Here is a 143,104-nt window from a genome sequence, read left to right as displayed (position 1 = left end):
TAGTTTACCAAGTAGAACAAGAAAACAAACAAGGTAGATGTGTCTTCTGTGTTTAGTTGTAGGTAACTTTGGCTTCTAATTTTTTTTAGATGATAAAATTCAATCTCGACGCTCATACTTGCGAGCCCATATGTGTTTTCCATTGACCCGAAACTTTGCAATGCGTTTCCCATTCAAAATTTGATCAATTGTTTCCACATTTTTCAGAACCATTGTGGCAAACATAACTTGTTCAACTATGTCTCCATTCCCCATGTTTATAACCTTGATACAATCCCCATAACTGCTTCTAAATAGATGCCTCACCTCCTCTTCTGTTACTGGGAAGCCCCTAGAAAATGTCAGAAACATAGTTTTGTCATCATCAGTAACATCATAAGATGGTCGTTTATCATCCCATATCCTCATGTCAGACAAATCTAATTCATCAAAAATTAGTGGTGGTACGGTAAAGGTACCAAATAATGGGTGAGGGAAACCAGGGACAAGCAAGGGTCTATAAGGGCTAGGTTGTGATGTGCTAGTGCTAGTGCTATCCAAAATATTTTGTAAAATATCAATAAAAATTCGAGCACAAACTTTATTGAGAATACATTTAATACCGGCTATGACAGTGAACCTTTTATGAATAAGGAGTTGAAGAGAGATTTCCCTTTGCATTAAGATTGTGGTTAGAGGCAGGCAACCTGCATTAGGGATGCAAGTATTTTCTAACTCCAACCACTTCAAGCAAGTCACAGCTTCATTAGCTAAAGCATTGATCAAATTGTCAGAGAGACCAACCAATTTTGAAATAATATTCGTGTATCCAGTATTTTCTAACCAAAGCCATAAGGCCATGACTAGAAGGGATTGTGCCGGGTCACGAGTCAATTTGATGACCAAGCAAGAGAAAACTTCACGGTCCATTCTGTGAAATAGATGGAGCTCATCAACAGTAATAGGGGCCATTATTGGTGAATAGTGAAGAGAGAGAAAAACAGATGCACACAGACTGGTTACAAGAAAAAAAAAAATTAAGAATTGGTTGCTTTAAATTGGTACAAAACCACTGTTTTTTTTTTAGTGTGTTGAATACATAGAATACAAGCTATAAGTGTATTAAATATTTAACATCATCATATCACGTGAGTCCTTATTAATTATTCAGGGACAAATTAACAGTTATCTAGTTGTCATTTTTAATTTTAATATTTTTTTTTCTCTTATCTCTAATCACCATTCCCTAACAACTAAGATTCTCTTACACAACTTGGTCATGTTAAATAACACATGAAATTATCCATTATAATAAATTAACTCCAGGCGAGTTGCACCTTTCACTTGATAATTAATGTCATTTAATGATATTTTTCCAAGCTTATCTTATAAATGATTTTCCCATTATAATTAAGGGAAAAATTATTCTCATATTACATGAGATAAATTTTCCTTCCTGTATATCTTTCAATAACTGAGCAAACATTTTTCTTTTTATTTTTTTATTTTTTAGGTGGTGAGTCCCGCCACTATGTGTCTATGACATAAGATTCTTTCTCTCATGCACACGAGATTAGATAAGTCCTATAATTAATGCCAACCAATTATGCTTTATTTATGAATTTTCAGTTTTACCTTAAATTACTCTCCCACTTTTAATTTTTCTTTTTTTAATTCCTTGCCCCATTCAAGTGATCATATTTATCTTGAAAATCAAAGCTCATAATGTTGTTTCTGGCGATAAATATGATTTTAATTGTATTTGCAAAAACATACAATGGCCCATAAATATATCCATGTAATAGAATTAGTCAACTTCGAGGTCCATACATATCAAAATTCTAAATGAGTTATACAAGAACATTTACACACTAAAAAAAAAAATTACGAAACAGTTATTTGATGACGTTTTAGTTTACAATAAGTAATAAAGAAACATATTTTTGTGGCCATTATCTACATATTATCATATCAGTAAAATTACCTTAAAAACAATTATTAATATCATTAAATGCAGAGTTAATGATAATACATTTATGCTTATATTGTAATGAGAAATAAATAATAATACATTAATCGCAGGGGTGAAAGTAATGATAGGAAAAAGATTTATTAAATAAAAGTGATAATATATAATAAAATAAAATTGATTTTTAACATTTTAATTTTCTTTATTTGACAACTTTTTATTACAAAATACATTTTTTCAGTTAAATCTTTTAACATAATAATTAAGTATAATATTTTTAATATAAATAAGGGGTTAAATAATATGAATTGTTATACAATTCAAAATATGTTCAGGAACATGATTTTTTATTAAATATATATGCCACATCATTAAAGATGGTAACCTTTTATCAATCCATTAAATTTATCAAAGGAAAGTTAATGTTGAATCACAATTCGCACGATTTAATACCCAAGTTTTTGAACCAAAGGACAAAAACGAGGTATGTGCGGGCCAAGCCTACAACTTTGGATGAACAAAAGAAAAAGGTGGGCTCAGATAAAAATAAAAGTAAAATAATCAGTGGTCTTGTAGTTTTTTTTTTTTTTGGTATGCCAGTGGTCTTGTAGTTAATCAGACTAAAACTAACATAAAATAATAATATAAAAACTTATATTTTATGTTTAATATTAAAATAGTATGAAGTAGAATAAAACATAAGATAAATTGCAAAATAAAATTTGTAATAATTAATAATTAACATTTATTTTGCTCTTGATCAAGACACTTTTATTTTTATCATTTCTTTTTTATTATCATTAAAATATATTTTCTTTTTACAAAATTTCTTTTGCCATTAAGATTGTGATTAGAGGCAGGCCTCTAGCGTACCGCGTACGGGATGCGAATAATTTCTAATTTCAACCAATTCACAACAAAACAAATCAAGTTTCTTTAGCAAGAGCATTGATCAAATTCTCATTGAGACTAAAGTGCAGCACAACAAAACCAACTTAATATTCTACTTTCAACCTGAAATAAAACTTCTACTTAAAGATCACACTTTAAACAGTCTGTTCGTGGACTGAATAAATTTGTACCAAAATATATTTTTTATGAAAAAAAGATACTTGAAAAACCGAAATATTTTTCAATGTTTAACTTTCTCATCATAGATAAAATTGTCTTTTTCCTTCCATTTGACTCACTAAGAGGTCACTAACTCCGCCTGGATGTGTATCTCCTTATTCTTTTTCCTCATTTTCCCTTTCAACCTGTATATCTTAATTTTTCTTGTGTTCCTCGTGTAAATCCTTATTTTGCCCTACCTTTCCACTTATTTATCTGAATTATGTTTTCTCTTTTTAATGTGTGCTATATACTGAGCCGTGGTGTGACTAAAAATAAAAAACATGCAAGCAAAAACTATTAGATTTTCTTCATATACTACAATCCTTCTTTTATCAAAATTTGAGCTCTTTTTATGTTTATCATTATCAAACCACAAATATACCCTTGCGAAATAAAGTTACATTAAGCTATAAGAGTGATGCAATTACTACATTCCATTTGGTTGAAAAGGATTAACAATGAACAGGAAAAAAGAAAAAACTAAAATTAAGAAAATTTGTTATTAAAATGACATCAAATATTAGTACAAACAAATAGTAAAAATGTAATTTTTTTAAACAATCCAATCACTCATCAGCTTGCATATCAGAACATAAAACTTAATTAAATGATTATAACAATCGATTATTGAAAAAATAAAAATAAATTCACAGCTAATCCGATCACATCCTAATTCGAAAACCATATATCTCATTCAAACACAATACCAACGTCGCAGTAAAACTAATGCAAAGATTACGTTCATGAAAACAGCGTAGCTGTCACACAATACAGTTAAGGGAACCGCATAAATTCTTAATCATACAGCAATATTTAATACGGATAAACCTTCAATGGTAAAATGGCCTACTCTGTAAAAAAGACTCCGGCATCAGCATGGATGATTAGCAACTGTATTGTTCATAAAACCGAGTCACTAATCCAGGAGATGCAATAAATCTGCAATAGCAACTCATCATACCATCCAAGCAGTTAAAAGCATTGCCCCGAAACAAAATCTACTATGATGGCACTGCAGAAAACATCAAGGAAAAACCAAGTCAACATAAACTTCAAATTAGTGGCGCAAAATTATAAAAATTAAATAAAAAAAATCATAAAACCCAAAAAAAGAGGAAACAAAAACTCATAGCAGTAAAAAGAAGAAGATATCTCATACCTGCAATTAACAAAGAATCTTACACACATCAAATAAAGGGGCCAACATAAAGCATAAATAGCATGAAGTTTTTGAAAGAAAATTTTCAATTAATTGTACTATTTCAATTGACACAAAAAACATTGGTATATCAATGTACCATTAAAAAAATACATTGGTGTTTCCATAACTTCGTGAAACATAAAATACATGCAATTGAAAAATGAATATTTAGAACGGAAAAACAATGCAAAGCAATCCAGTGGAAACAGAGATCAAAAGTTTACATCAGAAAGACATTTGAAAGTAACTTAAAGCACAATTCAAGAATTTTAGAATGAATTGAATAAAAATCTAATGAATTTTTTTGACAAATGTATTAAATAATAACTGCTGGAATTATGAAAAAGGATTTTTAACATGAGAAGTACAAGTCAAAATGACACCAAAAGAAGACTGCAAATGACTTTACTACCAAACACTGCAATCTACAAAAGATAAAGTCCAGAAGACAAAAATTTAGGAGGCAATACCATTGACTCAACCCGGTATGCAAAGTGAAGCAAGAATCTCAAATTAACATTATAGGAACTAAAATTAATGGATAAAAAATGACATACTGTAGGTAGAGGTATCAATCTGCTCAGGAAGCTGCTTTATATCCACCTCGAACCTTGATTGAACCTGGAAATCACACCAAACATGATTACAAATGGTAATATGCATTGTACAAAAAATGTCAACAAAAGAAGTTCCTACATTGTTAAGAACATCGACATCAGTAGAGCATGAAACAAATGTGATTGCAAGGCCTTTGGTGCCAAATCTTCCAGCTCGACCAACCTGTACAGAATCCATCCAAATAAACTAGAATTTAGTGACATTAAAACTAATAAAAAGATGAAACTGAAAACAGATTGTATCCCATCATTACCCTGTGCAAGTATGTGTCTGCAGAATCAGGCATGTCATAGTTTATAACAATATTGACACGTTCAATGTCAATTCCCCTACCAACCAAATCTGTTGCAACAAGAATCCTGGTATGCCCCTCCTTAAAACCTTTATAACGTTTTAACCTACAAATAACATTAACCATAATCATACACAAATTTCAACAACTCACTCAACCACTTGCTTGGCTACAAGGTATAGTATAGTGACCAATTATCAGCAAGCTATGATAGTAGTAAATGAAAGCAGGTACTATTTTACCAGCACCCCTACCCCAACCTTCTTTTTTCATTCATACAATTGGAAATTTTCCAAAGATGGATTCATTCTTTCTCACCAAACGTGGTATTCGCTAATGCTATAGTACATCACAAACCCTAGTTCCACAGTGGTGTGATAATTGAACAAAACCATTCAGTCACTCCCAACTTACATACTCATCAACTTTTGAACAAGGCCTTTCATGGAAAATTGAACTTATATTCAAAATCTCACTCAAATGCACTATTTTCTTTATTATTAAACATGATATTCAAGATAAAATTTTTGGACTATTACAAGCTTAAACACTACGGTGATGCTACATATAAAAAATTTAAAGAAACAAGTAATGACACCTCCTCTATTCACTATTATTGTCAGTTTTGGATCAGTGCAAGGTAATATCCACACTTTTCTGCAAACATCCACAAAAAGTCCCCCAGTTTTGCACACTGGTTTTTTTCCTGAGCTCTCCAGCATAACCCTTAACACTATAAGGCATAGAGAGATAATCACAATGGAATAAATTGAATCATCAACATGAAATTACAGCCATCGCCAAAACTTCACAATATCCTTTCTCCATAGATCAATATAATAACGTACTTATGAGATTGAAAGTTCATTGGCAACCACTGACATCTCAAAAAACAAACCTTTCTTCCTGGGACATGCCTGAGTGAATGCATATAGATGGAAAGTTGCACTCCACAAGTAGTTTGTCCAGTTCGGCTGCTCTACTAACACTTTTCACAAAGATAACAACTTGATTGAAGTCTAGTGCATCAAGAAGATCATTCAACTTCCGGTTCTTCTCCTCCTCTTTCAATTTGATGTAGTGCTGCCATGTAAGTCATCAATGTAATCCATACAGATCACACGTTAATTAAAAACGAGGAAAGAATTAAAAAAGAAAATTGCAAAAGTTTTACCTGCACAAGTCCATGAAGGGTCAACTTGGCTTCATCATCAACATAAATTTCCATCGGCTGAAAGGAACAAATTTCACAGTAAATCATATTAGGGGCCTTCCTCAAGCTAATGGAATCCAGAACGAAATTAATGAAGGATGCAGATCCCTTCAACCACAGTTCTTGTCCATCTGTTTTGTCTCCTTGCAGAAACTTTTTTTAGTCACGCCAAGCAAGTGCCACTGACACTCAACACTCACACTAACAACATTGGCAGCAAGAAACCCAGAATACCCTAACATCCCTCCCCCTCCTTAAAGAAAAAAGAATACCCAACAGTGAAAAGCCCATACCAGACACACACCAGATATTAGAGACAAAAAAAAAAAAACTTCCAACATGAACCAAAAGAGAAAAAAAAGTACACACGGCCACATTCAGGAGCATTACTAAAACATCCCATCCAAATCTTCTAGCCCAGTCTACAGCCAATCACACTCCACCCCAGTAGCTGGATGTTTCCGAAATAATTGGACAACTAATAACCACTATACATACAGAACCCCTATCAAAATTAGAAACAAATGAAACTAAAGCATTCTAAATATCCAAAAACCTCTCAGGGAATGTGGGCAGTATGAAAAAGATACTTCTAATTCAAGTAGTACTGGCCATGAGAAATTACATCTTGCATGAATTTCTTGCAGACTGGGCGAATTTCCTTGCTCAGTGTTGCAGAAAACATCATAACTTGCTTATCATGGGGGGTCATCTTGAAAATGTCTTGAACATCTTTCCTCATGTCTGCAAAAAACATGATGGGAACAATAAAAACCATATTGAAAATACAACAAGTCCTGAAGAAAAATTCAGCTCAGTAGAATGACTATTCAGAAATGAAACAAACCCAGTGATTCCAGCATTTTATCACATTCATCTAAAATGAAATGCCTAACATTCTTCAAAGAAAGATCCTTCTCACGAGCCAATGCTAGTATTCTTCCAGGTGTTCCTACCACAATATGAGGGCACTCATTTTTCAACAGATCCTTGTGAACTTTGACATTGACCCCACCATAAAAGACCGCAACCTTGAGATCAGGCAAGTAGGTGCTAAACCTCTCAAACTCATGGCATATCTGCGAGGAAAAGATTGCATATCCTAAATCAGAAGCAACTAGAATACAAAGTTCTATAACTTTCATATATTCAGCCCCCAAGAAATACCTGGTATGCTAATTCTCTTGTATGACACAAAACAAGTGCAGAAACTTGGCCTGGAACAGGATCAATCTGCTGCAAAGATGAGAGCACAAAGACAGCAGTCTTTCCCATTCCAGATTTAGCTTGGCAAATTACATCCATTCCAAGGATTGCTTGAGGTATGCACTCATGTTGCACTGGTGATGAAGCAAAGAAAACAGGGCCGAAGGAACCGATGGTAAGTAAAACAAACCTTCCGGACGCTTTTAATTTTATTTGACAGCGTTACCAAAGCATGTTAGTTCTCCAAAACAAGATTGTGATAGAAGTATTATTACCTGTAAAATAAGTGTTAAACACAGGTGTAAGTTCAATCAACTTTTCGTTCCCATAAACAACATGAGCACCAGACAAAAATTACATAAGAATGATATATTAGTCAGATATGTATGATGTATCAGCTAATTATGATGTTAAAACCCCTAAATGCAAATTTTCCCAAGAAAAATTGTCATTTTAGAAAGAAAAAAAAAACTCAAGATTATTTCAAAACGATAATACAAATAAGTATTAAAACTTTAGAATCCTCAAAAAATAATCACTATCAGCTGCAGCCTACGAAAACAATAACTATAAACAAGTATGGAGATAATTTAATAGTTTGCCTTCAGAAGGATGCTCAAATCCTGAGTCCACAATAGCCCGAAGAAGCTCTGGCTTCAGAAGAAAGTCTCTGAATCCTGAACTGTGGATGCCGACATAGCCCCTGCAAAAAAAAAAAAAAAAAAAGAGAGAGAGAGAAAGAGAAGGTAAGAGATTAATCACTTAAAAAAATCGTAGATTTATGCCTTAACACTGCACATCATGAAATCATGCGCTAAACTAAATATGTTTCTAAGTAATGACTTAACACACTCCATCGCCTAGCCCTATCATGTAAACTATATAATTTCAGCAGATAAAGCAAGCAATAGGAGAAGCAAGAGATAACTTACTTCTTGGTAGCTTCACCGTTGACTTTAGCTCCAACGGAATCAGGGGCCTTGTCTTCTTCTTCCTCGTAGTCAAGGAGCTCTTCCTCGTATCCTTCGTCCTTCGTTTCTCCCATTATCTGCGAATCACCGTGTCAATCAAATCAGACCTTCAAAATGAATCATATTTAGGGTTAGGGTTAGGTTTATAAGAGGTGGGGAATACCTGCGAAATGAAGGATTGGAAGGAAGGTTAAAGGGTGGCGGGTTGGGGTTTTAGGGTTAGGGTTCCAAAAGAGTCTGCAAAGTAAATTTGTTAGATGATAAACAATTTGGGGAAAATAAACATTGAGAGAGCGAAACCTCCACGGCGAAAGAGTAGCTGTGAGTGAATCAGCTTAGTGACAAATAGGGTTGAGTTATTGGAAGCCCCTTTTAATAGAAAGCCTCCTCGACCACCGTCTTTTACCAAACATGACCCCTAGATTCAAATTATCCAAACTTTTTTTTCAGCAAATATTTTACAAAAATTAAATTAAAATGGGGTAATAATTTGCCGACCTAATAAAATATGGTTCCTTTTATCATATTTTCTTTTCCATAAGAATTGTTATTAACTTTGAAATACAATGAAATATAATTTCGATGGGAAGGTTATATCAAGGTTAATTTCGATGGGAAGGTTATATAAAATATAATCTAACTTTTAGTAGACTGTTTGATTTCGGGATCAAATATTTCCATTAGATGTTCGTCTGTACTTTTAACATATCAATCCCTTCCTAACCATTCTAATAGTCTACCTCATGTGTTAAAAAGAAATGACACGAGCATACGATTGAGAAAAATGAATGAGTTAAGGACTCAAATGGTAAAAGTGATTTTAGTTGTTAAAAGTTGATAAAGTATAAAAAAAAAAAAAATGTGGATAGAACTCACCCTGAAATTGTTTAATATTTTAGCTCGATTTAAATTTTTGTGAACATTCAAATAACAATTTAAAAGTTTTAAAATATAATTTATAATTTAAATATTGGATTAGAAAAAAAAATTATATATAATTCATAAATAAAATTAAGTATTTTCGTTTGTTAAATTTTATCTATTGGGATAAGTGGGCTTCAATTTTAAAAGCTTGCTACCCTACGGCATTCAAAGCGGGCCCAATTGGATTGAAGCTGATGCAATAATCATCATAGAGAAAAATGAACTTCATAAATAAAATAAGATAACAATAATAGCTGGACACAAATGAACTTCATTCTTATCAATTATCATAGAGAAAAATATCTGACTAAAATCTCAATCAATCATTCTTTTCCTTGCTAAAAATATCTGACATAAATGTGAATGTCCAGCAGCACCATAATATCTATCCCCCCCTTCCTTCATTTCTTGTTCAATAAGCAGCCAACTTGAACAAATAAATCTGGTTATCCTCGTAATCTTCCAATGGCCCCTGCTTTGTGTCTAACGCTTCTAAGTTCCCTCAGAACTACACCAGTAACAGGTCACTGCCCCCAGCCTATGTGTTTGTCTGTTGTGTTATCTTATTTTATTGGTAGTTTGATGCTGAGTTAATTCTGTATTCAAACTTTAGAATGCTTAGGTATTGGTATAGAAAGCCATACAAATTCAAAGCATATGAGAGCCAATTCAGTTTTTCAAGGCCATCCCACTGCTAAATATAGCTTTGTCATTGCAAAGGTACACCATATAAGCTCATTCATTTAAAAAAGTATCTTCCTTGACCAAATAATTTGAGGTAGTTATTTATGTTTTTTATACATGCTAATCAGTTTCTATCTATGTAGGCTGCAAAAGGCAACCAAAATACAAAACCCAATAGTGTGATTTGTGCTGATTGTGATGGAAATGGTATGATGGCTTCTGATTTTACTTAGCTACTAGATGCAAATTATTGAATTGGAACATAATGGACTTTGATTCTTGTATTTGTTGCAATCATGTAGTTCTGTTTTTCGAACACCTCTAGAGAAGTGGATGTTGTTCTTAATTTCAAACTCCTTTGACATAGTACAGTTAAAAAAGACAAAAACAAGAGAAAATATCTACAATTTGAACGTTTTATTTTTGTTGTGTGTAATTAACAGGAGCTGTTCTTTGCTCTCAATGCAAGGGTAGCGGGGTGAACTCTGTTGATGTTTTCAATGGACAGTTTAAAGCTGGTGACTCGTGTTGGCTTTGCGGGTACCTAAATAAACCATTCTATTTTATATAATTTTACACTGAAAGAAAGGGGAAGGTTATATTTACAAACTTTTTGTTTACAAACTACACTGTATCTTACTAATCATACTTTAATCAAGAGTGTATTTATAAACTTTTTGTTTACAAACTACACTATGTCTTACTGGTCATAATTTAATCAAGAGTGTATGATCGATCAGTCTACATGTAAGATATCCAGCATCTGATGTTCGTACAGCAGTATCTACAACCCCTTTGCGGGCTCCACAGCAAGAAATTATATATTCTGTTAAAGAAATTCCTTCGCGTAAATTGCTTTAGATGGATAAATCTATCATTTGTCCTTTTAGTGTAATTTATAAAAAAAAGTTTGTAAACATCTTTCCCTAATTTTATATGTTTTCTATCTGATACAGAAAAACCTGCTTGCTATTCTAGTCGCATTCTAAAATAAAGCATCTTAAGTTCCTAAGAATACAATGTAGTTCATCGTTATTGATATTCTTATAATTTTGTTTCCACCTTTCTAGGGGCAGGAAGGAGATGTTATGTGGGAATTGCAATGGAGCTGGCTTTATCGGCGGCTTCTTGAGTACTCACGATCAGTAGGTATCCAATGATTAGCTGAATTAACTTTGTACTTGTACGATACACACATGCATTTATTCTGAGGCTTCAAATACCAACTTATAATGTTTGACAAATAGAGGCTAGATCCGTTGAGCTTCCACTCTAACGAGGATTTTCTTTGCAAAACTCTGCAGTGCCACTCATTTCCATTGACCGACAAATACGAGGCAATCCGTAGTCCAATTTACAAAAAGTATTAATTTTCTACAAAAATAATAATTTTTACAATGCTTCAAAATTTGGAAATAGATCATTTCAAATTTTTATTTAACATAATATGATCGTATAGGAGAATTATAATTATATAAAGATAAATTAATGGTGATAATTTTATAATTATATATTCCAATATATTTTTCTCTCTCTTTTTTAATTATTATTAATTTATCTTTGTATGGTTATAATTCCTCCTATGACATGATCATATATCATGTTAAATAAAATATGAAAAGATTTACTCTCTAAAAATTTAATATTTAAATAATGGATTATTGTAGTGCTCTGAATCCCTTTTAAATAATAAAGAAAAGATTTTATTAATATCATGTTAAAGAAAATAAATTATCTCATGTCATAGAAATAAATTTGTGAATTTCATTACCTAAAAATACGTGGTACATTTATTAAAAAATGTGTAAGAGAAAAAATTTATCTCATAAAGTAAAGTATGAGACTAAATTTTTTTCATAAAAAGCAAAAAAACAGGACCCAACAGTTGCATTCATGCATGGGCTCGTAGAACATGCCTGTGTAATTAAGTGCGCTGTTGTGTTGGAAAACGATACACGTACAAATTAAAAAACAAGAGAAAGGGAAGAGAAAAATTGACATAGTGATTTATATTGATTCATCAAATGTAGGTTAGTTTAACTTATTTATACTATATTCAGTTTATCTCACTCATTACAATTCACTCGATTTACAAAAAAATATAAATAAAATTTAAAAAATCTTAGTTCATTCACGTGGAAGCAGGGTCTCAATTGTCTTTCTAATAATCCTACCAATAAGAACCCTACTGTTAGTAAGGGTGTTAACGAGCCGAGCTTTGGTTTTAACGGGCCGAGTCTATGTTCAAATGTGTCAGACTGGCCTTAGCTTGTTACCTGTTACGAATATAATATCAGCCTGTGGCCTGGCTCATTTACAAAAAACAAAAGTCTGATTTAGCCTGTTTTTAAAAAATAAGACAACAAAAATTTACCCAAACAAAATCTACAATCAACAGCACTAGTAATTTCATAAATATTCATAAATTTAATGTATATCCAAATAGCATAATATAAAATAAAATCATTCAAAAAGTATGTTTAATTAATAAAATGGATGAAATGAATTGAGAAGAGAGAGAGTGCTATCACAAGTACTATAAAAAATAAAAATAAAATATATTAGACAAGTCTGAGAGGCTCTAAGGCCAAGCTTTTGAATTTGAGCCTGAGGCTTTTTTATTAAACGAACTTTTATACAAGTTCAAGTCTGGGTCCAACAATCAATTTTAGACATGTAAGCTCAGGCCTTCACGAGCCGAGCCAAAGGCCCCTGACTCGTTTAGCACCCTTAACTACCAATATCCGAAGTATGAGCTTGTATCCAACATATAGTTGTCTAACAAATCATCTCTCCATAAAATCCGCTTTTTTTTGCTCATGCGCAAGTGGAGTGAATATTATAATTAAAGGTGTGTCCAATTCGATTCGGTTTTTTTTTTTTTTCAACTGAAATAAATTGGGGAAAAAAAATCCTCAAATTAGCTTATTTTTTCGAACCAGGATCAAAACTCATTTTTTTGATCAGTTCTGAACTGATTTTGAATATCCTACCTATGGTCTTTTAGTTCAAGCAAATACTAATTCATGTTAATTATATATTTAAGTTGTCAAATTCCCAACCTTTTTAAGAGCATGTTTGGCGCAACTTTTTTTTTAAGATAAAGTTAAAAAAAAGAGTTTCAAAAATAAAGATAAAAGCTCTTTAGTGATTATACAAAACTATTATGAGGTTTCAAAGGGAGAAGATGAAATGATTTGTCAGAGTAAATCACTAGGGTAAAGAATAAATCTTACGAATTTTTTAGTTTTATTTTGTTTTATTTTATTATTTCGTTATTGTTGCTAATTAGTTACTAGACTAGTATTTGAATAAGTCTTGGTAGTTTCCAAAGCCTAGCAAAGTGGGTAGAGGTAGTTTTAGGTGGTTCCAATTTTCATGCATTATGGCTTTCATGTGTAATTGTCTATTTAATTAGAGTTTTGATTAATAAAACATATCAGTTGAAAATATTAGTTTGGCACTGTGTGCAAGCAAGAGGTCAGGGCTTCCTCAGTAAAACCACAATTTTTTCTTTCTCTTTGTTTTGCCATCCTTGTGTTACAAAAATAGCCAAGATAGGTAAGAAAACCCAAGAAAAACCTTTGTACGTGCCAGCTTATTTGATAAGAACCTTGAGGTGCATCACCCCAAAAGCTAGCTCAAAGGGTGAAAGTGCCCAAGGCCTTATAAACCCCACATTAGTTGCCCATACAACCAATGTGGGACTCCAAGTCCCATACCTTGCAAATGGGTCCTAACATTCCACCATGCTCCGCAGTCCCGGCGCCCACGCGGGCTAGCTTTGCGCTAGTCTTTTACTAACCCCGGGTGAACACTGCAATGCCGGCGTCACCACCCGCGCCGCTCAATTGCAACCGAGAGACATAGTGAAAGGCTCTGATACCATTTGATAAGAACCTTGAGGTGCACCACCCCAAAAGCTAGCTCAAAGGGTGGGAGTGTCCAAGACCTTATAAACCTCACATTAATTGCCCATACAACCAATGTGAGACTCCAAGTCCCACACCTTGCAAATGGGTCTTAACAATAAAATTTATAAATACAAATTTAAAATAAAGATAAAATTATAAAATAATTATGAGGACTCCAAAAAGATGACATACATCTTTAAAAAAAAAAATCTCCTCCCAAAAGTTTGTAGCTTTTAACTTTTTTTTCATTATAAAAGATTCTTTTTTTATAATAAGAGCTTTTATAAAATTATGTTTAATTAAGCTTATGTTTTTAAGGAGAAAAGAATCTAAAACTAAAACATTTTAAATAGGCATTAAGTGTTGTACCAAGTAAATTTTTTTGGATAATACATGAAACTCTCACGTGTATGGTTTGCCATCTTCCAGCGTTGTCCATTCGTAAGAGCCTTAGTATAGTCTTGCTATCTTGGACTCGCGTAATGTTGATTTAATTTCAAAAGAGAATCCTTATCAATTTATTTATAATCAAGATACATTTTAATAATTTTGTTTTAAACTTACATTAATTCACGTGAGATGTACAAGGTTGATTGTGTGGTTGACCACCCTCAATTGTCATATGCTTCGTAAGGATATATATATATATATATATATATATATATATATATATATATATATATATATATATATATATACTATGTTATCTTATACCTTGTGCATTTGTGAGTTACTTTCAAAAATTAAAATCAACCAACAAACAAATATTTTCTACATAACGACGTAACTTTGAGTTTCTCAGTGCAGCAGAGGATACGTCAGAGCATAATTTCTCTGTCAAGCTCAAAATAAACCTTTTAAAAGTTCCTTTTCATTTCTTGTAAATAATTTTATTTTCCATCTTGTTTTGTTTAGGTTAAACAAATACTCTAAAGTTATTAAAAATCTGCACAACTAATTTAAAGTAACCTTTTCAATAAATACCCTTTTGGATCCTCAACAAAAAATAGGAATCTATTTTAATCCCTTAAAAAAAAGTATTGATATTAGTCCTTTTTGAGGAACTAATGTGAGTTTTCTTTAAGTTTTGGAGAGACCACAATTTCAAAGAATTGAAACTTCATATGGACCACAAGTCAACTTTTTTTTCGTAAGGGATTAAAATGGATTCTGTGTTTTTTCTTGGCGACCCAAAACGTATTTACTCTAACCTTTTTTAAAACGGATGTGTTAGAAATACAGTGGGATTAAGTTTCCACTATTTCCTGTACATAATCAGACATTGATTCAAAGATCAATTTTGCAAAAATAAAAAGTTTTTCAATTTTTCCAAATTAAATAAAATATGTGGTGACTCTATATTTTTTTTATTTTGAAATAAATTTTGGATTGTTACAATCCTTTAAAACGACACACATTTTTTCCATATTTCTAAAGGGTTATATTTATATCATTTTACATAAGAGAAACAAATTTTTTACACACACAAAAGAGGGATGAGTCCTACCACTCTTTTTTTCTCTCTTCTTACTTGTGGGTTGCACTTCTAATTTTATTTCAACAACATAAGGTAACTATTTTCCTACAACATAAGAAAAGTATTTCTCATTTATAAACTATTTAATAATATAATAATATATTGTCAAGTTATTAAAAAACGATACACTTAAAGTTGTTGTAAGAATAAATATTTTTTAATAATATAATACATGATTAAGTATTAGTGTAATTTTTTTACAATAATAAATTATTAAAATTAAGGGCTCAATGTTCTTTTTTTTAGAATTTTTTTCTACCATACTCACATAAAAATAAGTAGGTTCTTATAATCTTTTTTTCGAGTTCCCTTTATAATGAGATCAACACATTTTTATGTGAGTGTGCCATAAAATATTTTTCTGCAACAAAAGTCAAAATATTTTTTCCTAAAATTAAATGTTTTATTTATGGGAAAATATTTATCGTTTTAAACGGTATATAATTGTGTCATTTTAATTGAGAGAAAGACACAACCTACTATTTTTATTTAAATTTTAAATTTTTAAATAAATACTCGTTTTCTCTCCGTGTAATTTTCATTGTTTGTGTTATTCTCTCATTTAACATAACATAACTCTATGTTCTTTAAAAGGACAAGTAAATCCTTTATTTATATGAAAGATATTTATATTATCATTAAATTGTTTGTATGTAATGTATTATCATGAGTAAATACCATTTTTAGTCCCTGGCAATATCCACGAAGCACTTTTCAGTCCCTAGCAATAAAAAATAGACAAATTGGTCCCTGAAATAACAAAAAATGGGGCACGTTGATCCTTCTGTTAACTCCCACCTAACGGCCCAACTAACGGTGCCCATTTGGCACGTTAGTTTGCTGACGCGGCTTGGATGTGGTACACCGTGGAAGAAAAGATGACGATGTTTTGTGAATGACATGCATCTAAACAGAAAAATTGCTCAAATGAACCCTAAACACAAAAATCCCCCAAATTGCTCAAATGAACCCTAAACAGAAAAATCTCCCAAATTGATCAAATGAACCCTAAACAGAAAAATCCCCCAAATTCTCCGGACGTTGATGACTGAAAATCGACGACAGTAGAAGACCTCTACCGGATTTGCTAGGGCGTAGAAGAAGATGAGTCTTTCTCCTGGCATAGGGTGATCAAGTGGTAGTACTTCAATAGGGGGAAGAACACTGACAAGGACCGTCAGTCGTAGGTGCAGATGAGGGACACAAAGTATTGTGTATACCTCTAAAACTGAGAGAAACTCAAACAGGGCTTTCCTTGGGTGCCCTAATTTCGAGGTATACATGTGTAATTTGCCCCTTCATTAAGTTGAAACACTTGCTAATCGTGGTTTGTTATTTTGGCAGGAGAAGAAGTCATTTTGTGATTTTTTTAGATGGGTAGATGACGTCTGTAATGATCAGATGGAGCTGGAAGATGGAAGAATTCACAATGTGGAGTTGGATGTTGCTGAAATTAATTTCAAGTTGAAGTATATGGACATGATGATGAGAGAGCAAGATGTGAAGATTAGTGAGCAAGGACTGAAGCTTAATGAGCAGGAAAGAAAGCTGAATGATCTATACCTGAAGATGGTGGAGGAGTTAGATAGGATGGACAAACAAATTAAGAATGTTGGTAGGTCAGCTAGGGTCTTAGCTGCTGCTTGTGTAGGTATGATCATCATGTGTATGTTTGTTGTTAGTGTGGTAACAGTCAAAACAAATGACCCCAATGTATTTTTCCTTCAATGAAGTGTAATGAGTACTCAGTACTCTTGTTATCCAAATTAACGAAGAAGCTTTTATTATATAAGGCCTATTCTGTTTTCCTTCAATGAATCTGTTTGCATCATATATTTCTCGATGATTAATAAAGAAGCTTTCAATGTATTCCTTTATATCTGATAGCATCATATATTTGTCTATCCAATGCCATGTCAATGCTATTTTTGTTGTAATATGGTATACTGCATACTTAGGCATGGAATGAATGTGTCACTTTGCTGCATTGTATCACAAACCACAATGTGATCAGATGTATATGCCTAAATCAAGAAATTGTTGTAACAAAAGTTCCATGTTGGACATTACATTTGTGAATCTTGCCAAAACCACGAGGGCCATAATGGGGCATAACCCTTTTATCTGCAAAAAAATGGGCATGTACTAATTATATGTGCTCGAAAAAGTGACTTTAGGAATTGTTTTGGGTAGGGGTGGCAATTTGGGTTGACCCGCCCTGACCCATCCCGCCCCGCCACCAATCTGCCAAAAACGGGGCGGGACGGGTTGACTCGCCAAAAAATATGGGTTGGAAAAATGAACTCACCCCGTTTTATGGTGGGTTGGCGGGTCAACCCACCAACCCGCCAATTAAAAAAATTAATTAAAATTCAAAAATAAATTATATTTTTTGAAATTTTTTAATATTATTTTATTTTATTTCACACTTCTCTATATTTTTTTAGTCTCAATATTAAATGTATATTAATATTTGTCAAACATTCTTTAGGAATTTATATATAGATAACATTTGTCATAAATAAAATTGTTATTCTTTATTTTTTCTAGGAAGTACTAAGATAAAAACAAAATTTGGATATCACAAAAATTTAAGAACTAATGAAATATTACCTAATTGTAAAAAAATAAAATAAAATAAATTATAACCCGACGGGTCAACCTGCCCCTCGGCGAGTTGAACCCGTTTTGACCAACTTCTAGGCGGGGTGGGTTGAGGTGGGTTGGTGGGTCGAAAACCTCAACCCAACCCGTCCCGTTTTGGCGGGTTGGCGGGCCGGGCTCAACCCATATTGCCACCTCTATTTTTGGATACCTAACAAAATAACCAAACAGTCTTAACTATTTGGTCCCTGACAATTTGTATCAGGGCCCTAATTGGTCCCTGACACTTAAAAAATGGGCATAAGTTGTTTAGTAGAAAAAGGTATTGCCAGTAACACAACATATTGCAGCAATGGAATGCACAAATTGCAGCAAAATGTATCCATATATGTAACTGAAACCAGCAAACACCAACCACAAACATTTCAAAGCTCCACTGTAACTTATGACATCATTGGATCACACCATTTATCCACAAATGTATACAGAGACATATTGCAGCAAAAAAAGCAGGTGACCAAGGTTAATAAATCAGTACTACATAACTGACAAATTGCAGCAAATAAATGGAATAAATTGGAACAGTTAAAGTAGTCAAACAAAGGTTAAGAAATCAATTGACAAAGGATGATAAATCAGATTTAATGTAGCCATTTACAAAAATAGTTAAACCAATCCTTCAAACAAGTAGTTCACCTAAAGGCCTTAAATACAAAAAAATATGGGGGTACAACTGAACTTGCCAACAATTCAAAAAAATGGCCAAAGATACCAGTGTTGCCTATACAAAAAACATTGAACCCCTATACAAAAAACACTGGACCTACAACTGATGAACTTCATTCAAGCTGGCCTTGGTGGCCTAAACCCAGGTGTGGTCATGAAGGTCATTAGCCTTCTCCTTGTGCCACTGCTTGTTGCAATGAGAGTTTCAGTTGACAAAACTTCTTGCGGTGGTGGGGCAGTAGGTGGTGGGTTGTTGCCCCTAATGAATTCCTCAGCTGCCTGGGACTGTCTTGATATTACAGAAGGTCCTCCTTGACTCAGAGGGAGCTCCTCTTCAGGTCTTGATGGTATGTTGACATTAACTGGATTTGAAGGTGGTGCTGCTCTCTTCCCTTTCTTCCTTGCAACTGGTCCCTTACAGGTCTTTGCATAGTGACCAGACTGTCCACATTTAGCACACTTTGCAGCATATGTCCTTTTTAATTTTTTGGTTTTGCTGTCATGCTCCTCACTTGGATCCTTCTTTCTATGTTTTTTGGAACGACCAATTGGCCTTTTGAGTGGTGGAGGAATGGGTTTAGGCTCAGTTGATGCAGGCCAATACTTATCAGAATTGACAGGGTTCAAGGTGTGTGCATAAGTGGCATGCAAAGCATCCACTGTCAGCCATTGATGGACATACAGCTTTGGTGGTTCATTCTTGTGACATATTGCAACGATTGCATGCTCACATGGCAATCCAATTAGCTGCCACAGATTACATGCACATGTCTTATAGGTTAAATTGACTCCAACCCTTTCACCCTTTCCAGTCACTTCGTATAGATCTTGCTCCAAATTTCCTGTCCATGTTGGGGTCCAGGAATTGCTTAGGACCTTCAATTGATCCAGCTTCTTCTGTTGGGCTGGGGCAATTTTACCCCTAACTGTTCCAATAATTATTTGATGTGCAACCACCCTCCTCATGATATAGAACCTAAGTTCTTCACATAGATTGATTATGGGCTTGGACCTGTATCCAACAATTTTTGCATTCCAAACCCCAGCCATGTTGTTGGTTATGTTGTCACACTTGGGCCAGTGACTAAAATAGGCCTTGACCCAGCATGAGGGGTCAATCTTGTGTAGGTATATCCAAGAATCTTCATTCAAATCTTTCAATTTCTGCATAGTTCTTTGGAATTGGGGCACAATAGTGCATCATGCAGCCTCCCATACTATTCCCCTAATGGCCTTGTCCTTCCATTGCTTAATGAAATTCTTCCAGACATGCTGCACACTAAACCTGTGATGGGCACCGGGCATGACCTCTTGTAATACTGGTATCAAACCCTGCATTCATATATGAAGCATCAACAAACTAACGGAAGTGAACTGGTATCAAATCATTACACATGTCTACCAATCTACAGGTTATATATTACCCATATAAAACGAAAAGAAATTTGAAATAAACATACCTTTTGCTTATCAGAAATGAAGTTCCACCCATGTACTACATGGCTGCCAATGTCCCATTGTAATAAGTTCAGAAACCACTTCCAATTTTCTTTAGTCTCACTGTCAACCACTGCAAAAGAAATAACATAAAAGCTCTTGTTTGCATCCTCTCCCACTGCATTCAAGAGCTGTCCCCCATAGTATCCTTTTAAGAAACAACCATCCAGGCAATCAATGGCCTACAACCAACTTTGAATCCTTTCTTGTAGGCATCAAGACATATATACAGTTTAGAAAAAATAGGTGGGCTATTAGGTACTGGCTGTGGTATTACTTGCATCTGGCAAGTGGAGCCAGGATTGCTCCTTAAAATCTCAGCCAGGTAGTCGCTTAACTTGCCATACTGTTCATTCTCATTTCCTTCTATTCTACCCTTGGCTTTACGTAGTGCTTTCGTCACTTTCTTGAGATGCACATGGACCTTGTACTCCTCTTTTTAATGCTCATAAGCTCCGACCCTTGTCATGTTGGGCTGTGTGACCAGCCTTTTCTCCAACTTTGCAGCAACTCAATCCCTGCTGGCCTTTTTATTTTTGAAAATTCTGCAGCAGGAATGGTTATCATTGAATGTCTTAACTTGGAAACTATTGAATTTGTTATTCCAGGCACAATACATCATCCACTCACAGTCTTCATTCGAGCATTTGGCCCTTGCTCTTACCTTGTCATTCTTAACCCACTTAAATTGCCTCCCAAGACTTATATTGTAGTCTTTCACACCATGTTTAAAGTGCTATAAACTGACAAACTCCATTCCAAGCTCAAGCTGTACATGACCAAAAGTATTCTCCTCATTAAACTTCGGAAGCACAGCCCTTTCAACCTCCTCATCCCCACTTGAAGGAGGAGTCTTCAGTTCTTCAGAATTGTAACCATAGCCTTGCTCTTCAAATGACATATTCTGCTCATCCTCTTCCAAGTTTTCTTCCATGTCACTCTTGTTAACTGTCTTTTTTCTTCTTCTTTCCTTTCTCTTTGTTTTCAATGAAATAAGTGGCTCAACCTCTTCATCCAGTTCATCCTCTGTTTCGTCATCAACACCCGGTGGAGGAGGCTTACATGGCTCATCTTCTACACTGTTATATGAATCACTTGACAGTCCATTGCCCTCCCCCTCTTCATATTCATCAGCAGAAGCCATATGGAAGTCACACGAACTGCCAACTAAATCACCTAATACCCCCTCCTCATCAGCACTTTGAGGTACAACCCCGTCACTCCCTTCTGCAGGACCAGCCAAAAAGTCAGGAACTGCAATGCAATCTTTAAAATATATGTCTATTTTATTCCCATTACTTAAGGCAGCCTTGACCATTTGCAAAACATCTGAATCCTTTTCAAGAAGATATAACCTAACCTCTAAATCACTCTCAGTAGCATTAAAACCACCACATCTGCCTACATTTTTGGTAACCATACCCCTTGAACAGAGCTTCAAGGTCACGAAGGTTTACATAGTTTGCATCCATTTCAGGTAAATCATCCACTCTTCCATTTACATAAGTAAGCTTCCCTTCATCATTCCTAACCAAAACACCCCCACGATGATATCTTATGACTATATATTCATCCATCTGTATAGAAAACAAAACTGCAATCATTTTTTACACTACCATAATATTATTTTACAGTATCATATAACCAATCATGTATTATCAATATTACAATACTACCAGTCACAGATTTTTTATCATAGGCTCCATTGCTAAAAACTTGGGTCCACTAATCATTACACATAGCAATTTAAATAACGACAAGGGGACCATATGCAACAAGTTGCAAATATAAAATACCAAAGGAGACCAGAAAATAAAACCCTAACAATCTCTTTCCCTAAACCGCACATGGGGGACCACAATAATATGCAAAAACAATGACGAAAAAGGGTAGGGGGACCACAAATAATAAAGAAATGATTTCTCTCACGTACCTTGCAGAAATGTCACCACACTCACAACAGTTTTAACAATCTTCACCAAAAACCACACTACTTCCAAATAGTTGCAACTGCAGACGAGACGTGCACTAACAAACCACCGTGACTGCCAACCTTCACCGAAAATGAAGTTCACGACCAGAGGAAATGGTGGGTATTGACAAGTAACTTGTTGTCTGAGTGTGTCAACTGAGTTAACACCAACGTTGAAGAAGTCTCCTTTAAAGAAACGACGTCGTCCGCTTCTAGTTACATCTGAGGGCCTTCGCATATAACACAACGACGTCGTTCCTATCTCCTCCATGTGGCTGGTGACGTTAGTGACTCAGCTAACTAACGGTCCAGCTGTGCTCCGTTAGTTGGGCCGTCAGATGCCAACTAACGGAAAGATAAACGTGGCTCTTTTTTTCAAATATTAGGGACTAAACTGAGACTTTTTTATTGTTGGAGACTAAAATGTGCCTCGTGAATATTGTTAGGGACGAAAAAGAATATTTACTCTATTATTAAAAAGCTTAACTTTTGAAGTTTTTTTTTTTTTTTTAAATATATACATTACTTTGCCTAAGTCTTTATCTTTTTGCCTTAGTTATGGATGAACTAACAAAAGATATTCAAGAGGAAGAGCCATGGTGTATGCTTTTTGCAGACGATATTGTGCTTATTGATGAGAGCAAGGATGGTGTTAATAGAAAACTTGAATTGTGGAGAAGCACATTGGAATCTAAAGGATTCACATTAAGTCGAAGCAAGACTGAGTATCTGAAGTGTGAGTTTTCTCTGGTAAGAGATGTAGACCAAGATCCCGTGCATCTAAGTGATCAAGAGGTACCCAAGAAAGACGCTTTTAAATACCTGAGCTCCATTTTGCAAAAAGGTGGAGAGATTGATGAGGATGTAAATCATAGAATCAGAGCAAGGTGGATGAAATGACGCAGTGCATCTGGGTTTTTGTGTGATCGCAAAATCCACCTTAAGTTAAAAGGAAATTTCTATAAAAGAGCAGTAAGACCTGCAATGCTATATGGAGCTGAATGATGGCCAGCACATAGGCAACATTAGCATAAAATGGGAGTAGCAGAGATGAGGATGTTAAGGTGGATGTGTGGTTATAAGAGGTTGGATAAAATAAGAGATGAAGATATTCGACGAAAGGTAGAAGTACTACCGGTGGCTGAGAAGATGAGAGAACATAGATTGAGGTGGTTTAGGCACGTAATGAGAAGGCCTCTGGATGCTCCCGTAAGAACAAAAGTTTGTTACCAAGAGCTCAACACGAAAAGAGGTAGAGGTAGACCGAAACTTACTTGGGGGAAGGTAGTAAAACAAGATTTAATGGAGTGGGATATAGATTTGCTGACAGTATGCCTTAGAACGAAATGGAGAAAAGCTATAAGCATGGTGAAGGGTTAGACCCGTTGTTATTCTTATGTTCCAGATGGTCCCTTTTTAGTCTTTTTTCTCTTCGTTTCCCCTCTTCTTCTTTTCCCTTTTTTTTTTTTACTTTTACTTTTATATATATATATATATATATATATATATATATATATATATTATTCCTATTATATTTATTTATTTTTATTTTTACTTTTATGTTTCTTTTTTCAATCTTTTTGTATCTTTCATTTGGGTTCATCTACCACCGACTCTAATTAATTTAGAATAAAAGTGTTGTTGATGTTGATATATATTAGTTTTGCAATTTGATTCAGGTGTAGTGAATGTCAAATATCGCTGTAATAATACTTTTCCAATTATGAACTTTCAATCTTGAGATTCTCACCTTTAATCACTATCACCGGCACTTATTTTTTTTTTTTTTTGTAAATACCGGCACTTATTTCGTTGCTTTTGAAGTTATAATGCATATATCTGTATTATTTAATACAAAAAGAATGTATTTTTCATTTGATTACAATCTGTTTTTATCAAAATACCATCACGATTTAATGAAAGTCACATTTAGAACGAAATAAAGTTTTTTATTTTGCAATTGTAACTACTTTGAAATGATTATCAACTTCTCAATCTGTAATAACATTTTTATTTTATAAAACTTTGCAAATTCCCTATTATTGTTAAGAGGGATTAATCTTTCTCCTATCATAAATAAAAATTTATTTTATTCAACTCCAAAATAATATCATTTTAAAATTTAAAAGAAGGATTTTATAAGAGTTATGTTGTAGGAAAAGTAATTCTGTAACATTATAGAGATTCGTTTTGCGTGTCGTAATTTTCTTTTTTTCAAAAGTGTGGGCCCCACAAAATGTTGTGTGAGCAGGAAAGTTTGTTGTGTCATGTTAAATAACAAATATAAACCCCTTACAAAAATGATACAAATGAAAAAAAATATTAAAATACCTTAAAAAAATTTCTTTCAAATCCCCAAACGATATAGTCTTGGGATTGATTAAGATAATTTTATCCCATAATAAGATAAACACTTTTTCCTATTACTATCATCTTAACTAAAATAAAACATGTGAATTAAGGGTCGTGTAATAATACCTATAAAAATGCTAGTTATTATAATTAATTTATTAAATAATATATTACTGTTCTATTCAAAATGTTTATTCAATAATAGTATAAAAAATTTAAAACTAAAAAGAAGTAAAATTAATGTCTTTATTTTTTATAACTTTAATATTCTTTTTTCTAAAAGTGCAGCTGACCCGATCATTATTAGTTTTAAGTAATTTTTATAATTTTATTGACATAACTTTTTCTTCACACATGAACTAAAAAAATGATGCATGGTTAAACAAACTTTTAACTATTAATTAACACACAATAAAAACAAAGATTTTTTTTTTTTTTAGTGGTTACTCAACTAGATATTTTGGTGCAACTAGTAACGGCTGTTTGGTACCAGGATTTTTTTTGTTTTCTCGGGATTTCTTGATTGGGTAAATAAGAATGCATCGTTTGGTACATGCTTTTTAAAATTTTTCCGAGAATCTGATTTTTTCGGGATTTTATTTTGTGTATAATTTTTTTTAAAAAAACCATCCAAGAATACCATTCAAAAGGTGGTATTCTAGGATTTCTACGGCAATGGGTGCAGCTCAGTTGGTAACTTGACGCTGAGTTAGTGGGGTTGAATATGTGTTCGATTCCCGCTGAATGCATTCTTGGGGAAGAGGCTGAACCTTTAGCCATCACTGTTCCCCCGCACTCCGGATTAGTCCCATAGCCGGCTTAAAGAGTCGAAGCTCGGGGGATACCGAAGGGAGCCAACTCGTCTCAAAGAGATAATTAGGGTTGGGTAACTCCAAAAAAAAAGAAAATTAACCCGATATTCCCGAAAATATGTTAGTCTACCAAATAACTTTTTGATAACATTCCTAGAAAACTTATTTTTTCATCATATTCCTAGAAATCGTGATTCTCGGATAAAAAAAATTTCTGGTCAACCAAACCCCTAAAAGTCAAGTTTCTATTTATTTATTTTTCATTAATTTTTTCTCAAACCCCAAATTCTGATAATGATGATAATGTAAGAGTAACATGATGGGCGAGTGGAAAAGCAAATACCAAAGCGGTAAAAAGCAAGGGGTTGAGGAAATAGCGACAAAGTCACACTATTTTTGGTGCAACTCACACTGTTTTTGTTGTTTGTTGTGAACTTAGTCGAGAAGGCAACAGAAACTGAATCAGACTAGACTTTGAGTCTTGACCCGTCAACCCCCCAAAAATCTTTATCTTGCACACTATCACAATTCCTTCCCACCTTCCAATTTTCACATATACAACCAGTTAGGTAAGTTTCTATTTTCTCCCTCTAATTTCCATATTAATTTGAATTTATTATACATTTTTCTATCAAAGGGGATAGTGGGACTGTGCAGTTGCTGATACATGGGGTGAGTAATTTCATGATTTGATCAAGATGGTATCTTGCGTTGAGTTTGGTTAGTGGATAAGCATTTGGCATTCATTATTCGTAATGGGTTGCGGTTCTTGATCTTGTTCTTGTTCTGCTTTTTCCGGGAGGTGGGGTTTCTTTTGTGAAATTTGGCACTTGGTTGTGTTTTGAAATGTGGGTATTTTAAAATGCTTGGATATGTATTTTGGTTATTCCCTATTTTAATCATTGGATGTAGGTTCAGAGGCAATTCGGTTGCCAAGAAAACGTGAAGAAGCAAATCAGTTTGCAGAGTTGTTCCTCATTATTTTGTTGAATATGTAAAACCATGTTCAGAATTTAAATTCATTTCTCTGCGTGTTTGTCTGTCTCCTTGTGTCTTTTTCTTTCAATATTCGTTTTTAATTTTGCTATATTTGCTAAATGATTTATTGAGTTTCCTTTACATGTAGTTTTGTACCCAAAGTTAATATATAAGATTTCTAGAATTGATGATACTGTCAGTTATCCTCTTTCTGCTTCTAAATCCTCCATTTTGCAAGTTCATCAGATGATTTTTTTTGTTTTTGAAAGGTTTCCCTTTTGCACACCCAGTTTTTGTTCCTGAGTATTGATTTATGGTGGCAATCACAAAGGCTAATCTAACCTGAAAAATGTGTGCTTTCGAATTTGCAGACTTTTGAGAACATGGACTTGGAAAGAAGTGAAAAGGATACTGTGGTTACTCAAGTTAGCATTGGTGGATTTGACAGTGAGGTCAAAGCAAGTGATCTCGTGAAATACTTGGAAGATAAAATTGGACTTGTAGACAGGTGTCGGTTGAAAACTTCTTGGACCCCTCCAGAGTCTTATCCAGAATTTGATATCATTGATACTACGCAGATTATGAGAACAGATGACTATAAGAAGGTGGAGCCCCATGCCTTTGTGCATTTTGCAATGCCGGAATATGTAACTGAGGCCCTCAATGCTTCGGGTTCTTGTAATCTATTTTGGAAGAATCAAACATTAAAGGTCAGCCGTGGGCCTCAGAATCCATACTTCCTGAACCAAAGGAGGAGAACTACAACTCCTTTTAAGCTGTCCGATGTAATTGTTGAAATTGGGACTTTGGTTAACCCAGAGGATTTTTTTGTTGCTTGGAGAGGACCTGATAAAGGGGTAAACTTTCTAGTTGATCCTTTTGATGGCATCTGCAGGCTTTGTTTCAGTAGAGATACTGCATTCTCATTCAAAGGAGAAAAAAAAAAAGCAGTGATAAAGTGTGATATTCAGGTTGGGTTCTTGGTTAGAGACATAAATGAGATCAAGAGATATGATGATACATCTTATCATGTTGTTTTATTACAACTAGCTTCATCACCTTGGGTTTGGTACAGAACTGCAGATGATGACATTGAAGAATTAGTTCCATTTGATTTGCTGGATGATGATGATCCTTGGATTAGGACCACTGATTTTACACCTAGTGGAGCCGTTGGTCGATGCAATTTTTATAGAATTTCAATCCCACCTCGCTATGGTGCAAAATTGAAGAGGGCTATGCTTTATCTGCATGGTCAAAGAGTGCAGGTGGTTCCACTTAAACGGCTGCTTAGGATACTGGATGAACCTGATTTTGGGGTGCCAAAGTCAGATCCTTTCTTCTTTATTCATTTTCATAAGGGCATTACTTTTGACATAATGTTCTTGGTTAATGCAATCATACACAAAGGTATATTCAATCAGCACAGATTGTCGGATAGGTTTTATGAATTGCTGAAAAATCAACCTAACGTGGTCAATGTGGCCGCCCTGAGGCACATATGTTCTTACAAGCGCCCAGTGTTTGATGCAGTTAAGAGGCTAAAAATGGTCCAAGATTGGTTGCTCAGAAACCCAAAACTTTATCAGAGCTCTAAACAGCTAGATGATATTGTTGAGGTTAGAAGACTGGTTATCACTCCAACAAAAGCCTATTGTATACCACCAGAAGTTGAATTGTCCAACAGGGTTCTCAGGAGATTCAGAGAAGTTTCAGATCGTTTCTTGAGAGTTACCTTTATGGATGAAGGCATGCAAACAATTAATGTGAATGCTCTTAACTATTATGTTGCTCCAATAGTGAAGGAAATCACATCGAACTCCTTTCCACAGAAGACAAAAATATATCAAAGGGTGAAGACTATCCTGGAAAAGGGATTTAACTTTTGTGACCGAAAATATTCATTTTTAGCCTTTTCATCCAATCAACTTAGAGATCGTTCTGCTTGGTTTTTTGCTGAAGGCAACGACATAAGATGTGATAATATAAGAAATTGGATGGGTAAGTTTAGTCAGAAGAATGTTGCGAAATGTGCTGCTAGGATGGGACTATGCTTCTCGTCTACTTATGCAACAGTGGAAGTTGCTGCAAATGAAGTTAACTCCATGCTACCTGATGTTAAGAGGAGTAAGTATGTTTTCTCTGATGGTATTGGTATTATCACTCCTGATCTTGCAGGTGAAGTTGCAGAAAAGTTGAAATTGGATAATGTACCCTCTGCTTACCAGATAAGATATGCTGGTTTTAAAGGGGTCGTAGCCTCTTGGCCCGATAAAGGGGATGGGTTTAGACTTTCTTTGAGGCCTAGTATGGATAAGTTTCAATCTGCTAGTACTACCTTGGAGATTTGTGCTTGGACAAGGTTTCAGCCCGGTTTTCTTAACAGGCAGATTATAACATTGCTTTCAGCACTGGATGTAGCTGATGAAATATTTTGGAAAATGCAGGAGGCAATGATTTCAAGGTTAAATCAAATGCTTGTGGATGCAGATGTGGCTTTTGATGTTCTCACTAAATCTTGTGCTGAGCATGGAAATGCTGCAGCAATAATGTTAAGTTGTGGCTTCAGTCCCCAAAAAGAACCTCATCTTAGAGGAATGTTAACTTCTATACGTGCTGCGCAGCTTTGGGGCCTTAGAGAAAAGTCTAGGATTTTTGTATCATCTGGGCGATGGTTGATGGGTGTGTTTGATGAATTGGGTGTGCTTGAACAAGGGCAGTGCTTCGTTCAAGTTTCTTCTCCTTCTCTTGAAAATTGTTTCTCAAAGCATGGCTCAAGATTTTCGGGGACAAAGAATCTGCATGTAGTTAAAGGTTTTGTGGTTATTGCCAAAAATCCTTGTCTTCACCCAGGAGATGTAAGAGTTTTGGAGGCAGTTGATGCCCCTGATTTACATCATTTATATGATTGTCTTGTTTTCCCTCAAAAGGGTGACAGACCACATACAAATGAAGCTTCTGGAAGTGACCTTGATGGGGATCTATATTTTGTCACGTGGGATGAAAATCTTATTCCTCCTAGTAAGAGGAGCTGGATACCTATGGAGTACGATCCTCAAGAAAGCAAACTTCAGACACGTCAAGTCACTATCAAGGTATGTGCTTTTTGAATGTCATCTATGAAATTCCACAGTTAACTAGTTGTATGCTTTGTACTGTGCAAGGGTAATATTAAAATAGGATTGTTGTTTTTCACATGAATTATTGATAGCATCATGCCTTTGATTAGAAGGAATTCACGTGATATGTTCACTAGAAGGGCTTGCCAAAAGTTATAAAATTTCATATTAGGGAGATATTTCTTCTGATATAAAACATAAATTTTGAGTATAATAGGAACTATTTCTACACCAACAATCATAGAGTTTGAGGTATACGTTGCAACTGCGTTCTCTTGTACATGTTTATGTACACACCCTGCATGCTGTCCTTGAACTTATCTTGATCTACCACATATATGGTGTGATTTTTCTTGATGACCATGTGTTACGAAAATGAGTCAGCAATTTAAAGTTGTTTTGTCTTCCACATTGCAGGACATCATAGAATTTTTTGTCAAAAACATGGTAAATGAGCATTTGGGTGCAATCTGCAATGCACATGTGGTACATGCTGATTGTAGTGACTACGGTGCCTTGGATGAGAAATGCATAAAGCTGGCTGAGTTAGCAGCCCTTGCTGTTGATTTTCCAAAGACCGGGAAGCTGGTCGCTATGCCTCCTCATCTGAAACCAAAACTGTACCCTGACTTTTTAGGGAAAGAGCCGCACCTGTCTTACAAGTCCAAGAAAATCCTGGGTAGACTTTACCGGCGTATCAAAGATGCTTATGATGAAGATATTGATGCAGCTGATTTGAAATACGGGACAGGTGATATACCTTATGATATGGATCTCGAGGTTTCGGGATCTGCTGATTTTATTGCTGATGCATGGGAACAAAAGTGCTCCTATGATGGCCAGTTGAGTGCATTACTAGGCCAATACAAAGTGAAAAGAGAAGAAGAAGTTGTCACTGGACAGATCTGGTCCATGCCAAAATACAACAGTAGGAAGCAAGGGGAGCTTAAGGAAAGGCTCAAGCACTCATATAGTGCCCTGAAAAAAGAATTTAGGCAAACTTTTGAGAAATTGAATTCAGATGTAGGAGAATTAACCGATGAAGAAAAAAATTTGTTGTATGAACAGAAAGCTTCAGCCTGGTATCAGGTGACATATCATCCTAAATGGGTGAAAAAATCCCTTGATCTGCAAATTAAATCCCCAGAGAGCCAAGAGCCAGATAGTTTGGGGAGCATGGTGATGCTGAGTTTTCCTTGGATTGCAGTTGATTACCTAGCCTGCACAAAGGTAAGGCATCGGCTATCTGGAAAATTTGATTCAACTAAGCCAGTTGATTCTCTGGCAAGGTATCTGTCTGAAAGGTTATGAATCTATTGTGCTTAGTGTCGGCTACAAGGCCACTCTGCCATTCTCAGATATGACAATGAACTTGTGTTTAATATCCTTGATAAATTGGTTTTCTTTTGGTGTTCGGTTAAACTGCTTTGCTTGTGACTAGGTTTTTCTCCAATTACTGTTCCCAAGCCAGGAGTTGCCTTTGCTGTTGAAACTTCTTCATATTGTAATCAGTTACATTTTGTATTGGCCACTATTTTCTACTTTTCTTTGTTGTGCATGTGGTTATTTTGACGACAGAAGGTATAATTTTGTGGAACATTCTATATGTAAGGTTACAGTTGCCATGCCAATTACGTTGTAGCTTAGTGGCACACAACTTCTTTACGAAGGCCAAAGCATTTGATACTAAGTTCCATCCCCAATGGCTACCAAGACTGCACACTTGACCCAGTTTTTTCTATCCATTCACCATGTCTTTAAGATGAAAATATTTTCAGTACTACTGAACAACTCAATATATCACTTATTAAAGTTGGAAAAAGTAACTTGCCAGTATTTATTTTAACTATTCTTTTATGTTTAATATCATATGAATATTTTTTTTTCTTTCTATTTTATGTAAAGAAAAACACATTATAGTAGTACTTCCATTTCAATTATAATTAAAAAATGAATTGAAGATTTTAGTTTGTTTAATAAATTATCCAAATTTAAGCCTTCATATATATATATATATATATATATATATATATATATATATATATAGCAATAATAATAATAACATAATTTGATGTGTATTAATTTGTGATTTATTTTAACATGTCTACTTTTTTTTAGTTAAATATATCTAAAAACGCCATTTTCTTGAGTTGCTAATTAAAAATTAATTTATTAAGTTGAAAAAAGTCAATTAATAAAAATTTGATACTGTCTCAGCTCAAACAATTTGTGAGGTGCTAACCTTAAGTAGGTTCATTTTATTTTATTTTTTCACTAAGCCATGCCTAAACGAAGTGTCAGTTATACTTTGGCTCGTTGACAACTCTATTCTCATAGGCTCATTACTTTTTTTCTTTTTTTGGAGATATTCAGTCTCATTACTTTTTTTCTTTTTTTTTGAGCTACCCAACCCTAATTACCTCTTTGAGGCGAGTTGACTCCTTCCGGTATCCCCACAAGTTTCGACTCTTTGAGCCGGCTATGGGACTAAAGTCATGTAAAATGCACCCGACAAAATTTCAATGGGTAACTGATAGGCTTCATGTAACAAATAAAAAAGCCTCGGACATGGAGTTGTTAGTGGGCACGCCAATAACATTTTACAGAGATGGCCACTTTGAATCAAAACCCAGTCAGACGCCTTAGTAGAATCTTTGATTAGTGCTCTGTTGTTTGAAGAAAGATTCTACGAGAACACTTCATTTTTATATTTGGGAAATTTATAGTTCAACAACTTGCAATTCCTTTATTTTGACTTCATTTTTAAAGTGTGTCTGATCACATTAGAATTTATCCGCACAAATATACGTACAATCTATGAACTTTACATGATTATCTAGTGATATACATCATGATAAATAGTTGGAGACCATCTTGGAAATTAAGGGTGAATTTGATATCAGCGTTTATTTATTTATTTTTTATTTTTTTCGGTAGCCTTATTTATTTATTTTTAAATTAGCTTTTAGAATTATTTTAACTCCATTAATCTATGTTTACATAGTTTGTTATGTATCAGGGTAAAGGAGGAATATTAGCTATAAAAAAAATAGTTGTTTTTATGAGAAGAAGAAACCTTTTGATTATTTGTTGAAGCTTGTTTTTTTTTTTTAAAAAAAAAAAACCATCAACTGTTAATTCTAATTAATTTGGAATAAATGTGATGGTGAACTTGGGGGGGGGGGGGGGGGATTATTCTCGTGTTATTAGAGAGTAACTCTCTTTTCTACACACCCATTAATTTTCCTATAACTCAATTTTATTATTTTTTAAATGAGTGAATCCCATAATTGTGCCCATGATAAAAAAGAAGCACCCTCCTATCTCATGAGATTAATAAAGTCCTTAAAAAAAACCTTGTTTGATGATTTTATTTTGAGTACAAACTTTAGGACTAGGTCAAGACTTCTAATAATGGTAATGTTGTTTTTTATTTCTTTTTTTTTTCTGAGTTTAGAAAACATTCTTCCAAAAAAGATTAAATATCGTTTTGGGTCCCTAAAAAATGATCACTACTTTAGTCTTTTACAAAAAAAAAATTAGTCAGTTGGTCTCTATGAAATTTAAAGTGGATCTATTTTAGTTCTTTTGAGAGACTAATATAGGTCTTTTTTAAATTTGTGAGGGATCATGATTTCAACTAAATGGATACACTTTGAATTTGTTAGAGATTTCGAGAGACTAATTTTATGTTTTTTGCAATGGACTAAAGTGGAGACTGTAATTTTTATAAGAGATTAAAAAAAATATTTACTCTTTAAAAAAAATATGACGATAAATTGCGTGATGTCCACTGTTTAAAAGCTTGAGGATGTCATGTAGGACCATAGTGGTGATAGTAGCAGCAATTTCGACAACGAAAAGGCTCCAGCGACGGTGGCGTCAACAACTGGGGTGATATTAACAACTCAAGGGACAATGGTAATTTGAAATGAGAGTATAAAACGAATAAAAATAAATTAAAGAAAATAAAAATAACTAAATGATACCTGTTCCGGAGAGAATACTTGATGAGGCCTGAGCGCTTCGACTCGGGTTGGCCCCGAGTTAGAGCTTCTGCATTACTGCGTAGAGCACGTACCAAGGTCATGAGCCATCAACCCGCGACCTGGGTTTAACTTTTAAGACTCATGATCCCACGGAACCACTCTTTCACCCACTGTGACCCACGTCTTTTACTTGCGAGATAGCCGCTGTGGCCCATTTTTTATCACATTAACATTAAATAATCAATTCATTATAAAAGTTTAAGTTATTCGTTGAAATTACATCACTGATTTTATATTTTTCTAACATAATTCCTTACCTAAGAATTGAACTTGAAGGGTAGACAATATATATATCTACCTATATATGTTAAGAAATTCCACAAAACTTAATTAATTATCAATTAAATAAGGGTGCGAAAATCGAACCTTTGACACCGAAATTCTAATATCATGTAAAAAATTAATTCAATTCAAAAGCTTAAAAAACTATTGAGTGAAACTACATTAATAATTTTATATTTATCTAACATTAATGGTCTCTAGAGGTTTAATATATTCCAGAACATTACTGTAGGAGGATGAAGGGGAAGTAGGAGAAAGAATGAATCGGGAAGGATTGGGAAGAGAGGGAGATAAGAAAATTGTCAAACAACTCTCTATTTTCATTGAGGTTTGATTTGCAATATTTAAAGAAAGTGCACATCCTAATCTAGAATTCAAATAACAAAAGTTGTTGAAACAACCAATCCTAAAATTACGAAGGGAAATAACAAATCCTAAAAATAGGGATAGAAATAACTAATCTCCTAATTACAGTTAAGCTGCATGTTTATTGGAATTTAAACCAGAACAATTTGCAATGCTGGGCTTGGATCATGTGAGGTAGTCATCCAAGTGTTTTGGGCTGATCCGCGTGCGTTTGGGTTGTGCCCTGGTGGGCTGGGTCACAACATCACCTTCCCCTTTTGAATTATCCATGTCCGCATGGATGGGAATTGCATTGGATTGTCGTCCACTGGGAGCGTGCCGTGTGGGGAAGCCAAGCTTATCTTCTGCCCGTTGGGCTGCGTCTCCAGGTGTAGTGTCATGATGACCTTGCTTTGTCATAATTGCCTTGGTTGCTGTGTCCGAGGCGTGCGTTAAAGGATTGGACGATGAATACTTATCGTCATTTTGCCTCTTTTCCTCAGCCGTTCTCTGTCTCGTCTTTTCGTCTTCGTCGCTATCTTGTGCCATTTCTTCTTCCCACGATGAATCTTCTGGTGCACCGTTGGTTCACTGGACTAGGACCTCCTTAACTAGCTTCCCCTTTTTCCAAACCTTTCTTTCGCCGAGTATAGCTACTGCACGGTGAAGTGGTTTGTTATCCTTCGTGTGTGGTGGAAGTGGGTGGACTTTGAACGAGGTTGGCGAAGCAAACGGTCGGAGTAGGGAAACGTGAAACACCGAGTGTATCCTTGAAGACTCTGGTAATTGAAGTTTGTAGGCTACGAAACCGATTCGCTGCAACACCTCAAATGGACCGTAGTACCGGAGTGCGAGCTTCTGAGAGGTTCGTTTCTAGACGGTGAGCTGTCGGTAAGGTTGTAGTTTAAGTAGAACCAGATCTCCTTCCTTGAACTCCCATTGCTTTCATTTTTTGTCGCTGTAAGCCTTCATTGCTATCTGAGCCTGATTTAGATTTTGCTTCAAGTTTTCCATTATTTTGTTTCTGTGTGACAGATCTGTGTCTATGGCTTCTAAGGTGCTTGATCCGAGACAGTACGTTTACAAGTTCGGAGGGGGAACACCAAATGTGACTTCGAATGGTGTATAACCCGTCGATCTGTTGAAGGAGGTGTTGAAATGAAACTCGGCAAAGCTCAAGATTCGTGACCAGTGGTTCGGGTTCTCGTGTACGAAGGCTCTAAGGTACTGCTCTAGACACATGTTTACGCGTTCAGTTTGACCGTCGGTTTGCGGGTGATATGCTGAACTGTAACGCAGGTTTGTGCCTTGAAGTTCAAACAGTGCTCGCCAAAAGTTGTTGAGAAAGACCGGGTCCCGATCAGAGATGATGGTTTTTGGAAACCCATGGAGCTTCCCGGTAGATTCCCATAATGCTTTTGCAACCCGTACTGCTGTGAAGTTGGCTGGTAAGGGTACAAAGTGTCCTCCTTTCGATAACATGTCCACAGTAACAAAATTGACACTAAAACCATTAGAGTTAGGCAAATGGGTGATAAAGTCCATGCTGAGGTCGGTCCAGATAGTGTTGGGTGGTTTTATGGGTTGCAGTAGCCCGTACGGGGAATGGTTTTGTGGTTTCACTTTCTGGCAGATCTCACAATGTGTGACAAAATTCTTAACATCTCTCTTCAATCCCTTCCAGGTGAAAACCGTGTTGATGCGTAGGAACGTGTTCTGTACCCCTGAATGCCCCCCTTGCAAGGAGCTATGGAACTCGTGGAGCAGCTTCTCCTTCAGAGTGGATTGTTCCGGAATATAAATTCTGGACTTGTGAAAAAGCAGATCGTTTTTTATTTTCCATGCTTCCCATTTAGTTGGTTCTGTAATAAGGCCCTGGATGACTGTAATAGCATAGGTGTCTTGCTTTAATTCCTGCTGCAGAATGTGTGTGATGTTGCATGTTGGCCCTGTGATTGTGGCAAACTGGGGGTGAGGTAACTCAGTGCCTCCTTCTGGAAATCGAGACAAAGCATTTGCAGCTGCATTGGCTTTTCCCGATTTGTAGACAATGGTGTATGAGAAACCCAAAAGTTGTGACAGGAACTGTTGTTGTTCTGGGGTTTGAACGACTTGGTTCATCAGGTGGAACAAGCTCTTATGGTCAGTTCGAATGATGAAGGTAGCTCCTAATAAATACTGTCTCCATTTGGCAACACCACTAGTAATAGCAAACATTTCGCGTATGTAGGTTGATTTCTTCTGCATTGCCGGGGATAGTTTCCTGCTGTATAACGCAATAGGTCTGTCATGCTGCATTAATACTGCTCCGATTCCAACACCTGATGCATCTGTCTCTAAGATAAATGGAATTGAGAAATCGGGTAGAATCAGAATAGGTGCTGTGGTGAGTAATAGCTTCAACTTGTCAAAAGCCGCAGACTCCTTGTCTCCCCATTTGAATTCTGTTTTAGAGGTTAAGTCTGATAGAGGAGCAGCTATAGTGGCAAAATGTTTTATAAATCACCTGTAACATCCAGCCAAGCCTAGGAAAGCCCGTACCTGAGTCACGTTCTTAGGTTGTGTCCAATTTGTGATTGAACGAATTTTTTCCGGGTCTGGTGACAAACCTTTCCAAGATATAATGTGGCCTAAAAACTGGATTTTCTCTTTGGCAAACAAACATTTAGACTGTTTAGCAAAAAATGAGTGTTTCTATAGAGTGGATAAGACCGTCAATAGGTGTTCCTTGTGTGCATTCAGTGTTGCGCTGTATATTAAGATATCATCAAAGAAAATTACCACAAATTTCCTTAAAAATGCTGAGAAAACCTCATTCATAGTAGCTTGGAAGGTAGATGGTGCATTGGATAGCCCAAATGGCATCACGAGGAATTCGTAGTGGCCATGGTGTGTGCGGAAGGTTGTCTTGTGAACGTCAGATGCATCCATGAGTATTTGGTGGTAGCCTGACCGTAGATCGAGTTTGGAAAAAATTGATGCTCCATGTAGTTCGTCCGATAATTCGTCTATGGTAGGAATTGGGAACTTGTCCTGCACCGTGATTGCATTTAAGGCTCTATAATCAACGCAAAAGCGCCACGTTCCATCTTTCTTTTTTTACTAGTATGACCGGTGAGCTATAGGCGGAATTACTTGGGCGTATTATTCCTTCTTTCATCATCTCTGTGACCAGCTTCTCAATCTCATTTTTTTGGTAATGTGGATACCGGTAAGGCCGTACCTGTATTGGTTTTGTGTTGGGGAGAAGGTGGATATGGTGGTTTGTTGGTCTATGTGGTGGGAGTTTAGTGGGTTTGAGGAATACGTCTTGGAAATTGGTTAGGATGGGTGAGATGGTGTGTGGGATTGTAGGGGTTGGGTCTGTATGTGGTTGGGGAGTTGATGCCGTCATGCACATGAGATAGGCCTGTATTGGTTCCTGGGCTATGAGTTTGTGTAATTGGGAGTTGGTAATTGCGGAAGGTGTTAGACTGATATTCCCTTGAAGAGTGATGGGTTTGGAGTGGTGGGTAAAGGTCATGGTCAGTGTTTGGTAGTCTGTTAGGACTGGTCCCAAGGTTGATAGCCACTGTATGCCTAGGACAATATCGACGCCCTGAAGTTCTAGCACAAAAAGGACTATTTCAAAAACGTGTTGATTCGGGAGAGTAATACAAACCTTAGTACACATCCCTTTGCAGTATAGGTTGTCCCCGTTTCCCACTTGGACCTTGAATGGGTTAATGGATTGGATGGGTAAGTGCAAGTGATTGGCAGCGCGTTCTGTAATAAAGTTATGGGTGCTGCCATTGTTTATCAGTATCTGGACAGTTGTGCCTTTAACAGTGCCCGTTAGTCGAAATGCCTTGGTGGAGTGGTGACCAAAGAGGGCATTGAAACTGATTTCTGGATACGCAGGGATGTCCGGAATAGATTCTTCCTCTGTTTCCTCTGCATGCGCAATCTCTTCATCGTCATCTACTAATATGCACATAAAGGTAGAACCTTGTTTGCATTTATGGCCAAAAACATACCGTTCGTCACAGTTGTAACATAGACCCTTTTCTCTTCGTGCCATCATTTCTGTTTGGGTGAGCCGCCGTATTGGTACAGAAGTTGACTGGGGTGTTGGTGGTTTGCCGGGTTGAGTGATGGTGTTAGATTGGTTACGCTGTCCCCACCGTAGTGTGCGATCCTCCGCTTCTGCGAAATTGCGTGCAAGGCCCCAGGCGACATGGAAAGTCTCGGGTAAATGTGCTTGAACATCACTACGCACCTTTGGTTTTAGCCCCGAGATAAACATGCTTTTTCGAAGGCCGTCCGTTATGCCGTGTACTTTACTTGACATAGTTTCGAATGTTGCTTGGTATTCACGGACCGATCCTGTTTGGGTCAGCCGGCATAATGCTCCTGCTGGATCCTCATAAACTGTTGGGCCATACCTGCTGATTATGGTTGTCCGAAAGTCTCTCCAGGTTGCAATTAGTCCCTCGCGGGACAGATTGCGGTACCAGCTTAAGGCTAGTGGATCTAGGTGGAAGGCGGCCAGACGGAGCTTCTCCGGTTCCGTGATTGAATAATATTAAAAATACTGGTCCACTGCGAATAACCAGTATGTAGGGTCTCCCTGGGCAAACCGAGGGAATACAAGGCGGACCGGTTTTGGCCGGTTCGGATCTGTACGTGTTGGACCTGGTCCAAGAACGCTACTTGAAGGTTGGTTGTTGCGCTGGGCTTCGAAGATAGCGGTTATTTCGCGCTGGAACTGATCGAACTTGTGGTCTAGTTGCTCCTGGTTGGAGCGTTGCATCTGCATCATGAAGGTTTGCCGGTCCTCATTTGCGGATGTTATGAACGTAGTTAGCCGTTCCTCAACAACGGTGATCTGTTCTTGCATCTGGGCCATGCGGGTAGTCTTTTCAGCCATGGAGGTAAGTTCAGGAATGAAAGCACCAAAATGTAGGAGGATGAAGGGGAAGTAGGAGAAAGAACGAATCGGGGAGGATTGGGAAGAGAGGGAGATAAGAAAATTGTCAAACAACTCTCTATTTTCATTGAGGTTTGATTTGCAATATTTAAAGAAAGTGCACATCCTAATCTAGAATTCAAATAACGAAAGTTGTTGAAACAACCAATCCTAAAATTACGAAGGGAAATAACAAATCCTAAAAATAGGGATAGAAATAACTAATCTCCTAATTACAGTTAAGCTGCATGTTTATTGGAATCTAAACCAGAACAATTTGCAATGCTGGGCTTGGATCATGTGAGGTAGTCATCCAAGTGTTTTGGGCTGATCCACGTGCGTTTGGGTTGTGCCCTGGTGGGCTGGGTCACAACAATTACCCAAAAAGGACACTTTTAGGGACATTTGGTACAAGGAAAAAGTTTAGATCCCAGAAAATTGGAATTGGAAATCTTATTTACTCATATTTGATATAAGAATTATAAATTTTTTCTTGGAATTTAATTTTGTGAAGTATTTTTCCATTGAAGAATAGCCTTCTTTTCAAATATTCTTGGAACAAATATATCCACCTTTAGGGGGTGTTTGGTTCAAGTTTTTGGAGAGGATTACCGGTAATCCTTCTTTGGTAAATGTAATTACCACGTTTGGTAGAAGGAATAAATTACGATTCCCGGATATCCAAGGATTACCGGTAATTTGATTTATAAAGAAAAGTCACTATTCAGATTACCAAAAATAATATGGTAATTCAGAATACCAATCAGAATACCAAGTAAAGGGAAAGCACAACAATAAATTTTGAGACAAAAATACCTCAATACACATAAAAATCTAGACTCAATCTATCAATTACAAAAGTAAAAATAGTTTGGGGTTATTTTTGTAAAATAACCTCATATTCCAAGTCATATTTTGTTCTAAACCAAATATGGAATCAGTAATTTTTACCCAGTATTTCCGGTAATATTTTGGCGAACCAAACACATCTTTCGTAAGATTTCAAGTAAACTCAATTTTTACTGAATTCCCATTAATCATGATTCCCGGTCACCAAAAAATTTCTCCTGTACCAAACAGGGTCGTATTCTTGGATTCCCGTGAAAAAATTTCTCAATATTTTCGAACAAATATACCCTTCTTCTCTGGTTCCTGTATATATTCGCCTTCAAGTATATATTTTCCTCTTCAAGTAAACCCTTCTTCTACTGCTCCTACGCGAAAAGAGAATGGGAAGGTTGTAGAGAAAATACAAGCAATCGAGAACGAAGGTTCGAGTAGAATTGTTGGAGACCAACACTTCTGAGGTGAAGGAAGCGCGAATGTTAAGGTGGGTGGGAGCAAATCGCCGATCTGGGTGGCGATGGAAGGAAAGTTTGGAACTTGGGAGGTGGTGGAAGGAAAGTTTGGAACTTGGGATACTATATATATATATATATATATATATATATATATATATTAAGAATATAAAAGTGAATATCATTGCTGTAGTCTATATTAATGACATTGATTTGGAGTTCGTAGGAACAGCAGTTCCAATTCAACCGCTACGAAAATTTAATTTTGAATTTTTTTTAAAACAAAAGTTGATATATATATATATATATATATATATATATATGAGTTTGTAATTTTTTATAAATTGATTTTTTTTAATTGATCATAATTTTTGTTTAAAAATTTTTAAATTCATAAAAGAGCATTTATTTTTTTGATTTATAAAACATACTTCTTTAAACGATATGATATTTTGTTTTCTAAGAATAAGCATCATTCATATGAACTTTTGAAAAAAAAAAATATTTCATGCATTATTTGTTTAGAATGATATTTTTTAAAACTACTTTATATTTAAATGTAACACCTGAAAAATAATTTAAATAACAAGTTGTTTGAATTTTGAAATAAAAAATACTTATTGAGTATATAATTATTAAAAAACATATAAAACAAATACATCTTAATCTTTCGAAAATAAGTTTCACATCAATTATTTTTTAAATGGTGATGGTGATTTTGGTTGACAGCAACAATTCAGACAATTTTTTTTAAGGTTTAACTTTTTTGTAGTTGTAAAAAAGTTTGTCTGACATTCTCATAGAATAGAATTCGTTTAAAAATATTTGGATATGCATTTCAGGAAATACATTGTGTGTGACAGATAAAAAAATTTATAATAACTTCATAAATATTTTTTTTAATACATAAAAATTTAAGTGACATTAAATATCAGTATTATATGAGAGCCAAGACAGAGTGAGACACTCACATCAGTAAAGGGAATTCCAATTCATACCCTTATAAAGTATATATCAAATCCTTAATCAACTACGTCAATCCTCATTCACGTTCAGACAACTATTAAAATTAAGATTGAATTGAATTTTGAGAGAAGTAACTGACATCCTTCTAATTCTTTTTAAGTCAGAAATGTTGGATAAAAAAAAAGTATGACTTTTTTTAACTTATATTTTTTTAAAGTAAATATCTGAACACAAATAAATTTAAACAAAACACTTTTTTAGAAAGAAAAAAAATAATTCTTGACAAAAAATCCTATACAAACTGACTCCAATCATGGAAGCGAACTCCTTGCAACAAAATTTAACATCAATTTGTCCCATTTTGACTGTTAATTGGTTGACGTAATTGATTACATGACTTAAATATGTCTTAAAATTTTGGAAGGTCATAATTTTTTACTTAAGAGACTGAATCAGGTATTTTTTTTATTCCAAGTTAATTTTTTGAGATCTACACACTGTAATGATTATTTTCTTAGTATTGAAAAATGAAAATTAAAATAGAAATTAAACACCATCGTCAACAGAAATAAAATATGCAGGGCATAAAGAAACATTTTTTGGAAAAAGTTTTTGACAAGTCTTTTGGGTGGTGTTTGGCTGGCTTCTTTACAAAATTTATCTAGGCAAGTGATCATTGGATTCCAGAAAGCCAGTGTTTGGCTGAATAGATTCATACAAAAAGCCACTTTTCCAAAATACATAGCTTTTTCAATTTGTAAGCAAAAAGACAGCTTTCCGCACTGTTACAAAAGCGTTTTGCTATGTGGTTTTTTGTAAAACCATGGGTAAACCATTGTTGACTTCATTTTTTTGTAACCAATATACCCATTGAAAAGGCAAGACAGATAATACGATGCAAGAGATGATGTGTGTGGTCAGCTTAGGGCGTCAGTGGGAAAATTTGCAGCAGAGATTAGAGATACAACGAGGAATGGCACAAGGGTTTGGCTTGGAACCTTTGATAGTGCAGAGTCTGCTGCTTTAGCTTATGACCAAACCGCATTTTCCATGAGAGGCCATAAAGCAGCACTCAATTTTCCAGTCAAAAGGGTAAAAGAATCTTTGCAAGAAATCAAATATGGTTGCTTGCAAGGTTTTTCACCAGCACTTGCACTCAAGGAGTGGAACTGCATCCAAAGAAATTTGTCAACACAACTGGGGTATACAACATGCTACCTGATCTGGAAGATGTTCAAGCTTGAAAATATCTCTGATTGAGGACAAATGGCATACGGTCCACTTTTTGTTTGTTTAGGATAAGGGTTGGATATATTTACTTGGTAAAATTTTATCCAACCAAACAACTTTTTTTTACATTTTTCTATCTATCTCACTTTCTTACCATTTCCCCATCAATTCTATTTCTCTAGTTTTCAAAAAATTTCTCCTCAACCAAACGCCACCTTATGGGAAACTTGCCTGTGTGTTTGTCTCAAAAAATTATGAGGAATAAAATAAAAATTATCTGACTAGGATACCCGAGACTAAAGTTATGACCTTCCAAAATGTTACGGTAAAATATATCAAATTTAGTATCACATTATATCACAAAGCCTCTCCCCAAGTTCAATATTAAATTATTAAGAGTATATTACTATAGAAACTCGTTTGATCTAAAAAATCTCGTGAAAAGAATTTATCAGAAAAATATTTTTGCAGTTAATGCAGATAAGTTATCTGCATTTACTTCTAAAATGATGTCGTATTGGGATTGAAAGATTAAAAAGTATAATTATAAAGACTATAATAATCCTAAAATAAATTAAAATTATAAAAACACCATAATTTCTGCCCAAAACGACGTCGTATTGAACTTATTGCTGCAGTAACTGCAGAAAAAGCGAACCCAAAATTTATATAACTTCGTTTACTAATATAATCGATTACCGTATATTGATGTATCGATTACATGATTCAGTCAACGATCAAATAAATAGAATAAAATAATAATTTTTAATTTAATTAAGGAAAAAAAAAAGTGAAAAAACATTATTGATGGCAACAGGATGTACTAGTTTGCTCCTTGATGCAAGGAGTATTTAATGATCAACCAGCTACTTGTGTCTTCTCTTCCTTTATGTCAATTTCTTCTTTATGGTTTGTAGACTTCGGGGCATCTGTGCTTGCGCAATTCTAATTAATGTAGGCCTCAAACTTAAATGCTCGGGAACCCGAGGCTTTCGTTCATTTTTGTACTGGAATAGTTCCAAAGCCGTACTTTTTTGTTATTTTTTTATTGACCTTAATTAAATTTTTAAGATGAATTTAAATATTTCCACAAAATATAACTAAAATTCTCCAATTTTTTTAAATGTATTTTTAGTTGGAATTCAACTCAGTTCTTTTTTCATTCTACTCAACTTTAAAATTATCATATATCACCATAATAGGTGTCATAGGAACTTCACTTAAAAAATAAATAAATAAAAATGGAATCTTCCATGTGATCTTCGTATTATTATTTTTTGGATAAATGTGATCTTCGTATTTGAAAAGTTTTTTTGTTATCTTCGTAATCGAATTTTTCTTTTGTTGTACAGATTTTCATTAATAAATCCGTACAAACTACGCGTGTAGGGGTATAAATTGGGCTAGGTCAGCCTACAGGGACCTACGGTCTAGTCTATATTAGACAAGACTTGACCTATTACAAATAATAAAATAGAATAAACATAGGCTTTTAAAAAAATCTATTTCGAAAACAGGCCATAGACTTTTCTTCTACATGTCGGACCTATAAGCCTATATGCCGGCCTATATCATATTATTTATTTTAAATAAAATTATTATTTTAATAATTTTTGAATAATAAAATAATATTATTTTAGTTATTCTTTTAATTGTTGAATGTTTAATAAGTCAAGACTTTTATTTTTTAAATATAGGTCGGGATAGACTTGTAATTTGGGGTCTACACAGGCTAATAGGTGAGGTCAGGCCAAATTTTTTAGAACAAACATGACCTCTTTAAGCCAAAGCCTAGCCTAGTTACATCCCTATGCATGTGATTGCACATCAAGTAGTTTAAGGGTGTGTTGTGCATGACAATCATTCTATTTCTTAGCACTTTTCTGCAAAGAAACAATTTTTTTCTATTTCTGCGCCTTGTAACGTGTCCTATTTTTATTCCGAGAATGAGAATTGTGTTGGATAACACAACAAATAATATAATAACAAATAATTCCTATTAAATATAAATTTTTTTCAGATCATCACTTTCCTTTCCATATGGTGTGGCGGCGGCGAGTGACATCGTGGTGATGGCGGTGGCAGTGATGTGGTGAAGATAATGGTGGTGGTTGTGACGGCAATGACTGGTGGAGGTGGTAGCCGTGGCTGCAACAATGGTGGTGGGTATGGTGGTTGGTGGTAGGAACAATGGTAGCAATGACATGGTGGCAGTGGCTGCGGCGGTGGCGACGGTGGCAGTGGTGGTAGGTGACAGTGGTGGCGATGGCGTCGTGATGGTTGGCGGGGGTGGTGGTGGTGACGGTAATGGCTGTGATGGTGGTGGTGGTTGGTGGCGGCAACGGCGATTGTGGCTGCGACAATGGTAGTGATAATTGGTGACAGTGGTGGTGATGGTAGTGGTGGCGTCGTGGTGGTGGTAGTGGTGGTGATGGAGGTGGTGGTAGTGGCGTGTGATGGCGATGGAGGCGGTGACAGCAGTGGTTGCGATGATAGTGGTTGATGGCGGTAGTGGTGATGGTGGTGGTGACGGTGACGGTGATAGTGGTGGTGGCGGTGGTGGTGGTATCGTAGTGGTGAGGGGTGGTACGACGACACTAGTGATACGATGTCGGCGGCGATGATGGTGGCGGCAATCGTGTCTGGATGATGGTGGTGGTGGTGGTGATGATGATAGGGGTGGAGAGTGATTGAGAGAGATAAGTATTTATCATTTTTTGTCCGAGAATAAAAAAACAAAAATTTTCTGATTCTTTTTTCTGTTCCCAGCATAAAAATTAAACCGGTTTATCCCGAGAACAAAAAATAAACTGGTTTTACCAAACGAATTTCCTATTCATTTATGTTTCCGGAAACAGAAATTACAAAAGAATTGATTATGGGAAGGTTGTCATGCACACCCTTAAATGATTCAACATAATCTCTCTTTTTTTCTTTTAAATCTTTTGAGATTTGGACAGGTTTGCAAATGGAAAAAAAATGAGAATTTCATAATGTGAAAAGTGTTTAAATTAGTAAAATCCCTAGTGATGGTATAACAAGGTTTAATTGCTCGCGATTGAGAACAAAGTCTCTTATACATTCCTGTGGGTGGACGTAGGTGGGTGGGTGATTTAAATGACATGGCAACTATAAAAATGTTGTTCATAATTTTATTTTTTATTTTTTTATGCTTCCGTCTTACACTTTTTTTAATAGAAAACATATTAAAAAACAAAATAGTATTCTATCGTGTCTTTTTATCACAGGCTTTCAACTTCTCATGTCACTTCAAAAGAGCAAAACTTTTAACAATCATAAATTCTTGTGAAGCCCACACTTGTAAATAAAAAATATAAAATTTCTCCATGCAAATTGAAAGGTCATTGGCTTCTCCGGAAGAAGTGTTTTTCTCTTTTATCATAATCATTCACTTTTTTTTAATGGTTCATGTTCTTTGCAAAAAAATTGTGCAAGAAACATTTCTCATCATTGTTTTATGGAAAAAAATTACGTGTCATCTAAAAGAATATAAAGTTGTGTCATTTTAAGTGAGAGAAAGAGATAAATCATAGAAGAAAGAATGGACAAAAAGATAAAGGTGTGGGTCCTACATCTTTATAAAAGTAAAATGACATAAGTTGTGTCATTTAAAAGGACAAACACTTTTATCTTATTTTATAACTAATAACAATTTTTTATTACTATTAAAACTTTCGGGTGTGAGTGAAGAATAATTAAATTTGACATATGTTAAAAACAGATTAAATGGATAAAATCCATTAACGCATCCGTTAAAATGTTATAATTTCATGTCACATCATTCGTTATGATTTGAATTTGCTATATCCGGAACAGTGATCAAAATGTTACTGTTCATTAACTTTTTTACTTAAATGCCACGCGAACAGTATTATTTCTCAATCTGCCACGGGGACAAGTTCGCTACCCGGTGTAGCGAACTCGGTTTGCTGACGTGTCACGTTTCTAGTGGATACCAACTTGATTTTAACCAAGTTCGCCTACATGGTAGGCGACCTTCATTTTTTATTATTATTATTATTTTTTTAAATTTGATACTTGTTATTCATTAAAAATATGATACATCAGTAAATCGAGTTCGCTACACAGGGTAGCGAACTTGCCCCCGTGGTATATTGAGAAATAACATTGTTCGCGTGGCATTTAGATAAAAAAGTTGATGAACAGTGATATTTTGGTCAGTGTTCCACTGTATCCTTCCATTATTTGAAGTTTTGGGCTCCGCAAAAAGGAATTTGTCATTATAAAGTCTGTATAAATATCATTTTAGAATTGATTTATTTTAATTGAGTCGTGTTATTTTAATGTCATATTGTTATATAATTTTTAACATTTTTATTGTTTGGTAAGAAAAAAACAAAAAGGCTGCGTTAAAAAGTATTTTTTATTTTATTATTAAAAAAATGATTTAAGAATGTTATAATAAAACTATGAGCAAGTATATATAAGTAAGGAGAACCTTGTCATCCTTATGGTCCTAATCGATCGAATTAGTCGATTAATATATAACCATTGAAAAAAATCTTACAAATAAAAATAAATTAGTGGTCAGCTTATACAAGAGAAGCTGCTTTGATATGGATGAAGAAAGAGAGCAAATTTACAAGAGAAACCTCGAAGATTATTCCATCAGCTCTAAGAGGATGTGGTCCACCGAAGGTGACTACTTAATAAAGGAGAAAGGGTTATAAATACCATTACCAGAGAGGCAAATTTGTAAGCCCCACGTATTAACAACAACAGATAAGATATAAGTAAAAGTTAGTCCCATGGATGCAGGGAACTCCCATAAAAGCATTTCAACTTTTAGGAACCCCATTAGCAAAAAGAGGAAAAAGGATAGGCAAAACAAACATCATGGATCAGGTGATGTATTTGCGGTTTTTGCCATCATTAGAATTAGATGCCGATATAAAAAAATGGAAAAGAAAGTACTTTACTTACAATTATTGCTTCAATTATTTCTTTTACCTATTAGGCCATGTCTACAGAGTAATTAGGGTATGATATTGATACCTGAGGCTGGTTCTTTTCAAAGCGTTGCTTGTTAATTCTAAAACAATAATTAAAATTGACAGATTAGATACCTTTTTTACTAATTTCAACACGCCCCTCACGCTAATTTGATCCAAGATCTCACGCTTTCCAATCACAATATTGCATAGTGTATTAATTAAGTATCAGAGTGAAGCATTATCACTTATGAGCACATGACAGCTTTTTTTACAAATGACAAAAGTAAATGAAAAAGATAGCAGAAAATGGACATGCTATTTCATGAACTACGACGTTGGAAGGTTCCTTTTTTCTTCCATTTGTGAATCACTTGAAGTTGAACCACAGGGATAGTTCCAATTAAGTAGCTCTTCAATCATCTGCATAGCAACTCTGTCTTCTTCTTCTTCTTCTACCCCATTTACAGCATTATCACCAGCATGCGGTGACTCTGTGGACTCACCCTTTGTCTGTTTCTTACCAAGCTCAACCCTCATGACCCAATTAGAGTCAGAGCGAGGTCCTGCTCCTTTTTGCCACACCCCAATGTGAGAATTGTCAGCATCTAGCCTCAGACAAGTGAGAGATGGAGAAGGGTCTTTGCAGCACTTTCTGAGCTTTGTGCTGAGGAGCTCTGAAAGAGCCTTGGGAGATAAGAAAGAGTCATCACAATTAGGTGTGGCATCTTCAGCTTGATTCTTTGAAGTTGGGAAATTGGTCTTTGCATTCTGACCATTCATCAAAATGGCTGCTTGATCATATGCCCTTGCTGCAGCCTCTGCTGTCTCAAATGTGCCTAGCCACACCCTTCTCTTCCTACATACCAAAAAACCAAAAAAGAGGATCAAATTGAAATGTCCTAAGTCATAATAAGACAAGGGATATGAAATGAAAGAGAGAAAGAGAAAGAGAGTTTATATATAAATGCCTATGATAGTAATGAAAGAAGCAGCATTGTATAAAAAAAAAAAAAAAAATAGAGTTTAGTTAAATGAGTTCATTACAGTAATGGGTGGCGAATTTCTGACACCCAAGAGCCCCACTGGCGCTGCCTGACTCCTCTGAACTTCTTTGCTTGTACCATGATCAAGTGGATACGTGTGGGGGTTAGACAGAGAAAATGAAAAAACAAAAATGAAGTTGCAGAGAATTAATATGGGTTGAGGGTACAATGTGAAATGTGCAAATTTTTTTTATGAGTTTGTGAGTGCTCTTAGGAAATTTATACGAGTTTGTCAGGTAGATTGGACGGAAAGTGGAATTGAAACTGTGGACATGGGAAATGGATCCTTTTTTAATTAATATGTGAAGGAATAGTAATCATATACAATGGAGATATTGTTGAGATATATAGTCCCACATTGATTGGATGTGTAACTAATATGGCATTTACAAGGCTTTGGGCACTCCCACCCTTTGGGTTAGCTTTTGGGGTGGTGACCTCAAGGTTCTTAATATGGTATCAGAGCCTCACCGTTCCCCACTTTAAAAAGTGGAATTAAAATAAAATAAAAAAGCACAAAAAGGTAAATAAAAAATGGGTCTGTGCAATTTCCACGCTTCTAGCCTAAATGGCTCTTGCGTGGGGGGGGCGTGTTGAGATATATAGTCTCACATTGATTGGATGAGCAACTAATGTAGCCTTTACAAGGCTTTTGGCACTCCCACCCCTTGAGCTAGCTTTTGGAGTGGTGACCTCAAGGTTCTTAATAGTAATAATTTTATAATTATATCTTTTGACAGGAAAATATTTTTGCAGTTATTGCAGATAAGTTATCTGTATTTACTTTTAAAATGACATTGTTTTGAGATTAAAATATTATAATTATAAAGACTCTAATAACCTTGAAATAAATTAAAATTATAAAAACATCATAATTTTTGTCCCAAAATAACATCGTATTGAGTTTACTATATATAAGTTATATGTAGTAATTGCACAAAAAACGAATCTATTTTTTTATATTTTTTCTCTCTTGTTTTATTATCATTGATATATATTTGTATGATTATGATTCGAAAATCCACTCCCAATCGACATGCAATAAAAGTTTCACCTGCACAAGTTTGATAAATCCATAGCTTCTTAACAACTGAAATAAATGAGCAGCGGGTAGGGCTCCTTCTGCCCACAAATTTAACAGCATCAAACCGTGCTCCAATTTTCAAAGTTGAAATAAATTTCTCACTTCCATCTGTATCCACATGTTCAAACTTCAAAGTAAGTTCTTTTGCCGTACCAAATGTGAAAAAAAGGTTTGTTTTCAACCCAACTTGAATCAACTATCCTTACTCATTGGTTACATATTTAAGTTGAGATAAGGGTCCAGTAACGTGGAAAAAGATACAAGTTCCTTCTTATCATGTGAATTCAAAATAATGTGAAGAGAATTACACTTTCTTATCATGTGAACTAGCACCCATCATTTTTATCGTATTTTTATTTAAAATATCATTATGTTTAAGGAAAATCCAATTTTCATTGATAAATGAACTTGGAACTTCAACCATTTTCTCATAAATTGCAAGTATTTGAAGAAAATAATATTTTGTTTTTACATGATGATATAAATGTTTGAATTCAATAGCCTATGTAAACAAGTCAGAAGATATAAAGATGGTTAGCTACACCGCTTTTTATTTATTAATTAATCTTCTTTTATGAAATGAAAGAAAGCGAAGAAGAACTACCTCGTAGGGGTTTCGAATTCACATAGTAAAGTAACGAACTTGAAGACCATGTCCTTAACCACTGGGAGCAACTTTACGCGGGCCTTTACTTACTTATGCGTGTGGCTTAAGCCAAAATCTAACCATTTATGGGCCTAATAAAAATTATAGACTGTTGTAATTTATGGAAATTGACTTAGTCATCTTCATTTTATGGCGCTAACGGTATGGTTAAGGAACGAAGGTCGTTGAGGTTTGTTGACTATTTATTTATACAAACCTCGGCCAGTTGTCACTTTGTCATCTGAGCTGTCGGTCCGTCAATTTATTGGTAGGCAAGATTTTAGACTTCCATCAAACGTAATTCAATTGGTGCGGGAAAATTGAAGCATGTTAAGATAAAAATATGTATTTTATCTTTTTTAGTATTATGTTTAAGAGGAAAGATTTAAAGTTTTAATTCTGAATCCGTTTTAAATAAGTTGCCTCACGTGGAGAATGCATATGATTTATCCAACAATAAAAAAAAAAAGATTTTAATCTTCCTTCGATGTTCGGCCATTTTTATTTTTTGTCATCTAATTAAAATATGATTTTTTTTTATCATTTTAAAGAATATAATTGTATCATTTTAAATGAAAATGCATAGTTGTTAACTTTTTTACATTCTTTCCTCTTTACAATGCTCTCTTTATCTTTTTTCCTAATTTTGTGAATATAAACATTGTCATTTCATTTAAAATGATATAAAGTTGTATCTTTTAAAATGATAATTTTTTTTTCTTAAAATATTTATAACTATTATTTATATTTATTTAAAATTTTGAAGACATTTAAAAATATCTTGACATACCCCCCTAGTAATATGAAGTTAATTTCCGTTACTATTGTTGAAATAATTTGATAAGGACGTGAGAGACATAAATAATGCATATGGGCGGCCTGGAAAAATAAACTAGAGTATTTTATTTATTTATTCTAGAAGTGTTTGAAAACAGTAAAATTGGAGAATGCGAAATATTTTTATTTTTTTATAATTACTTTTAAATATTTAAAAGTGTTATGTGTATTCACAAATCTATATTTTTTTATGTTTAAATCTTTAAATCTTTAAATGAATGATAAAAATTTATAATTTTTCTTTTTAAGTATTTTCAAATCATTAAATAAGAAGCTCAATGACAATATTAGAAAAAACATTAGACACAAAAATGAAGTATCACTTTTGTATTAATATCGGTATAAATAACAAAACACTCTAAAATTCTCATAGATGTGATATTATTCATATTTTAAAGGAAAAAACTACTCTTATGTTACATGTGATAATTTTCTCTCCTACTCACCCTTCGATAATTGTGCCATATTTTTCTTTTCTTTTTATTTTTCAAATGGTGGAGCCCACAAATTTATCTCTATGACATGAGATAACTTACCTCCTTTAACATGAGATTAATCAAACCCTATTTGAAAATATTAAAATTAATGGGATATCTTTTTCTCATGTTGCATGAGACAAATTGTTTCATGCAACACAAAAAAATGTAGGACTCACTTTTTTTTTTTTCTCTCTTTTTCTTAACGGGTCTCGCTCACTTTTTTGTGTGTTGCATGAGACAATTTGTCTGATACATCATGAGAAAAAACATTTCCCAAAATGAATACATAGTTACACATTATCAGTTATTCCCCCTTCTATATATATTTTTTTAAATGTTATTATAATTTGCTAAGAAAAGTTATATTTACAAATTTTTTATTTACAAACTCTTATAAACTACACTAAAAATGAAATCAATAATATATGACTGGTCATACTTAATATAATTTGTAAAAAAATATTGTAAACCAATTCTTATCCATAATTTACTACATCTTATTTACCGTACGACCTTTGACCAAGCTCGGCAGACTATTGGCGGCATAGAAGGTCAGGTAAGGATACAATAATTTAATCCAGATATTATTAATAATGAGTGCAGATTCAAATTAAAAAAAATAAAGAAAGTGAACTCAATTTCAATTATAACTAAAAATTCACCCTTATTTTCTTAAGAAAATAATGGTATTATAATATTTCTGTTATCATTAATATTAAAATTTTAATTATTTTAAAGTGAAGAGAAGAGTGCACTTGAAAAAATATATGCAGAGTTATAACTGTTAATTGAAAAATGAACGGTTCGGAATGCTTTCATATATTTTTCAAAATTTTAATCTAATTTTTTGTTGTTGGAAACTTTTTAATCTGAAGTTATTATCAACTTCAAACACTCTTATTTATTATTTATTTTTTAGTTTCTAATTATAATTACCTTCAAATATGTTTCAACTTTTTATTATATAATTATATTTTACTTTGAAAACTCTTTATCATTCGTTTTTTTATTTTAACAGAAAATAAAAAAAAAACAATTTGACAAACATGTAATGCAATAAATAGGCTAATTTAACTTTTAAGTTTTAAATTGAGTTGAGTTAATAACATGCTTGACTGAAATAAAATTTGATGAATTTGATATTGTAAAGAACCAAATCAACCAAAAACCTTAAACTGTTAGGTGAGATTACATTAATGTTTTTATATATCTCAACATCCCCTCACTCGAAAGCTTACTGGGCTTGAAGGGTGGACAATGCACAGGCCCCCCACCTACCTGTGCGAACAAAAAAATTTCACTAGAGAGAAAATGAAGGGCGGTGAGGATTGAACCCGGGACACGAGGCTATGATACCATGTAAAGAACCTTGAGATACACCACCCCAAAAGTTAGCTCAAAGTGTGGGAGTGCCCAAAGCCTTGTAAACTCCATATTAGTTGCTCATACAACCAATATGAGACTATATATCTCAACACGCCCCCTCACACAAGAGCTCATTGGACTCGAAGAGTGGATGATGCAACAGGCCCAGCCTACCTGTGCTAAGAAATTCCACGAGAGAAAGTGGGGGGCGACGAAGTTTGAATCCGGGACACGAGGCTCTGATACCATGTAAAGAACCAAATCAACCCAAAAACTTAAGCTGTTAGGTGAGGCTACATTAATGATTCTATATATCTCAACAAATATTTCTCCCGTAAATAATAAATAATGAGTAAACACCTTCTTTAGTCACTGTCAATATCTACGAAGTCTTTTTTAGTCCCTGGCAATAAAAAAGGACCAAATTGGTCCCTGAAAGTACAAAAAAAGGCCATGTTAGTCCTTATGTCAACTCCCAAATATGTAGAGTGGCCCTTTTCTTGTACTTTCAGGGACCAATTTGGTCCTTTTTTATTGTCAGAGACTGAAAATGACTTCGTAGATATTGTCAGGGACTAAAAAGGGTGTTTACTCATAAATAATTTTATTTCCTGTATACACATGAAAATGAATGAATTTTTCTTTTCATCTTTCTCTTTACTCCTCTTAAGGCCTCATTAACTACGCATGAAATATAGCTATCTTATACTTGTAAGAGAAACATTAACCCCAAATTTAATTAATTGTATATAATTGCATTATTATTTTTAAATAAATAGCCAGTATAATTGTATTATATAATTCAAAAAATAATGGTAACTTGGGTCGTGGACAACCCACCTACCGTGGAAAAACGGGCTACTAAGTCCAATCCAAGTAAGCAAGTGCTCCTTACAAGCCAAGGTGGGAATCAATTCTGGTTTTTGTTATCCAAAGACAATTCTCTTTCTTGAAACAAAATACTCCCTAGATTCTCTCTTCATGTCTCTTTCCATATATATATACATCATTTTCAACTTAAATGTAACCTTTACATTTATTTACTGAAGAAAGAGTTTCCTGCTTTTTCCAGCCATTCCATAACAGTCTCCTACATTTTGTGAAAATTCAATTTTTATTTCACTCACTTTAATTACCCCACATTGTTATGATACGGATCATAGCATAGCAGGGGAGAAATATTAAAGTGTAAAACAAAAAATGCTTCAGCTGCTACACGGGACGCTTAGGGTAACCATAATTGAAGTTGATAGGCTGCAAACTGGATGTAATTTGGATTTCTGCATGAAGGTATCTTCATTATAAACTCTCTCTTGTTTTAATCATTACGGGGAAAATGGGAAAGAAAAGTTAAGGGTGTGTTTGGTTTGTTTATTTTTATTTTCAATTGATATGTTTGTATTAATAATTTAAAAAAATGTCATTTTGTTTCCTATTTTTAAGAATTTATAAAGAAATTAATAAAAATAACAAAATCTTATTTTTATCATTTTTTTTTTCAAAAAATTTAAAGATATAAAATAAAATGAAAACAAAATGATATATTTGTAATTATTGATAAAATATATGAAAAAAAAAGAAAAACCAAATGTACCGTAAATATGTTTAAATTTCATATAATAAAAAGAGATTGGTTATACTTATTAAGTTATATTTATCATCTCTTATTGTCATTTTTATTACTCTCATATTAAATTTAGATTGACATCTCCCACTAACCTCATGATAATAAATTATTGACACATTACTAAAAGAGAAAAAATTTCAAGATAAAAGATCAAAAATTTTAACCTACAATACATTTTTATGGGAAGTGGTGAGAGAAATAAATCCCTTTTTTTCTTTTCTCTCTTTCTTTTCTTTTATAAAAGAAAAGTGCATAACGAAAATGTAAAAAATAAAGTGTAAGAATGACCTTAGTGAAGCACGAATTGCTAAGTTCTAGACAGTAATGGATTCCCCTAAGCTTCATATGTCTCCGTTAAAGTATAGCACAATGTGTAACTTTGAATCTAGTATCAACAGGGCTGTGGAAAACAGTTATGATGTAATGATTGTAGCTAGTTCAATATGGCAGATATGTTCTTTCTGATATATATATATATATATTTTGGTAACATGTTCTTTCTGATCTTTAATTAGGTTGCTTCATGGTTTAAATTTTTTTGGGGATGTATTGGCCTGACAATAATTACCTCTGTATCTCAAATGCTTTATTGCATTACTTTCTTTTCAAGAGAAATTAACATATTTTAAGTTGTTCTCAATCTGTCTTATGTTTCGTTTTCTTCTTAAATTTCTTGGAACAAAGGACACAACACACAAGGGGAAGAGATTTCTAGCCCAAGTCAAGGGCTGTCTGCTATGCCGGCCTGAGGCATGTTAACCAAACTTTCTAACCATTTTTTATAATTTGTTACTATATAGTTCTTTCTCTTTTATAGGCAACATGCTTCATTTTCTATACTTACAATATGTGAAAACTTTTCTTGTAAATCCTAACATGTAAAAACTTGATGAAGATTGTTGGAACGAGACTCTATGCAACAGTTGATTTAGATAAGGCAAGGGTTGGACGGACAAGAATAATTGGAAATCAGCCCTCCAACCCCAAATGGAAGGAGACGTTTGAAATTTATTGTGCCCATCAAATCTCAAACATTGTATTCACTGTCAAAGATGGTAATCCAATTGGGGCAACACTAATTGGAAGAGCTTTTATACCTGTTGAGCAAGTTATCAAGGGCCCCATAAGTAATAGATGGTTTGAGATTTTAGATGAAGAAGATCATCGTCCTATACCAGGTGGCTCTAAGATTCGTGTCAGCGTGAATTTCACTAGTGTTACACAAGATAAAAGATGGTCTGAGGGAATATGGACGCCGTTTGTTGGAGTTCCTAGAACATTTTTCAACCAGAGACAAGGTTGTAGTGTTACTTTATACCAAGATGTCCATGTCCCTCGTAGCTATCTCCCTTGGATTCCAATATCTGGAGGGAGATATTATGAGCCTGGAAGATGTTGGGAGGACATTTTCAATGCCATTATGGAAGCAAAACAATTTATTTACATAACTGGGTGGTCTGTGTATACTGAAATAACCTTGATTAGGGACACAACTGTGTCGAAGTCAATAACACTTGGTGAACTGCTCAAGATGAAAGCTGATGAAGGTGTTAAGGTTCTTATGCTTGTTTGGGATGACAGAACTTCTGTTCCTGAATTTAATAAAGATGGCTTGATGGCAACCCATGATCAGGAAACTGCGGATTACTTTAAAAACACAAATGTGCATTGTGTTTTGTGTCCACGTAACCCTGATGGTGGAAGAAGCATAGTTCAAGGTTTTCAAGTCTCAACCTTGTTTACTCATCACCAGAAGACTATAGTTGTTGACAGCCAAGTTGAAGGATCGAAGAAGAGAAAGGTCATAAGTTTTGTAGGTGGGATTGATCTTTGTGATGGGAGATATGATACTCAAGAACATCCACTGTTTTCAACTCTAAATACATTCCATCATGATGATTTTCATCAGCCAAATTTCACAGGCGCTTCCATTAAGAAAGGTGGTCCAAGAGAACCATGGCATGACATTCACTGCAAGCTAGAAGGACCTGTTGCATGGGATGTGTTGTACAATTTTGAGCAAAGGTGGGAGAAGCAAGTTGGGAAGCAATTACTATTCTCAATTGATCAGCTTGATCAAATGCTGGTCCACCCATCTGAGGCAATGACATCGGAAGAAGATAATAGGGATGCATGGACTGTTCAGTTGTTTAGATCCATTGATGGTGGTGCAGTTTCTGGTTTCCCCCAAGCCCCTAATGAAGTTGCTGAATTAGGCCTTGTTAGTGGGAAAGATAGCATCATTGATAGAAGTATTCAGGATGCTTATGTAAATGCTATTCGACGAGCAAAGAACTTCATCTACATTGAAAATCAATATTTCCTAGGGAGTTCATATGGTTGGAAAGCGTCTGATATCAAAGTTGAGGATATTGGTGCTTTGCATCTTATACCAAAGGAGCTTTCATTGAAGATTGTTAGCAAGATTGAAGCAGGACAGAGGTTTTGTGTCTACATTGTCATCCCAATGTGGCCAGAAGGTATACCTGAGAGTGCTTCTGTTCAGGCAATATTAGATTGGCAAAGGAGGACCATGGAGATGATGTATTCTGACATTGCTGATGCCATACGGAAGAAGGGAATTGAAGCACACCCTCGGGATTATTTGACATTTTTTTGCCTTGGCAAGAGGGAGAGTCGTATAGTAGGAGAATATACTCCTCCAGAGGAACCAGAGCCTGACAGTGACTATAGAAGAGCACAAAATGCAAGGAGGTTCATGATCTATGTTCATTCTAAGATGATGATAGGTAAGAGATCAATTAATCCTATAACTTATATAATAATATCAATATCTTCTTGTCCAAACAAAATTTGTCCATGCTGATTCTCACTGTTTCCTTTCATGCAAATTTGGAATAAAATAATATATTGTCCCACATTTTGATTATACATGTTGGTTATATAATTTGTTCAAACATACATACACGTATACAGTTTGTTTGACATTAAAAGTAAATAGACCTATCTATTTGGCATGATTAGCATTGTTAGTGTCAAGTTGGGCATATAGACTAACATTGGTGGCTTGATTATGGTTCCTTTAGTGGATGATGAATACATAATCATTGGTTCTGCCAACATCAACCAGAGGTCAATGGATGGTGGAAGAGACACAGAGATTGCAATGGGTGCGTTTCAACCGCATCATCTAGCATACCGTGCCCGACAAGGACCAAGAGGTCAGATATATGGGTTCAGGCGAGCATTATGGTACGAACATATTGGGGATCCTCATGATGAAGTGTTCGACGAACCACAAAGTAAGGAATGTGTGAACTTTGTGAATCATCTTGCTGAGGGGAACTGGGAGTTATACGCCAAGGACACATATGATAATGCTCCATTTCACCACCTTTTGCGCTACCCTGTACACGTTGCCTACGATGGAACTATAACAACACTGCCAGGGCTTGAATTTTTTCCTGACACTAAGGCAAAAATTCTTGGCTCAAAATCTGATTACCTTCCTCCAATCCTCACCACCTAGCTAGCACATTGCTCATCAGGGTAATTATCATATACACCTCCATATATAATTCACAACTACCTTAATTTAAGGCTACTGAATATATGTATATCATCTTGAAATTGTGTTCTTTTCTACATGTACAGTCTTGTATGCTGTTAATTACTGTTAATCAAGATGGATATAACAGATTCTACATCTTCTTGATGAATTCTCTTAATATCCATCTTATTTGAAATAGAAAATATTATATAAAGAACGGAAAGATTTTATATTTTTAGAAAGAGATTCCGTTGAGATTGGATTAGTGACACTGACAAGAAATTTGAATAATTACAAGTTTAAATCAATAAGTTACCATTGCAAAAAAAATGAGATTTTTTTCAAATACGATCAGTATTTAATAATTTTTTAAATGATTGAAAAGTTATTAGACTGATTTATTCCAATGATATATATTTAATGCACGGGATCAATACTGTAATCATGTAAATAGAAAGAGGGTTAAACTTCATTTTCACATATTGTGGTTTTGTGATTTATAATTCAAACCTGTGATTTTAATTAGACTTATTGTGCTTAAATAATTTATCATTTAACTCCTTATGATTTCAAATTTTCACTTGGTCCCTTCGTGGTTACAAATTTTTTCACTTACACCTCTTTGGTTTAAAAAATAAAAATTTAAAATAAATTGTCTCTATTTTTAATTTTATATCCTCGTGTAATGCATTTAAGGTTTAAAAAATATTTCAAGTTATGTATTTGAAATTAAAAAAATATTATTTAAGACAAATAAAATATGTATTATCAAAATAAGATATTTACTTTTGATAATGATGTCAAACTAAAAAGTTTTACAATAAATTTTATTGGAACTCTCTCTCTCTCTCTATATATATTTATATTGGAACATAATCTTTTGATAATGATGTCAAACTAAAAAGTTTTACAATAAATTTTAACTGTTAATTTCCGTCAATCTAACGGTAATAATTTATTGAGAATTTTTAAGAATTAATAATTAATTAATAAGTGTTACTTAATAAATTATAACTCCTAAATTCACGTAAATCAACGGTTAAAATTTGATGTCAAATTTTTTAATTCGACACTGGTGTCAAAAAAATCCTGCCATATATATATATATATATATATATATATATATATATATATATATAGGGACAGGATATTCTTACACCGGTGTAAGAGTTAGAAGTCTTACACTCAATCTTGACCATTGATCCACTTGTATCCAATGGCTCATATTACTAAAAAATTAGAGCCCTTAGATATAAGTGAGACCAGTGGACAAGATTGAGAGTGTAACTTACATTTGTGTAAAATGATCCTGACCCATATAGGGACAGGATATTCTTACACCAGTGTAAGAGTTAGAAGTCTTACACTCAATCTTGACCATTGATCCACTTGTATCCAATGACTGATATTACTAAAAAATTAGAGCCCTTAGATATAAGTTGTAACACCCTGTTCTAGAACCGGTTTGTTAACATCGCATTATGATGTTAAGCGCAGTTATAATCACATTGGGTCAATTAGAAATTCGAGTAAATTTTTCTTTTCAAACAAGTCGAATTTCAAATAACCAATTGCGTGACCATAACCATATTACTTTGCAGAATAATTAAACTAAGCTTAACATCATATTCTCATTTTATTAGACCACACGTCGTTAAATGTCTACATCTCTTTTGTTATCAATTAATTCTATACTACCTTTATAGTTCTCACCTCCTATTATGTTATAGATCTCCTTGTTAGCTTCGAGTGGGTTCAAACCGCGCTCAAATCGGAGATCTGTAGTTCAAGTTGTTCTAATTTTTTTTTTTTTTGATAACAAGTTGTTCTAATTTTACTAAACTATGTTCATGCTGTTTTCGGGATGAGCGTTTTAGCGCCCAACTTGAGCGTTTTAGCGCCCAAAGGCAGAAAGTTTAGCCTTCTACAGGTCTCCAGAGCGTTTTAGCGCCCAAGGACAGAAAGTTTAGCCTTCTGCGGGTCTCCATAACGTGTTAGCGCCCAACTTGAGCGTTTTAGCGCCCAAGGGCAGAAAATTTAGCCTTCTGCAGGTCTCCAGAACGTGTTAGCGCCCAACTTGAGCGTTTTAGCGCCCAAGGGCAGAAACTGGGCAAAACATGCCCTCTCCTGTTTTCATATGACTTCATGGGATATTTCCTCCCACTTTCACCACTTTCTTAACACCTAATAGACATTATACAACTTCAATACATGATTCTTTCAAGGTACTCATTTATCATAGAAACATGCATACCCTTTCATCATATACATATACCCAACAATTACAACATTACATCATTGCAATATGTCTTAATTACAAATCATGAGACTTAGCTATAAAACACTATGATCAACCCCTTAGCTCTCATCAACAAAAGAGGTACCAAAAGAGATGAGCATAGGCTAAGTCCATCAAAATAGAAGATGACATACATATAGCAATTGGCTTTCAAATGCAAATCCTATACATGGTACTGCTACATGTCATGTATAATCCAAAAGAATGCAACATCTTCATGCATCCGGAGGCTCCTGCAGCATCTTTACCTGAAAGGGGGTCCCCACAACACGGGGTGAGATATACGAATATATCACAATAAACCAGGGGTCCTTGGAGCATCTCTCCACCCCATAGTTCAATCATAGTGTAATAGCAATAACAATAATAATGCAAATACATATCCATGCAGTGTGTAAACAACATCTCCAGGAGAAATCCCTCGAGCTCTCAAGCTGTCTTAAGGATACTCAGATGCAAATAGTCCTACTGGCCAACTAAACTACCAAGTATGATTTACGCATCGTCATGCAACATACCAACATAGGGAAACACCATTCTATGCCACACCAAAGCATACACATACGTATAACAAAGCATTAAACTATTTCATTGCATTTATATACACTATCACAACCACTACCCAACCATGGCTTGGTGGAACAATCAAGGGAATTACACCCAAGGTCCGAAGGCTTACCTCAAAGCTTCAGTTCAACCTTTGTTCACCAACAAGTTTTGCCACCAATTACAATAATCACTTTTACAAACAACCACCTACACAAGGTGTAATGCAATCAACATATTGCATTCAAGAATATCTTATAATCATCAACCAAACTATCCAATTCGTACCACAACAAAAGCATGGACTTACCTATTCCAATGAGCTAATCAAGCTCCATAGCTTGCTCCAATGGTTGGTCACTCAAGATTGGTCCAAATGCCTCAATCCTAGACATAACATGGACACCATCAATATTCAACCAAACCAAACCATTGATTTCTAATGCATGAAAGTCCAACATCAAGCACTAAACCTTGCAATTTTCAAAGCATAACCAATGACTAACTAAGCTCATTTTCACCGATTAAATGTCATTACTAACATTTTTCATAACATTCACCAAGTCTCAATCCTCCTAAAACATAGCCAATCTATCAACATTTTCATAAAACCCTAAACACTATTCATCATCTTCCCCAATCATGCAATTTCCATGAAAATAAGGTTCAAGGAGTAGAATCTTACCACCAATGGTTACACAATCAAGGAGTGATGGTTCCTCAAGCTTCCAAGGAGCCAAATGCTCCCCAAACCCCTTCAACCTTCAAAGGGTCAGATTTTTGAGAGAGAAAATCTCACAACACAAAGATCCCCACAACAAACCTAGCTTGGATTCAAGAAGAGAGAAGGATTTGGAGTGGTTTAGGCTTTTGAATGGATGATTTTGGTCAAGGTTTGCAACATCTAGGGTTTTCCCCTCACCTTTCTCTCTTCTCCCTCTCTTCTCCTTCTTCTCTTCCCTTCCTTTCTTTCTTCTTCTGTCGATGGGAATGGGAGGGACAATGGGTCTTTTTTTTTGTTTTTAAATCACTTAACATTAGTTAAGTTGTTTTGAACGGGTATCAGCTCATCTATCTATTTAACTCCATTAATTACCAAACTTTACCCAAAAGTCTGGAATATTTTTCTAGGAATATTTTCACATTTATTTTTATATTTTGGGTACTTTTGCCTACACCCATTTATACTCCTTAATTTTCACTGAGTACATTTTTTACCTCAAAAGTGATCCTAATTGATTTAATTAGGCACTATACTTAATTTTACTCACTAATACATGCTTAATTATTTAATCACATTTAATTTACTAATTAATTAGGCTAGGGCTATTATATAAGTGGGACCAGTGGACAAGATTGAGAATGTAACTTACATTGGTGTAAAATGATTTAAGAGATAGGATCCTTTGACACCGGTGTCAAACTTTAAAATTTAACACCAAATACTAGCCGTTGATTTTCGCCAATCAACGGTTATCATGTATTGGAAATTAATAAGTTTGATTGGCATAAATTATAACCGTTGATTAGTGAAAATCAACAGTTAAGATTTTATGTCAAATTTCAAAGTTTGATACCAATGTCAAAAGATCCTATAGCATGATTTAATTAGTGATCTGCTACCAAAAAAAAAAAAGATTAGTGATCAAATCGTACTGATCATTTATTGGGAAATTTTTAATATACATAGGGTCTACCAAATTTTCTGTGCTCTTTTTTTTTTTTGGTAAAAAAAATACTCTTAAACTCCTCTCTTTTCTTGTATTTTCCTCTCAATTCTTTTTATTTTCCTTTTTTGACCGAGAGCACCGTACTCCAGGACCATAAAAGAATCGCTCCATTTATTGACAGATTATCCGAACTGGGATCGTGTGTCAACACTACGAAAAATAAGAAAGCTAAGAGCAAGAGCATGTCATGATAGAGTTTACAAGAACCTTTATACTAACTTCATAATTTTGCTATCTTTGTATTTTTTTTCTTTCTTCATGGTAATGGTTTAGTTTACATGAATTTGTGTATAAAAAATAAGGAAAATACTACTCTCATTTTACATAAGATAGTTATATTATTTTCTCTCACTTCGAAAACTGCACCCTTTCTTTATTCTTTTTCTTTTTTACTTTTTAATGGTGGGCCCCACTTAAACTCTCTTTATAGCATGAGAGAACTACTCTCATGTAACATAAGAATAAGACTAATATTTTCCAAAAAAATAATTTAAAAATAAAGTTTTTTTTGTGAGTTTTGTCTCTACAAATAAAGTTTTTTCTATACACACTCAAAAAAAAAAAAATGACAAAAAGTTGGGGTTTGGAAAATGGGAGACAAACCGTGTTCTCCATAGAAGGTAAAAATTAAAATTAGCCATCGTGAATTATTATTTGGCACTCCCCACGTAAAAGGAAGCGTAATGAAAAGCCTAGGGTAGAAAACGGGCTCCAAATCGTAACAAGGAGTGCCAATCCTTGAAATAATTATAACAATTAATAATAATTCTAGGCCTAGCTTATATTCTGCAAGACATGCATCTGCATCACTTCCTTCATAGTTAACTTATTCAGAAAGTTGAAACTGAGTTTATAGGAAGTCCACTAGTAAAATATCTCTTCCTTGAAATTAAAGGAGGGAACTGATTCGAACTTGAGAAAGTACAAAAGTTCTCTTCAAACTTTTATTATGTTTATACAACATATCTCTTGCTTGAGAATTAAGACAAAATATGTTTGTAGAAATCTCTTGCTTGAGAGTTTAGAAAGAATATGCATCAGATTCTGCCTCTCAATGCCCATCTCCATTATCCGTTGATAAATGTACCAATTCAAGCCACTGCCTTCATCGTAACTACAGTACCTTCATCAACATTTTACCCTCCTTAAGCTCCATTTCCATGTAAGCACATTTACTTCATGAAAATTTCCCATTTGCACCATCACGTGTAATTGATTCTAGTCATTCCATAAAATCTGCTTCATGCATGTGTAATGTGTTGTCTGAACTGAAAACTATATATCTTTTTCGCTACTCGCATCCCCTCTTGGTTTATATATAACACTTTTTTTCTTTCACAGCACAGAGAGGGAGAAACATAAAGTATAAACGTAATGTTGTATTTGCTTCACGGGAGGCTCGATGTGACTATATACGAGGTAAATGCACTACAAACTCTTAATCGGTGCAGTTTCAACCTCTGCAGCAAGGTACCTTAATCGAAAAACTCTTGTCTCTCCTGTTTTAATCTTTAATTAACATCATTAAGAGCTAAAAATATAGACGTTACTTGCACCCATAAAAGAAAAAAAAAAATTTCCATCGATTGGTTCAACTTATTTCCCATTTGATTTTAAGTAGATGGACTAGAAGCTTCTCTAGCAGGAGGTTTTGTCTTGTTAACGTGCATAACTGTATGATATTTATTACAATCCTTTTTCTGAAGAATTTGTCATCAGACATATGAACTATTCCTGTATGTGTCAAATCTGAACTGCACTATAGTCTAGAGAAAAAAACTAATCCGAACTCTTATTCTGTTTTCTGTTCATTTCTGCTTTCAAATTTTGTAAACAAGGGTACAAGTACTAGAAGAGCGGGGAAGAAATTTCTTTCCCAACTCAAGAGTCATTTGTTGCGCCTATTCCAATGCCAGCCCGAGGTACCTTGATTCTTGACATGTCTCTCTTTTGCTTAAAGCTAATAGAAAATTTATTTAACTTCCTTATTTAACATACTTCAGTTTCTCTACGTAAATGTAAAATTTCCTTCTGAGTTCTAATTCTTAACATGTAAAAACGATATGCAGGTTATTGGGATGAATCTCTATGCAACGGTTGATTTAGATAAGGCAAGGGTTGGTCGGACTAGAATGTTAGAAGAAGGATCCTCCAACCCAAAGTGGAACGAGACCTTTCACATATACTGTGCACATTTGATCTCCCATATTATATTCACTGTGAAACAAGATGACCCTATTGGAGCAACTCTAATAGGAAGAGCTTATGTCCCCGTTGAACAAGTTATGAACGGGAACATAGTGAATACATGGGTCCAGATACTAGATGAGGATCATCGTCCCATACCAGGTGACTCTAAAATCCATGTTCAAATGCAATTCTCTGATGTTAAGAATGACATAAACTGGTCTCGAGGAATAATGATTCCACGGTTTCAAGGAGTTCCCCACACCTTCTTCGGTCAAAAAAATGGTTGCAAAGTTACTTTGTACCAAGATGCTCATGTTCCAGATGGTTCTTTGCCTCGGATCCCAATATATGGAGGAAAACATTATGAGCCTAGGAGATGCTGGGAGGATATTTACAATGCCATTATGGATGCTAAGTACTTGATTTACATAACTGGATGGTCTGTGTATACTGAAATAACATTGATTAGGGACCAAAGTTCAGAAAGAAGAATCACCCTTGGGGAGCTGCTCAAGAAAAAAGCAGATGAAGGTGTTACTGTTCTTATGCTTGTTTGGGATGACAGAACTTCTGTTCCTGAACTGAAGAAAGATGGCTTGATGGCAACCCATGATCAGGAAACTGCAGATTACTTTAGAAACACAAATGTGCATTGTGCTTTGTGCCCACGTAATCCGGATGATGGAAGAAGCATAATTCAGGGTTTTGAAATTTCAACCATGTTCACTCATCACCAAAAGACTATAGTTGTTGACGCTCAAGTTGCTAATGCTATTGGAAGATGGCAGAGGAGAACAGTCGCATGTTTTATAGGTGGGATTGATCTGTGTGATGGGAGATATGATACACAGGAACATCCATTGTTTTCAACTCTGAATACAGTCCATCATGATGATTTCCATCAGCCAAATTTCCCAGGTGCTTCCATTAAGAAAGGTGGTCCAAGAGAGCCATGGCATGACATTCACTGCAAGCTAGAAGGACCTGTTGCATGGGATGTGATGTACAATTTTGAGCAAAGGTGGGAGAAGCAAGTTGGGAAGCAATTACTACTCCCTTCAAGCATGATTGATGACACTCTTGTCCCTCCTTCCACTGTAGCAACAACAAATGAAAACGAGGCTTGGAATGTTCAGTTGTTCAGATCCATTGATGGTGGTGCAGCTTCTGGCTTCCCCCAAGACCCAGAGGAAGCTGCTGAAAGAGGCCTTGTTAGTGGGAAAGATAACATCATCGACAGAAGCATTCAGGATGCTTATATAAATGCTATTCGCCGAGCAAAGAACTTCATCTACATTGAAAATCAGTATTTCCTAGGGAGTTCATATGGTTGGCAAGCATCTGATATTAAAGTTGAAGATATTGGTGCTTTGCATCTTATACCAAAGGAACTTTCATTGAAGATTGTTAGCAAGATTGAAGCAGGACAAAGGTTTTCTGTCTACATTGTCATCCCAATGTGGCCAGAAGGTATACCTGAGAGTGCTTCTGTTCAAGCAATATTAGATTGGCAAAGAAGGACAATGGAGATGATGTATTCTGATATAGCTGAAGCCATAAGGAGAAAGGGAATTAGAGCTCACCCAAGGGATTACTTGACTTTTTTCTGCCTTGGAAATCGTGAGGGTAAGAAAGATAAAGAATATACTCCTACTGAGGCACCAGAGCCTGACAGTGATTATAGTAGAGCACAAAAGTCCAGGAGATTCATGATCTATGTTCATGCCAAGATGATGATAGGTAAGGGACTCTTTGATCTTCTTGTTTGATTCTTTTTTTCCTTTCATATGTATGTGGTCATGAATTAATAAATTCTTGTGACTTTTGCTTCCTTCAGTTGATGATGAATACATTATCATTGGTTCTGCTAACATAAACCAGAGATCAATGGATGGTGCAAGGGACAGTGAGATTGCAATGGGTGCATTCCAACAACGTCATATAACATCAAACGGGACACCCAGAGGACAGATATATGGATTCAGACGTGCATTATGGTATGAGCACATTGGAAATATTAATGATAACGAAGCAAGCATCTTTGACAGTCCAGAAAGCGTGGAGTGCATCAACCTTGTGAATCGTTTTGCTGATACCAACTGGGACTTATACTCAAAGGAAACATTTGATGAATCTAAACCATTTCACCACCTCATGAGCTACCCCATAAAAGTAACCAACAATGGAGCCATAACAACCCTTCCAGGGCTTGAATATTTTCCTGACACCAAGGCTCGGATTACGGGTTCCAAATCAGATTACCTTCCTCCAATTCTCACCACCTAGCCATTATTGTGCTTATCTGATTAATTACCCCCAACTTAGCATGAGACAATGTTTAAAAAGTCAACCATGTAATTACTTGTTGGGAGAAGGGTGGAGAGAAATTGAATGTATATATATCTACATATATAATTACTATAATCATTTAATAGTAAATGTAATGTCTTTTCTTTAAATAAGAATCTTTGAGACCATGTTTGCAAGTTGCAACTTTACCTATAAGCTCCTGTTTTTCTAGTTTCTCCAAGGCCATTTTCTTTATTGTATGCTTTCGTTGTCCTCCTCATGCTAACTTTCAATATACATATTTTAGAGAGAATGAACAAAGTAGCATAAATTTTTAAAAAAAAATAGTATAATTTGAAAAGAAAATTATCAATATAATATAGTTTGAAACTATTTATTAAATTGACGTAGTTTGATTTTTTTTTTATCACTTTTGATCTTATAGATTCCACAATTATAACACATAATAAAAACAACACTTGTCATATTTATGGCCCACATGATTAAAATATCAAATTATATATCTTTTTAATTGTGCTATTCTGATAGATGTGTCCATACTTTAAAGCAACTAATTTAGGAATATTCTTTTTAGATGAACTGATTAGGAAGAGTTATTTTACCTATTTTTAAATAAATAATATATCATAATCAAGTAGATAAGGACCAAATCAGCAAGAGATAAGTCTTTAACAAGAGTGTGCTCCTGCAATGTCTTAGGAAAATAATGACAATGAACTTAAAAGTAAAATGTCAAAAAGAAAGTTAAAGTAAAAAGTTGTTGGCTTGCCCAACTTTTATTTCCTATTAGAGGGCACAAAATTTGATTGATCTTATCTAATAAGCTTCTGCAAATAAAGATGGGTAAAAATACAAACCCATTGGTTGGAAAATGTATAGTGACAGAAAAAGTTTCCCCTGTAACCAAACAGGAACTTTCTTAGGTTCCATACTCAGCTAGTTGATTCTTTCCTGACATTTTTTTTGTATTGGGAACCAAACACGTTGAATATTTGCTGGCTTTTGTCCTCTTTTATTTTCTTTATTAAATTCTGAGATGTTCTCCACTATTTTTATTTATTTTTATTTTTAAAATTTTGCATGCAGGGTATTGAATTATCTCCTTCCTGGATTTAGATTTTTAGGTGACAGATCTCTGCACTGACTTCTGTAAATGCATATCTGTAGATATGTTCCACCTTGGCTCAGTCAGATTCTGGCCTGCATGGGGTAAGTTCTTGAAAATTAAAAAAGATTGAATTTTTCATATCAATATACTTGTACTGTTCTACCCAATTTGACTAAACCATGAAGGAAATCTCTTTAATAGATATGTGATCTTGTTTTTGTATATATAGATATATATAATTTTAGTTTACTCACATTTTCAAGTGAGTTAGTTTGGTCTTGTAAAATGTTGATGGAACAAAATGAACTCAGAAAATGGGTTATGCGAGATCCAATACCACTGGCCTCAAAGGAAGGTGATGATGTGTTACTGATTTATAGTCCTGGAATTTCAGGAAACTATAAATTTGATATTTTTATATTGCTTTGCCTCTTTTGGGCTTTCTGGGTAAGTTAAGGTCTTTCTATGTAGTTTTTAGTACTATTTTTAAAACCCTAATGTGCAAGGGGCTTTTCAGTGTAAGGAGAAATTATTTCATCCTGAATTTGATTTCAGGAAATTATTGTTACACAAACTGCAGACATCTTCTTCCCATATTATAAGAGGTATCTTTCTGCTACATATCATGGATTTTGGTGGGAAAAATAGAAATAGAAGACAAAGAAGCTGTTTTTGAGCATCTCTCAATGTTTTAATTGTAAAGCTGATGTTGTAGTTCTTGCCTGTAAGGCCTGGGTACATCTTTTATTGATTCTATCTTGCTATCCTTCCAATCTTCAGCTGGTGCCTTTATCTATTTCCATGTTACTTGGCATGATAATATTTTTGGATAAGGTTTTTTTCTGTTTATCTATATTTGAAGGAAATATCTATGATAGATAACTTATAATCTTTAATTAAAATTTATCTTGCTGGTTTAATCAAATACACCAGTTAATGAATACCTGGAAGTTACTGCTGGGGACTGATAACTTAATATGCAGATTTAACATTTGTAGGCATTGACTGTAGTCTGTAACAGAAAAACTAAAAGCAGAAACCTGTTCTTTTATCATGCAAAGAAGAAAGACACAGAAGTTATTTAGATGAAGTTCATATTTATTCAGTGTGCTAATTGACTGAGAAAGTCTCCAACAAAAATATCATACCAAAATAATTTATCAGTGAGCATGCCCACAAAGTATGCTGATAGATCTCTCTGTTTTACTTTCCCTTTAAATTAAGGTATATGTATTGTTTAGGTAAATGAGAAGAACAATAGTGTAAATGGAGTGAACCACTCATGCTAGGTTGGGTTGTTCAACTAGAGTGGCAATCTATTCCTGCAATTATTTGTCATCAAAGTCATCTTCTTTTAATCCTAGCTGATAGATTAATAGTTGGTGTTAATCATGCTTGTGGTTAAACCTGCTTTGTAACAGAACAGAGGTTGTCTTGGGTGCTTCGTAAAAACTCCGATAATTATTTCAATGGACGAGGCATCTAAGGGACTAAGAATTCAAGGCCAAACAATGAAGATTGACAGCAGATCAGAAGAGTTTTGGAGCAGCAGCGCTTTTGAAATAGATCATAGTGCCGCTCAGTCCCACGGAAGCATCTCATCGACTGGCATATCAAACCATCCTTGTGATCCTCAAAGTAGTGCTGGCAGTCAGATTCATCCTCCTGAATATGTCAATCATGGCAAGTTTGCTGTTAAGTCATATGTGTCAGTTTATCTATTACCTGTTGGCTAATCAGTTAGTCTCATACTTAATCAAAGGGTTCCTGTGATCTTGTATCTTCTTGGTAGCCATTAACTCTACTCTGGAAACAATCTTGCTCAAATTGTTAATAGAGTCATGGCTGTAATTTGTTAACTGTCCAGGGACAGTTACAATTAAAAGTAAAACTGCCTTGAAAAAGCGTGAATGCCACTCTTTTAGTGCTGGTTCTGCAATGCAGCTGCCACTTGTATTTTTCTTTTCCCTTCGTTGTCTTATCTCTCCCCTCAGGCAAATTAGTTACACAGCCCCTGCATGTCTTGTTGTCGTATTATATTTCACCTTTCTCTATGTACTTTTTCTTGTAAACTGTAATTTCTTTCATCTTGATATAGTCACTTTAATTACATGTAATTGCTATTTATTGAACTTAAGAGTTAAAAACTAGTATTTGGGATTTTCTTTGATAGCATATATAATTTTATTTTCATTTTATAGCATTTTCATTCTTGTATTTTTTTTACATTTTCTTGCATTTCTATCAATTGGTTGCTATAGCGACATAAAAGTTTGATGTATGCAGGTCTTCTTCTCTGGAACCAGACAAGGCAACAATGGGTTGGAAATAGAAGGCCTGAGAATCAGACACAAGCTGGAGAATCCAGATTAAGGTAAAAAAAAGTTTATAAGGTTTCTGCAGGAAGCCTTAAAGTATTGACTCGTAAAATGAACATATTACAAAGGCAAATATAGTATTGCATGATTTTTCCATTGATCATTCGTGTCCTGGTCTGCACATTTCTGGCTTGCAACCTGAGCTTATACTCTCATTGACCAGGTTTCTACAATCTACATTGTACAAATATCAAACAGCACTTCAGCTTTTTTCCTTAATTTTCATTAAAAGGTGGGAATTTTATTGTTTTGGCCTTAAAAATCTTCTGCTATTAGCGCATTTATGATCCGTTGCAAGAGCATTTTCAATCCAAGTAGGGAAATTGATTGAGAGGTGGGAGAGGTGGAAGTGGTCTCAAGCTATATAGCATTCAATTCAAAGTTACTTTTTAACATGTTGTCAAGCTCTAATGCCAGAGTTTATGTTTCACAGTTGGAATGACACCTACGGAAGTCTACTTGGGACTAATAAGCATTTTCCCCAGCCCATTCCTCTTGGAGTAAGTTCTTGCATACAAGGTTCTTTATCTGTTGATATTCTTTTATAAGGGAGTTAAGTACGTGCCCCCTAACTGATTATAATATTATACCTGACAGGAAATGGTTGACTTTCTTGTTGATATTTGGGAGCTAGAGGGTATGTATGACTGAGCAGGCAAAGTAGGCTCTTTGTTTTTTCTTAGATTTTGCAGCATAGAGGTGAGGTAGAATTTCTTTGTCCTCCTCCAGTCCTGCAGAATACTTGTACATAGGGTAACTCTTACTAGTTATTTTTATTTTATCTTTCATAGTCTAGAAAACAGTATGTTTACAAAAATATAATGGTGAAATTGCGTATAATTGACCCTCATCCTTGTCATCTCTCAAAGTTGGGGAGTTTTGTATACTAATTTTTTTTATTAAGGATAGACAAATCATCCGCAGCAAAGGGAATGCTATGTTAATTTCATGCTTCAGCTAATGCAAGCTTCTGTCTTAAGCAAGGATATTTGAGAACTGATGCTGTTAAGAACTGACAAAGGACATGTTATCCCAGGATGGTCACTTGTGTTTATGTTCATGGCCTGATATTTGTCACCTCTCAAATTAAGATGTGATCCATCCACTGCTGCAATTTCAAGTAATTGTTAAAGAAATGAAGTAAATTAGAATTAGGGTAGTTAGGGTTCATGTCCTGATACCAATAGCTAAAAAATAATCTGAGTTGCCTAGAGCAATTTGATCATATAGATACACAGTAAGCATGTTCATTACACATATATTGAGAATTAAAGCTTGAAATTGTATATCTGACATTAGGGAAAGATCCATTTTATTTTGTTCTTCAAAGAATTAGCTGCTCTCTTTCTTTCTGGTCTCTGTCTAATGGGACAACTAAAAAGGCTATTTAGTATTTACTGATACGCAAAACCGCAAGTCTCCATCTAATGGCACAAAGATTATCTCATATTAGAGTAAATTGGCAATACATGAGTAGTCCAACTCATTGCAGATTATCTATTTCAAAACTTATTACAATATTCATCAATTGGTTAAATGCTATAAAATAATAGTTTTTCATAATTAATATTACCTTTATATTTTAATAATCAAATTTAAATAATTTATTAATATTAATTCTTAAAATAAAATAATTTTAAAAACAACACTTGTATAAACTATAAAGTATAATAACCTTTGTTCGCATACTGATTATTAATACACAATAAGAAGTCTTATTTTATGTCACCGGGTGATTGTTTTTAGGCAAAATTATTTCTGTCGCAAACACATATTTACCAGGATAAATTATTTTTTGTCTCTGCAACATATATTTATTTTTACTGGAGAAAAATTGAACCCTTTCTTTTAATAAAAAATTTCTTGTAGAACTTATTTAATGATAATTGGTTCAATTATTAATATTGAGTAAGATAGATAAAAAATTAAAACATTTTAAATTTTATTCCGTCAATAGTCATTCATCAATAGGTCAATATCATATCAAAACGAGAAAACCTTGTCTTTATGGAGAACTTTTTTGTAAGCAGTTTTGAACAAAGAATTTCTGTGTGCTGTGATAGGGACTTCATATCGAATGACGTTGAGATGGAATGGGAAATTGGATGGAATGGCATGGTTGTTTAAAGTTTTTTCCTTCTGTGTCACAGGTGTTGGTTCATATGCAGCATTAGGCCAAGCACGTTTAACCTTTTAGTCAAAGATAACGGACCTAAGACCAAAATAAACGGTAGCACGTGCCAAAACACTACAATGGGTGTGAAATAAAGAACCACAGAACAATTGTGGGCCTGTTGCCACGAAATTGGACCTAAACGCTGACTAACAAAGTCATTAAGATAACCATTGTCTCCCTTTTTTGAGCTGAGAAATAAATAACCATGTTTCACACGATTTATACATGTCTTGATAAAGATAATAAGGTGGACATTAACTCAACATCATGTAGTAATGTTTGCATCCAGTTTAGAGGTGGCTGCCAATATGGGTTGAATTTGATGGGTTAACCCGTCAACCTGTTAAAATGGGATGGTTTGGGTTATATTTTTCAACCCGCCTCAACCCGTCCTGTTTAGTAGTGGGTCAAAATAGGTTAGTGACGGGTCGGGTCGGGTTAGCCTGCAGGTCAGCTTTTTTTTTTTACTATTAAGTAGTATTTTATTTGTCACTAAACTTTTGTGATATACATTTTTTTTTATTTTAGTACTCTCCTAGAAAAATAAAGAAAAAAAACTTTACTTATGACAAAGATTATCCATATATAGAAGCAAAATTAAGTTTCTAAAAAATATTTGACAAAATATTAGCGTATATTTAGGCTTGAGATTGAAAAAAATTAAGGGAAATGTAAAATAAAAATAAGAAATATTATAAAATTAATAAAATATAATTTATTATTATTTTTAATTATTTTCTGTTTTTTAGGCGGATTGACCTGCCAACCCATCTCAAAACAGGGTGGGTTGATGTTTCCAACCCACCATCAAACGGTGGGTCAATCCGCCCTGCCCCGTTTTTGGCGGGTTGAAGGTGGGACGGGACTGGTTGACCCGTTTTGCCACCTCCAATCCAGTTAATATGTTTCCTTTAAAAAAGGTTTGGTCATAATATAATGTAAAAATATGTTTTATTAAATCGTCGATTTAAGCCTAATGTATATAAATCTAAAATATTCAATTAATACAAGGATCGATATTAACTCATTAAACTTATGTAACTTACAAGTTTAAGGTGGGTTAAATTTGAGTAAAAAAAAAAAATTTATTGAGTGGAGTTTATATTTATATAACTATAACTTGACTTAATTTATAAAGAGTTATTTCAACCTAAAGGCTTAAATTATTAAGTGAAGGCATATTAATAATTTTATATTTTATATCATATTTCTGTAACGTAACTTTATTTATTTTTAACCTTAAATGCAGTGGCGTAGCCACGTCCACGCCAACAGGTGCCAAGGCATTTGATTTTTTTCTTTTTTTTACTTATTATATATATTATATAATTAATTATAATTAACCGATGTTAAAATTATAATTTGGCACCACCTAAATAGAAAACCAAATACTCAATACAAAGTAACAACAAACCATCTAAATGCAAACAAATAATAAGGAACATGTATAGTATGGTTATTTTTGTGTTTCATCTTTTTTGATTTTTTATCTTGTATATTTGTTTTTTTTTCTCTTTATTCTAATCAGTTATGTTATTTATTCTTACTCCTATTATTTTAAAAAAACAAGATTTCTAAACTTAATCACAAAAATAATTTGTTGACCTATTTCAAAATTTGGGTCCAACTAAACCAAATAAGCCCATTTAAAAGTAGGGAAAATGGTTTGTTCTTTTAAAGGACACAACCTTGTGTCCATTAGTTTTTGACACTATGTCTTACCGGTAAGACATAGTTATAAGATGAAGAAAAAAAATTCTTTCCTCAGTCACTTAAGCTGAAAAGAAACTTTTGATGTTATAACTATGTCTTACCGGTAAAACATAGTATTAAAAATTAAAAGGACACAATTTATGTCCTTTAAAATGATACACACTTAATTATTGAAAGTAACAATCATAAAACCAAATGAATAACACGTCGATATTTATAGTAAATAACAATTGTTCATTTGAATTTTCAATGTTACGTGACATTATTTAGTACATAATTTAGATAACTATGTTAAAATTTATAGTAAATTTTTTCCTGATAAATTTGTATAATTATAATAAATATTTTGATAATTTGATATGTCAAAATTTTTTGCACTACCTAAATTTTTGCGCTGGCTTCGCTACTGCTTAAATGTGATTTATCTGAAAATATATATTTTACAAAGTAGATACATTTAAGTCTTGATTGTTGTGAGGGCAATAGTTACAAAATACATTAAATTGAAGGAATTAGTTAATGAAAGTATTAAAAAATTACATCCACATCTTTTAACATTCTTTTGGTATACGACAATATGAAAACTTGAAGTCAAGATATCTTCCAAAAATATTCAGTTTCTTGCTACTGGGTAAACTTGGTGGTTTCGTATTTTTTTTTAATTTTCCGTAATTTTTTTTTCATGTTATATTAATGAATGAATAATTTGAACTGTTTAAAAAATAGATAATATTTAATTCTTATCTAATAAAAAATAATTTAAGAAATTGATAATAGCCTACGTGCGTGTTTTCTACCATTGAAAATTTTTCGTCAGATAAAGGGAGAAAAAAAAAATTAAGGTCGGGGCCAATTCAAGAATGAGAATTGAATGCGATAAGATGCCCCCAGTTCCATTATGAGGTTCAACTCTGTCTGTAACTCATAATCACATCTAGCTTCTATTGAAAATTGGATGTTGACGATAACAATATTTTCTGCGGGAACGAATCGTTAAGCTACACTAGAAACAGCCTATGGTTCTCAATGATCGAACCATCTATCTATATATAAGGGACGTGGCATTATGAATTTTCCTGTGGATAAGAAAAAAAAATCCCCTACAACATATTGGTTTTAATATATTTCCTGTGGGTCTCATCAGGCTAATGTCGGGGTATTCAAATATGATGAATTTTATATTGATTGATAATGACTTAAGTGAAATTCATATAAGTGAAAAGATTCATGAACTCAATATTTTAAAGTTTTTGATTGAAACATGGTATGGAACCCATTTAATATGGTGGTATAACTTTAGCTCATTGATGGTAGTCACCAGCCATAGGTTTCCATTGGACCCGTCTGACAATGATAGACAAAGTCGGGTTGGGATGGAGTTAGTCTAATGATTGACTAAAGAGTTAAATACTTAGCATGAGATAGTCGATTGAGGAGTGTACCAATATTAAATTGGGAAATCATTATCTCCTTCTACATGAGATAAGAACTTTTTCCTACGCAAATTCGTTTTCCGTGTCAATTAATTTTTCTTTTCTTTTTTAATTTAAAATGTGGGACCCACATTTAACTTATTTCTACTTTTTTTCTCTCCTACTATCCTACAACATAAGAAAATATGCACCCTATTAAATTTCACATTTGAAAAGAAGATTATAGAGATATTCAAGTGTGATAAGTCTCACATTGATTAATAATAAATTAGATAAAATTCATATAAATTGAAATACTAATGAATCCAATATCTTAAAATTTTAGGTTAAAACATAATATTAGACTCAGTTAATATAATGAGCCCGCCTTAACCCATGAATAACAATGCTGCATCGAGGGAATCCGCCTGATATCTAATATTCCCTATTCTTCTCGGACGTCAGTTCTCCATCATGGTTCGTGTAACCAAAACTTTAAAGGGCAAAACGACTGTTATGTAATTTTTTGTTTTTAAAAAAAAAATCTCAGATAATACTTTTTTAGACATATTATCAATTTAAGGAGATTAGTCCTGCACACTTTTCATAAAGGACTGTTATGTGCCACCTCAATACATATTTTAAAAATTCAGCAACTGTGTAAACGTGATTAATTTTGTAGAGTGAGCATGCGATACTAGCTTTATGAAATTAATCACAAATAATGGCCAACTTTTTGTTCAAAATAAATCATTTTCCTTACCTACATTTGACATGTGGCAATTCCGCGTGAGAGACGAGACTGATCTTGCATGGATGCAATACGAATTTTAGTGGTTAGTATTATGTTTAAAAATTATATTATTAAAAAAAAAATACATCAAAAGAATTATTTGTTAAAAAAATATAATACAAGCCTATTAATATAGTCTTCATCTAAAAAATTTAGTATTTTTATAAGATAATTAATTATTTATATGATATTAGAATCTCCATGATCAAGTAATTATGAGTTTATTCTCACCACTGCTGGTAAACTCATGAAATCATTAATATGACCTCCAGGCTCCAAGTAATGAGATAGCCTCCTTTCAATTTATGCGCGGAAAAATAAATTTTATATTGTAGAAAAATTCTAATTTCATATCATAGATATATAAAGTGTGGGATCCACCTATTTAAAAAAAAAATGAGTGGCACACCTTTTTATGGTGTGCGTAGAAAAAATTTATTTTCTCATGCAACATAAGAAAAACGAATCCCATTTATACGATGTCAGAACTTAAAAAAAAATATTTAGATAAATAAATCAAGTTTAAATTTTATATTTGAAAAACAAATCAAGTCCATTGAAAATCAAAGGTATCCTGGCCTAATTAAGTTGTTTCTACCCTTTGATATATATGGACAAATTACTTGCAGGTTAGAAATTAATTAGGAAATATAAAGATTTATTGTAATTAATTAATAATATTATAAAAGATGTCATATTAACATATTTTTTGCAATGATTTGAATAATTTTTTTCTTCTTGAATTAACTTTTGAGATTAAGTTAAGGAACAATTCGTTTTTAATTCTAATACAATATTTGAGTATACAAATAAAATATTCCTTATATATAGCGGAAATAATGATTTATTGTCAAAAATGGCTTTTAAAGCTGAGTTACTAACAATTAGATTTCTATTCTAATATGCAATGATCAATGTTAACACAACTTACATAGTAATCCAAGTTGACTGTTGAGATAATTATTAAGCTAAAAGGAGAGAACAATAAAAAAAAATAAAGATTTGTATATATTTAATGAACACATGAGGAATAAAAATAGTGCAGATAAGTAGGCGATGAAAGAAACGTTAGAAATAGTCAAATAGAGCAGGTACACAATACAAACTCCCAAAATTTGGATGAGTTGGCAGCACCTCAGAAAGATATTGAATCCTTGGTCAAGGTTGCAATTTCAAGAACAAGAGAAAGGGGTTACGATTTATGGCTATAATATAATATAACCCAAGTGGACGACAAGCTTCGAGGATAAGGGAAAAGGGAATATCTTTCTCTGTTTATTTTATTAATGTTATTAATAATCCAAGTACAATGCATGTTTATGGTGTGAATCCATGATTGATAATTAGAGAAGCTTTAGTCAGGGTCAAAATTAGTTTGATGGTACGGCTCGTATTAAAAAACAAAATCTTTACCTCAATCAAAGCAATGAACCTGAAAATGAAAAAGGAATGAGTGTGAATCTGAGAAAGAACAGTCAATTCTTACAGTACGTTACATCCACAGCTCATACTTTATATCAAGAAAAAAGTTATTAAGTAATTACGATGTATCATATAATTTATGGATTTCGATTTTATGATGCGATAGAAAAAAAAAATTATGTTGTAGATATATCTTATGTGAGTCTCATATCTATTAAAAAATAAAAAAATATATTGTACGAAGATCGAATGATCACTAATAAGAAAAAATAACTCTTTTATAACATGAGAAAATATTTTCCCATAATTTATATACTAAACTAACAAAGAGTATTTTCTGCTATTCGAGATTAAGATCGTGTTAATCATATTATTTTTGTCAATATTTATATCATTATTCATTTATTAATTTTACAGAAAATTAATAATATATTCTTACCTAAAGTCATTTACAATTTACTGGCTTTTGAATTGGTTATTTACAATTTACTGGCTTTTGAATTGGTTATTTACATTTATAATTTACTGACTTTTGAATTGGTTATTTTTTCTGAAAATTGTATCGATTGTATTTTTTTTAATTATATGTATAAACAACAAAAAGCAGAGCCTTATAGTATAATACATCAACTGGCTACCAATTGCAAGTGGATCCTAAAAAATTGATATACGTCCCCTTTATATGAAAATGTGTACTATATATACATATTGGTGTATTTGAAATCTGAATCTCGTATTTTTAAAAAGAAAAAAAATAATCAAAAAAGAGAGCCAAACAAAACGTGAGAAACATAAATTATAAAAGTGGTGCAAAATTTAATATCAGAAGAGTGCAAATTATTTTTATGCCCAACCGGAAAATAGTTACGGTTATTGGTGATATCCCACGGACCTAAGTTATAAGTACAATGTTGCTTTCAATTTTGAGCAAAATTATGTTAATTTCTTTTCTAAGGAGAAACATTTTGTTGAAATCTAAATCTCGTATTTTTAAAAAGAAACAAAAAATGAATCTAAAGAGAGAGCCAAAGAAATGTGAGAAACATAAATTATAAAAATTGTGCAAATTTTAATATCAGAAGAGTGCGAATTATTGGTTTACAAAAAAAAAAAAAAAGAGTGCGAATTATTTTTATGCCCAACCGGAAAATAGTGATGGTTGACATCAAAGGACCTAAATCATGAGTACAATGTTGCTTTCAATTTTGAACAAAATTATGTTAATTTCTTTTCTACTTTGATAAATTTATACCCTTTTAAAAAATAAAAAATGTTTATATAAAGTCATATAAAAGAGTTGAATATATATTGTTAGAAGAGGTTTCGGATCAAAAGCTCGGTATTGACAAGACCAGTGTTTTTTTTTTTTCAAAGAACACTCCGAATGATATCATTGAGAAGGTCGTGCAGGTTAGTGGTTTTAAACATGTAAAGAATATGAGGAGGTATCTTGGCGCCATGATGCAACATGGGAGAGTTACCAAGTCATTATATGAAGATATTGTTAGTAAAGTGAAGGACAAGTTGAGCAACTGGCAGCAGCAGTGCCTTTCTCAGGCAAGCAAAATCATGTTGGCTGAGTCAGTGTTGGCCTTGATCCCAGCGTTCCAGATGCAGAGTTGTAAGTTACCTCTGACAATTTGTAAGCAAATTGAGAAGATGCAAAGAGATTTCATTTGGGGTGATAAGTTGAATCAGCAGAAACATCATGCTATTAGTTGGGAGATTATTACCACACCTAAGATATATGGGGGTCTGGGTATGAAGAGCTTGGAGTCTATGAATGATGCCTATCTAGCAAAAAAAGCTTGGAAGATGTATTCTGAACCTAACAATCTTTGGGTTCAAGTTCTCCAGTCCAAGTATAAATCAGGAAATAGAAGCGAATCCTTGTTTGCAGTCAGAAGAGGAGATTCTATCCTTTGGAGGAATATGTGTAGGATGTGGCATAACTTGGAGGGTAAGTTGAGATGGGAACTGGGCAATGGTTTAGATATCAGGTTCTGGAAAGATAAGTGGCTTACAATGGAGAACACTTTAGAAGAATTAAACAATGATGTGGTTTCTGATAATAGGGACCAAGTTAGAGTTGTTGATGTGGTTACACCCTCGGGTGTATGGAACTATGAATTATTAAACGCTTGGTTGCCTTATCATTTAGTCAGTTGTTTTGAAGTATCCCTCATCCCAGTGTAGTTGATGGACTTGACAGAAATATTTGGTGTTTAGATGATGCAAACTCAATTTCGGTTGGTGCAATTTATAAGTGCTTAGCTGATAGACAGATTGTGGAGGAAGAAGCTACGAAATTATGGAAGCATTTATGGGATTGGAACGGACCACAAAAGGTGAAAATTTTTGGCTGGAAGTTGTTACATCAACGGTTACTAACAAAAAATAAAATTGCTGATTGGAGTAATGGTGATAACCTTTGTCCTTGTTGTAAAACTGCTCCTGAATCGATTATCCATGCTCTGAGGGATTGTACAAATGCAAAATCAATCTGGGAGATTATTATGCCAACTCGTTTTTATGATAGTTTTTTTGCTCAGGAAGTGAAACAATGGCTTAAGAGTAACGTGTGTGATACATCTATGTGGGATAATCAAGTGAGCTGGTTTACTACATTCCTAGCAAATTGTTGAAAAATTTGGTATTGGAGGAATATGGTGAATCAGGGAGAAAAGACCCCATCTTTTGAGAAGAAAGGTCAGATTATTAAAAGGTAAGTATGGGATGTTGAGGGTGCTTATCAGGAAACTCAGCAAATGCATTCTAGAAATAAGTTAAGTCACATAAATATTAATTGGCAATTTCCAGAAGAGGGTTATGTGAAGATTAATACAGATGGAGCAGCGAGAGGAAATTCTGGTCTAACTGCTTGTGGTGGTGTGTTAAGAGATTCTCAAGGTCAATGGTTAAGAGGTTATGCTATAAGGTTGGGAAAGTGCACAACCTTTAGAACTGAACTTTGGGGTATTTGGCATGGTTTGAAGGAGGCATGGAATGCAGGCTACATAAGAGTTATTGTTGAAAGTGATTCCTTAGAGGCAATCACTGGGCTCACCAAGGGAGGTGCAACAGTTCATGAGATGCGTTTGTTATCTCGTATACGAACATGGATTGACAGAGATTGGGAGGTTTCCTTCTATCATACTTACAGAGAAGGAAACACAAGTGCAGATTGGATGGCTAATTATCTACTGGATCACACAGATCAAGTGGATCGACTATTTTTTGAGGAACCGCCGGGTGGAATTCATCTTTTATACCTGGCTGATCTTGCATCAGTTGGGAGAGTTCGTCTTGTTCATAGTCCTAGTTAGTTTTCATTTGTTTTTTTGTTCTGGCTTTGAGCCTTTTGTCTACAAAAAAAAATAAAAATAAAAAATGTTTTCGGATGACATGACGGTGAAAGAAAAAGTAATTTTACTATTATAACTATATATTATCCGTAATACATAGTTATAATGGGTTTGTAGAAACAACTTTTTGCAGCAGCATAAAAAAAATGGAACCTTTGATTAATTGTCGAAAAAAGTCACAATGTTTCACAAACAACACTGTCATTCAAGCTTAAATGATATCAAATATTTTAATTTTTTGAAGAAAATTTCATAACCAAATTATCATTATTGATAATAAATATAACATTCTTTAAATTGCTGGGATTCCATACAAATAATAATTATCACAATGTTTTGAAAGTTTTTAAATTTGATAAAATAAAATTCCTATTAAAAACACCTTACCAAACAGGGCACAAACTTAATCTCTATTACATTCAAAAAGATATTAATATACTATTATTTTGCTGAAAAAAGAAGGAAATTATATATATGTTCAATTTTAGAGAAGATCTTCACACTGATTGGGTAAATTGTGATACTTTTCCAAAATAATAGCAGATTCCCTGTTTGTGAAGTTCCATTGAACCCAAATACCCTATCTCAGCTACCAAAGAAGGAATTAAAATAAAAAAAAAACAATATAAAAGGAAAAAAAAAGCAGAAAAAGGGCAAAAAATATAAAATAAAAAATAAAAAACAAATAAAAAACCAGAAACTGGTTTCTGGTATTTGATTTGGTGGGAGAATAATACAAAGAAACCCCACTTTGTATGTTCAGATACAGTGCACTTGAACCGATTCAGTGTATTGTCATGTACCCGAATATGTTTCCACTTGCAATAAAAACCTTCCCTTTTGACAAACTCAAACCTCAATTTTTTTTCTTTTCTTTTCACCACTTTCTCTGTTACCCCTTTTCTTTTTTTTGCCCTATCTCATAGGGTTTCCATCATCTTCTAGCTCTGCTATCTCTCATGCATTTTTGTTTCCAAGAGTTGTTTGTTGCCGCTATAGTCACCTTCTCCTTCTTCTTCGCTTTCTTTTTTGCTCTCTTTCGAGGGTTCTTTCGTGGAGAACAGCGCAGATTTGACCTCCCGGGGTTTTTTGAGCTGTACCCATGTCTAAAGTCTTCGGCTTTACCGGTAAGCTTTTGGTTTGATCACTTGTTTGATCCGATTCACGAAACTAGTTGTTATGTTTATGATTCTGTTAGTTTGATGAGTGATTGTTACTGTTATCTCGAGGTTGCGGTAGATGTGGAATTTAAGTCTTGATTCTCATATGCTGGTTTTCTACTGTTGTTTTTTCGTTTGGTTTGGTGAAGATTATTATTTGGGTTTTGTGTGATGAATTCCTTTTTATTTTTCTTTTTAGATCTGATGAGAAATATGAACAGGCTGAGGGTCTAATTTTCTGATGAGATAGTGAGATTTTAAGAATTTGTTTTTAGGGCCAAATTTTTTGTTTTTGGTAGTAGTAATTTATCTTTAGTGGAAATTTTGTTTTGTTTTCAGTAATTAATTTTGTACGCATGTAAGATCAGTAATTCTGTTGAGAGTTGACTTGAGTCTGCTGTTGCCTTTGGAGGATTCATCGGATTTCTTAAACATACCTGGTTTCTATTGTTTGGTCAAGTCTTTCATTCATAGAATATATAATTCCTATGGTTCTATACTTCTATTTACTGGTAGAATTTATATGTTTCTCTAAATTTTAGATGCATAATTTTTTCTTTTGTGACCTTGGATATGTTTGTTTTCTCAGGAAATGATGATTTTTGCCCTGGGGGGTCAATATACCCTAACCCCAAGGAAGCGAGTCTCTTCTTGTCTCTTGGCCATCAAGTTGATGTTTACTTTCCTCTTAGGAAGAGGTCTCGCTTCAGTCTTCCATTTGATTTCAATGGAGAATGGTTTGAGCAGAAGCAGAAGACATCTATTGAAACTTTGCCAGATGAATGCCTGTTCGAGATCCTTAGAAGGTTGCCTCCAGGCCAAGATAAGAGTGCATGTGCTTCTGTATCCAAGCGCTGGCTTATGCTCCTAAGCAATATTCGTAAGGATGAAATCTGCAGCAACGACACTACCGGAAATGAAAAGGAGGTTGATGATCAGGGATTTGGAGATGAAGGATACCTCTACCGTAGCTTGGAGGGAAAGAAGGCAACAGATGTTAGACTTGCTGCTATTGCTGTTGGGACAGCGTCTCGAGGAGGATTGGGAAAGCTTTCAATTCGTGGAAGCAATTCAGATCGTGGGGTGACTAATGTTGGTCTCAAGGCAATTGGTCGTGGATGCCCTTCTCTAAAGGCTTTCTCTGTATTTGATGTTGCTACCATTGGTGATGAAGGCCTGATTGAGATTGCTAGTGGGTGTCACCAGTTAGAGAAGCTTGACCTTTGCAATTGTCCAGCAGTTTCTGACAAGGCTTTAGTTGCAATTGCACATAACTGCCCAAATCTTACTGAGTTATCAGTAGAGTCATGCCCTAATTTGGGTAATGAAGGTCTACAAGCTATTGGGAAGTGTTGTCCCAATCTAAGGTCTATATCAATCAAGGATTGCTCTGGAGTTGGTGATCAGGGCATTGCTGGCCTGTTATCTTCAACTTCTTTTGTTATGACAAAAGTGAAGCTTGAATCGCTGATTGTTTCTGATCTCTCTCTAGCAGTTATTGGACATTATGGCTTTGCAGTTACTGATCTTGTCCTAAATTGCCTCCCAAATGTCACTGAGAAGGGATTCTGGGTTATGGGTAATGGTCGTGGACTACAGAAACTAACGTCACTTACAATTGGATCCTGCCGAGGAGTAACAGATATTGGGCTTGAAGCTATAGCCAAGGGTTGTCCGAATGTGAAAAGCTTCCACCTTCATAAGTGTGCATTTCTGTCAGATAACGGGTTGTCATCATTTACAATAGCTGCTCCATCAATTGAGAGCCTACAATTGGAAAAGTGCCACAGAATTACCCAATTTGGGTTTTTTGGTGTCCTTTTTAACTGTGGTGCTAAATTGAAGGATCTCACACTGGTAAGCTGCTATGGGATCACGGAACTGAATTTGGAATTGCCAGTAGTATCTCCTTGTGAATCGATTCGGTCATTATCAATCCGTGACTGCCCTGGATTTGGTAATGCTACCCTTGCTGTACTCGGAAAGCTGTGTCCTCGGCTTCAGCATGTTGAGTTGAGTCAGCTTGAGGGAATTACTGATGCTGGGTTCCTTGCCCTGCTTAACAGCTCTGAGGCTGGTCTGGTTAAACTTAATCTAAGTGGTTGCATAAATCTGACAGACAAAGTAGTTTTGTCCATGGCCAAGTTGCATGGGTGTACACTTGAGGTGCTAAACCTTTATGGTTGTAAAAAAATCAGCGATGCTAGCTTGATGGCAATTGCAGGCAATTTCCCATTTATCTATGATCTTGATATTTCCAAGTCTGCAATCACTGATGCTGGGATTGCAGCCCTTGCACGTGGGAAGCAGCTTAATTTGGAGATACTTGCTTTAGCAGGTTGCACATTGGTTTCAGACAAGAGCATGCCAGCTTTGAGAAAATTGGGACTGGCCCTTGTGGGATTAAATATCCTGCACTGTAATGCAATCAGCAGCAACTCAGTTGACATGCTTGAGCAACATCTCTGGATGTGTGACGTTCTCTCCTGAGCAGGAAGCCTTAACCACACTGCAAATTAGGGCACCCTCTTCTTATATAATTAGTTGTTGCGCAGTAGTGTTTTTGGGTCCATTAACTATGGGTCTTGGTCATCTAGTACTCGGTTCTCTTTTTCCAGAGCATACAGTCGTTTAATCTTTATTTTTGCAGGTTTCCTTGAATTGGAAATCTGTTGGAAGTTTTTTGGCATCCCATTGATGTGATGCCACTTTTAAAATGGCTGTTTATCTCTGAGAACATAGTTACCGGGTTCTGGAGTTAGGTATCTTTTATCTTATGTTTGGCACCTGATGTTCATAGCTCTCTGCTTTGTATCGGTTTTGCCACCATGTGGGTCCTTGTCCCCGTTTCTTTACAGCTGTCTTTCCCAATGGTTTTTACCTAATTTTCCACGTATTTTAACTCTTGTTCTATACGTGATGTTTGAGTCTCAGTTTTAGTCAAGGGGCATGTTGAAGTTCCAGTTTGCTATTCCGGGTTGCTATTGGCAGTTCAGAGTTATGAATGATGCCTTTGTCTTCAGGGGTTTTGGCCATGGCAGCAAGTTATACATGTCTGCCATGACAATCTTTTCCCTTTGGGAAGGGTTGTTTTTTTACTACCAAGCCCCTAGTTTTTCAGGCGTCATTTTTTTTTTTTCTCTTTGAACTTGTCATTGTAACTTCAATGTTATGTAATGCTACTGATATATGCCCTTTGTATTGTTATGTTATTTTATGAAAAGTAATGAATAAAAATGTGTATTCTCATTCCAAAAATTATGTATTTATTTTTCGAAATATTGATGGATGACTGCTGTACTTGATAGTGAGAACAGACAACGAAGTGAATTCTGCTGTAGCTGGACACGACTTCCTTTGTAAAATTTTGCATCAATTGCTTAGGTTCGGTACTTTGTAGACAATAGTGCTAGGGACTCTGCAATGACACATGTACTTCACATGCATAAAGCAATTATTGATGCATCATTTGTATAGTCTCCATATGATTTTTGATGAGGGGCGCGGGTTAATTGGGTTCGAATTCCGTCCATTTTGTGGCAAGACATGTGGTTACACCGTTTAAAACTTTAAATATTGACCTTGTATGCAAAGTCTCCACGTGATTAATCAAACGAAGTTTCCTTCTAATTTTGTAGCATATCTTACGGCTCTTCTGAGACAGACAGACCCACTAGGAAATTTGCGTGGAATTCGGTGGGTATGATCGTGCGTATCAGGAGCAAATAATCTATTACATTATCAATCAGCAAGCATATTCCTATTTCTAGTGTGATTATAAATTTGTTATGAAAGAAATGATAGTTGTGCAATCTTCATAAACTCATTACAGAATATACCTATATAACTTTTAATAAACTCATTACAGATTTTCGTGCAATTCGCTGCACCACAACTTATGTCTAATAATAAATTGTTTAGTGAAGTCTACGAAGAGTTTATCATGATAAAACATGTACAAGTGTTTTTGCGTGAGATAATTTTGTGATTGTCTCGTACACACAAAAGTGGATGAAACCTATTTTTTATTTTTGTTTTTCATCTCCTTAGTGGATCTCATTAACTTAATTTGCATGTTGTGTGAGACAAATGAGAAACATATTCTCCATTTTTAAATTCAGGCAAAATTAAAAGATAAATCCAAAGAAAAAATTAAGTGGAGAAAATTTAAAATCATAAAACAGATATACATAATTGATTCAAGTAGAATCTAAAAAGTATAAAAGAAAGAAAAAATTAAAATTTTAAAGAAGGATATGCATAATCAATTTTAATAAAATCAAATCTAAAAATTAAAAAGAGATGTTTAGAATGACTTGTATATTTTTTAAGAGGGAATAAACTAAAGAATTTAAATATTCTCAAGAAAATAGATTTTAATTTAATGCATAAATGATAGATTGAACAAGCAATTAGTCACTGCCGTTTGTAGCCTAATAATAAAACTACTTGTTCACTCAATCCCTCTGAACGTTGGATAATGCCACAGGGATGGACTCACCATTTGGGAAGTAGCTATGGCTCAAACCAAGTATTAGAATCATGTCCTAGAGTGGGAAGATTCTAAATGCACTATCAAAGTATCAATAATCAAAGTACTCTCAAAAATTGAAATTCGATCTAAATTTTATTTTAAATTTAAATAAAATTTAATTATATTGACTACATGTTATTTAGTAAAATGAAGATATTACTCTCAAAGCACGTAATAATTTGAGAATATGGGTTTGATATGTTAGAAATGATTTAAAATAAAGTTATTTAACACATTCACCTAATAGCTTAAACTATTCATAGAATTGGTTCACAGCATGGTAGCAAAATATATATGATGAAGTGGTTTAGAATTTCAACTTTGTACATTATTCACATTTTTTCAAGTCAGGACTCTTGTGACATAGACTGAGTGTTTCTTTTCACCTCTATTTTAGAAGGGGGAAATTTTTTTTTGCATACATCTTACCTTCAGTCAGATCCCACAATAGTGAGAGTCCCATATATACTTAGCCTGCTTTTTATTATCAAAGAGATATGAAGTAATCAATCGCATGAGTAGCTTAATTGGCTTTGATGTGCAGTTTTAACAACTTCGGGTTAGAAGGGTGCCTGTGGACCGGAATGCATATGACTGTTCAGTGTTTAAACAATGTATTTTTTGGATCTCGATCCTCTCACGTGAATATTCACCTGATCATATCATGTGAGGAATCATAACCATACAAAGGTGGATCAATGGTAATAAATGAGGAGAGAGAAAAAATGTTAAAATAGGTAGTTACAAAATCATAACCGTTGATTTACTTTTGTATGGTTGTGATCTTCCACGTGACCATATCATGTTTTTTGTTCACATGAGAGGATCCGTTCCCGTATTTTTTTAAGTTAGCTCAATCCTAATTATCTTTTTCGAGGCTAGTTGGCCTCCCTGATATTTTTACAAGTTTTGACTTTTTGAGTCGGCTATGAGACTAATCTAAAATGCAAGACGGGTTAGGGATAAAAATATTTAAATTCCTCCTAAATATAACATGTTAGGATAGAACCGAGGCTCTCTCCTTTCAACTTACTCAGTTCCCTTACCACCACATGTTTAAACAATGCTAATTCCTTGTCAGAAATGCAATGCAGGTATCTAACTCTATCTTCATTTGAGTTGATGCTGGTGCTTTTATTATTAGGGGAAATGTTTCTATTTTTGCTGAAGAAAAAATTTGTCAGTCACATTTACATAAAAGTAAGTGAATCCTACTAATTTATTTTCTCTCTTTTCTTTATAATGAGATCCAGTTACTAAACAGAAACATCAAACTCTTATCATTAAGACCAAACCCATTACACATCCATCAGAAGGTCCCATTTACACAACCATATGCAAGAATAAATAAACGAAAAAGAAGCTGTCATTCTTTTCTTTCCTCTGACATCAGAATCAATTCTGTTTATATTCCTTCAAGGCCAAAATAAAATAAAACAAAATAAAAAATCTCGTATAAATCTCTTGACAGAGAGTGCCTTGATAGCAGAAACAGCAGAAAAGCATCGACGAAAAGAGAATCTTTCGCTTCATTGGATATCCTTCATAACCACTACAGATTTCCCACTAATGTTCATCAATCGAGTTGTTGAATAAATTATTAAGTGCTTATATAATAGGTACTAGTGTTTCTTATGTTCTAAGAATTTTTTCTATCTTTTACATACATGAAAATATATGGGATCTATGTAAAAAGAAAAAAAAAAATGAACATCACACACTTTTATATACATGTAGAAGATAAAATTATCTCCTATAACATGAGAAACACTAATCCCATAAATTCATAGAGTTCTTAACTTGATAACAAGTTCTCCTTACCCATGTTGTCAACTTGCAAACAAATACATTTTTAAAGAAATTAATTTGAACAAAACCTTTAGAGGACGTTTGGTTAAAGAGAAATTTTTTTATGTCTAAGAATCACGATTACCAGGAATATGCTAAGAAAGTAAATTTTCTGGGAATGTGAATTTTTCGGTCAATATGACCAAAAAGTTTTTTGGTAGGCCAAAATATTACCGGGAATATTGGCTCAAGATTACTGATTATTGTTACTGGAAATATGAGGTGTTTTACAAAAATAACCCCACTTTTCAAACACGATTTTCTACCTAGGTTTGTCCTTTCCCATGCTAAAAAGTATGCAGAAAATTTGTCACCAAAAGAGAATAAAAATATAAATGCACGGTGCAATGTGGAACGGATGTGTGTGAAGGGAACCGGTTGTGGTGAAGGTTGGTGATGGTGGTTCGAAGGGAAATGGGTGACTATGTGGAGAAGAGGGTTTTGGGTGCGAATAGGGGAGGGTTGATTGTTGGAGGTAGTTGGACGATGGTGATGGGTTTGTGATGTTGGTGGGTATCGAAGGTGAAGGAGAGGGGTTTGGAGGCATGGTGGTGGTTACAATGAACTTGGAGGAGGAGGGTTTTTTATTGGTGGAACGAGGGGGAGAGACGATAATAACAATATGTTTTGAAGAGTTGAAGAGGACATGTCAAGAGGGTTAATTTTGTCATTTTATTCGTGTGAAATTTTTTCATGCAATGAGAATCCAACAATACCACCTCCCAGGTGGTAGGTATTCTTGGATAGCATTTTGCTTCACAATTTTTTTTTCTTGGGAATCTGATTTTCTCAGAAAAAATTTTACAATCCTTATACCAAATATAGAATTCTCAATATCAATTTACCGGGAATTTAAAAAAAAAATCCCTCTACCATTTTTGGCATAATGGTTGGTGTGTGCACCTGCTTGTCTGAAAGAAAGAGAAGCAACCTCCACATTGCAGGAGTTCAGACTGAAAGAACGAGCAATTTAGAGAATGGAGCAAATTTTAAAATAAATTCTCATTATCTTCACAAGCTGAGATAGTGACAATATAATTCGATGCATAACAAAGCAAAGCTGTAAACAAACATCTGACTCATCAGAAGGGTATCCACAACACAAACAGCTTGTTTATACCAATTGTTTAACAGAGCAATGCATGAACAAAATGTAATTGAACCACTGATGGCAAACATTCTCAAAATTTTCGCTAAAATATCAACTGAACAGACAAAAGTTGCATACTAAAAAAACATCAACTAGAATAACCTGGGAAATAGTTACATACGTTGCTGCAAGGAGGATATTGAATCATAAGGACAAAACCAGGAAGCTTTGGGAATAAACACAAAAGAAACAATGCTGCTTGGACAAAATGACATCACAAACCACAATGCAAATCTTCAAGCCTTCATTGTTAAATAATTTCAGTCAAATGCTTCTTTAATATTCACGAGATGAAACAATTGCTCTGATAGAGTTAATATTTGGTTCTGCTCCTGCTGTTTGCTTAATGCTCTGCCGCAATGGGTTCTTGTACCAAGGCGAGCTGTGGTTTCTCTTCAACGATTATATCACCATTATTCACATGAGAGTCTGCTTCACTCATCTCACTAGACAAGGCATTGTTCTCTTCACTCGCCGCAGCCATCTCAACTTTCTCTTCCCCAGTTGCATTGGACAAAGTGGTAACTTCTGTTGTTACAAAAGATAAGGAGGTTTTTTCATCATTCACTTCCTTAGATGAAGTCAGTGCAGTTGCTGAGTTGGATGCACTGATCTTTTCAGAAGCCAGTCGAGGAGGAAGGGATCTTCGTTGTGGCTTCTTTTGATGACCAGGAGTTATTCCTTTAGTGGGGTTACTCTGAGACACTTTCTCATCCAGACTTAAACGACCTTGCCGAGCACTGTTGCTAGTGTTTCCTTCTGACCCTGAATATGTTGAACTCTTCCTACGACCAAGCTTGGGAGATTTTGCTCTTGTAGTTGGTATCTACATTAGTAAGTCCAAAGGCTCAAGAATTTAAATTTCCGATGGCAAAGACCAAACTTGCTAAGTCAAAACAAGATCAAGGAAAATTATGTGCAAAAATGACAGGTTCAAATAGCAGAGCAAACAAGACTTCAATTCGCCAAAAGTAAGTGAAAAGCCATCTAGAACAACAAAACTAAGAACTATAAAATCTTTGCAATTAGATACAACCTAAAAATCTTGTAGACTGTGTTTCTAAAGTTAACTAAACCACCTAAATTTTAAAAACCACAAGATGTGTATGAGTCACCAAATTTAAAGGTTCCTCATGGATCTCAACGAAAGCAGGTAACTAATTTTGCGAAATTAACCATCCGATTCATCAATTGAAATTGAATTCATAATTAATGAACATCAATATATGTAGTATTTTGAGCTTTATAATATAATAGAATTATCTCTTATCTCACCTCCCTACTAATACAGGTCGGCTGGTCCAACAACCTCGAAAAATACAACTTTTACTACCAATGTCATAATTACATACTCAATCTCCACAATAATTTTTTTTGTCCATTCTTATATCCAGCGCTAAACTTTTTGGTCGCACAACTAAACAATTTATGCATTAGCTGGAAAGACCACACCTAGGAGATTAATTAATAGCTGTCAATGTAAGTTAATTTTTATATATTTAGTGGATACAAATCATTCTTAATCACAGGGTACTTAAGAACAAGCCAGACAATTAATTAGACAGACAATAATTGATGGAGTGATGTAGGAACAGTGAGAAGAAAGCTTCAATCAGCAGAGATTGCTCTTTCCAAATGAATTCAGAAAATCGTTGTCTGCTCTGACAATCTGAAGCCACACTAAATATGTGGGTGTGTGCACATCTATGCACTTGTGATTCACATAGCAACATAAACATACATGACATAAAAAAAATCCCAAAAATAATTAGGCAGAGAACACACACTGGGCTTGCATGCAACCAGACAGACAGGCGTGCACACACACACAAACTTACCTTCTTTAACTCCACCCTAGGAGGAGGAGGCTCCTGGTAGAAGCTTGGCATTGGAGTTGCTTTAAATGCTAGAGTCTTCCTAAGCATCTTAATCTCAGCTTCTTGCGTCTCCTATAAAAGAAGTGAAAGGTTGATGTGATTAAAAGGCGATATCTGCAAGTTACAATACACCCTAGATAACAAATATATCACCTTGGTTTTTGCTTGCAGGTTACTCTCTTCCACTTCCTTTGCATGAATCTTTTCCTCAAGCTTAGAGTAGAACTGGCCACCAAAATATCAATTTTTTTTTTTTTAAAAAAGCTTATTCAAAAGATACCTCATGGTAACACAAAAGGTGGAAGCAAGTAATAATAAGTTACCTCTCTTCTTCTGTGAGCTCGCTCACCACACTTGAAACTGAACCCATAATTTGGAAGTGTCCCCAGCCTAGGAGGTTTGGCATCTTCTGCAGTAGGACTTATATGTGGTTTAAGGATAAACCATAATCATACACTGCACCGCTCTCAATAATGAACTTACTAAATATAAAGAAATCCCCATTAATTCCCAATATCCACTCACAAGGAAGAAGAAACAACACTCAATGTCAATCAGAAAAAAAGGATACGAAGATGATTCTGCTTCTCCTTGAAGATTATGAAGGACCCCCTTCTTCAATAATTGTGGTCTAGTTTTCTCCCTATATCCAATAAATTGCAGTCCACAAGTCAAAAAAGTAAGATGATTTATTCTATATACCATATTCTTTCTTCAACTAAGATATGATGAAACATTCAGAAATAAATGCAAAGCATTACATACATTGGTGCTTCAGAAGATGCTGCATTAGACTTTCCAGGGTGCTGAGAGAAGGTATTAAAATTATCAGGAATGCCAAAACTGAATTTTTTATTACCCAAAACCAAAAAGATAAAAGAAGAAATCAAGGAGCCACAATTATCCGAATGCCTGATTACCTGTGTAAACATTTGGTAAGCAAACAAAGGTAACAACAAAGTTTACCTTGGACAATTGAGTTTGCTTGTCATTGAATGATCTGTTTTTAATAGACTGACTTGGGTGAGAGTCTAAAGCAAAAGTTCCATTTGAAACAGTAGATGAGGTCTTTTCATCTTTTCCATCTTCGCTCCTTTTTACCAAACTTGCATGAACACCTCTGGGAGTAGGGGCCTTTGCATTCTTATTCTTAATGAGACCCTTTCGTGCTCTTAACTTCCCTGTTTGATCTATGATTTTCAATTCCTCTTCCTAGAATTGGGACAATACATTAGAGATTCAAAAAATATAAATAAATTAATGGAACCAATTCAAGAAAAAAAGAAATCCTTTCACCTTAGAAATGGTTACATTGTTGTCATCTATGTTGTCATTTGATCCTTCCTTGATTTCTGCCACAGACAAGTTATCAGTTGCAGTGCTATCCGACTGGTTGAAATTTTCAAAATTTCCATTTGGAGCAGTTTCTGTAATTCCAGTAACACTGGGGTCTACATCATTTGAAACAACACCATCCTTTCCAGAATCAGATGGTTCTTCGTGAACACCATTTTGGTGGACAGCTTCGAGTCCAACAACAGGCGGAAGGTTACTTGGATCCATCATTCACGCCAAGCTACAAGTTACAAAGAAACAATGAACAGCAACTTAGAGATCATTCACGAATACAAATTATGTTGTTACAGAACAAGTTTTACCATTCATGCGGCCTTTATATGAAAAATTCATCTTTTTCCCTGTTAGCTGTGATGATTTCGAAAAGTATCTAAACAATCTTCATAATTTTTCTTTTATTATCCAAAGAACTAAAAGAGATTGATTATCATCATTCAGAAAATAAAATTCATCAGCATTAGAGTCTAATGGCAACTTACCCACTTGAAGAAAGAAATATAGGAGCGAGAAGGAAAAATAGTAGACCTGTGATGTGATGTCATGAGTTATTTACCAGTCAAAAAGTTGAAAGCAACATAACGCAATAATCATAATTCATAGGTTTCAATAAAATATGACATAAACCAATAATGTAGAGCACTCTAGTTAGATTAAAAGATGCATCTAATGAGAAATGAGCAGGGATAGGTGAGAACATGTGTTCGATCTTCCCCAATACGGTCGTTGGAAGGGGTTTAAAGCTTTAATCCTGGGACCCGTCCGAATTGGACTAGTCCCAAATCGATGAATCAATTGAAATATCTCAAAAAAAAGAAAAAAGATGATTCTGATCTCCGCTTGGTTGCCAAGTGCATGAAGACAAATTGAGAAGGAAAAAAAAAAAATTCCCTTCAATAAAAAAAAGGTAGCAAATAAGTGTAAGAGACTATTAGGCTTCAAATAATAGAGTCAAAGACCTGATTAAAAAGCTCTAAATCAACATGCATCTGCAGCATTTTCTTAGGTCTTAGCAACCAAATGAAAAAAAAAAAAAAACTCGGCTATGAACTAACATCATCAATATAGGGAAGTAAATCAAATCAGGGGATAGTGAAACAAACGAGAGTAGCATGCTCCATAGTGCTCCGATTCCCACACTCCCATTTCCAAGTACAAAACTTTCACCCACGAAATATCCCAATGAGGACAAAGCTCCATTTTGCGGCAGAATACAAATCAACAACAACACACTACACTACACTACAATCTTACTCAAATTAAAAAAAATGAAAAAGAGAAACACAAGCCATAAAAATAAAAATGAAATTTTGTTGAGTTCCCAGAAAGCCATGTGAGTGAAATTACCTGTGATATCAAAAGCTGAATAGCATTGTGAGTTGAGAGATCTGAGGGATGGAGGATCCGAGCCCGACCAACAAGATCCGAAAGATTCAAACTGTAGCAGTAGGTGCTGCTGTCGCTGATGCTTTATCTTTTTTTAAAAAAAAAATTTAATTCTTAAAAATAAATTTTTAGAAAAACAAAAGAAAAAGAGAGAAACAAATCGAGGAATATAAGGTTGAGAGAGTGAGAAGTGTAGCTTAGGAGACAGCGGTTTTTTTCTTTGAACTCCGAAATCCAAATGCTGAATTACAATTTCAATTTAATTTCAATTTCATTTTCCAGGTCAGGCCATGTCGCTTTCTCTGCTGTAGTCACACTATGTCAAAATCTACGGTTACATCAAGTTATACGGTTCTCACCAAATATTAATTATGTAACCATTGCGAAGTAGAAATTACGAAGTTTACGAGAGATGCCTCTAACCTTATTCGAGTTTGATTTTATTTAACTTTAATCATGACTTAACTCATTATTGAATTAGAACAGCTCTACTCAATATTTAAGCTAATCTAAATTTAACTGTTATGTATAAGTAAGTAATCAATTTTAATATAAGAAATATAAATTAAATAATTTCTTTAATATGCATTTTGAAACAAAATATTATGTTATTCAAAATTTATTCATTCAAAATTTTATTATGTTATTCAAAATGTATTCATTCAAGGGTATAACTCTTATAATTTATTATTAATTTTCAATTTTTTTTTGAAAAAATTGTCATTAAGCTTAGCCAATTCGAGTGTAACTCTAAATTTGACCTTAATCCTAGCTTAAAGGACTAGTCTTAAGCACCTTTAATACTAACTAATTATTTTCCTATAATTTTTGTTTTTCAGTGGAGAAGTTGAAGTAGATAATACATAAACTTCTACCAAAGGAGAAAATTACATGCACTTCTACTTTTTGTACATTATTTTCATCTGATTAAAATTACATGCACTTCTACTTTTTGTACATTATTTTCATCTGATTCATTGTTTTAAACAAAAAATTAATTTAAAAGAGTTTTAAAATAATTAATAAAAAATGTAAATAAACATTTTCAAATATCAATATCCTCGCCTTACTTTTTGGTGTGATGCAATTTATTATTTGCTTACATTGTTGCAATGTTTTTATAAAATATATACAATGCAATACTAGAAAGAGTGGTTATTTTATTGAAAAATATATTCTGTTGGTAATTTAACTACATGAGGTTTCTTAGTAAAATATTTTTACATTAGAATAAAAATAATGATATTTTAGTTATTCATTCAATGTTTGAAAAAAAAGGGGATTTATTATTTTTCATATTCTCCTACACACACATAAAAGTGTGTGATATTCAGATTTTTTTTTCTCTCTTCTCCTCAAACTCACATGGATTTCATACATTTTTATGTGTGTTTAGGAGATAAATTTATCTTATACAACATGAGAAATATTAAACCAAAATAAATAAATAAATAATATATTCATTTTTTCATAGTTTTTCATAGTTTTTTTTCATAGTTAATTACCAAATAATATATTTTAGAAAATAACCCCGCTTTTCAGTTTATTTGTTTGAGAATTTAATTAATTTGTACCGTTAATGCAAACAAATTTTACACTACACATTACTATTTACTACCTTCATTTTAATAAATTCTGATACCATATGAATTATTAATATTGAATAAAAATCCCCCCTAACACCTAAGTTTAGAAAAAAAAATTGTTTATTTATCGGAAATTTAATTGGTATGCATTGTTAATGTAAAATAAATTAAACTACAAATAATTATTTATTATCTTTTTTTAATTAATAAGAGAACGAAATAAAATTAATAATGATATATTGAAATATTAACAAATGTCAATATAAAGTTTTCTATATTGACAGTATATATCAATTAAACTTATTTGTTAAAGGCCGTCGTATCCTTTTTTTTCTCAAATGCTTTTTCCTTTTAACAAATTTGTATAGAAAAGGACATGTTATATTCAAATCAATCAAAAATAATGTTTATATTTATAAATCAATGATTAAAATCTCTCTCTCTCTCTCTCTCTCTATATATATATATATGTATTATATAATTTTTAAAATATATTATTTAATACTTTTCGAATAAATAACATAAGTCTATTTTAAAATAAAGGTTTATCAACAAGTACTCTTATAATAGTAATTAATGAACATTTAAGATTTCTTATTAAATATGTGTAATTAATTTAAAAAAGAAAATAATAATAGGCTTTTAAACACGAGTCTACTTTAGTATTTCTTTTAAAAAATTATAGATTTTATATAAATATTACAATTTGAGTGTTCATATTATATTTTGCGTTAAGAAGAATAATAAAAATATATAAATACTATATTTTGTGTTTGTGTAGCCACGGTGTGTATATTGAGTGTGAGTAGATGGAAAACCGACCAATTAGCGTACGCTGTCGGGGGCCCGAGGTCTTGTCTAAGAGTCAATAAATTTCTTCCTCTTTTTTTGGCATTCAAAAAAAGATTTCAAAGCACCATCCATTCTGTAGTACATAGTTCTTAATGCACAAAATGTTTTAAGGGTTTGTGTTTCTTTTTTTTCGCCCCATAAGAAAAGTTGCAGCAAATTATTAATATTAAAATATGGGATAGTATCATGGCTTAAAAAACAAAAAAAATCATGATTCGAACGTGTATCCTGATAAAAATAAGTATTGCTATATTTTTTCCCATCTACAGTGACAAAAGAAGTATATAACCCATGTTTTAATACAAAAGTTTCAAATTAAATTATTGATTTATTTATTTATTTAATAAAAAAATAATGATTTGATGTGACAAATCAGCCATGTTTGAATTTGCTAGATGTTTAGTTAAAGAGAAAATCATTTTTGCATCTGCAAAGAGTTAGTGAATTTTGTTTTTTTATCTCAGTGGCAAATATTTGCTCTCAGCCACTGCTGCTGAAAAATAAAGTCTTTAGTTAAAACACTTATATCAGGGTAGATGGGGACAAAATAACAATTTTTTTTTTTCTGAAATTAAACTAAATGGCATGTGTCATGAATTGGATCACCTCCAACTTTTATTTTCAAAATCAACCTGATCATTAAACCTGTTAAAGCGCTAATTTATTATTTATCAGTTTGATTATTTATGGTTGAATTATAATTAAATTAGTGATAGTTATGTATATATATTTTAATATTATATAACATTAAATAAAAAATTAGATAATATTATATGTTCTGTGAGATAAAAAAACAAATAATAAGAGGTTAAATAATAAATATATATTAAATATCACGTGTAATAAAAAAAACACATTATATTGCTTAGTACTTCAAAATTTTATATTGAACAGTGTGTGAAGCATTCAAATATACAAATAGTACAACAGTTAAGAGAATAGTATAATTGCAAGTCTTACATAACAAGTGAAACATCTAATCTTCTTATATACATAAACAATACATAAAATATTTCTTAAAAAAAACCTAAAGGTAATAAGCTAGGATGGGGGACTCTAGAAACTAAAAGTATAAAACAAAACAAAGGGGTCAGGCAAATAAAGTTGTTATGTTGAATATGTATATATAAAAAAAAGTTGTTATGTTGAACCAAAAAAAATCAGTGGAGATAAAATCCATAATCAATGCAGTTCTACCAGTCCTCAATAGATGTGATTTTTTATTTTTTTTATTTTAAATCAACATCATAAATTGAGTAAAAAGAAACGATAATTCAAACACCAAGACGATAAGTGGGTTCTGTCTAGGGTCCCAGAAGTAAACATCTACATTCATGAGCCATACATAGAACAGGGGAGAGTTAGGTCAGAGAAGCCTTAGTTTAACCAAAATTATTTGTTTTGCTTAATGGACTGGACGGTAATACCAGCATGATAAGACAGATATACTTTAAAGCCATGTTGGATAACACAAAGATAAGATTTGTGATTGTGTTGTGTCAAACAAGGTTTCTGTTTGTCTTGTGGTTCAGAGGTACTATCACCACCTGTGATCATGGATTGATTATTGCAGTTTTTTTTTCTTTAAAAAAATTACTTTTGCTTCAGTGATTTTTCATTGTTAGATATTTAATTTAGAAGTGAGCGCATACACTCAAACATGATAATTCAAATTAACACACACACACTAATATAGTTTGTAATTCAATTCAAACCAATCCTAGATTAGGTTGTGATGATAATTGTAAAGAACAGTAAGGATCAAACTCGTGATATTGAGACTATGATATTATGTAAAGAACCAATTTAATTCAAAAACTTAAATTATTAAATAATTCTATATTAATGATTTTATATTTCTATAATAATAATAATAATAGAAATTAACTATTACTATTAATTCCCCGTAGGGAAGGTTTTTTTGGGCACATATTAAAGCACCCATGGACCTCCCCACCCACCTATTTTAGATTCTTTGGTTTTCATTTTGTGCAAGAAAGCTAGCGTTCAACAAATAGAACCGCCAACAACAGTACTTACGCAAGGCATTTAAACTCTTCTCTTTAATTTTTTGTTCTTTTTTCTCAGTTCTATTTCTTCCTTAAAAAATACGTAAGATTCCAAGACAAGAGTTGAGCTTTTGAAGATTTTGGGGACCAGCATGTATGACAAAGAAAACTTGCTTGAGATGGGCTAAAATCCTATTTCACCTAAAAAAGGCATCATTTTTTTATGCTAAATTGTGTTCATTATATAACATGAAAATCTTAAAATTAAATATGATATGATCACGTTAAAACTAGATATGAGTTTACACCCAAATAAAAATAAAAATAAAAATATGAGAGGATAATTATTCTCTGATAATTAATATGTGATTTACTTGTGTGTCAATCCTAATCAAGATCTTCAAGTCAACGGTCTATATCCAATAATAGTTAGTTTGCCATTTACTACGTGTTATTAGTTCAGTTAATTACACAAAATAATTTCCTTGGAGATTTCACAAATTTTCGATATCGCCGCTCATTTTTCTTTTTCTTTCTCCCCCTCCCTTTTTAACACCACCAAGGCAAGGATCCAACTTTTCCCCCCTAATATTCTTTGAGATTTCCTATCTGTGGGACAATCACTTCCTATCTATCTTAATAGAGTATTCATATTTGGGAGCAAATAGTCGATTCCCATAATCAAACTATGGTACTTCAGTTTATAGCAAGAGTTGAATAAATGAAAAGAAAAGAACCTCGATTCGATTTTCAAATACTATATTTGGAAAGAGTTTAAACTTTAAATATCTTCTCCCCGACCCGCTCCGCATTCTAGATTAGTCTCATAATTGGTTCAAAGAATCAAAGTTTATAAAAATACCGGGAGAGTCAACTCGCCTCACAGAAGTATTTAGAGTTGGATTAATACAAAAAAAATAAAATAAATAGAATATTCATATTGAATTTTTCTAAGATACCCAATTTTTTCTTTTGAATATTAATATATGAATACTTATCATGATGACAAATTACACTTTATGAACTTCAAATATATTTATTGAAAAAAGAAAACTAATAAATGTTCAATAAATCATGCAGAATACTGGTACCTTAAAAAAATAAAATCAAAGTACCATGAAATTCTAACTTTTCAAGCCCTTAGTTGTTCAATCCTCTAATAATTAACCCAACAAACTGTATGATTGTTATGCTTGACTTTCTGTTTGTAAAATGTTAGGTTATCTTATAGTTAGCTCCTTAAAATATGACACAATGTGGCTTATTGGTAGAAAAAGTGGAATTTTTTTTACCAGTAGGGCTAAAGAATAACTATATTTAGAGTTGATCAAAATTTCAATATAATTGTTGAATTAAATAATATGGTAAAAATCATTTATTCATCTAAGAGTTAATAAATATACTAACTCATTCCGTAAAAAATTATGGCAACGCATTATTTTGCATTTTTCACTCCTGAAAAGGCTTCCAAAATAAGTATTAAAGAGCAACCAAAATTATTGAGAATCATGCTGTACTGAGGAGCTGTCGAGTTAAGGTGTATTAAGTAGATAGTGGCCCCTTGCCTCCCTAAAAAATTATCTTCTGCGTACAAGAAATCATTGGCCCCTCCTCTCCTTAAGCACTTAATAACCTAAACATTTTATTGATTTAACTTTTGAAATACTATTAGTGCTTCAATAATCAACCAAAGAAAGACCAATCAATATTTGTTATCCTCATATTTTATTACATATGTTAAGCCTTCACACATCAAGTTTTTTTTAGTTTTTCAATCGGTTTATCTTTCGGACTACATTCGGTTTGAGCATTTGTCAAACCCTATTAAAAGGGACAGCTCTCCCAAATCATTTTTTTCATTCTCAAAACTCGAACTCGAGATATCTAGTTAAGGGACCAGACTTCTCACTTCTTACCATCTGTGCCAAGGGTGTTTGGTTCATACATCAAGTTTAAATGACATGAAAAGTTAATGACTTGCATGCATGTACACAATGCATAGGTTAATTTTTTAGGGGTAGTAGATTTTGATGTTCAAAATATAATGCAGCTCCCAAAACTTCATGGCAACTTTACATAAACACTAGAACAAATCAATAAAAAGCAAGTTGCTCCTTGAGTGGAAGTTGGAACAGTCAACTCCTGAATTTATACGCTATTCCACCTCACACCAGAATTCACCAGCTTGACATACGCATTTTTGAAATCTTCAAAGAACATATTCTCATTGTCTGCGTATTTTTTAATCCATCTGTTCAACAAATAAAGTTCTCTTTAGTTATGCACATTAAGTTACACGGATAATTAGAAGAATCATATGCATGCCGTGCATCAGGACATTCTTTTCACGTGCAAGTGAATTTTTAGTCATTTATTAGAAAGACAAGAATCTTTTCAGCACCTCGTTTTTTTCTTAAATGGATAAAAGGAATCAGAAGTGAAACCTAAGCTTAACAAACTAATATAAGCACTTGAATAGACTTATGCGTTTGGCTCAGGATCAGGACCTTACTGATCAGATTTCAACTAGAACAGGAGAATTTAATGTTAACTATGTGCAAACTGATACCCCAGAGGCAAGGAACTTGTTTACAAGGGCAAGAAGCAATGAATCACGAATTATTCAGACAAATCTAACCAACTGAACTTAGGCTTTTTCACCCTTTTGTCCCTTATTAATTAATTAATAACTATTTTGCCCCTGATTCGAAACTATCTACCAATCTGCCCCTCTTTAATCGACTACCTTGCATTTTTAATCGACTAAATGGTCAAAACAGGCAAAAATGACTGTTGGGAGATTTAGTCGACTAAATCTCCCTATTTAGTCGACTAAATCTCCCAACAGACAACAAAGGAAAACAAGTCAGTATGATTTTTTAATCGATTAAGTAGGGAGATTTAGTCGATTAAATCTCCCAACAACCATTTAGTCGATTAAAAATGCAAAGTAGTCGATTAAAGAAGGACAGATTGGTAGATAGTTTCGAATTAGAGGCAAAATAATTATTAATTAATTAATGAGGGATAAAATGGTCAAATAGCCACTGAACTTACCCAATTACCAATTGACGAACAGTTTTTATCCTAAGTGTTAATTTAATTGATGGACTATTTGCATTAACTGTTATATTCTAGAGTCCTTCAAAAAAAAATAAAAAAGAAATGCTTCTCATTTTTAATTATTCTATCTGTTCATATAATTTAATCTTAAAAATATTAAAGGATTTATCACCTTTTTGTACTGAAATCTTAGTGCTTAGCAAAAAAGTGCAGTGGGGTCGATTTCATGTTAACAGTAGCACAAGAGGTTCGCAAAAGATAAAGAACCTTAAGCATTCATCATCCTCAACAAGTGCGTGATCTGAAGGAAGGCCAATCATACTCGACATACCACCTGTATAAAAGTAAACCAGCAGATGAAAATGATATTAAAAATTAATTAAAAATGAAAAGAACAAGCTAATAAATATTTTAGTCCTATCCCAAAATTGATCATGCAATCACAGAGATTTTATGTCATTCATAACAGTTTATTGGAAGGCAACTGACGTCAAAGAAACTGAAAAACTTGATTCGAACAATAAGATTCAGCGTAGACTGGACACAAATTATGTAATAATCAGTTGCTAAGCCCCAAGGCCTAACGTGCATTCAGCTCCTTCATTTCCTTATTGTTTTCATTAAAGAAGAATTGATTCAGAAAACAATTACTAGTAGCAGTTTTACTTAAAATACGAAAGCAATCATTTTAATGAGGTAAGCTGTTAATTTACCAGAAGACATCCATGGCTTCTCCAAAAGAATCTTATAATATGAATTGTCAAATGAAGTTGGGCTTCCAAAACCTTTACTTCCAAGAGTGTGGGCTCCAGACAAAGCTACAAGTTCTTGCGTTCTGTGAAAGAAAAGCTCAAAATGGATAACAATGAATAAGCAAAAGTAATTCTAGTAAACTATGCTGAAAAATTTATACCAATAACAAGTAGATTAGCATATGATCAATAATTTTTTGGCCAGTAAATCACTAAATTACTTGCCTTGTTACTCTGGTTTAGAAATAGGACTATGATAACATATCAGATTCAGTATGTGTGTGTAATGTTAAGATTCTCATGGTAAGTTACGGACAATCGGACAGCTTTTAGAGAATGGATAGCTGTAAAAGTATGACATAAATACCAAATAAATAATATTTTCTACCGCTGAAAATGGAAATTGCAGGCAATCACTCACCCTTACAAAACAAAATGCAAAGTAAAAGGGAGTTTCCTCATACTCACGAAAAACTTTTTCTCTGGAAGCATTTCTTCAAGTCAGAAGCACTGAGAGATTCCTCAGGAAGTCTTCCTTCAGGATCAGGCCTCCTATCATTAAAATGAATGGAAATATCGTTGGTAGAAGAAAAACCAGGTTTTCGTTGTTGTGTGAGAATCAATTAGTTAAATCCCCATGTAGCGGTTTTTTTTTTGTTTTTTTTCCCCTGTAAAATGATTGATCATTCTTTAAACAATAGCCTAAACATAATTCATAATTTGGTTAAATAATATTTTCAGAGAACCTAACACCCACTGATTGTTTGTCATCCTTAGGAGAAAAGACAAGTTGCTTGTCACGTCATATATACTAATTAGAGTACCAGATAATTAGCATCTTACTGCGAATCTAGTCTACCCAGTGAAACTTGGATAGGTGGACCTCCACATACTTCAACTGCTTCAGCTCCAGCCACAGCAATCACATCCGCCCAGGATACTATCAAAGGAACACTAAAATTTATTGGTCTCGATGGAATCAGCACTTACTATTAGCAGGAGTTGCTAGATAAAACAAGGACCTGGTTGGATAGCATCTATCTGAGTCTTTGCTTTCTGCAGAACCTAAACAATATGTGATAAGCCCACTGAGACACTATCTGGCAGTTAACATATAAGATATCTGTATTCATGACAAAGAAATTTAGAGTATAGAACATACAGTCATATGGAATTCTTCAAATAATAAAAGAAAGAAGGAGAGGAGGAAGATGATTGAGAAAATAGTGAGACGGAGCATGCCTTTACTGATTTTATCAGGCCAGCATTTTCAGGTCTTTCAAGTTCATAGACTATAGAACCATTCATACCACCTGCAACAACATGAACAGTGGGAAAAATACACACATTTTGCATTTGAGAAGAATAAGAAAATAATAGTCATTTATCTGAATTCTGAAAAGAATTAAGGACATACACTTGTTACTGTTGATGGCACTATGACCAAGAAAACATAATAAAAGACCACCCTGTTTCCTTTTTTAATTTCTTGGAATATGCCTTGTGAGAATTTAACCATACAAATCCAATTGATATTCAAAGGCTTGAACCACTACTGAAACGGAGTCGGAAAAGAAAATAGAAAATGGAAGACAAAGCGAAGAGACATAACTTTTCCACATTGATACTTAATACATAATGTAGGGAAAAGGTCACACGATGATTTTGTTCGAAAGGAATCAGCCATGAGACTTACTTTATATCTGAAAAACCCATCACCGCTTCACTAGAATGGCTTTGTCTCCGTGATAGCGATGATTAGTATTTTTCCTACACTACTCAAAATGCTACTACTGATATAGAAAACTTACAAGTTAGCAACATAAAATCAGATTTTAGTGCCAAATTGGGTGATCAAGAAAAGAAAGCATGTGGACTAGAATATGCAAGCTTAATTATTTCAGCCATTGCCATCCCTTTCCACGCAAGTATTTTACATCCATTATACAAGAGAGTCAAATTTCATGGGCTTTTGGTAGAAAACTTAAAAGGACAGTGCAAAAAATAACAGCATTTTGGAGAGATGATGTCCCTAAGATGAGATGTATACCTGTATTGTCATCGATTTCAAAGGTTCCAGCATCGTGGAAAACCAAACGAAGCACGCCTGCAGCCTTTCCCTTTGACAATACCTTCCTCACCTCATCTTTAATGAGAAGATATATTTTCTTTGTACCTGGCCTTCAGGGAGGGGTAAAAGCAGCACAGAAATTACAATACATCAAGCAAGCATGGTAACTAATGCAATATACAAAACTAACTAGATAGTACAGTACATATGATGAATCAATTTTAGACTGTCCAATGTATCCAATACATGAATGAAAATGTGCTTTTGCATTGTAATAGGTGAATAATTTTATTTTTATTTTTTTAACTTTTGCGTGTGTGTGTGTGTGTGTGTGTGTGTGCAGAATATGATAATAATGACACTTACTGCATCGCGTTGGCTCGGAGACAACCTATGATCTGACTTAGGGGAAGAAGACATGGTAACGTGGCTATGCATATTAGCCCTCTCCTCCTGCTAAATGAAACCGCTACATCTACCATTTACCAATTACCATCATTCAAGTAAATTACAAGCACAACAACAACAACAACAACAACAACCCTATCGCTATCCGACAGAGTCTGAGGTTCAAGGTTGCCTCACTCACCTGAAGAAGCATGGTCGTTGGGCTTGTCGGCGCGAAACTTGACCGTTGAGAAAGATGACCGTTGGAATTTGGCGGGAAAATTGATTTCGGGGTTGGCCTCCTCGCCTGAATTGGTGACGATTGAGCACTGCAGAGGATGGTTTGTGAGAGTCGAACTCATTATCTCTAATGGACTCCACACAATCAAACACCACTGTTCCCTCGGCTCCTTATCCTTCTATTTTCGTTTTAAAAATCATATCATTTTTAATGAAATTATCTCTCCTTTATTTTTTGTTTTATTTTTAATTTTATAAATTAGAGAAAATAACAAAACACATGAAAACATCGTAGTTTCGTTAAAAATAACACAAAATTAAAATGACAAACACTAAATTCTTTATTTTAAGGAAAAAAGTTTTATGCTTTTTAAAGTACAACCTTTTTATCTTTTAGTATTTAATATTATATCTTATCAATAGTACATAATTATAATTAATTTTTTTCTTTCCTCAATCATTTTAGCTAACATAAAGAAAAAAAATAACTTTTTCTATTATAATTATGTCTTACTGTTAAGACATAATATTAAAAATTAAAAATATACAACTTATATACTTTAAAGTATACAATTTGTGTTCTTTAAAAATAAAGATACTTGACCATTATTTTAAGAGGAAAATACTATTTTTTTTCGGCTGAGTGAAAAAATGGTGGAGCCGACCTAAATTTAAAAACAAAAAAAAAATCAAAAAAGGAATGCACAGCTTTTTATGGTGAGAGCAAAAAAAAGATTAATTTTACTGCAGCAGGATATTGCATATATTAAAATATATATATATACACACACAACGCAATAAATCTGCACAATCGTTGAAATCTGTATTTTAAATATTTTCCTGATTTTTTTTAAAAAAAAAAAATAGAATAGAATAGCAGATAGGAAATATGCAAATTTTTTTAAAAGAGAACAAATATACTTATTTTCGTGAAAGGTTATAGTTCATCCACATTATTCACGTATTTTTTTTTTAATTTCTAAATTGAAAGAAAAAAAGTATTCCATTTTGCGCTTATCACTCTTGGCCTTGACAGCTTCCTTTGATTAATCAAAATTCGGAATTCCCCCCCTATACTACTAGTAAAACTGCAAAAAGAGAGAGAGAGATAGATCAAGTGCAGATTGATTATGGATGGCGATTTATATTACAAAATTTGAGGAACTTGAACAAGATTCACAAGAGTGGGATACATGAAAGCCCAATACATGAGTAGCTAAACCTGAATAACTATACCAATTTTCTCAATATTACACCACCCCCTCAAAATAAAGAAAAGAAAAGAAAAAGCTAGTGTTATCTTGGTCCTGAAAGACGAACCGCAGAGAGATTAGCATCACTATTACAGTCTGATGGGCCTGAAGAAGTGGCCCCTTCACTGGAGGTTCTGAATACAGTGGAGTAAAGGCGAGAATTCAAGGGGTAACTTGTTGGTGGCTTAGGAACAGTGCAAAGACCCTCCAGCATTTGTGCAACTTTGGTCATTGAAGGCCTCAAAGACATGTCTTCTTGTATGCACCACAATGCAACTTTGATAGCACAATGAACCCTATCATCACGATCATTTATTTTCAACTCTGAATCAAGAATATCTTTCAGCTTCCCTTCTTCCATCATCTTAAAAGCATAATTTGGGAAATGGGACTTCTCTGTAGTTTCACTCGGATCATAATTTTTCCTTCCCCCAATGATCTCTAGCAACACCATCCCATAGCTATAAACATCACTTTTCTCTGATATAGCATAGTTTGTTATCCACTCCGGTGCAAGATACCCCCTTGTGCCCCTCAGTGTTGTAAAAACATGACTTTGTTCTCTATTCATTAGCTTAGCCAGACCAAAATCTGAAACTTTTGCCATGAAATGATCATCCAGAAGCACATTTTCTGGCTTGATGTCACAATGAACAATTTTTGAGTCACAATCTTCATGCAGATAAGCGAGTCCTTTTGCTGTTCCAAGAGCTATATTAAACCTAGTATCCCAATCCAACAGAAATTCTCCTTTGTTTTTCTTGAATATCCATTTATCCAAAGAGCCATTGGCCATATAATCATAAGCAAGAAGCCTATGAGTTCCATCAGAACAGAATCCTCTGAGCCTAACCAAATGGAGGTGATGAATGCTGCCAATGATGCTGACTTCAGCTCTGAACTCTTTCTTCCCTTGACCAATACCTTCAAGCTTCTTCACTGCTAGTTGAGTCCCATCTGGTAGAACTCCTTTATAAACTGACCCGAAACCCCCTTGTCCTAGCTTCACTGAGAAGTTATTAGTTGCTGTTTCAAGATCTTTGTAGCTGTAACGGATTGGCATACCAGTTAAGTTCTCTAAGAAATTGTCCTCTTCTGAATTCTCTCGAGGAGACTCAGGCAACTTTGGTTTTTTTCTGCAGTACCTAAGTCCTGCATAGAGCAGAAAAGAGATGACAAAGAATGTTACTAGCACAATGACCACAACAACTGTGGTGTGCTTACTGCCACTTCCACTACCCCCACTGCCAGCACTTCTATCACTCGAGACCTTAATGTAAGAAACATAAACTGAATCCGTATCAGATTTCTCAAAGCTTCCTACACTGTCCAACAAGAAACAGCTCCCTGAACTTGTCTGGAAGAACATAGCAAGGCATGAACAGTTTCCACGGCAAGAAGTTTGGCAACCAGCCAAATCGGTTTTCGAAAAGGGTTGAAGGAATTCAAGCGCAAAGTAATTGAGTCCATCATCAGCTTTAATGAACTCTATAGAGTTTTCTGAGTTATTATCACAAATAGAGACAAAACCCGGATTGCAACTGGGAAGAACAGAAGGGCAGCTACACTTCTGATTGCCAGTGCATACGTTATATGGATCACAAGGTTCTGGTGTGCTGCAAGCATCTTGTGGTATTCTCGTTGGAGAAGCCACATTTGAACCTCCATTGTCGAGATTAGAGAAAGTGATGAAGCCATCACTTCCCAAAACAGCAACCCAAGTGGCATTTGTACCTGCATCGTCAGAGAAAATGAATTGCCATAACAACGATTTGTTTTTATTATCATAGAACCTCCAGGAATTTGCACTAAGGGTTGCTGAAGCGACCGCATCACCATCTTTATTAATGGTTTTGCGGTTATCCTTCTGCATAGTCCAATAAGGTTGTGGAGTTGGGAAACCAGCGGAGAGAATGACATTGCCAGATTTGACCTCAAGAACATAGGTCAAGTTGTTTTGGCTAGGTTCACTTGTGAGTTTCATTCCCTCCGTGAAGTCCTGTGTTGGCAACAAGGTATCTGTTGGATGGCTGAAACTCTGCCAAATCACTGTACTATTATCATTCCCAAGCAAAACCAAATTTCCAGTGTCCTGCAATTCCATTGAAGAAACTCCCTTGCCACTTGTATTTGTAGACCACACCACAGTTCCATCTTTCTGTAAGAAAGCATTACCCTTATCATCAAACACAAATTTATCAGAATTGGAAACAGGAAATGCTCTATTTGCAGTCCAAACCACCGTGGAACTAGCCACGTGGAACACCCCTAATAGAAACTTGGTGGTGTTATTTGCGGTGGTGATAAAGCCAAAGGCAAATTCTCCCTTGTTTGACACGAGGAACTGGCCATTTCTGTCAATCCAATTCATTTGAGAACCTTCAAAACCGGGTGAGACCTTGCCAATATACAAAACACCACCCAAACAGACTTTAGACAAAAGGATTATACACAACCCCAGTGTAACCATAATATGGAAGATAAACCAATGTTTTCCCATGTTTACACAACAACCAATTGCTATTTGGGGATATCAGAATACTAGAAAGAAAACTCTAGAAGTTGTATAATAGAATTCATCAAGAAGAAAAAAAAACAAGACCCAGAGGCTGAATTGGCAAATAAACTTCCTCCAACTCACACCCACGCAAGTTCAAATCAAACCACTTAGAAATCTTAACTACATACCTCAATAAGACCAACAAAAAAATAAGAAAAAGAAAGAAACTCGTGGAGCAGAAGTCAGGACAGGACAACTTGAGGAAAAGGCCCAACAAGGACTACTCGGCAAGGCACTCTTCATTTGACCATGACACGTGAAATGATAGCAAGTTGCAATAGGGATTAAAACAGAAACAATGAATGAAGCATAACAATAGGAAGGATTTGAACTGTGAAGACAAACAGTACCCTGGTTTCTATGTGTTTCTGCCCCACCGTCATAAATGATGGTTTTAAACTTTAGATCTGACTTTGGTTGCTTCTGTCCTTTAAGGAGCTGTGAAACACATGAACGAGGTGTTTTTCTTCTTCTCCCTCTTCCTTTTTGTTACTATTTTTTTGTTGACGGATCCAAGAACAACTCTTCTAATGTTTCGTATAGGAAAGAACTGGGTACAATATTTTAATCAGTTTTTATGTTAAATGTCAATAGGAAATTGCCTTTATGATTTATCCCAGGAACACAACACCGCTAAAATAATGTAGGAAGTCTTCATTAAAAAAAATATAGGAAGCCTCCAATTGTATAAGAAATGTTATAATAAACAGCAAAAACGGGGGGGGGGGGGGGGGGGAGAAAAGAAAGAAAACTTATATCATAGATGCATTTTCATAATAACAAGTGGGAAATCATTATCTCCTTCTACATGAGATAAGAACTTTTTTCTACACAAATTTCGTTTTCCGTGCCAATTAATTTTTCTTTTCTTTTTTAATTTAAAATGTGGGACCCACATTTAACTTATCTCTACTTTTTTTCTCTCCTACTATCCTACAACATAAGAAAATATGCACCCATAATCAGTGCTTGTATTTTACTACTATTTCGAATGCAGCTAGGAAACATGCAGTGCTTAGAGTGGTAGTATAATTAATTAAAAGGATGATTTTGATTGTGCAAGTTGGCTCGTTAATGTATTGTTGTTTATTTTCCTATGATTTAATAACAATTGATAGCTGATAGCTGGAGGCTGGTGAGGAAGGAAGGTGAGATTGGGAAGGCTGTATTATTTGTTATATTAAATATAAATTAATGAACGGATTTTGTTGCGTTGGTAGTTTACATTTAATGCAGAGCAAGACGAATGTGAGGAAAGCGTCAAGGCTTGTGCAACTAATGCAACGCAAGTTGAATCAGTGAGCGGGTCCCTTCTACCATTTTTTTTTTGCATTCGTTATTCAAATATCTTTATAAACTTTAACTCTTTAAGGATTACGTGATTAATCTCGAATCGGAGTTTAGTCTCTGTCAATTTAACTTTTCATTCTTCACCAAATACATATTTGATGAAATCAAACTCAGTTCCCTCTCATCTTAGTCAGCTTGTGTGGTCAGCTATAGTATCTAAACTATAGCGGTTGGTCCTTTTTTCCATTTTAAACTCGTTCTTGTTCAGTGGCGGAGCCAGGCTCCAATTGGAGCCTAGGTCAAAAAAATTGGAAGCATAAAAAATAGTTATAATTTTATTAAATATTCTTTAATTTTATTGAATATATTTTAATTTTTTTATATAAATGGAAATAGAAAACATAACTTAATACAACTTATCCGAATCTCTTACCAAATATATCTTAATTTTTTGATTGGACCAAATTACAAATTTTAGCATGGGCCAAATTATAATTTTAGACTGGGCCAAATTATAATTAAGGGTTTTCATTTTATCCTTTAACATAACACAACAAACTTTCCTACCCTCACAACATTTTGTGGGGCCCACACTTTTTAAAACAAAAAAATAAATAAAAAATTAAGGCACGCAAAACGAATCTCTATAACATTACACAATCACTTTTCCTACAACATAACTTTTATAAAACCCTATAATTAATTATATAATTATACATAATAAGTACAATTTGTTAAAATTTAGCCTGGACCGAGGCCACCCCAACTAACAAGTGGCTCCGCCAGTGCTCTTGTTAATTTTTTCCTTTTTTCCTTTTTTTTTTTGTTCTTAATCATAAAGTTTTGGATATGTGAGAGATTGTTTCATTTATAAATAAAAATAAAAATAAAACATATCCGGATCTTGCATAGCCAATAGGGCCTACGCGAAATAGTTCAAAGCTTGTTTCTAGTTAAATTTTATAAGAATAAGCTTGGTTTATAAAAAAGCGTGACAATTTTCTTAATTTAATAAGTTTGTATTATTTTTAACTCGTGATTGCTCCACCATGGTTAATCAAGTTTAATTTTTTTAAAAAAATTATATTTAATTAAAAAATATTTACTAATTAAAAAAGTTAAAGTCAAATACATATATATCTAAAAGTATAGGATTTCTCACTTCTGCAGCGATAGCAGATGAAATTTTTTGCAACAAATATATTTACACCAGGATCCGCATGCGGATCTTGACATTTAAAAAAAAAAAAAAAAAATCCGCATGTGGATCCTAACTTTCTATGTGTTGCTGCAAAAATTTTCATCGGGAGTGACATAAGAAGTATATTTGCCCAAAATATATTAGATTATAAATTATATATATTGAGTTAGAAACAAATGTATTCAACATATGAAAGTTAAAGTTTAATTCATTGCTCACCAAAAAAAAAAAGTTTAATTCCTTTTGATAAAAAGTAATTTTTTTAATTATTTAGTTTATAATTTTTTTTTGGTAAACAATATAAATTTTTATTTAGCTGTTAACAAATCAATTCATGAGTAATTTGCAATATGCTTCAACTCATTCGGGCCTTAAGGAGAATTTATAGTAATACTATCCACTAAAAAAATTATAATAATACTTATAAATAGTTTTCATGAAAGAATGTAACTATAAATTAAATTTAAAAGTCTTTTATTCGATCTTGTACTAATTGAGTAAACCTTTATTAACAGTTTGTCTAAAACTATGTTAACTCACGGTCATACAATCCATAAGGTAATGGTAAGTTAAATAATGCTATAAACACTTACGCATACATGACTTCAGGTTTGTACATTTTTTATTACTTAATTACTCCTTCTCTATCTTCATTTTATACACATCTATATTTTCATTCTGTCACCTTAAGAAAATGTACAAAAACGTGTCTTTGAAAGTTTGATGTATTAAAAAAAGGAAAAAAAATGTTTTTCTTTTAAAGTATATAACTTTGTGTCATTTTAAATCCTAACTGTTAATTTCTGTCAATCAATAGTTATAATTTATTATAAATTACCAATAACTAATAAATTTGACACAATAAATTATGAGTTTTATTTTTCTTATGTCAAATAAGATAAATTTTCTCTTCTGCTCTCACAACAAATTGTGGGATCAACTTTATTTTTATTTTTTAAAAAGGATAAAAAAACAAAACATGAAAATCGAAGTGAGAGTAGGAGATAAAATTTCTCTTATGTGACATAAGAGAAATAAAACCCATTAATTATAACAGTTGATTGATGGAAATCAATGGTTAGGATTTAAAATGACATAAAGTTATATCTTTTAAATGGACAAATATTTTTCCCTTTAAAAAAAAATAGTCAGGCTCAAACACACAAAATAATTTTGTTTATTAATTCTTTTAATTGCTTTAAAATTATATATTTCATTTGAATATTTCACACGGACATAAAATAAATTATTTTAATTAAATTTGAAAAAAATAAATTTTAAAAAGATTTAAAAATAAAATACAAATTAATTTATCATTGATTTAATATAATCCTAAATTTTAATGATTTGAGTATCATGCTGATCACATCAGCATCTACGTTTGAAGGATTTGACATGGCTTTATTTTAATCAGATTACAAAAGATTAAATGATAAATAAACTAATTATACAATTTTATTTTTAAATATTTATTTACATATTGTATATAAATATTTTAATTAAAAATAAATATGCATATAAGAACTATTATTATTAAAATATTAACATTAGAGGTACAATTCAAAACCATTATTAAGTTACACTTGACTCTATCATGAAAATAAAATTTAATTAAAAATATCCCTTATTTTAAGTCTATACTTTTAAAATTAAAAAAATTAAAAATTCTTAACGATATGTTCTTCAAATACTGTTACACATTACACTTGTTTTGATTTTTTTTTAACCCTTTTTTTTTCACCTCGAATGAAATTCTACTTATGTCAAAACTCAAATTATGAAATCACATAGAATTTGGTTTAGAATTAGCATTTGAATTCTGGGGTTCAAATCATGGATTTGGGTTTTGTCGTTATTAGAAAGATCCTTTGGTGATTTGGCTCTGTAGTAAATTCGAAGGGCAAAGTTAAATTTTTAATTGGTTATGGTGTTCACCATATAAAAAAGGGTTTGTATTTGTCATTTAATATGACACAACAAACTTTTCTACACACACAATTCATTTTGTGTAGGGGTGTCAAAACGCGTCGACACGACACGAATTCGACACGACACGAATTTTTATTCGTGTCAAAATCTTCAACACTGACACGACACGAATTTTTTGCGAGTTGACACGACACGACATGACACGATTAACACGCAAAATAAGGGTCAAAATAGTAATTGACAAAAAAAATTTAAAAAATGGATCGATATTAAAAAAAATTAAAAAAATAATAATAAAAAATTAAAAATAAAATAATTTAAAAAAATACGGGTCGACACGAACACGAATATATCAACACGAACACGACACGAATTTTTTTGCGGGTCAACCCGAACACGAATTTTTGTATCGTATCGCGGGTCGACCCGCGTGTCAAAACCTATATTGACACCCTTAATTTTGTGGGGCCCATACTTTTTGAAGAAAAAAAAAATTACGGCACACAAAACGAATCTCTATAACATTACACAATCACTTTTCCTACAACATAACTCTTATAAAACCCTTATAAAAAATGCAAAACCCTCAAATCTACTTAGATGGTTATAAGCGGGTTTCGATTATTTTATTTGAGGTAGAACAAATTAATTATTTTTTTATAAAAGAAGCCATCATTCTTTTTAAAATAATTTACTTCAAACATGTTATAAGTCCATCGACGGTAGGGTGTGTGATTCCACCATTACCTAATTTAATCCAATCGGGGAAAAATAAACGTAAAAGTTCGAGCAATGGACCATGTGCAACTTTCATATTTTTTTTTATCTTGTTGCCCCATGATTCAAAAATAAACGTAAAAGTTCGAGCAATGGACCATGTGCAACTTTCATATTTTTTTTTATCTTGTTGCCCCATGATTCAAACACATTTCAAAAGTCCCGATATTAAATTATTAACGTGATAGCAATATACGGACCTTTTCTTTGGTGTTTGGTAGAATCATGAAACATATTTCTACCATCGTCCTATTAATTATTTTTATTTTGATTAATTGATTGATTACAGCAGTATTATTATTATTATATTTTATTTCAGGATCTTAATTATTTTTTTGAGGTGAGTAAGATTTTTTTAAATAATCCTGATTCAGGCAAGAGAGGAGCCTATACAAGCAAAAAAATTAATATATAATTATTTTCATAAATAAGGGTCTCTTTTTTCTCACGTTGCAAGAATATGAAATTTTTTTACAAACTATGTACTCCGAGAGTAATACGTAGTTATAATATAAGAAAGAAATAATTTTTAATATTATAACTATGTATTTCCCGGAGTATATTGTTATAAGAGATATGGGAAAAAAAATCTTAATATTATAACTATATACTCCACGGAATACATAATTTCAGGAGAACTTCAAATTTCGAGAGAACCTCTGTGGCGCTCTCTCTCTATATATATATATATGAAGAATAATATAAATTATTAAATAATATAATTACTTTTCCTTGCATGATCTCCCAAATTGGCCAAGAAGTACAAAAACTATCGCTATTAAACCTAAAAAAAATGCTGAAAATGTGAATAATTGGCGAGATGTTCAAACACTAAGTTCTTGGTTAACCAAGAACCGAGTATCTAGGTTTCAATAGCAAACATTTAATGATGTAATGTTTAAAATCTCCACACACACAATGATGTAATGTTTACGTTCCGTGACTCAGAACATGTGCTTATTTATTGGAACATTAATCATCACTTGGCGAAACTCATGATGTGCATTCGCTCGATCTCATTGAGATTGTGGAACTAAAAAAAATAAAAATTAGAATACGATGTTATTAATGGGCAATTATCGAGAGAAAAAAAAATCTAAGTTAAGCTCAATTGTAGGGATACTGTCCACGCGAATGTCGCATATGTTAAGTTTGTTGAGTCCGTGGATACTTGGAAATTACTAATAAATTAACACCTCTAAGTCTCCATAAAAGTATTTTGTTATGATTCGTGTGGATAACGTATATTAATATTGTAGATATCATAAATTTTCTAAAAGAAAAACATGTTTAGACCAAAACAGAAAATATTATATTTTAAATTACAATCTTCTCGAAATAATTTTTTATCCAACTTTAGTAAATTTTAGAAATATGTATTGACTAAATAATTCTGTTATTATTACAAAAAAAAAATAAAAAAAAAAATTCTGTTATGAGTCAAACTGATAAAATAAGTTAGTTTTGCTTTTAATAAGACTGTTGAAAATTTAATGAGATAAGAAGTTATTAATTAATTTCTAAGTAAATGAAAAAAGTGAGTCAATAATCCATTGTAAAATAAGATAGAGTTTCTGCTCTAAATAATTTAACTACAGGAATATTTTTGTCTTCCATTTTATGCTACAAGTAAAAAAAAAATCCTCAATTAATTTACTATGATTAGAGGAAAATATTCCGATTCAATTCTTCTATTAATGATAATGAATATGTTGGATCATATTGTGTCTAGTTTTGATAATAATAATAAGTAAAACAAAATAATTATCTAATATTTTTGTTAAGTTTTTGAAATGTGTTGAAAGATTTAATAGATGATAAATTTTTTTTTAAAAAAAGTGAATGCAGTAAATGATATGAATCATAATCATGTCTTGGATCACATTAATTTAAAGTTTAAAAATTAGGAAATGAAGATAGAATTTTTTTATTTTTTTTTAACATCGAAGATAGAAAAATTTGCTTCTTAATCTAAATAGATTTTTTTCCATACCAAAAAAAAAAAAAAAAGATTTTTTTAAGATAAATTTTTTATTTGAAAAAAGGAAAGGTTAATTTGATGAAGCCTCACAGAATAATTATTTTTTTATTCGAAAGTTTTGACTCTATTTGAAAGTTTTGGTTCTATTTCCTTAGATCTTGAAAAGCTAATTTGAAAATATTAATTATATTTTTAATTTTTTTTTGAAAAATCATGATAGGCTTGAAAAAAAAATTAATACAAAATTTAAAGATTTTTTCTAGCAAATGATTTTGAAAAAAATATATATAAACATCATATTGTGAGTCTTTGTTCCTTAAGGGAAGCACATTGAATAATCCTCCTCCTAAGTTTCTTTTGTAACTATCTGCTTAATGATTAGATGCATTTAGGGACTGTTTGGTAGGGATACTTTTTTTTAGAATGTCAGGAAAGTGATACTGGGATTTGTATTTATCCATGTTTGGTAAGAGCTTTTGTAAAATTTTCTTAGATATCTGATTTGGCCAGGATTTGCAACTATGTATAAATTCTGTTAAAATTTTCCTTTTCAAAATACCACCAAATAAGTGGTATTTTGGAATACTGGATGATAGAATTTTGACATTAAATTTGTGAGACAAATCTACCCTTCCTCCCCCTTCCTTTTCAGATTCTGATTCATCAACACCAGTCCACTTGAGAACTCGGAGCTTTTGTTGGGTGGGGAGAATGAAGGGTCTTCATGGATCTTGAGGCGGAGGATGTTGTCTTGGTAGACAGAGAGGATGAGAATCAAGGATTTTGTTTTAATTTGGGGTTTAGATACCATTCCTATGCTTATGAGTTCATCACGAGTCCCATCTTCAAAATCATTTGAGTTTCTTCCATGAGAGGATGTGGAGATAGAGGCGGAGAAAGAGAAGTCTGATAAAGCGACGGGGTTATTTTTGTAAAATAATTTCATATTCCCTCTAATATTTCACAATCAACTAAACAAAACTCAGTAAATTTAACCAAAATTTTCAGTAATATTTTTGCCTATCAAACAGTTTTTTAATAACATTTCTGGACAATTCACTTTCATACTATATTCCTGATAATCATGATTCTCAGACACCAAAAAATTTCTGTTGTACCGAACAATCTTAAACTATTCTTTTGTGTTTTTTTACAGTTTTAAGTTTTTTTTTTTTTGTATTTTCTTAATTATTCAAGACTATTATATTTAAATTTGCTTTAATTTAATTTAAAAAATTTTATAAACTCAGTAAACTTAACCAAAATTTTCAGTAATATTTTTGCCTATCAAACAGTTTTTTTATAACATTTCTGGATCATTCACTTTCATACTATATTCCTGATAATCATGATTCTCAGACACCAAAAATTTTTTGTTGTACCGAACAATCTTAAACTATTCTTTTGTGTTTTTTACAGTTTTAAGTTTTTTTTTTTTGTATTTTCTTAATTATTCAAGACTATTATATTTAAATTTGCTTTAATTTAATTTAAAATTTTTTATATAACTCAATTTTTCCTTCTTGGATTCATCTCACACTCACACCAACTGATATTTAAAATTTCTTAACACTTGCATGCAAATATTTGTCGCTTGGGTGGCAACTTCTCTTTCTATCTCTTGTCATCGGGGTATGTGGTAGCGCATGAGAAAATATTTTTAGTACTTCTGTATTTCGGAAGATTCAGTATATCAATAGCAAATATTAAAAAAAAAATCATGTAACTTTACTCTCTTTTTTTATTGTTAATATCATCTGACTCTTATTTTTTCAATTTTTAATAAAGAAATATCCATTCCTATGACATTAAAGATATGCCCAACGGATGGATAGCCGAAGGGAGGTGACGATTTTTTTAACATAGAACTCCTATTCGTGGGTCCTAATGAATGGGGAGAGTGGCTTCCCCAACGAGAAGCCATTATGTTATGTGTACTCGTGATGCGAGTACTAAATGAAATTGTCCACTGGTACCATTTCATGTGAGCTATCAGAGGAGGAAATGGATTCTCAAAAAATACGATATGCTCGTGTAGGAAGATTATAATCATACAAAGATAAATCAACAGTTATAATTTATAATTACTTATTTTAATATTTTATTATTGATCCATTTTTATGTAATTATAATTCTCCACATGATTATATTATATATATTTTTGGATCCAGGTCTACCAGTGGTTGGAAACTTTTCATATTGGTATGCTACAATCCAAAATTAATTGTTCTCATCGGCATTTGGAACCAACAATCGGTAGCTTCTTGAGCCTAAACCTTAATACCATCTAAAGTTTTCACAATAAGGCATCCCAATACAATTCTTAGTACAACTAACAACCCCTTTGCGTAGTTGTTACCTTTGCTCGGATCTCTCACTCTCTCTCGAAAAATTCAATAGCCACAGCCCACGGAATTCCCACATTCTACTAATTTAACAAATTAATTAATTAATTAAGGGTTACGTTTATCTCATTTTACATGAGATAAATAACTTTTCTACACACACAAAAAAGAGTTGGGTTCCACCACTTTTTTTTTCTTCTTTCCTCTTATTTGTGGGTCTCATTTGTAATTTTATTTCTATAATGTGAGGTAGTTATTTTTCTACAACATAAGAAAAATATTTTCCATTAATTAATTTAGGATTTGGGATGTTAGAAAAAAAAAACTTGGCGCAGCTACCCTAATCGAAGGTACATGCCTACTGGTTTGATATGTGATTTACTAATTTACTTTTAAATTTTGCCTTTTCTTTTCTTTATAATCTGGATGAGTACCATAGTTGTCCACCACAATGTTGTAAAATCCGAATTGGCCGGTCAATCGGGGACACATGAATCGGTTACGTGATTGGTCCAGTTATTATATTGGATAAGTAAAATACCAGATTAGATACGATTTGACCGTTTATGATAAAAAATGGTGATCCGATCCAATTTATTTAAAAAAAAAAATTCCAGAAAAAAAAAATCATAATTAACATATTTGAGTAATATTTTTCTATAAAATATTAAAATTACATGAATTTTTTTAAGAACATAAGGGTAACCTTTTATATTTTATATTCTATATGTTAAAAGGGGTTAATCTTATTATATTTTATATTGTAAGTATGAGAAATATTTAATTAACTAAAAATGTATTCACACATAAAAAAATTATATTATTTTACATTTTACTTATTTGAAAAATAGATAGAAAATATATTAATAAAGGATAGTAATTAATTTTTTAAGCACTATACTATACTATAATAACAATAATAATATACTAACTTATTTTGTCATGAAATTTGGTATTATATTATGGTACAAAACAAAAATAACTTTTTTCTATTCTTAAAGTTTAAGGGGGAGAGAGAGAGGTGAGATAAATATTTTAATTTTTCATTGTCTTTTCCTCTAAGTCGCTTTGTTTTCCCTTTCGCTGTTAATCTGATTTCTATGTTTCGGTCCCCCTTCATGTGTTGTCATCTGCGCTTCTCTGGAGAGTAAAGGTTGGGTCCCCTGTCGTTCTTCTTCTGTTGATTCAAAGCCCTATTTCCCAGGGGCTGAAAGCTCTCTGCTTTTGGGGCTATCATCTAGAAGAGAAGTGAGTTCTTTTTTCGCAGATAGTTTGAAACAAAAAAATCGTAGATCCCATTGTTTTTACGATATAGCTCAACGATCCCCGGTATGATCCTGTAGCCACAAATGATCCTACAATCGAGTTGAATCGTTCATATCTGAAGGACTCATAGAATCGTACATTTTTACGAGTTTGCATGCGATCTTGATTCTTGACAACCTTGGAGCCAAGTATTAGGGGATAGACCTACAGATTATAATATATAAATATGGGAAACGTGTTTATTCTTTTGAATGACCCACATCTTTATTTTTTTTGTCAACTCTCTATTCTTCTTTATCTATTTCTTTTTCTTTCTTTAAAAGACATAAATTTACTTCCTTTAAAATGATACAGAATTTTCCCTATAAATATATATAGAAAGAGTATTGTTTGATTATAATATAAGATTAAAAAAATTTATTTTTATTTTAGTCATCAATTTTCATTTATAATAATAGTAATTTATTGAATTATATTTATTAATTAATTATTAATTTTAAATAAATAACAAGTGAAGGAAATTTGAACAATCAAATTTAAGATTTAATGAGCTACTTAATAGAGAGAGAGAAAAGCACATACACAAAACAAAATAAAATAAAAACGAGACAGTAATTTGCCACCGAGAAAGAAAACAACAATCCCCCCTCTTCTCTCATAAAAAGGAAGATAAAAACGTAGGAAATGGATTCTTTTATGTGTAATTTAACGTGATCATGTCATGTGAGAGTATCTTAATCATTAATAATTAATTCAACGGTGATGATTGTGTAACTTCCTATCCTTATACTTTTTTTCTCTCCTCCCTTATCACCATTAACTCACTCGTGTATAATTAAGATTACCTCACATGACATGGTCATGTTAATTAGTACATGAGAGCCCAAAAACGCCATATGTTATATTCAAGTATAACACACTAATCCAATCCTTTCACAAGCTTCAACAAGTGTATTTAGATTTAATCGAAATATGTATATGCAATTGCTAGATGAGGAAAAATAGACATGTAAACAATATCAATCTAAAACATACGCTCATAGTATAAAGAATTACATCAACCCAAAATCTTAAAGTGTTGAGTAAGGATTTTTTTAATGATTTATATTATTCTCTATTACACCCTCTCATGCAAGAGCCCTTTGAACTTAAAGCATAAATATTGCATAGGCCCAATTTTTATTTTTATTTTTGGTTTACCTTATACTTATTTTTTTTCGTTAAACACTTTATGCTTATTTAATTCCACAAGTGGAAGGCGGTGAATGATGATGGTCGAACTCGTGATCTTGTGATCTTGTGATCTTGTGGTGTAAAGGACAATTTCAACCCAAAATCTTAACAAGCTAGCTTTATGTTTAATTAAGCTTATCGTTTACCAAAAAAAAAATTAAGCTTATCAAAATTTTAACAAATTAAATTGTAATGGAAGATAAAAATAACAGAATAATTATATAAAAAAAAATCATGTTTATAAAAATGTCATTTAAAAATTCAAAAGAGTAATTTATATTATTAAATTGTAGGAACCCACACTTGTTTTTTTTTTTTTTTTGAAGTATGGGTTCCACAATCTCTCATAACCTACAATCACTTAAAAGTTGATGGTTTGGGATATATAGTAATTAACCACCAAGATTCTATAGCCCGTGAGTATACTGTATATTGTATTATTGTATTCCAATAGACTTATATAATTAATTGAATCAATATTATATATCAAAAGTCATGCTTTGGAAAATAATTGCTTTCAGTAACAATTAAAAATGGCTAAATGATACACTTGACTTAGTTATGTTAGTGTGCATGAATTCGTGTAAATTTATAATTGTAGTTGTTAGTCGTTGAAAGAAAAGGGGGAGATGATGGTTGGGGTTTTTCTTACGTGCTAGAGTATTTCAACTTCAAACACTAACAGTATTGGGAGTGTTTCAAAAGGCATTAATCACCTTGTCACTTTAAAGAATGTGTTAGCTAGGTTTGGTAACATTGCCAGCTTCTGAGATCTAAGAAAGATAGCGTTTTTAGTTTTTCACGAACTAATATTCACCACTTTTTTACTTAAATGTCACGCAAACACTGTTATTTTCCAATCTGCCACGGGGGCAAGTTCGCTATCCGGTGTAGCGAACTTGATTTGCTGACGTGTCACGTTTCTAGTGGACACCAACTTGATTTTAACCAAGTTCGCCTACATGGTAGGCGACCTTCATTTTTTATTATTATTATTTTTTTAAAATTTGATACTTGTTATCCATTAAAAATGTGACACGTTAGCAAACCGAGTTCGCTACACAGGGTAGCGAACTTGCCCCCGTGACATATTGGAAAATAACACTGTTCGCGTGACATTTAAGTAAAAAAGTTGGTGAACAGTGACATTTTGATCAGTGTTCCAGTTTTTCACCCACACGCAAAGGAAAAAAAAATAAAAAATTTAAACCCGAAGGGTCAACTTTGGCTGGAAATTGTGTGCTCATGTTGATTACAGCCGCGGAGTTATGTTCTAAACATAAATAAAGATTTTGTGTATAATCACACTTTTGTGTGTCTGTGTGGAGTGTGTATTACATTAGAACTGAATTATTAATTTTTAAAACTATTCATTCTCTGACGAAGTTCCATATCTTTGTGCTTAATGCTTACTTAAAAAATAACTATATCCACTTGGCCCGAAAAACATATTTAATTACACACTCTAAGTATGCTCTTATGGACATATTCATTGTATTCAATGTTAATAAAAAATCAACATGCTGATTGATTTTTATACCTCATTTAACTAGGCAGTGGAGGTAGTACATTCCTCTATCACAAATTGTTGGTGTCCTTACTATCAATAAAAAAAAAAAAAATACATTCGTCTCCAAGGTTATGATTGTTGGTCCCTTAGCATTTACTCAAGAAAAACTCATTCGTTCCTAAGAGAAATTACCAATTGCGCAAGTGCACGCATCAAATAATAAATGAGAGTTTTATGCCCAGATTATCATTCCTAGGGAAAAAGTATTGCTAATATGAATTTTAAGCTATGTTAAAGAATAAAATAATGGTTAATAGTATTGAACTGTTCTGGTTAGTCGTTTTCAAGTATCACAGTGGTGTTCCCTCTGTGACAAAAGGTTCCGATCAACTTAAAAATAATTCATCTTGTCGTTGTATACTCAAGTCCTTCCTAATTCAAAGAGGAACAACAAGTTATACGAAAAGATATTGGTTGTGGTGTGATATAGTGGATGAAAATGTGTAGAAATTAAAATGAGCGGTGACAAGATGTAATAACTGGAACAATACATTGATCCACTGTTAAACCTAATATAACCTAGGGTCAAGACCTCATCCAAAGGATTTGTTCAGGTCTTTTCATTGCCAATGTTGATTCCTCAGCTCCTGGGCTGGAATGGTATACCAAGTCCCATATTCCTATGGCAACTTCATTCCCAACGTTTGTTCTGGGCAGAACCTTCAGTGAACGAGGTGGTTCCCTATTCCTAAAGCAACTAGTGAAAGTGTTTTCATACTTTTCACCTTCCTCCTATTATTCAGCTATCTGAAATCCCTTCCTTAAGGAAATTACTTTCTCAGTCATGTTCAAGTTCTGTTGATACAAGATATTAAAACACTTAAACAACAGAAATCTCATCGAACTAAATGCAAGAGATTCAATTATAGAGTTTAACAGCTTCACAACTTTTTTATTCCAAAAGAAATTATCTCATGTTCAAAGACATAACTGAAAATATAGACATAATCTTAACAACTTGAGATCCCACAGACCCGAGATTCAAGCTGATGGAGATGAAGTGTTAGAAGAGAAATTACAAACTCAAAGACTCAATACACAGTGACTAAATACAACAATGAAAGAAAGTGGAGAAAAGTGATATTTCGCTCGTGGGGAGACTTGATGGACTGGAGAAAAGATAAGGGTGTTGCTCTACGCTAAATTTGCATGCCAAAAGCTTCTTATGCTTTGTCTGATCTTCTATTTATAGGATGGGAAAACAGTGGCAATCTTATAATTACTTCAAATTGTTCCCTGCACCATTGGATCAAAGATTTCTCTCTCTCTTTGATCAGACAATGGACTTTGAATTGAGGTGGATAAGGTTTGAGTTGAGATGTCTCTCTACTTTGCTTTCCCAAGGTTGATCCTCTGACACTCAGACGCGTCCCATATCCTAGCCTACTCTGTTGTATGTCGCGGCATCCTTTTTCTGTTTTGTTGTGCGCATTTGTCCTTTTTGGTACGTTTTGCAAATTTGAGTGGAATCAAAAAATAAAAGTAAGGGACATCTCATTACTCTTTTATCTCTTTCTTCTCTCACTATTCCATGCTGACAATCATAGTTGTAAAACGCGGCAGGGTCGACCAGGAACTTGGTGAACCGGTCATCGGACCGATTCGGGTCAAGCATTAGACCGGTCATGCATTGACCTGGACAAACCCGGTGACCCGGTTAGGTCATGCATTTAAAAAAAAAATCAAAATTATTTCATCTTGTCAAAAATATGTAGAACTTATTTTAAAAACTTTTTCTAATTTTATTTGCTAGTATACTCTTCTACAATGACCTCAATTTTTAGCTTCCAATACTGAAGCAATTTGCAGAATAATAAATTAAAAGAATATGACATATGTTATTTTTAATGTAGTTGAATTTGAAAAATATGGATTCAATGTCATTAAGAGATATGTTTATGGGGATTCTGAGTTGCAATTTAAATTGACATAGTAATAACATGCATTTTTATTTATTTATGCTTCATGTTTTTTAGCTTATTTAATGAACCTTGTTTAATTCATTTTAGATGTGGAGAATATAATTGAATTTATATGTTCATATTTATATATATTTTTATAAATCTATATATATCCGGGTCAACCGGTCCGACCAGTGACCCACTGACCCAGTATCCAGTGGTGGAGCCAAGATTTTATTTTAGCCGGGGCCAAAAAAATTGACACATCAAATTATTAAAACATTTATCGTAATTACACAAATCTATTAGGAAAAAAATTTACCATGAATTCTAGCATACTTATCTAAAAAGCCATCGAGATGCTGCATAATTTCATAATTTATCAAGAGAGAGTGTATAAAGTCATAAAGACGATTCAAATATTTAAGGAAACATGAAAGACCAAAACACTCAAAGACACTCAACTCTAACAAGCATATCTTCACAAAATAAAATCAATCACGAGAAAAACTAGAAAAATTTCAGAAAAAAAAAGCCACCAATTTAAGAGCAAATACCATTAGGGTTTCTAACTTTGAGAGAATAGCAAGCAAATACGAAGACACTATTGGGATTTCCAACTCCACTCAGAATGTATTAGGCTATTAGCTGAGAAAGAGAGCATAGATGAGGCCGGATTTTAACTTTAGAAGGGCCAAATAATAATTACTAATAAAATTATATATAATAATAATTTAAAAAAAAAAAATCAGCAGGGGCCCAAGCCCCATCTAGCCACTGTCAGTATCCCGACCGGGTCGAGTCAGGTTTAATAACACTGCTGGTGACAATGTCGTTATTTAACACGAAGTAACTTTTATTGCATTTAAATTAATATTTATAACTAAACATACTAAAAAAAGGATGGAATGACTTTCGTTCCGCATTGAAAAATGAATGAGATAGAAACGAAATTTCGCCCCATCACAGATCTCAGCTAACAGTTACCATTGCTTTCTGAATGAAATTTGAAGTGAAACGTTCAAGATAAATTACTATTGCTCAAGCATTCTTCGGTGATGGACGGAGTGTCACTGTCATGGAGAAAAAGAATATAGTACAGCTATTTTGACAGCAAGATGGAAGGAAAAATACATATTATAATAGAGACAGAGAAGTGAAGCATTCGAATGGTGTCTCTTGTTATGCATGAAGGCCAGGGGAATGACCCTTATATAATTAACAATACATGTATCGTATTTCTATCCTGTCATAATGAGGTCAAAACGTATCGTTAGCTCTTCGGTTTACCAAGTTTCAAACCTAACCCCATTCTAATGTTAGCCCAACATGTCCAATTGAATGCTACTACACTGTTATTGCTCAAAAGGTTTAACATGAATAACAATTTACCATTTGCCTCGGACAATATTATATTAAGTATTAACATTGCTTAAACATAACCATCATAATTTGTTATGATGATACGTGTGTGTAATTACAAGTTAGTAGCATTCTTAATGTTTATTGGGTACTACTGTGACTGTGACAAACTCTAGTTCAATTTTTTAATGTGACTGTAAGTCGTCATCATACGTTGCTGTTGTCATGGTGTGGACTGGTTATCAAATATCGTCCGGTGATTAGTAAAGTATATGGGTCCATTTGCAGCTTACAGCCCAAACTAAGCCGAGAGACAAAAGAAGTTTTGGTGAACCCGACCCAAAGGCCGAAACAGACAAACAAAATTTTCACATAATAAAAGAAAATGAAATAATAGCTCATCAATGACATAGACATTTTATTAAAACAATCTTATTCCATCAAAGTGACTTTCCTTATTTTAGTTTAGTCTCTTCCTCCCATGCTAATGTAAATTATAAATAAAAAAAACACAAATATCTCAAAAAAATTATAATTATATTATAAAAGAAGAAAAAATATAGGAGCCAATTTAAGGCGCTGGTGAGGTTCAAGCACGAAAGAAGAGTGAGTGCTAGCAAGGGTTACGTGTCAGATTTTAAGGTAAAGGTTGAGGTGTTGGATCCTCACCAATCACCACCCATTCATCTAGCAAATGGTTGACTGCCAAATCATCCATGCCCAATAAGCTGCTGCCACATCAATTGTACCAAGTAGAGGTGAAACTGGGGAGCCGATCTAAGGGGGGGCGACGGCTCGGCCTACGTCAGGTCAGACCTAACTTAGTATACTTCGTAAAACATGCTGGACTTGGACTTTGAAAAAGCTTGTTTAATAAAAAGGTCGTAGGCCCACTTTCATAAGGCCTGACCTATAAGCCTACAAGTCGGCCTATATTGTACTATTTATTTCAAATAAAATAAAATATGATAAATATAAGAAAAAATAAAAGATATAAATTTAATCAATTACAATTATTTATAACTTAATTATATTCAATTATATTTTAATAGAAATCTGATTTTATTTCTTATATAGGAAGAATCAACATCTCAACATGTTAAATTGTGTATATGAATATATTAAAAGATTTTTTAGAGAGGTTATACTTACTACAAGCATTATGATATGTTTGTTGGATTCATGTACTTATTTTAATTTACATAGCATGATTTTGTTTGTTGAATCTGAAATATAAGTTATTTAGTTTGAGCATTTTGCTTTTGAAAGTGACTTAAATGCAGATTGTATGAGTTTTGTTGTAATTCATGATTCTGTTTGGACGTTGAAATTATGATTTCTGGTTTAGTAGCGGAATTTGAGTATTTTGTAAAGTTGATTCATGATTCTACTTGGAAGTTAAAAATTAACAGGATAACGGGCTAGGCCAGACCATTCACTTTTTAATAAACAGGCCAAGTCAGGCTAACAGTTAGACTCATACTAGGCTTGGGCCAGGTCAAATTAAAATTTTTTGACGTAGGCTTGGACTTTTCGGAGCAAAGCTTGATCCAGCCCAGCCCACTTTCAACCCTTGTACCAAGTATGAACGACAATATAAATTCACACTTCCGACCGCCGAACCCGATTGTTTCATTCACACTATTTCAGTCCAGAAAGTTCCTTTTAGACATATGCCCTCTTTTTCTTTTTCTTTTTCTTAGTTTGATTAACCTTTGGCTCTAAGAAAATGAATAATCATATTTAAACTATATTAAAAATAACCCCACCTAAACTTTGAATCACAAAAAAATAAAAAAATTATGTAATATACAAATTTGGTGTAAATTTATTTACTCCAAGTGAAAGACTTTAATTTTATCAATAAACGATTTTGAGTTATTATGAAAAAAAGCTTGATTACCATTTAAACTATTTCGTATAACTTTTTTTAAATTTTTTTTATGGTTTTTCAAAATCATTTTTTAAAATTTTGAAAAAAAAATATAATTTTATTTTTAAATGTTTTTTCCCATTTTGAAAAAACATCTTATTATTATAAAAAAATGTTAAACGTATTTTAAAAAATATTATTTCCTATAAAAAAACAATAGAGTTTTTACTAAAGTGATTAAGAGACTGTTTTTACCCCACACACACACAAAAAAGTGATTAAGAGACTACTGATGTAATATGTTCTTTTTTTTTTTGTGTATATGTGATATAAATAAATACCAACTTTTATAGTAAATTTGATGCACTTACAGTTAACCCATTGTACATGGTCCAACCATTGATTGAAGAAGTTCGTATTCAACTAGAGTTGTGACTAGGGTTGGCAAAACGGGCCAACCCGGCTTGACCCGGCCCAACCCGCATTCAGCCCGAAAAAAAGGGTCGGGTCGGGTTGGCTCGAAAAAAAAAACGAGCCAGAAAACTCAACCCGGCTCGACCCGAGCCGGGTTAGGGTTGGCTCGCGGGTTGGCTCGATAATCAGCTCGCGGGTTGGCTCGTAAAAAAGCTCACGGGTTGGCTCAAAAAAAGCTCGCGAGTTAGCTCGAAATGATGCTAGTGGGTTGGCTCAAAAATTTTAATTTTTGTGGTTTGTTCTCCTGTATAAAATTATTGTATTTTGCAGTCCAACTACAAGTAGAGTAGTTTACAAATTCCAAAAACATTAAATGAAACACAAACCACTCCACGAATCACAGGAGTCAGTTATCATGATTTTTTTTTTTTTTTTGGAGTTACCCAACCCTAATTATCTCTTTGAGACGAGTTGGCTCCCTCCGGTATCCTCACGAGCTTCGACTCTTTGAGCCGGCTATGGGACTAATCCGGAGTGCGGGGGAACAGTGATGGCTAAAGGTTCAGCCCCCTCCCCAAGAATGCATTCAGCGAGAATCTTATCATGATTTTCTGAATTACTCTAACTCACGATAACCATAAAACATATATAAAGCCAAAAAGTAAAAAATAAAAGAAATCCATTATATATTTCAACGATAAGCATCTAGAATCAAAAGCCAATCATGAAAAAAAGGACCTGCAAAAGCGACCAATACAGTAAAGTCCATCAGTGAAGAATCCATCAGTAAAGTCCATTGTATTTTATTAATAAAAAAAAAAAAGATTAACCCGCGAGCTGACTCGTTCAACCCGCGAGCTGGCTCGTTTGAGCTCGGGTTGGCTCGGGTCGGGCTAAATCGAGCTGGCAGCTCATTTTTGCCAACCCAACCCGGCTCGTTTTATGCGGGTTACGAGCCAACCCGACGGGTTGGCTCATTTTTGCCACCCCTAGTTGTGACCTAATAAAAATGACCCAATTGTTAAAAGAGGCAATGATTTGAAATACCACAAATTACAATCGAATCCAAGTCCCAATAAAGCAAACAGATATGATTGTGATTTGTTTGGGAAGAAAAAGAAAACAATATATTTGGAATGATTTGAGATTAAAGATTTAGAATGTATTTTGAGTTATTTATTTGTAATTTTTTATTCATTTTTTAGATGTTAATTACTTTTATTTATTTTAGGAAGTTTTATTATTTTTAGAATTTTAGATTTTTGAATTTTGAATCAATAATTTTAGGAAGTTTTATTATTTTTAGAATTTTAGATTTTTGAATCAATAAATAAAAGTAATTAACATCTAAAAATCTAAAAATAATAAAACTTCCTAAAATTATTGATTCAAAATTCAAAAATCTAAAATTCTAAAAATAATAAAACTTCCTAAAATAAATAAAAGTAATTAACATCTAAAAAATAATTCAAAATAAATAATTCAAAATACATCTCAAATCTTTAATCTCAAATCATTCCAAATATGTTATTTTCCTTTTCTTCCCAAACAAATCACAATCACATCTATTTGCTTTATTGGGACTTGGATTCGATTGTAATTTGTTATATTTCAAATCATTGCCTCTTTCAACGATTGGGCCATTTTTATTAGGCCACAACTCTAGTTGAATACGAACTTCTTCAATCAATGATTGGACCATGTACAATGCATCAAAATTCTTATCAATATTTGATTTTCCTTACAATTCACTATATATTATCATTATGCTAATTTTTGGATAAAGATTATTTTGTGATTTAAAAGTTAATTTAATTAATGAAATTTCTATTTTTTTTAAAAAAATTATTAAATTTAATAAATGTAAAAAAAAAACAAAAACAAAAATAATATCAGCAAGCGTGTGCGTTTTGCGTGTCGTGATAAATCGTGTAGACATTAGCGTCCTCGTACACGGAAGGAAGTAGATATTCTCATGTGAAAAAGTCATCATCTTATTTGATCACAATCACTCATTAATTGATTGATTGATTGATTGGTGATCAGGTAAGACAGAAAAAAAATAAATATAATTTTTAAATAAGTTACTCTGATGGAATAATATTACCAGTTTTCTACATCCAAATTAAGATTCATTGGAACCGTTTGTCTATTCCTAATGTATTCTGTTCTATAAAATCCGTCGCTTCTTCATCTGAACAAACATGATACTGAGCTAACAACAAGAAGAAGGAGATTGTACTAAAAATAAGGAAAAAACAAGAAGAAGAAGAAGAAGAAGTAACAAAGGAGATCGATCACGAAGATGAAGTGCTGGACAACAAGTTTGTCGGGGCAGAAAAACAAACACGCAGTGAAATTGAGCCAACTGAAGCTCGAATTAGGACTCTTCGGAGCGAGGGTGGGTGCCTCAAACAACAGGGTGGTTATTGAGATAACAGGGATAGCTAGAAAGAAAGAGAAACCTTGTTCTTCTTCTACATGTTCAAACCCAACAACACCTTTCTCATCACTTGTTCCCTTTCATCGTTCCCCAAAAGGAAAATGCAGTCACACCACCTCCAGTCATAGATTCCTATGTACCAAAGCGCCTTCTCTCGTATGGGACGATCGCGACCTATGTGGTTTTCATCTCCCCCTCAAAGATGGTTTCTGCGACATCACGTTTCATGTCTTCTATGTAACAACTTCTTTTTCCCTTTCAAACTCTCTCTACTGTTTTTTTTTTTTTCAATTTTCAATTTTTTTATTATTATTATTTGTTAATGAAATTTGACTGAAAATAAAAACGCAGGGAGAGGGTGCTGCAGGAGAATCCAAAGGTAAAATGACGGTGGCCGGAAAAGTTTCCATGAGCATTGCCATGGCGGAGTTGCTGACGAAGACGGACTCCGATTCTCATCATCCATTTCAAAGAAGACTTCCAATCAAATTGAAGGTCAATGGTTTATTCATCGAAGCTACCCTTTCGGTATGTTTTTTCCTTTTTTTTTTTTAAGTAATTATTATATATCTTAATCGCTCATTATTGGTCAAACCCATTTCATAAGCACATCCAGCAAAAATGCATGGAAAGCAATTATACTATAACAGTTTCTTACCTATTTCATTGAATTTTCTATGTATATATGGATACAAGCTCAAAAAATAACAAAATATTAGTTATGTCCTATATTGTTGTATTGTATCAACTCATTCATCACATAGTTAGTGTCTGTAGGTCCATCATCATTTTCTCTGTCAGTTCATTTCCCAAATAATGTTATTTGACCGTGATTATAGAAGGACTTGTCTTTTCTTTTTGCTCTTTTTTAATCATTCGTAGGTAAATTATATTCTTGAGAAATCATAACAACAAATTATTATTTTGTCAAATATTTATTATTATTATTAAGTGAAATTTCACGTAAATTTCATTAAACAACTTGATAGAGTTCACTTTCTCTTGGATCTTTTCATTGTAATTAAGGTGGAAATTATTAGCACGATTACGATGAGTAATACTTTTGAACAGGTCTCTGGGAGGTTATTGAAGCTGAGGAATTCTCATGATGATGATTCGCCAGGACACTTTGAAAGCTTGGTCCAGTCACAGAAAAAACACGGGATTATAGGGAGAGTAAAGAAGTATTTGGCGAGCTTGACGAAGAAAAATAATGACAAGTTTGACCATGCGGAACAACCGAGTCCTTATGAATCGGATGGCTCTCCCGTATTTGACTCAGATGACTCGTCGAATGAGTCAACAACAAGCAGTGGTAGTGGCAGTGGCGGGTACGGTAGAAATCACAACGCAGGGTTAAGACTTACAATCGGGTCTGAGAGGTTTACGAGCTCAGGGACAAAGACCCGTTTGGACACAGTGCAAAAGAATTGGTCACAGTTGCCATTGAATAGAAGCTTCAAGGGATGGAACTTTAAGACAGACACAAGCAAACAAGAAACCTTAACCACTCATTCAGGTCCTTCCGCGGTATGTAACTTCATCCTATTTTTTTAACACCCCTTAATTATGTTTGTATTGAATTGCAATGAGCCAACAAAAGGTCAATTTTTTTTAGATGGACTAACAAATGGTCGTTGTCAACCTTTTTGCAGAAATCAGATGAACTTTCTCTACATTTATACCTTCAAGGAGGTGCAAGTAACTGGGAAATCAAGAAAATTTCAAGCAGAGATGGGCGAGCAAAGCTCAAAACCAATGTTTTTTTCGCTTCCTTTGACCAACTGAGTGAGCAAGCCTGTGGTGAGGGTGCGTGCACGGTCTTAGCTTCTGTCACAGCACACTGGCTCCATTCCAACCATGATATGCCAACAAGAGCACAATTTGACAGCCTCATCAGACAAGGTTCATTTGAATGGAGAAGGCTGTGCAACATTGACTGCTACTCGAAGCTGTTCCCAGATAAACATTTTGATCTGGAGACGATCATAGAAGCCAATCTGAGACCTCTCATTGTTCTGCCTCAGAAATCATACACGGGGTTTTTCTCCCCTGAGAAGTTCCATTGCTTGAAAGGAGCTATGTCCTTTGATGAGATTTGGGATGAGATAAACGGCAAGGTTGTTGATTCCGAGCCAAGAATTTACATAGTAAGTTGGAACGATCATTTCTTTGTTCTGAAGCTAGAAGCAGATGCTTACTATATCATTGACTCGTTGGGTGAGAGACTTTTTGAGGGGTGCCAACAGGCATTCATATTAAAGTTTGATGATTCGAGTGTTATGTATGCCCCTTCAAAGGGTGCAAAAAGTAATGAAAGCCTTGAGATAATTTGCCGTGGAAAAGAGTGCTGTAAAGAGTTTATCAAACGCTTTCTCGCTGCCATACCACTTAGGCAACTAGAGAAGGAGGAGAAGAAATGGAATGTTTCAAGTCCCTATCTTCATCGGCAATTGCAGATTGACTTCCATTATAGTTCTTCATCATCCTCGTCCACTTCAGCTTCTTCTTCTCTGTTGTCTATCTTAACAAGTGGATCTTTATAAGTCTAATTACCTAGCCAAGCATTAGTTTCTCGGTCTTGTGGACTAGGAAGACATTCACCACGGCCTTGTGACCCAATCAGCTAGCATGTGCTAAATCTTTGAAGACCCTGGCCTTGTAGCTGTAGGATGCTTTTAAACCTTGCGTGTTTCAAAATGTCTCCTGTCGCATGCTAGGTAGACATCATGGACCATATTTAAAATTGAGTCTCGACTACAAAATGGTGGCAGGAATGTTTTCTGCTTGGTTGACCTTGAGCAAATTAAGAAACTCGGTTTTGGCAACTTTTAAGCCTTTAAAAACCATGCTATTTTACTCAAATTGAAGATCAAGAACAATATGTAAGCATTATTAATTCATAGAAAAACCATCCCTTCAAGATTGATCCCTAGTAGGGCTACATACCTGATACAGTGGATTTGAATGAATAATGAAAGGAAGTGTAAGTTTAGATGCACTTGTTATTAATTGTCCAATGATATTTACTCTTTTCTTTTTCTTTTTTTCAATCCAATTTTTCTCTATCCAACCCTGGAGTGAAAGGAAGAAAGAAAAAGTAAAAGCGAGGAGAGTTAGTCCTCGTTGAATTCAATCTCTGAATCTCTCGTTCTTTTTTTATTTCTTTCTTTCTCGGTATTTTATCAAGGTCCTCTAAGTTAGTCTCTTCATGTATCTATTTTACATACAATTCAAGAGGACCAAACCAACTGATACACAAATGTACAAAAAAGAGTAATGGAAAATAGCCTGGTAAGAGATTAGTATATTATAGACTTAAGGGGGAAATGAATTAATGATGGTACACATCAGGTGTATTAATATTTATGTTGAATGATCAAAGCTCAACTTTTTAAACTGAATATTTATATATATTAAGTGATTATTTATGTTGAAAATATCTTCTTCGCTTCTTAATTTTACTTATATTTTGTTTTTGTCTAACAACTTCATGTTAGTTTCATTTCTATCGTATTCATGAATCCGAGTCATTTAACATTTAGTTTATATTTTAACCGGTAAACGTACCACAAATTCAAAGTCCAATTACGTCCAAACTACCAAAAAAATTATTTAATTATAGCATGAGTGGTCTATTTAGGTACATATATTTATTCATACAAAATAAGTTAATTTGTCTTAAAAAAAAACTTCTACCAAGCATGGGAATATTGCCTAGTAGTCAGCCCAGAGAGTGATTCTGAGGGAAGCAGTAAGCCCTATAATTTACTTTCTCAACTTGTCCAACAGGCAACAGAATATGTCATGACTAGTTTCGGTAATGAGCAAGTGAAAATTCAAGTTATGATACCGAAATTGAATATTGGTACTTAAATTACTAAAAACTTAACAGTCATCAATACTACGAATCAACTAAGCAGAGTTAAAAAAATTCTTTAAAATATTAACTTCAGCATGATCAAATTAAAGAGCACCTTCATATAGTCAACCTCTAGTGTATACATAAAAATGCCTAGCCAGTTCAAGAAGCGTAGCAAAGCACAAATCTAGAAACCTGAATTTCTCAAGTTACTACACACTATTTGTGGCTGCAAACAAAAATGGGCCATCTTTATAAAATCCAGATTCAAACAATAAACTTGAAGCTCCATTTTGTTACCCTTCTGGGAGGTTCGAACAATTAACTTGTTTCTCACTTTAGTCTCCTGGACCTGTCCATTTTCAAAACTAGGGGCTGGTAAAGTGAGGGGGGCCTAACCTCAAAGATAGATCACATTTGTTTGCACAAGGATTCTCAGGATCCCCATTAGTAATCAACGATTGAGATTTCTGACTTGAAGGATTTACATTACGGGCAAGGAGATTCTGAGCACCACCTAGAATGGCAGGTCCAGAAGTGTTAGAAAGTGAGACTTTTAAACCATGTTGGCGTTGGATGTTGTTCCCATAATATAAGGGATAAACTGAAAGCAAATTTGATGGTTGTCGATGTTCCAAGCACTGCTTTTTACTAGATGAAGGTACAAACTCAGACACATATTGCGACTTTGTTTTATGATCCCTTCTATTACCGTTCTGCAATGAGTCATGAGAAACATTGAGATCCTCTTCAGTGCTGCGTCCCAGATAACATCTTGGACTGTCGCGTTGACTCCTTGAAGCTTTTCTTAGGGAGCAACCCAAACTCAGAGCAGCTGAATCATACCAAATGGAGAAATAAAATCACCCACAGAATCAAGTAATCTTTTTTTTTTTTTTTTTGTGTGGGAATGAACAAAAGTTGCAACCTTTGTTATTTGTCCATTTTTTGTTATTAACCAAGAGCAGCTATGCAAACCTAAACAGTAATGTTGCAATATGATGTGATAATTGATACCTTCAATGCAAGGCTGCAAATACTCTCCAGTTTCATCATGCTCATCACGTCGAATTATTGTATCAATTGCATCATTTGCTCTGTCCAAAAGTGTTGTAAGGTCCATGTATTCAGCCTACCCAAGAATAAATATGCAAAAATGACAAAGGATTATGTTTCTGTGATTCTAGGATTCACCAGTAAAATGTTTTTTTTTTTGTCCATATATAACAGAAAATAGTTGAGTATATTAGTAGGAGAGCAAAAGGAACAAGGTTACCTCTGAATTTGCTTTAGAGTACATAATTTCTTCTGCCCTGAGCACAACAACAGGGAGCTTCTCTTGGTACTCTTTATTCTTCTTAGTAGAAGAGCCATGTATCTCATTGACAATCCTATACAACACAATAAGAACCAAAGATTTAATGGGAAAATGATTAGAAACACAAGTAAATTGATGAGAGAGGAAAAGGGTATACCTGAAAATTTCTTGAATGAGAGTTCCTCTGATGGGATGGTGTCTTTCACTGTGCCAAGCTCTTCTCACACAATCATACGGCCTCGGGCCTGGCCTAGTCATTCTGGGGACTTATTGGAGAGGAACAGTGTGCTCTCTTTCATAAAGAGAAAACAAACCCCAAACACCAAAACGTGCCAGAGATTTTGGGTAAGGGTAACTTGTGCTTTAGATTTTGCTATTTTGTTGCTCTGAGCACAACAGTGTACGATCTAATCTAAATGGCTTTTTTATATTTTTATTTTTAACTGGAAAGCGTATAAAAAAGATGAATAGTTAAGAAAATAAAAAAGATGAAAATTGAAGAGTTTGGTTTTGATGTGTCCCCCACTCACCCACATGCCTGGCTTCATCCCCTAGCCCCAAGAGTCTTTTTCACCTTTTTTGGAGTCTTGGCCTTTTGTCTTCCTCTGTATCCAAAGTCATAGCCATTCATTTGCTGCGGATTTGACCTTTCATCATATCATCACTGTCGGTGACCCCTAAGCAACCCCAACCTCTACTCAAACCGTAACAGCATAAAGGAGAAGGGCCCTTCTTGTTTTCTAAAGATATCCCTTGAATCGGTGGAAAGAAATGAAACGTAACACAAATTATTTAAAACGAGTTTACTCCTCTTCATTATAAATTATTTAAAATAAAACAATAAAAAAAAATGAATTTAAGTCAATCAATTTTATCTTATTCTTTATTAATCTCATTTTTTTTTCCTTTTCTAATATTCTTATCATATTTTTAAAATAACAAAACAAAAAATTCCAACTATTTCATCATAAAATATTTAAATAATTATATAATAATTTTATTTTACTTATTTTCATTTCATCTCAAGTCTTCTTTTTTTTGGTTACATCTCAAGTCTTCCTTTTGATTCGCCTTTCATTGCATATTTAATGAAATCCAATGGAAGATGAACCTTCCCAGCTCCCAAGCTGCACTAGTACTAACAGTACCAGTAGTGAATTATCACTTATTGTGCTAGTCCATTGACTATATTTAAATTTAAAAATCAATAAAACATAACTGCATGAGAAGAAAATGTCTATTTTTTTTTTCACTAACTATCTTTGACTAGTGCACCTCAGCACTTTCTCCTCAGGATGGACATTAAATAGCAATGAGTGCACGATCATCAAGTTTTCTCTTGAAATAAGATCTGAAGATATTTGACACATTACTCAGTTTTGAAACCAATCTCACAAATTGATCAGGATTTTTTTTTTTTAAAGATTCCAATCGATTCGTTGCTTCGCAACTAATCCGATTTGGGATGAGTCCAGGATTAAAATTTTAAACCTCTTCCCAAAAATGATACTAGGAAGATTCAAACAGATGCTCTCACCCTAACTGCTTAGCTCCCATATGCCACAAGAAAAATCTTAATGCGGTACCAAAGAATGATAGGAAAATCTTAAAAACCCGAAACAAAAAGCACGTGTTTTGGTTTGATAACGTTATCCTGTCAGGCGCATGCAGAGCGATGAGATAGGCATGGTAGCCACGTGTCTAACTGGCATGCCACGGGACAAAAACTATTAATTAAAGTGTCTAAACTTCAAAATCCATGCTTGCACTTGCACTTGCATAAGTGAGAATAGTTCACTCAAAAATCAACGTCGATACCATCCGACGGCTGATATTCAGCCTTTTTTATTATTATTATAACATAAACAGCAAGTGATCAAGACGAAGACAAGGGTTTTGGTAACGTCAAATACATAGCGATAGCGAATATTTCCTCCGAAAAAAAGGGAAACAAAGACAAACATTGAACGCCGAAATTAAGGGATTACATTTTCAAATATTATTATTAATAAATAGCTTGTAATAGTGAGGAATCCACTAAATCAACCAACAAATCCAATGAAATGCAATGCAAAACTTAAAAAAATGTGATTTTTAGTACCTTCGCATATTATCTGCCATTAATTTAGCATTCTGTCTCATCATCCCAAGCTCCAATCCAAAAATAACCCACTTTGAAACTTCTCGTCTCCTCGACCACCATTCACAAAAAAAAAAAAAAAAAAAAATACACCATTGCTAAGCCGGCAATGCTATCACCTAACCCACTCTCTCTTCTATGTCCACTACTTCTATGCTTACCTCTGGCCATCGTATTCACCACTACCTATTCTTCCTCTTCCTCCTCCTCCGCCGCAAACGACCAAAACAACAACACCACCATTCCCAGCTCTCTCGTTCTCGAGAAACCAACCCCAAATCTGAAAAGCAGTTTCTTTGGCATGCGTAACCCCAAAAACAAATCAAAGGAATTGGATGACGATGAGGAAGCGCTGTTCCGTGCGGCTGCACATGCTAAGCGGAAAGCGACGTGGCCTAGAAAGATAGCGTTCATGTTCTTAACCACCACACCTCTCTCATTCGCACCCCTTTGGGAATCTTACTTCAACCAAACCCCCAAAAATCTCTTCAACATTTACATACACGCCGACCCCACATTCTCTTACCACCCCCCCTTCTCCGGCGTCTTCTCCGACCGTCTCATTCCTTCCAAACCCACCGCTAGATTCTCCCCCACTCTCACCTCCGCGGCGCGTCGTTTGCTCGCACGCGCCCTCATTCACGACCGTTCTAATTCCATTTTCGTCCTCCTCTCTTCATCTTGCATCCCCCTCCACTCCTTCAACTTCACCTACCGCACCCTCAGTAACTCCCACAAGAGCTTCATTGAAATCCTCAACAACGAGGACGGATCCTACGACCGTTGGGCGGCGCGTGGACCCCAAACCATGCTCCCGGAGGTGATGCTGGAGGACTTCCGCATTGGGTCCCAATTCTGGGCTCTGACACGTAAGCACGCGCGGCTCGTCGTCAGTGACCGAAAGCTTTGGCCCAAATTCAACCTCCCCTGCTTACGTTCGGAAACGTGCTACCCGGAGGAAAATTACTTCCCCACCCTCCTCAGTATGTGGGACCCAAAGGGATGCGTGCATGCCACGCTCACCCACGTCGATTGGACAGGTCGCGACGATGGACACCCTCGCACGTACGAGTCGTCCGAGGTGGTCCCCGAACTGATTCAGTCATTACGGAGGGATAGGCCTAGATACGGTAACGGTAACGGCGAGAACAACAGCAGACGGCGACGGCGTGATCCGTTTTTGTTCGCGCGGAAATTTTCCGCTGACTCTCTCCAACCGTTGATGAGGATTGCAGACGGCGTTATCTTTAGGGATTAGGTTGGGACCGAAGAATAACGGCAATGTCATCGGCTGTAAATTTTGCTATGTTGATGGGCAAAATGAGAGTGCCACTGCGATCGGATATTTCATATTTGGACTCGTTTGAGATGACGAGGCCCACTGGCCCATTGCGTGATGGAATGAGTCATGGGTGGAACGTGGAGATTGGTGTTTCAGCATGGACAGTGTGTTGGGCTGTGGGTGTATTAAAGGATTTAATCGAATAAGCTCAACCTAAGAGTTCACCAAAATTGGTAATTTATGTACCAACAAAACAACAACCTATTACCAAACCAAACTAAATGTACATAGGGATGGGGCATGTTGTTTCGAGTTTCGCGGGCGATTGCGACGTAAAACCTCTGTACTAATTACAAACAACAAAGGCAATTTTTCTAATTTCTGTTGTTTTCCTATTCACCTCCAAATTTGGAGACTTTTTTCCTGAGGATTTCCTTTATTTATTTTTTAAAAAATTAAAAATCCATATAAATACTAGTTCGCAATTGTAACCCATGCTGATATTTTGTAGTTTTATTCGAACTGCGCATCTTTATGCTTTAATTAAATGAAACAAAAATATAAATCGATTATTTCTTCAAATATTTTAGACAATGCATTTTTTTCTGCCTTTTTGTTTAAAAATTTAAAAATAAACACAGAAATTGACCTGTACGAGCAATGCCCTTTCGAAGCCCACACACCTGTTTTAGATGGGCCATTATACTGTTTTGTATAAGCCCACATGTGGTCCAAAACGAGTTTGTAGCACCCAAAAAGGGTAGCAGCTGGAACTTAGTACTATTGTTGGGTAATAGACTAATTTTAGAATTTAATCTACACAAAGCCCAGTCCTCTTACTTTTCCATGCTTGGCAGCTTCAAGCGTAACAATTGCTATTAAAATGAACCATTCCCCACCCAACTAGGTTAGGAATACTTTGCTACGCGATGCAATGGGTGTAGCTACCCATTGGGGCGTGGATCGGGTGTGACGGTTGAGGTTTCTTTTTGGTACAATACGGTTGAGGTATTTTTAGACCCGATTCATTCATCAAAATAGTGGGCCAGATTTGGTTGAACCTGTGGATCTGAAGTACATAGAAAGTATTCTCTTAAAAAAATATATCAAAATACGAAATTAAAATTTTATTATTACATCAACAGTACTTTTAAATTAAATAACGGTGGGAAAATCTAAATAAAAAATGGAGAAAAAATAATAACAGTAAATATAAATTAAATTAAAATAAATAAATAACAAAAAAAAGAGAGACAATAATTATACAAGAAGAAAAAAGTAAATTAAATAAAAACATAAATAAATGAGAGTTAATTTTCTCATGTGTTAGTTAATATAACTATGTTATGTCACTTATGTGGAAAGATCATAATCATTCATGGGTAAATCTACGGTAATAATCTTGTCATTCCCTATTCTAATATTTTTTTCTCTCTCATTTCTCATCATCATTGATTTTTCCATAAATATTCAAATATGAAGAAGTATTAAAAAGATTGATCTAGAAAAAAAAAAGAAAAAAAGAGAATACCCCTCTATATTGCTTTTTTTTTTCCTACTCTCATAGAAGCCGGACTATCCGTCAATCTCACTCTGATAAATCTTGTTTTATTACTTCTTTTTATATCATCTTGGTAAAAGCTCATTATATTTTAAAATTTAAATTAAAACCAACATATTTAATATATTAATTAAAAAACATAACTATTATAAAAAAAATTAAAAATCATGACAAATAGCACATAAAATGACATAATCAATGACTACACCCTCAATTTTCTCAAGATGCTTGCTGTCATCCATGTAATTCATTGAATTTCTTATAGTAAGTTACTTTATTATTAATTTTCTCAGTATACTTGTTGACATATTCATCAAATATTTTAACCTTAAACATCCTTGCTCATTTATTTTATTTTTTCTTTGGGGGGGGGGGGGGGGGGGGGGGGGGGGGGGGGGGGGGGGGGGGGGGGGGGGGGGGGGGGGGGGGGGGGGGGGGGGGGGGGGGGGGGGGGGGGGGGGGGGGGGGGGGGGGGGGGGGGGGGGGGGGGGGGGTGTTATAAAAACTATGAATAAAATTACTTTTATTTTTTTTTAAATGTGGGTGGGACTTGTATGGATTGAAACTTTTTCAACCCACATCCAACCTATATTGTATGATTTCAACTATATTTTTAACCATTATCACAGATCCAATTCTGGGTGGGTTATATCAAATCTGACAGGTTCCAAGTTGACTCAACCTGCCGGGCATCCCTAGCTAGCTAGCTAGCTAGTAGTAAGTCTGTATCGTTTCATTGATTTGGGCATTGGCCCTGTAAATTACCAATGAAATAAAGAAAATAATCTTGCAGGCCCAAAGTGTAAATTAAAAAAAAAACGATATAGTCTCACAATTGAGTTACTTACTCCCTCACGAATATGAAGTAAACTCTCACAACCCCCAATTATTTCTGCTATTGCTTTTTTCTTTTCTTTTTTAACTCTCCCCTTCTTCCTCTCTCTCTTCCTTCTTTTACTTTCACATCCGGGCTTCTGTATATTTTAACAGTTTTCTTTAATTAATTAATTATATATAGCCATGATTATTTTTTATTAGTATAAGTCATATTTTTAATATCAGTTGTTGATCTTATTATATCTAGCGATTCTAATTTTTCAATTATATAAATCATTAGATATAAGTAGATCATTGGCTACAAATAAGTACAAGATCTTTTATTCTTACATCAATATATATATGGAGTTTAGTGAGTGTACAGTAACTAGATAAAAAATTTGGTCTAGTGCACTAAGTTTACCTGCGAGAACACAATTATAGTAAATAATATAACTATGTTCTCCCGCGAAAACACCTAGAGAATACCATTATAATATTTAGTGCACTAAGTTCTCGCGGGAGAACTAGTGCACTGGACAGTCCAGTGACTGAATCTTTATTTTTTCCATGTATATATATATATAGGGGCAGGATATTCTTACACTGGTGTAAGAGTTAGAAGTCTTACACTCAATCTTAACCATTAA

General features: G+C 33.8%; 15 protein-coding genes across 27 annotated transcripts; 8 read left to right on the top strand and 7 right to left on the bottom strand.

Annotated features, from left to right (window-relative positions):
• Positions 1-99: 99 nt before the first annotated feature.
• Positions 100-951, bottom strand: LOC133287412 (uncharacterized). The gene has a single exon (XM_061485012.1). The coding sequence runs from the start codon at positions 949-951 to the stop codon at positions 100-102; it is 852 nt and encodes a 283-aa protein (XP_061340996.1).
• Positions 952-3,715: 2,764 nt separating this feature from the next.
• On the bottom strand, positions 3,716-8,909 carry LOC133287399 (DEAD-box ATP-dependent RNA helicase 15). The gene is made up of 13 exons (XM_061485001.1): positions 8,863-8,909; positions 8,726-8,799; positions 8,524-8,639; positions 8,194-8,294; positions 7,553-7,725; positions 7,233-7,464; positions 7,011-7,129; positions 6,347-6,403; positions 6,071-6,255; positions 5,134-5,278; positions 4,959-5,042; positions 4,820-4,883; positions 3,716-4,073 (listed from the first exon to the last, which is right to left on the bottom strand). Exons 3-13 carry the CDS (start codon positions 8,634-8,636, stop codon positions 4,063-4,065), a joined length of 1,284 nt encoding a protein of 427 aa, XP_061340985.1. The 5' UTR covers positions 8,637-8,639; positions 8,726-8,799; positions 8,863-8,909; the 3' UTR covers positions 3,716-4,062.
• A 958-nt stretch (positions 8,910-9,867) lies between these two features.
• LOC133287448 (protein BUNDLE SHEATH DEFECTIVE 2, chloroplastic-like) lies at positions 9,868-11,388 on the top strand. 2 transcript variants are annotated; one of them, XM_061485068.1, is made up of 5 exons: positions 9,868-10,009; positions 10,109-10,206; positions 10,314-10,377; positions 10,614-10,710; positions 11,241-11,388. In XM_061485068.1, exons 1-5 carry the CDS (start codon positions 9,952-9,954, stop codon positions 11,317-11,319), a joined length of 396 nt encoding a protein of 131 aa, XP_061341052.1. In that variant the 5' UTR covers positions 9,868-9,951; the 3' UTR covers positions 11,320-11,388. The 2 variants fall into 2 exon arrangements, with proteins under 2 accessions (XP_061341052.1, XP_061341051.1); XM_061485067.1 differs by having other exon boundaries at positions 10,100-10,206.
• Positions 11,389-26,021: 14,633 nt separating this feature from the next.
• LOC133287415 (RNA-dependent RNA polymerase 6) lies at positions 26,022-31,252 on the top strand. Its single transcript, XM_061485018.1, has 3 exons — positions 26,022-26,153; positions 26,934-29,657; positions 30,099-31,252. Exons 2-3 carry the CDS (start codon positions 26,946-26,948, stop codon positions 30,990-30,992), a joined length of 3,606 nt encoding a protein of 1,201 aa, XP_061341002.1. The 5' UTR covers positions 26,022-26,153; positions 26,934-26,945; the 3' UTR covers positions 30,993-31,252.
• Positions 31,253-48,037: 16,785 nt separating this feature from the next.
• LOC133287443 (ethylene-responsive transcription factor SHINE 2) lies at positions 48,038-48,927 on the bottom strand. The gene is made up of 2 exons (XM_061485062.1): positions 48,820-48,927; positions 48,038-48,631 (listed from the first exon to the last, which is right to left on the bottom strand). Exons 1-2 carry the CDS (start codon positions 48,897-48,899, stop codon positions 48,103-48,105), a joined length of 609 nt encoding a protein of 202 aa, XP_061341046.1. The 5' UTR covers positions 48,900-48,927; the 3' UTR covers positions 48,038-48,102.
• A 5,502-nt stretch (positions 48,928-54,429) lies between these two features.
• Positions 54,430-58,346, top strand: LOC133287435 (phospholipase D alpha 1-like). The gene is made up of 4 exons (XM_061485053.1): positions 54,430-54,519; positions 55,541-55,606; positions 55,752-57,606; positions 57,904-58,346. Exons 1-4 carry the CDS (start codon positions 54,430-54,432, stop codon positions 58,344-58,346), a joined length of 2,454 nt encoding a protein of 817 aa, XP_061341037.1.
• A 5,970-nt stretch (positions 58,347-64,316) lies between these two features.
• Positions 64,317-67,418, top strand: LOC133287438 (phospholipase D alpha 1-like). The gene is made up of 4 exons (XM_061485055.1): positions 64,317-64,412; positions 64,781-64,864; positions 65,012-66,872; positions 66,970-67,418. Exons 1-4 carry the CDS (start codon positions 64,317-64,319, stop codon positions 67,416-67,418), a joined length of 2,490 nt encoding a protein of 829 aa, XP_061341039.1.
• An 887-nt stretch (positions 67,419-68,305) lies between these two features.
• Positions 68,306-72,141, top strand: LOC133287417 (uncharacterized). 7 transcript variants are annotated; one of them, XM_061485021.1, is made up of 7 exons: positions 68,306-68,365; positions 68,529-68,651; positions 69,977-70,233; positions 70,837-70,924; positions 71,092-71,160; positions 71,362-71,428; positions 71,526-72,141. In XM_061485021.1, the coding sequence occupies exons 2-7, from the start codon at positions 68,596-68,598 to the stop codon at positions 71,577-71,579; spliced, it is 591 nt and encodes a 196-aa protein (XP_061341005.1). In that variant the 5' UTR covers positions 68,306-68,365; positions 68,529-68,595; the 3' UTR covers positions 71,580-72,141. The 7 variants fall into 7 exon arrangements, with proteins under 7 accessions (XP_061341005.1, XP_061341008.1, XP_061341006.1 ...); XM_061485024.1 differs by adding an exon at positions 69,106-69,155 and having other exon boundaries at positions 68,323-68,651; XM_061485022.1 differs by adding an exon at positions 69,106-69,155 and having other exon boundaries at positions 68,323-68,651; positions 69,972-70,233.
• Positions 72,142-82,634: 10,493 nt separating this feature from the next.
• LOC133287398 (EIN3-binding F-box protein 1-like) lies at positions 82,635-86,317 on the top strand. Its single transcript, XM_061485000.1, has 2 exons — positions 82,635-82,936; positions 83,559-86,317. Exons 1-2 carry the CDS (start codon positions 82,912-82,914, stop codon positions 85,457-85,459), a joined length of 1,926 nt encoding a protein of 641 aa, XP_061340984.1. The 5' UTR covers positions 82,635-82,911; the 3' UTR covers positions 85,460-86,317.
• A 4,134-nt stretch (positions 86,318-90,451) lies between these two features.
• On the bottom strand, positions 90,452-95,287 carry LOC133287431 (protein WVD2-like 5). 4 transcript variants are annotated; one of them, XM_061485045.1, is made up of 10 exons: positions 95,079-95,287; positions 94,214-94,259; positions 93,675-93,954; positions 93,345-93,590; positions 93,144-93,184; positions 92,950-93,021; positions 92,702-92,798; positions 92,532-92,603; positions 92,340-92,450; positions 90,452-91,327 (listed from the first exon to the last, which is right to left on the bottom strand). In XM_061485045.1, the coding sequence occupies exons 3-10, from the start codon at positions 93,942-93,944 to the stop codon at positions 90,845-90,847; spliced, it is 1,392 nt and encodes a 463-aa protein (XP_061341029.1). In that variant the 5' UTR covers positions 93,945-93,954; positions 94,214-94,259; positions 95,079-95,287; the 3' UTR covers positions 90,452-90,844. The 4 variants fall into 4 exon arrangements, with proteins under 4 accessions (XP_061341029.1, XP_061341031.1, XP_061341033.1 ...); XM_061485047.1 differs by lacking the exon at positions 95,079-95,287 and adding an exon at positions 94,787-94,798; XM_061485049.1 differs by lacking the exon at positions 94,214-94,259.
• A 6,176-nt stretch (positions 95,288-101,463) lies between these two features.
• Positions 101,464-106,236, bottom strand: LOC133287424 (putative L-ascorbate peroxidase 6). 3 transcript variants are annotated; one of them, XM_061485038.1, is made up of 10 exons: positions 106,040-106,236; positions 105,817-105,925; positions 105,430-105,560; positions 104,622-104,692; positions 104,402-104,444; positions 104,223-104,319; positions 103,848-103,931; positions 103,341-103,462; positions 102,895-102,961; positions 101,464-101,815 (listed from the first exon to the last, which is right to left on the bottom strand). In XM_061485038.1, exons 1-10 carry the CDS (start codon positions 106,197-106,199, stop codon positions 101,713-101,715), a joined length of 987 nt encoding a protein of 328 aa, XP_061341022.1. In that variant the 5' UTR covers positions 106,200-106,236; the 3' UTR covers positions 101,464-101,712. The 3 variants fall into 3 exon arrangements, with proteins under 3 accessions (XP_061341022.1, XP_061341024.1, XP_061341023.1); XM_061485040.1 differs by having other exon boundaries at positions 104,402-104,435; XM_061485039.1 differs by having other exon boundaries at positions 105,817-105,919.
• Positions 106,237-107,373: 1,137 nt separating this feature from the next.
• On the bottom strand, positions 107,374-109,830 carry LOC133287411 (G-type lectin S-receptor-like serine/threonine-protein kinase SD2-5). Its single transcript, XM_061485011.1, has one exon. It carries the CDS (start codon positions 109,828-109,830, stop codon positions 107,374-107,376), a length of 2,457 nt encoding a protein of 818 aa, XP_061340995.1.
• Positions 109,831-131,295: 21,465 nt separating this feature from the next.
• Positions 131,296-134,372, top strand: LOC133287447 (uncharacterized). The gene is made up of 4 exons (XM_061485066.1): positions 131,296-131,712; positions 131,827-132,003; positions 132,547-133,005; positions 133,131-134,372. The coding sequence occupies exons 1-4, from the start codon at positions 131,338-131,340 to the stop codon at positions 134,019-134,021; spliced, it is 1,902 nt and encodes a 633-aa protein (XP_061341050.1). The 5' UTR covers positions 131,296-131,337; the 3' UTR covers positions 134,022-134,372.
• A 1,081-nt stretch (positions 134,373-135,453) lies between these two features.
• On the bottom strand, positions 135,454-137,071 carry LOC133287440 (uncharacterized). Its single transcript, XM_061485057.1, has 4 exons — positions 136,813-137,071; positions 136,614-136,728; positions 136,355-136,469; positions 135,454-136,172 (listed from the first exon to the last, which is right to left on the bottom strand). Exons 1-4 carry the CDS (start codon positions 136,911-136,913, stop codon positions 135,706-135,708), a joined length of 798 nt encoding a protein of 265 aa, XP_061341041.1. The 5' UTR covers positions 136,914-137,071; the 3' UTR covers positions 135,454-135,705.
• A 1,833-nt stretch (positions 137,072-138,904) lies between these two features.
• LOC133287410 (glycosyltransferase BC10-like) lies at positions 138,905-140,053 on the top strand. Its single transcript, XM_061485010.1, has one exon. The coding sequence runs from the start codon at positions 138,905-138,907 to the stop codon at positions 140,051-140,053; it is 1,149 nt and encodes a 382-aa protein (XP_061340994.1).
• The last annotated feature ends 3,051 nt before the right edge of the window (positions 140,054-143,104 follow it).

This window comes from Gastrolobium bilobum, unplaced genomic scaffold, assembly GCF_033153095.1.
Source record: "Gastrolobium bilobum isolate Gb01-03AN ecotype WA unplaced genomic scaffold, APGP_CSIRO_Gbil_v1 utg647, whole genome shotgun sequence".
Classification (NCBI taxonomy): Eukaryota; Viridiplantae; Streptophyta; class Magnoliopsida; order Fabales; family Fabaceae; genus Gastrolobium; species Gastrolobium bilobum.
Note: the sequence above shows the minus strand (reverse complement) of the source record. Positions and strands in the feature narration are given on the sequence as shown.

Coding starts and splice junctions, on each gene's coding strand:
- LOC133287448 (XM_061485067.1), top strand. CDS start 9,952: ATGGCCCCTGCTTTGTGTCTAACGCTTCTAAGTTCCCTCAGAACTACA. Junction 10,010..10,099: donor CAGAACTACACCAGTAACAG/GTCACTGCCCCC, acceptor TTCAAACTTTAG/AATGCTTAGGTATTGGTATA. Junction 10,207..10,313: donor ATAGCTTTGTCATTGCAAAG/GTACACCATATA, acceptor CTATCTATGTAG/GCTGCAAAAGGCAACCAAAA.
- LOC133287399 (XM_061485001.1), bottom strand. CDS start 8,636: ATGGGAGAAACGAAGGACGAAGGATACGAGGAAGAGCTCCTTGACTAC. Junction 8,295..8,523: donor AACGGTGAAGCTACCAAGAA/GTAAGTTATCTC, acceptor TTTTTTTTGCAG/GGGCTATGTCGGCATCCACA. Junction 7,726..8,193: donor ATTTGAGCATCCTTCTGAAG/GCAAACTATTAA, acceptor CTTCATCACCAG/TGCAACATGAGTGCATACCT.
- LOC133287410 (XM_061485010.1), top strand. CDS start 138,905: ATGCTATCACCTAACCCACTCTCTCTTCTATGTCCACTACTTCTATGC.
- LOC133287435 (XM_061485053.1), top strand. CDS start 54,430: ATGCTTCAGCTGCTACACGGGACGCTTAGGGTAACCATAATTGAAGTT. Junction 54,520..55,540: donor ATTTGGATTTCTGCATGAAG/GTATCTTCATTA, acceptor CTTGGAACAAAG/GACACAACACACAAGGGGAA. Junction 57,607..57,903: donor TCATTCTAAGATGATGATAG/GTAAGAGATCAA, acceptor TGGTTCCTTTAG/TGGATGATGAATACATAATC.
- LOC133287447 (XM_061485066.1), top strand. CDS start 131,338: ATGAAGTGCTGGACAACAAGTTTGTCGGGGCAGAAAAACAAACACGCA. Junction 131,713..131,826: donor TCACGTTTCATGTCTTCTAT/GTAACAACTTCT, acceptor ATAAAAACGCAG/GGAGAGGGTGCTGCAGGAGA. Junction 132,004..132,546: donor TCATCGAAGCTACCCTTTCG/GTATGTTTTTTC, acceptor ACTTTTGAACAG/GTCTCTGGGAGGTTATTGAA.
- LOC133287417 (XM_061485021.1), top strand. CDS start 68,596: ATGCATATCTGTAGATATGTTCCACCTTGGCTCAGTCAGATTCTGGCC. Junction 70,234..70,836: donor TCCTGAATATGTCAATCATG/GCAAGTTTGCTG, acceptor TGATGTATGCAG/GTCTTCTTCTCTGGAACCAG. Junction 71,429..71,525: donor CCCAGCCCATTCCTCTTGGA/GTAAGTTCTTGC, acceptor TATACCTGACAG/GAAATGGTTGACTTTCTTGT.
- LOC133287398 (XM_061485000.1), top strand. CDS start 82,912: ATGTCTAAAGTCTTCGGCTTTACCG. Junction 82,937..83,558: donor TAAAGTCTTCGGCTTTACCG/GTAAGCTTTTGG, acceptor TTGTTTTCTCAG/GAAATGATGATTTTTGCCCT.
- LOC133287443 (XM_061485062.1), bottom strand. CDS start 48,899: ATGGTACAAGCAAAGAAGTTCAGAGGAGTCAGGCAGCGCCAGTGGGGC. Junction 48,632..48,819: donor GAAATTCGCCACCCATTACT/GTAATGAACTCA, acceptor TTTGGTATGTAG/GAAGAGAAGGGTGTGGCTAG.
- LOC133287424 (XM_061485038.1), bottom strand. CDS start 106,199: ATGAGTTCGACTCTCACAAACCATCCTCTGCAGTGCTCAATCGTCACC. Junction 105,926..106,039: donor CAACGACCATGCTTCTTCAG/GTGAGTGAGGCA, acceptor GGTAAATGGTAG/ATGTAGCGGTTTCATTTAGC. Junction 103,932..104,222: donor CTGGGTAGACTAGATTCGCA/GTAAGATGCTAA, acceptor TTTTAATGATAG/GAGGCCTGATCCTGAAGGAA.
- LOC133287411 (XM_061485011.1), bottom strand. CDS start 109,830: ATGGGAAAACATTGGTTTATCTTCCATATTATGGTTACACTGGGGTTG.
- LOC133287415 (XM_061485018.1), top strand. CDS start 26,946: ATGGACTTGGAAAGAAGTGAAAAGGATACTGTGGTTACTCAAGTTAGC. Junction 29,658..30,098: donor CACGTCAAGTCACTATCAAG/GTATGTGCTTTT, acceptor TCCACATTGCAG/GACATCATAGAATTTTTTGT.
- LOC133287440 (XM_061485057.1), bottom strand. CDS start 136,913: ATGACTAGGCCAGGCCCGAGGCCGTATGATTGTGTGAGAAGAGCTTGG. Junction 136,470..136,613: donor ACTCTAAAGCAAATTCAGAG/GTAACCTTGTTC, acceptor ATTCTTGGGTAG/GCTGAATACATGGACCTTAC. Junction 136,173..136,354: donor TTTGCAGCCTTGCATTGAAG/GTATCAATTATC, acceptor GGTATGATTCAG/CTGCTCTGAGTTTGGGTTGC.
- LOC133287431 (XM_061485045.1), bottom strand. CDS start 93,944: ATGATGGATCCAAGTAACCTTCCGCCTGTTGTTGGACTCGAAGCTGTC. Junction 93,022..93,143: donor GCATCTTCTGAAGCACCAAT/GTATGTAATGCT, acceptor TATTGGATATAG/GGAGAAAACTAGACCACAAT. Junction 92,604..92,701: donor GAGCTCACAGAAGAAGAGAG/GTAACTTATTAT, acceptor TTTGGTGGCCAG/TTCTACTCTAAGCTTGAGGA.
- LOC133287438 (XM_061485055.1), top strand. CDS start 64,317: ATGTTGTATTTGCTTCACGGGAGGCTCGATGTGACTATATACGAGGTA. Junction 64,413..64,780: donor GTTTCAACCTCTGCAGCAAG/GTACCTTAATCG, acceptor TTTGTAAACAAG/GGTACAAGTACTAGAAGAGC. Junction 64,865..65,011: donor TATTCCAATGCCAGCCCGAG/GTACCTTGATTC, acceptor AACGATATGCAG/GTTATTGGGATGAATCTCTA.
- LOC133287412 (XM_061485012.1), bottom strand. CDS start 951: ATGGCCCCTATTACTGTTGATGAGCTCCATCTATTTCACAGAATGGAC.